We start from the raw sequence: 144,179 nt of genomic DNA, 5'->3' as shown, positions 1-144,179 counted from the left end.
ATGCGGTATCTAACTCTTCCGGTTTTGCTTTTTAATCCTAGCTGAGAGCTTGTGAGTAAGTACTGGACTTTATGTGTGTTGTATTGCCTGATTTTGTAATTCTCCCTAAGGACTTGCACCCTGGCAGACCCGGGGTTAACTGCCTGTGACTCTGTAAATTGTGTGAGTGCAATAGCAACCAAAGCTGGGCCTGTTTATGAGTCATGGGATATGTACCCTGTCCAGTCTGGATGTGCATTCCTTTTGGTACAATATATATATATATATATATATATATATATATACACCCCTCACATTTTTGTAAATATTTTATTATATCTTTTCATGTGACAACACTGAAGAAATGACACTTTGCTACAATGTAAAGTAGCGAGTTTACAGCCTGTATAACAGTGTAAATTTGCTGTCCCCTCAAAATAACCCAACACTCAGCCATTAATGTCAAAACCTTTGGCAACAAAAGTGAGTATACCCCTAAATGGAAATGTCCAAATTGGGCCCAAAATGTCAATATTTTGTGTGGCCACCAATATTTTTCAGCACTGCCTTAACCCTCTTGGGCATGGATTTCACCAGAGCTTCACAGGTTGCCACTGGAGTCCTCTTCCACTCCTCCATGACAAGATCACAGAGCTGGTGGATGTTAGAGACCTTGGGCTCCCCCACCTTTCCATTTGAGGATGCCCCACAGATGCTCAATAGGGTTTAGGTCTGGAGATATGCTTGGTCAGTCTATCACCTTTACCCTCAGTTTCATTAGCAAGGCAGTGGTTGTCTTGGAGGTGTGTTTGGGGTCGTTATCATGTTTGAATACTGCCCTGCAGCCCAGTCTACGAAAATAGGGGTCATGCTCTGCTTCATTATGTCACAGTACATGTTGGCATTCATGGTTCCCTCAGTGAACTGTAGCTCCCCAGTGCTGGCAGCACTCATGCAGGCCCAGAGACCATGACACTCCCACCACCATGCTTGACTGTAGGCAAGACACACTTGTCTTTGTACTCCTCACCTGGTTGCCACCACACATGCTTGAAACCATCTAAACCAAATAAGTTTATCTTGGTCTCATCAGACCACAGGACATGGTTCCAGTAATCCATGTCCTTAGTCTGTTTGTCTTCAGCAGACTGTTTGCAGGCTTTCTTGTTCATCATTTTTAGAAGAGGCTTCCTTCTGGGACGACAGTCATGCAGACCAATTTGATGCAGTGTGCGTTGTATGGTCTGAGCACTGACAGGCTGATCCCCACCCCTTCATACGTCTATTTCCCAAAGACAACCTCTGGATATGACGCTGAGCATGTGCACTCAACTCCTTTGATCGACCTTTGGCGATGCCTGTTCTGAGTGGAACCTGTCCTGTGAAACCGCTGTATGGTCTTGCCCACCTTGCTGCAGCTCAGTTTCAAGGGTATTGGCAATCTTCTTATAGCCTATGCCATCTTTATGTAGAGCAACAATTCTTTTTTTCAGAACCTCAGAGTTCTTTGCCATGAGGTATATATTACACTGAGAGATGTTTGAACTGTTAAAGCTTTAAAACCAGAGCCTCCCTTACTGGTGTAGTCTCTCACAAATAACTATACAAATATGATAGATTGATAGATTGTGAAGGGGGCGCCTACGGCTAACTGGTATATGAAGTTATGTGATTATTAATGCTGTGCTTGTGACACAAAAAAATAAATACAATTAAAATTGTAATGTGTGGCTTAAATTTGGTATTCTATGTATCGTAGTTTCTGTGTAAATTTAGTTTGTGTGAATCTAGGCTGATATTATATTAGTGCTAAAAATTATATTAATGTAAATAATGTAGCAATATAGCTAGTGATATATATGTGCAAACTTAAATTGTGTTGAGTAAGAAACAATAGACAAGTGTGTGCAAATATAGCGGTCCTCTAATAATATACAAGTGTTAAGTTAAAAACACTATAAATTGAAAAAAATCCACCTGTTTTAGGTGTTGTAAAAAAGCTTTGTGATTAGTGTAAAAACGCTGTACCTTCTAAAAAAAACACCTATTGCGCGCACTATCCAAGGTAAACTCACAAGGATTGGTTAGTAAGGTCCATGTGACCCAGCCACAAACAAGAGGTGAAAACACTCGACCCAGACGTCGGAGGAGACACGGCAGTAGAATAAGGTGTGTAAAGACAACAAGGTACTGGGAAATCATACCCCCTACAATTCACCAATATAGACTGAGCTTATATATATAAAAAATTAAAAATATAAAAAAATTAAAAATATCACCCGTACCAAGGATTGGGAATAGTGAATGACTTCATCACCATCTTGAGGAACAACTATTAGACTGTTACATTGTAACTGTTATAACCCGGGAGATCAGCCACACTTATACATGGACACAAAGTTTTAGCCATAAGAGATACTTACGGCTAGATTTGGAGTTTTGTCGGTAACGACCCGAAAAGCTAACGCCGGCTTTTTTCTGGCTGCACCATAAAAATAACTCTGGTATTGAGAGTCCACATAAAGGCTGCGTTAGGCTCCAAAAAAGGAGCGTAGAGCATATTTAACGCAGCTTCAACTCTCGATACCAGAGTTGCTTACGCAAGCGGCCAGCCTCAAAAACGTGCTCGTGCACGATTCCCCCATAGGAAACAATGGGGCTGTTTGAGCTGAAAAAACCCCCAACACCTGCAAAAAAGCCGCGTTCAGCTCCTAACGCAGCCCCATTGTTTGCTATGCGGAAACACTTCCTACGTCTGCACCTAACACTCTAACATGTACCCCGAGTCTAAACACCCCTAACCTTACACTTATTAACCCCAAATCTGCCGCCCCCGCTATCGCTGACCCCGGCATATTATTATTAACCCCTAATCTGCCGCTCCGTAAACCGCCGCTACTTACATTATCCCTATGTACCCCTAATCTGCTGCCCTAACATCGCCGACCCCTATATTATATTTATTAACCCCTAATCTGCCCCCCACAACGTCGCCTCCACCTGCCTACACTTATTAAACCCTAATCTGCCGTGCGGACCTGAGCGCTACTATAATAAAGTTATTAACCCCTAATCCGCCTCACTAACCCTATAATAAATAGTATTAACCCCTAATCTGCCCTCCCTAACATCGCCGACACCTAACTTCAATTATTAACCCCTAATCTGCCGACTGGAGCTCACCGCTATTCTAATAAATGTATTAACCCCTAAAGCTAAGTCTAACCCTAACACTAACACCCCCTAAGTTAAATATAATTTACATCTAACGAAATTAATTATCTCTTATTAAATAAATTATTCCTATTTAAAGCTAAATACTTACCTGTAAAATAAATCCTAATATAGCTACAATATAAATTATAATTACATTGTAGCTATTTTAGGATTAATATTTATTTTACAGGCAACTTTGTAATTATTTTAACCATGTACAATAGCTATTAAATAGTTAAGAACTATTTAATAGTTACCTAGTTAAAATAATTACAAAATTACCTGTAAAATAAATCCTAACCTAAGTTACAATTAAACCTAACACTACACTATCATTAAATTAATTAAATAAAATACCTACAATTACCTACAATTAAACCTAACACTACACTATCAATAAATAAATTAAATACAATTCCTACAAATAACCACAATGAAATAAACTAACTAAAGTACAAAAAATAAAAAAGAACTAAGTTACAAAAAATAAAAAAATATTTACAAACATAAGAAAAATATTACAACAATTTTAAACTAATTACACCTACTCTAAGCCCCCTAATAAAATAACAAAGACCCCCAAAATAAAAAATGCCCTACCCTATTCTAAATTACTAAAGTTCAAAGCTCTTTTACCTTACCAGCCCTGAACAGGGCCCTTTGCGGGGCATGCCCCAAGAAGTTCAGCTCTTTTGCCTGTAAAAAAAAACATACAATACCCCCCCAACATTACAACCCACCACCCACATACCCCTAATCTAACCCAAACCCCCCTTAAATAAACCTAACACTAAGCCCCTGAAGATCATCCTACCTTGTCTTCACCTCACCAGGTATCACCGATCCGTCCTGGCTCCAAAATCTTCATCCAACCCAAGCGGGGGCTGGCGATCCATCATCCGGTGGCTGAAGAGGTCCAGAAGAGGCTCCAAAGTCTTCATCCTATCCGGGAAGAAGAGGCGATCCGGACCGGCAACCATCTTGATCCAAGCGGCATCTTCTATCTTCATCCGATGACGACCGGCTCCATCCTGAAGACCTCCACCGCGGACCCATCTTCTTCCGGCGACGTCCAACTGAAGAATGACGGTTCCTTTAAGGGACGTCATCCAAGATGGTGTCCCTCGAATTCCGATTGGCTGATAGGATTCTATCAGCCAATCGGAATTAAGGTAGGAATATTCTGATTGGCTGATGGAATCAGCCAATCAGAATCAAGTTCAATCCGATTGGCTGATCCAATCAGCCAATCAGATTGAGCTCGCATTCTATTGGCTGTGTTAGTGTTAGGGTTAGACTTAGCTTTAGGGGTTAATATATTTATTAGAATAGCGGTGAGCTCCGGTCAGCAGATTAGGGGTTAATAATTGAAGTTAGTAGTCGGCGATGTTAGGGAGGGCAGATTAGGGGTTAATACTATTTATTATAGGGTTAGTGAGGCGGATTAGGGGTTAATAACTTTATTATAGTAGCGCTCAGGTCCGCTCAGCAGATTAGGGGTTAATAAGTGTAGGCAGGTGGAGGCGACGTTGTGGGGGGCAGATTAGGGGTTAATAAATATAATACAGGGGTCGGCGGTGTTAGGGGCAGCAGATTAGGGGTACATAAGTATAACGTAGGTGGCGGTCGGCAGATTAGGGGTTAAAAAAATTTAATCGAGTGGCGGCGATGTGGGGGGGCCTCGGTTTAGGGGTACATAGGTAGTTTATAGGTGTTAGTGTACTTTAGAGTACAGTAGTTAAGAGCTTTATGAACCGGCGTTAGCCCAAAAAGCTCTTAACTAATGACTTTTTTCTGCGGCTGGAGTTTTGTCTTTAGATTTCTAACACTCACTTCAGACACGACTCTAAATACCGGAGTTAGAAAGATCCCATTGAAAAGATAGGATACGCAATTGACGTAAGGGGATCTGCGGTATGGAAAAGTCGCGGCTGAAAAGTGAGCGTTAGACCCTTTTTTGAGTGACTCCAAATACCGGAGTTAGCCTAAAACCAGCGTTAGGAGCCTCTAACGCTGGTTTTCACGGCTAACGCCAAACTCCAAATCTAGGCCTAAATCTCTAAAATATCCATAGAAGCCTGAATCACAATATCCTATAAGCCGAATATATTGGTTTATATATTTTTATATTTTTATTTTTTAATTTTCAATCTTTTACCATTTTTTAGACACCGGTGTCTTTCTGGGATAATTTCCATTTTTTATAATATTGCATAAATGTTTATTTGTTTTCCATATATGTCTAACAGATTGCTTTTTATATATGTCTACTAGATTGTGATTAAAATTGGAATATCTAATGCAGTCCCATATGGCTAGATTACGAGTTTTTGTCAGAAAAGGCTTGCGGGGCTAACGAGCAGTTTCAGCTCACCGCTCACCTACAAACAACGCTGGTATTACAGGTTTTTTTAAACCTGGCGTTAGCCACAAAAAAAGTGATCGGAGAGCAAAATTTTGCTCCACATCTCACCTCAATACCAGCTCTGCTTACGGTAGCGGTGAGCTGGCTAACCGTGCTCGTGCACGATTTCCCCATAGGAATCAATGGGGCTGATTCGGCTGAAAAAAGTCTAACACCTGCAAAAAAGCAGCGTTCAGCTCCTAACGCAGCCCCATTTATTCCTATGCGGAAATACTTTTATGCCTAAACCTAACACCCTAACATGAACCCCGAGTCCAAACACCCCTAATCTTACACTTATTAACCCCTAATCTGCCGCCCCCGACATCGCCGCAACCTACATTATATTATTAACCCCTAATCTGCCACTCCGGACACCACCGCCACCTATATTACAGTTAATAACCCCTATTCTGCCGCCCCAATGTCGTCACAACCTACCTACAATTATTAACCCCTAATCTGCCGCCCCCAACATTGCCGCCACTATAATTAAGTTATTAACCCCTAAACCTAAGTCTAACCCTAACCCTAACTTAAATATAATTTAAATAAATCTAAATAAAAATACTATTATTAAATAAATTATTCCTATTTAAAACTAAATACTTACCTATAAAATAAATCATAAGATAGCTACAATATAACTAATAATTACATTGTATCTATCTTAGGGTTTATTTTTATTTTACAGGCAACTTTGTATTTATTTTAACTAGGTAGAATAGTTATTAACTATTTAATAACTTCCTAGTTAAAATAAATACAAATATACCTGTAAAATAAATCCTAACCTAAGTTACAATTACACCTAACACTACACTATCATTAAATAAATTACTTAAATTAACTACAATTAATTACAATTAAATTAAATAAACTAAATTACGAAAACAAACAAACACTAAATTACAGAAAAAAATATAATAATTAAAAATTGTTAAAACTAATTATACCTAATCTAATCCCCCTAATAAAATAAAAAAGCCCCCCAAAATAATAAAAATCCCTACCCTATACTAAATTACAAATAGCCCTTAAAAAGGCTTTTTGCGGGGCATTGCCCCAAAGTAATCAGCTCTTTTACCTGTAAAAAAAAAGACAATACCCCCCCAACATTACAACCCACCACCCACACACCCAACCCTACTCTAAAACCCACCCAATCCCCCCTTAATAAAACCTAACGCTACCCCCTTGAAGATCACCCTACCTTGAGAAGTCTTCACCCAACCGGGCAGAAGTGGTCCTCCAGACGGTCCGAAGTCTTCATCCTATCTGGGCAGAAGAGGTCCTCCAGACGACCAGAAGTCTTCATCCAGGCGGCATCTTCTATCTTCATCCATCCGGAGCGGAGCAGGTCCATCTTCAAGACATCCAACGTGGAGCATCCTCTTCTTCCGACGACTAACACTAAATGACGGTACCTTTAAGTGACGTCATCCAAGATGGCGTCCCTTCATTTCCGATTGGCTGATAGAATTCTATCAGCCAATCGGAATAAAGGTAGAAAAAATCCTATTGGCTGATCCAATCAACCAATAGGATTGAACTTCAATCCTATTGGCTGATCCAATCAGCAAATAGGATTGAGCTCGCATTCTATTGACTGATTGGATCAGCCAATAAAATACGAGCTCAATCCTATTGACTGATTGGATCAGCCAATAAAATGCGAGCTCAATCCTATTGGCTGATTGGATCAGCCAATAGGATTTTTTCTACCTTAATTCCGAATGGCTGATAGAATTCTATCAGCCAATCGGAATTGAAGGGACGCCATCTTGGATGATGTCACTTAAAGGTACCGTCATTTAGTGTTAGTCGTCGGAAGAAGAGGATGCTCGGATGTCTTGAAGATGGACTCGCTCCGCTCCGGATGGATGATGATAGAAGATGCCGCCTGGATGAAGACTTCTGGCCGTCTGGAGGACCTCTTCTGCCCGGATAGGATGAAGACTTCGGACCGTCTGGAGGACCACTTCTGCCCGGATGGGTGAAGTCGTCTCAAGGTAGGGTGATCTTCAAGGGGGTAGTGTTAGGTTTTATTAAGGGGGGATTGGGTGGGTTTTAGAGTAGGGTTGGGTGTGTGGGTGGTGGGTTGTAATGTTGGGGTTATTGTCTTTTTTTTTACAGGTAAAAGAGCTGATTACTTTGGGGCAATGCCCCGCAAAAAGTCCTTTTAAGGGCTATTTGTAATTTAGTATAGGGTAGGGATTTGTATTATTTTGGGGGGCTTTTTTATTTTATTAGGGGGATTAGATTAGGTGTAATTAGTTTTAAAAAAATGAAATTATTTTATTTTTTTATGTAATTTAGTGTTTGTTTTTTTCCGTAACTTAGTTTATTTTATTTAATTGTAATTATTTGTAGTTAATTTAGCTAATTTATTTAATGATAGTGTAGTGTTAGGTGTAATTGTAACTTAGGTTAGGATTTATTTTACAGGTATATTTGTATTTATTTTAACTAGGAAGTTATTAAATAGTTAATAACTATTTAATAACTATTCTACCTAGTTAAAATAAATACAAAGTTGCCTGTAAAATAAAAATAAACCCTAAGATAGCTACAATGTAACTATTAGTTATATTGTAGCTAGCTTAGGGTTTATTTTATCGGTAAGTATTTAGTTTTAAATAGGAATAATTTAGTTAATTGTAGCAATTTTATTTAGATTATTTTAAATTATATTTAAGTTAGGGGGTGTTAGGGTTAGGGTTAGACAGGCTTAGGGGGTAATACATTTAATATAGTTGCGGTAACGTTGGGGGCGGCAGATTAGGGGTTAATAAATGTAGGTAGGTGTCGGCGATGTTAGGGACAGCAGATTAGGGGTTAATACAATTTAACTAGTGTTTGTGAGGCGGGAGTGTGGCGGTTTAGGGGTTAATATATTTATTGAAGTGGCGGCGATGTCCGGTTGGCAGGGGTTAAAACATTTATTTAAGTGTTTGCGATGTGGGGGGGGGCCGGTTTAGGGGTTAATAGGTAGCCTACTTTTTATCACTTGATTTATAAGTTTTATGTTACGGCGTTAGCCCATAAAACTCTTAACTACTGACTTTTACAGCGGTAGGAGGCTTGACAGGAGAGGGTCTACCGCTTACTTTTTCCAAGACTCGTAATACCGGCATTAGGAAAATCCCATTAAAAATATAGGATACGCAATTTACGTAAGTGGATTTGCGGTATGCTCGAGTCGCAGAAAAAAAGTGAGCGGTACACCTGTACCTGCCAGACTCGTAATACCAGCGGGCATTAAAGAGCAGCGTTGGGACCTCTCAAAGCTGCTTTTTAAGGCTAACTCAAAACTCGTAATCTAGGTGATAGTATTTCATACAAACTAACAGCATTATTCTTAAACAACAAATTGCAAATATTTAGCAATATTTAGCACTATATGAAATGTATACTGCATATTCCTACATTGGAGCAATATAAAGCTCAGAAAGATTTGTAAATAGAATTTCAATATACAATAAATAAATAATCATTATTTATATCCACTAGAAAGGAAATTATTGTACCATTATATTTCCATTCAAAAAGAAAATACCTATACTGTTAATCCATAAAGACAACAAGCAAGAATATTTACACTTATCACAAAGTTTTTTACAACACCTCAAATAGGTGGATTTTTTAAAAGGTACAGCATTTTACACTTATCACAAAGTTTTTTTTACAACACCTTAAATAGGTGGATTTTTTACAAGGTATAGTGTTTTTAACTTAACACTTGTATATTATCAGAGGACCGCTATATTTGCACACACTTGTCTATTTTTTTCTTACTCAACACAATTTAAGTTTGCACATATATATCAATAGCTATATTGCTACATTATTTACATTAATATAATTTTTAGCGCTTATATAATATCAGCCTAGATTCACACAAACTAAATTTACACAGAAACTACGATACATAGAATACCAAATTTAAGCCACACATTACAATTTTAATTTTATTTATTTTTGTGTGTCACAAGCACAGCATTAATAATCACATTAACTTCTTATACCAGTTAGCCATAGGCGCCCCCTTCACATTTGTTCTATCAATCTTTGCCATGAGGTGCTATGTTGAACTTCCAGTGACCAGTATGAGAGAGTGTGAGAGCGATAACACCAAATTTGAAAACACCTGCTCCCCATTCACACCTGAGACCTTGTAACACTAATGAGTCACATGACACCGGGGAGGGAAAATGGCTAATTGAGCTCAATTTGGACATTTCCACTTAAGGGTGTACTCACTTTGTTGCCAACGGTTTAGACATTAATTGCTGTGTGTTGAGGTATTTTGAGGGGGAAAGCAAATTTACAATGTTATACAGGCTGTACACTCACTACTTTACATTGCAGCAAAGTGTCATTTCTTAAGTGTTGTCACATGAAAAGATATAATAAAATATTTACAAAAATGTGAGGGGTGTACTCACTTTTGTAAGATACATATACATATATATATATATATATATATATATATATATATATATATATATATATATATATATATATATATATATATATATAGTGATGTCGCGAATTGTTCGCCGGCGAATAGTTCCCGGCGAACATAGCATGTTCGCATTCGCCGCGGCGGGCGAACATATGCGATGTTTGATCCGCCCCCTATTCGTCATCATCGAGTAATACTTTGATCCTATACCTCACAGTCAGCAGGCACATTCCAGCCAATCAGCAGCAGACCCTCCCTCCCAGACCCTCCTACCTCCTGGACAGCATCCATTTTAGATTCATTCAGAAGCTGCATTGTTAGTGAGAGGAGGGACAGTGTAGCTGCTGCTGATTTAGTAGGGAAATCTATAGCTAGGCTAGTGTATTCAGTGTCCACTACAGTCCTGAAGGACTCATCTGATCTCTGCTGTAAGGACAGCACCCCAAAAAGCCCTTTTTAGGGCTGCTTTTTTTTTCCCTGTGTAATCTAATTGCAGTTGCCTGCCTGCCAGCGTGTGTGTCAGGCTCACAGCGTATACTGTGCCCACTTGCCCAGTGCCACCACTCATATCTGGTGAAACAGTAGTGTAGATTTAAAAAAAAAAAAACACTTTTTTGACTGTGCTAAATAATAGCAGTCAGTTTCCTTCACACGTGTGCGTTTAAGCACCTGCCTGCCTGCCTGCCAGGGCACAGTGTCACCCCAGTGCAACTCATATCTGGTGTAACAGTAGTGTAGATTTAAAAAAACAACACTTTTTTGACTGTGTTAAATAATAGCAGTCAGTTTCCTTCACACGTGTGCGTTTAAGTGCCTGCCTGCCAGGGCACAGTGTCACCCCAGTGCAACTCATATCTGGTGTAACAGTAGTGTAGATTTAAAAAAACAACACTTTTTTGACTGTGTTAAATAATAGCAGTCAGTTTCCTTCACACGTGTGCGTTTAAGTGCCTGCCTGCCAGGGCACAGTGTCACCCCAGTGCAACTCATATCTGGTGTAACAGTAGTGTAGATTTAAAAAAAACAACACTTTTTTGACTGTGTTAAATAATAGCAGTCAGTTTCCTTCACACGTGTGCGTTTAAGTGCCTGCCTGCCAGGGCACAGTGTCACCCCAGTGCAACTCATATATGGTGTAACAGTAGTGTACATACCTGATGTTTTAAAGCACGTTATTCCAAACAATTTAGGAATGTTAGGTGATTTATTCCCTTTATGGATTAAAACCAGACTCTGCATCAACTATGTAATTTTCCATGGGAGTTTTGCCATGGATCCCCCTCTGGCATGCCACAGTCCAGGTGTTAGTACCCTTGAAACAACTTTTCCATCACTATTGTGGCCAGAAAGAGTCCCTGTGGGTTTTAAACTTCGCCTGCCTATTGAAGTCTATGGCAGTTCGCCCAGTTCGCCCGTTCGCGAACAGTTGCGGAAGTTCGCGTCCGCCGTTCGCGAACGCAAAATTTTAGGTTTGCGACATCACTATATATATATATATATATATATTTATTTATGATTATATAATCGGGAGAAAAAAGGATTATATCAGACACCTTTATTAGAACTTCAAGGTACAATGTCTGAAAATATTATGAAATAACCTGGAACACATTTATTGCTGAAAACAAAATGAACAACCAAACTATAGAGGTAATGCAAATGAATACCACACCTAAATATGCCACTGCAGTGGTAGGCCTATACAAATCTACACCAGTTGTTACACTGATAATTAGACTAAACTCATGTGTACATGGTACAAAAACAATATCAGTTTTAAAAGAACATAGAAGCAACAGAAAAAAACAACACTAATGTGTAATTGAAACTAAAAAGTCCCAAAGCAACAAAGTTCCATTAACGTTATCTTATGTGATGTTTGTATCTTCTTTCATTAAGTTGCAACTATTGAGCTCATTGATATTTCAGTGTGACAAGATCGAGGTAAGAGCATCCTCCAATGTCAGCTAACTTAATGCATGAGTAAATTCTGAAATGACAGGCTTTTATCCAGAGACGGCACTTAAGGTAAAGAGAAACATATACAACCTCATATAGGTAAAGATGGTATCGAGCAGCAAAGTCCGGGTATCTTAGGCACAAACTTGAGGCATGTAGATAAGTCTCACACAGTATTTCTTGTCTGGTTCCTTAACTCCGTGATTTAACAGGTGGAACTTGAAGACTCACTCCAGGGTAGACAAACTTTTCTCGCCTCTGCCAAAATTCCTTCCGGATCTTTCGTGTTATTTTATAACACCATACCAGGTAATTTTCTCAGCTGCTTGATTTCAAATTACTCTGTCGACGCGCGTTTCGCCCCACAATACTTTGAGGTCAGGGCCTCGTCAGGACTGTCAGTCAAAGTGATACATTCTATCTTTAAATTGTTGCCTCTTACCTCGATCTTGTCAGTTGTTTTACAAATTACGGTACTGAAATATCAATGAGCTCAATAGTTGCAACTTAATGAAAGAAGATACAAACATCACATAAGATAACGTTAATGGAACTTTGTTGCTTTGGGACTTGTTAGTTTCAATTGCACATTAGTGTTGTTTTTTTCTGTTGCTTCTATGTTCTATCGAAACTGACATTGTTTTTGTACCATGTACACATGAGTTTAGTCTAATTATCAGTGTAACAACTGGTGTAGATTTGTATAGGCCTACCACTGCAGTGGCATATTTAGGTGTGGTATTCATTTGCATTACCTCTATAGTTTGGTTGTTCATTTTGTTTTCAGCAATAAATGTGTTGTATATCAATTGGGCTTTTTGTGTCTGAGCCTCTTTGTTTGATACGTTTCAGCCTTTTTTCTACGTATCAGATCAAAGTTAAGTATATTCTGAGTGCTGTATTCCCCTACTTTAAACATAGCATCTCGTATAGCTCTGCTATGTGTGTAATATATTTTTCAATATATTTGAATTTATATATATATATATATATATAAAAATATGTATTTATGAATAAATAGAACATATTGTTGTATGCTCAGAACATTAGAATGTGAACTATTTATATTTTGATGTCGAGTTAGCGCACATGAGAATATGCGTTCAGGTTTGCGCACGAGTAGGGTGTAGGGTTTTTTCCACTTTTTTTGCTCCATTGACTTCTATGGGGGAATAGGTTATTGCGAGCGTGATATTTTAAGTTTGGCTTTTTGCGTGCGTCAGGTTAGCGCAAGAGTGATATCTTTTTTCTTTCGACTTGTAATATGAGTGCAAATCCAACGTGCACAAAAATTTTACTTCTGGAGCAATTAGCAATCTAGAGCGAAAGTGCTACATAGCGCTCTACTCATAATTTGGCCCTATGAGTGTAACTGTACTTTAAAAAGTGTTTTTAATGTTTTGGTGCAACTTTTTACTTGAGCGTAACAGTTTACCAGAGCTCTGATGTCGTGTTAACTCAATGGGCATTAAATTCAATAACCTGTTTACTTTCAACTTTTAATATGTGTGCTATTTCGGACCCGTGCAAACAGCTGCGATAAACCCAATGTTGCTCAGACAAAACTGTTAGCGTGCAACTTGTTATCTGGCCCTAAATATTAGTTTGATAATAGTTTTCACCTATCTATGGACCAGATTACGAGTAGAGCGCTATTGTTAGCACGAGCTCAATTGCGAGATTGCAGTGTTTTTTTGCAATTAAATCCATATTACAATGACATGATGTTTAAATTTCTGAAAATTCCTTTGCATGAACTCTCCATAATTTACACTTCTCATATTTTGCATGGGCGGCATCAAGTGGCAATGCGGGCTCGTGATATAAGTTGAAAGTGAATGCAATTACTTGAATGCAATTACATTTTTCACTCAGACTTTTTACAGGACTTGAAAGTTCGCATAGAGTTTGACTGGAGGAAAAAGTTGCACTAAAGTATACTATTAATTCCTAAACTGCCACACCCCCACATCGCAGACTACTCATCTATACTATTAACCCCAAACCGTCACACCTCCACATTGCAAACTACTCCTCTATACTATTAACCCCAAACCATCCCACCCCCACATCTCAAACTACTCCGCTACACTGTTAACCTCTAAAATGCCACAACCCCACAACGCAAATGATACCACTACATTATTAACCCCTAAACCCCCACACCCCCACATTGCAATCTGCTGAGCTACACTATTATTCATAATCTGCCAAATCCCCACATTGCAAATTATTCTGCTACACTATTAACCCCTAAACCTGCTACCCAATTAACCCCTAAACTGCCACACACCCCACCTTGCAAACTACTCTGCTACACTATTAACCCCTAAACCACCACAACCCCCATCTCAAAGTACCCACTAACCTAACAGTTAACCCCCCTTAACACCCCTAACCTAACACCCCGTAAGTTACAAAAATAAAAAACCTAAAAATCCATAAAAAATCCTAACATTACATAAAAATAAAAAACCTACCATTACATAAAAAAGCCTACATAAAAAAACAAACCTACCATTACATAAAAAACTACCATTGCGTAAAAAACCTAACATTACATAAAAGAAAGAAAAAACTAAAAAAACATAGTTATGCCTATTCTAAAACTAAAGACCCCCTTACAAAAAAAAAACACCCTAAAATAAAAAAACAATACTAACACCAATAGTTGTCCTAAAGCGATTAACCTTTTTTTCGCAAAAAAATACAACCCCATTCCGCAATAAAAGTAACCCCCCAAAAAAATTGCCAGATATATATATTTATATATATATATATATATATATATATATATATATATATATATATATATATATAAACCTAATCTAAAAAACCCTATTCTAAAAAAAGATTGCTCTAAAAAGAGCATTTGGTTGGTCACTTCTCTTAGAAGGGCATTTGGTAGGGCAGTGCCCTAAAGTGAACATAGCCCTTTTGCTGCCCAATTAAAAAGAAAATTCTAAAAAAAACCACCTTTCTTAAAAAAAGAATTCCCTGGATAGGGTTTTTGATTGGGTATTTGGTAGGGCAGTGATGTAAAGTGAACATAGCTCTTTTGCTGCCCAATAAAAAAAAAAAAAAAACTATTAAAAAAACCCATCTATAAAACATCTATCCTAAAATAAAGGTGGCCCTGGTGGTAATCCTGGTGGTAGTCCATCTTCCTTCTGATGCATCTATTTATCTTCTTTTCTTCCCTGATATCTTCTTCATGCAGTCACCCGTCAAACACTGAATTTTGAACACAAGGTACCCCCTTATACAGAGGTACCTGAATATTATTATTTTTTTTTTATGTAATGCTAGTTTTTTTTTTAGAACTTAGGGAGTGTTAGCTGTTAGGATATTAGTGGGTACTTTGTGATGGGGTTGTGGCAATTTAGGGGTTTATCGTATAGCAGAGTAGTTTGTGATGGTGTTGTTGTTTTGGGGTTAATACTCTAGTGGAGAAGTTTGCGGTTTTGGGGGTGTGGTGCTTTAGGGGTTATAGCATAGCAGAACAATTTGCTATAGGGTTGGGGCAGTTTAGGGGTTAATAGTGAAGTAGAATAGTTTGCAACGAGGTGTTGTGGCAGTTTAGGGGTTAATAGTGTAGCAGGGCAGTTTGCTATGTGGGGATGTGGCAGTCTAGAGTTAATAGTATATCGGTTGTTTGTGATGTGTGGGTGTGGTGGTTTAGGGGTTAACAGTGTAGTGGGCTACTTTGTGGTGGGCTATGTGGCTGTTTAGGGGTGGCACGTGAGTATAGGTTCTAGTTTTTTTCTGCTTTTTGCCATCTATTTAAGTCTATTGGACTTGCAATCTAGCCCTATATGTGTTATGCTGGTTTAAGGACATGATATATAGGTTTTATAGTTTTTCAGGGTCCAAAAGTGATCCTAGTGAGATACAAATATTAATTATTCATGATGGCCCCTAATTACTAGGGGGAAATATTTCCCTTATTCTAAAAATAAGGTGCTGTATGAGATTGCATTTATATTTTCTTTTTTTGTGCGGACTGATGTCTTCTGAGAAATTCATATTTTTTTATGTGTCATTTGTTGAATAGCAAATATCTAACATTTGTTGAAAATAATAAGCAATGTCTGTTTTTGCAGTGCCTAGTGATGTCTGAATTGGTTTATTTTTATGCAGACAATTTTAGTCAGGAGGGCCAGTTTTGTCTGAATTGGGCTATAAACTATAGCTAGTTCTGAGTGTATGTTTGTCTTTGTACATCTAATAATCTTCTTCTATCCTTGTCCAAATTCTTACATTCCAGCCTGTATCAGTGAACACCTTTGTATCCTGATAAGCCAAATACATCTATCTGTGAGAAAATATGAGTGCATACATTTGAATGTGTGTATACCATCACATAAATTAAGGAAGCTTGCAGAATGATTTACTTAGAATAACACAACACTCTTTTGTAAACACAATGAATGTCTCAGAAAAGCATACATTAGTTAATCTTTTTTTCTCTAGTGCTGACCTTGCCTTTTTGATCTATTATCAGACCTACTGAATAAAATTTTCTGACTTAAACTTTATAAACAAATGTTATTTACTAATATTGTAACTATATTTGAAAAACCCTTGTTTTTGTTAGCCTAGTCAATCATAAAATGTACTAGCCTAGATATGGAGATCAGGAATGCCCTGTCTCCTGTGTATAAATATATGGGTGGGGACTGACCCTCTCAGAGAAAACTTTGTATTGTTTATCTCCATACTGCAGTGTGCCTATCAATAAATAAACCCTCTCGTGGTCTGAAGAGTTATTCAGTGCAGGGTGAATATCACCAACACATGGCGTAGTCGGCAGGATGGCACAATCTTAGACACCAGTCCAAGTGGCAAAAGACTTTATGCTCCAGGAGGCACTCAATTAAGACCAGTCTTCTGAATGATAAGAACATTTTTGCTTTCAGTGTAACATTAATTGAGTATCTCTGGGTAAGTGGTCAGAGTTGTTTTTAGCATTCTGGGTGACGCTATCCTAAGAGGCTTTGTTTATTGATTCATTAATGTTATGTGTTGTACTGTGTAAATTGTTTTTGTAAATGTCAAAACTTGTGAACTAGAAGGGTGTCTATTTATAGGCAAATAGGATTAGGAGACTGGGTTTACAGTTCTAACCGCCCCAACCCGACTGCAAGTCCCATTGGGCATTAATCAGTCAGTGTTTGATGCAAGGGGGACTGTGAAAAACCCATATCCGTAAATGTGACCTGGCAGACACCCTAAGAGGACACATAGTTATCTGTTTATTTGTTTCTGGAAGTATATGGTTTAGGATAACCTCCTGGAAAAGTCCTGGTTATATTTCTTGTAGAAGCACTGATAGAATTTCCAGTGAAGAAAATAATGTTAGTCTTGGTGGGGGCTACTTTGCGTAGATGTATGACTGAAGTGGTCATTTAAGGGCAGACATACAGGGAGTGCATAATTATTAGGCAAGTTGTATTTTTGAGGATTAATTTTATTATTGAACAACAACCATGTTCTCAATGAACCCAAAAAACTCATTAATATCAAAGCTGAATAGTTTTGGAAGTAGTTTTTAGTTTGTTTTTAGTTATAGCTATTTTAGGGGGATATCTGTGTGTGCAGGTGACTATTACTGTGCATAATTATTAGGCAACTTAACAAAAAACAAATATATACCCATTTCAATTATTTATTTTTACCAGTGAAACCAATATAACATCTCAGCATTCACAAATATACATTTCTGACATTCAAAAACAAAACAAAAACAAATCAGTGACCAATATAGCCACCTTTCTTTGCAAGGACACTCAAAAGCCTGCCATCCATGGATTCTGTCAGTGTTTTGATCTGTTCACCATCAACATTGCGTGCAGCAGCATCCACAGCCTCCCAGACACTGTTCAGAGAGGTGTACTGTTTTCCCTCCTTGTAAATCTCACATTTGATGATGGACCACAGGTTCTCAATGGGGTTCAGATCAGGTGAACAAGGAGGCCATGTCATTAGATTTTCTTCTTTTATACCCTTTCTTGCCAGCCACGCTGTGGAGTACTTGGACGCGTGTGATGGAGCATTGTCCTGCATGAAAATCATGTTTTCTCTTGTTAAGTGTGTTCAGTCCACGGGTCATCCATTACTTATGGGATATATTCTCCTTCCCAACAGGAAGTTGCAAGAGGATCACCCAAGCAGAGCTGCTATATAGCTCCTCCCCTCACATGTCATATCCAGTCATTCTCTTGCAACCCTCAACAAAGAAGGAGGTCACGAGAGGAGCTGGAGTTTTTACTTAACTATTCTTCAATCAAAAGTTTGTTATTTTAAATGGCACCGGAGTGTGCTGTTTTTCTATCTCAGGCAGTATTTGGAAGAAGAAACTGCCTGCGTTTTTTTTCTATGATCTTAGCAGGCGTAACTAAGATCCACTGGCTGTTCTCGACATTCTGAGGAGTGGGGTAACCTCAGAAACTGGGAATAGCATGCGGGGTCCTCCGCAAATGAGGTATGTGCAGTACATTATTTTCTGGGAATGGAATTGACTAAGAAAATACTGCTGTTACCGTATGATGTAAGTACAGCCTTAAATGCAGTAGTGGCAACTGGTATCAGGCTGATAAATGTATGCGCAGTCAAGTTATTTTCTAGGGACTAGAATTTGACTGAGAAAATACTGTTAAAACTGAAATAATACTTAAGCCTTATCTGCAGTGGTAGCGACTGGTAGCAGGCTTAGTGATAACTTTGCATGACATTGGAAAATGTTGTTTTTTAATAAAACGTTTACTGGCATGTTATTCGTTTTTGTGAGGTACTTTGGTGATAAATCTCTTTGGGCATGATTTTTTTCCACATGGCTAACATATATTTTCTGCATGGAAACCGTTATATCAGGGCTCCCACTGTTGTGATAGGAGTGGGAGGGACCTTGTTTTAGCGCCTTGTTGCGCAGTTATAATTCTAGCACAGTCTTCCTGCTTCTTCCTCCTTGATCCAAGACGTCTCTAGAGAGCTCAGGGTTCTGCAAAATTCATTTTTGAGGGAGGTAATCAGTCACAGCAGATCTGTGACAGTGTGCTTGACTGTGATTAAAAGCGTTAAATCTTAATTGATATCCGTTTTATCCGTTTTGGGTATTGAGGGGTTAATCATCCTTTTGCTAATGGGTGCAATCCTCTGCTAATATTACACTTCTTGTTAAGAATTGTTTAATTATATCTGTATTTTTGAAGCGCTGCAGCGTTTTTTATATTGCTTGTAAACTTATTGAAAGTGATTTCCAAGCTTGCTAGTTTCATTGCTAAGTCTGTTTAAACATGTCTGATTCAGAGGAAACTGTTTGTTCATCATGTTCAAAAGCCAATGTGGAGCCCAATAGAACGATGTGTACCAATTTTATTGATATTGCTTTGAATAAAAGTCAATCTGTACCGATAGAGAAACTATCACCAGACAACGAGGGGGAAGTTATGCCGCCTAACTCTCCTCACGTGTCAGTACCTGCGTCTCCCGCTCGGGAGATGCGTAGGATTGAGACGCCAAGTACATCTAGGCCCTTATAAATCACTTTACATGATATGGCTAATGTTATGAAAGAAGTATTATATAATATGCCCGAATTAAGGGGCAAGCGCGATAGCTCTGGGTTAAGGACAGAGCGCGCTGATGACATGAGAGCCATGTCTGATACTGCGTCACAATTTGCAGAACATGAGGACGGTGAGCTTCATTCTGTCGGTGACGGTTCTGATCCGGGGAGACCGGATTCAGAAATTTCAAATTTTAAATTTAAGCTTCAGAACCTCCGTGTGTTACTAGGGGAGGTATTAGCAGCTCTGAATGATTGCGACACGGTGGCAATCCCAGAGAAATTGTGTAGGTTGGATAGATACTATGCGGTACCGGTGTGTACTGACGTCTTTCCTATACCAAAAAAACTTACAGAAATTATTAGTAAGGAGTGGGATAGACCCGGTGTGCCTTTTTCCCCTCCCCCGATATTCAGAAAAATGTTTCCTATAGACGCCACCACACGAGACTTATGGCAGACGGTCCCTAAGGTGGAGGGAGCAGTTTCTACTTTAGCCAAGCGTACCACTATCCCGGTGGAGGATAGCTGTGCTTTCTCAGATCCAATTGATAAAAAATTAGAGGGTTATCTTAAGAAAATGTTTGTTCAACAGGGTTTAATATTGCAGCCTCTTGCATGCATTGTGCCTGTCACGGCTGCAGCGGCATTCTGGTTTGAGTCTCTGGAAGAGGCGATTCGCACAGAGCCATTGGATGAGGCTTTGAGCAAAGTTAGAACCCTTAAGCAAGCTAATGCGTTTGTTTCAGATGCCGTAGTACATCTAACCAAACTTACGGCTAAAAATTCCGGATTCGCCATACAGGCGCGCAGAGCGCTCTGGCTTAAATCCTGGTCAGCGGATGTAACTTCCAAGTCTAAGCTACTTAACATTCCTTTCAAAGGGCAGACCTTATTCGGGCCCGGCTTGAAGGAAATTATTGCTGACATTACGGGAGGTAAGGGCCACGCCCTTCCTCAGGACAGGGCCAAACCAAAGGCCAAACAGTCTAATTTTCGTGCCTTTCGTAACTTCAAGGCAGGAGCAGCATCAACTTCCCCCGCTCCAAAACAGGAAGGAACTACTGCTCGTTACAGACAGGGTTGGAAAGGCAACCAGTCATGGAACAAGGGCAAGCAGGCCAGAAAGCCTACTTCCGCCCCTAAGACAGCATGAAGACAGGGCCCCCTATCCGGAGACGGATTTAGTGGGGGGCAGACTTTCTCTCTTCGCCCAGGCTTGGGCAAGAGATGTGCAGGATCCCTGGACGTTGAAGATTATATCTCAGGGATACCTTCTGGATTTCAAAACCTCTCCTCCACAAGGGAGGTTCCATCTTTCGAGGTTATCAACAAACCTAGTAAAGAGAGAGGCATTTCTACAATGTGTACAAAACCTCTTAATCATGGGAGTGATCCACTCAGTTCCGCGATCGGAACAGGGACAAGGATTTTACTCAAATCTATTTGTGGTTCCCAAAAAAGAGGGAACCTTCAGACCAATCTTGGACTTAAAGATCTTAAACAAATTCCTAAGGGTACCATCGTTCAAGATGGAAATCATTCGAACCATCCTACCCATGATCCAAGAGGGTCAATATATGACCACAGTGGACTTAAAGGATGCTTACCTTCACATACCGATTCACAAAGATCATTATCGGTACCTAAGGTTTGCCTTTCTAGACAGGCATTACCAGTTTGTGGCTCTTCCCTTCGGGTTAGCCACGGCCCGAGAATCTTTACGAAGGTTCTGGGCTCACTTCTGGCGGTACTAAGACCACGAGGCATAGCGGTGGCTCCGTACCTAGACGACATTCGGATACAAGCGTCAAGTTTTCAGAATGCAAAGTCTCATACAGAGATAGTTCTTGCATTTCTGAGGTCGCATGGGTGGAAAGTGAACGTGGAAAAGAGTTCTCTGTTACCACTCACAAGGGTTCCTTTTCTAGGGACTCTTATAGATTCTGTAGAGATGAAGATTTACCTGACGGAGTCCAGGTTATCAAAGATTCTCAATGCTTGCCGTGTCCTTCATTCCGTTCCAAGCCCATCAGTAGCTCAGTGCATGGAGGTAATCGGCTTAATGGTCGCGGCAATGGACATAGTGCCATTTGCGCGCCTGCATCTCAGACCGCTGCAACTATGCATGCTCAGTCAATGGAACGGGGATTACTCAGATCTGTCCCCTTTGCTAAATCTGGACCAGGAGACCAGAGATTCTCTTCTCTGGTGGTTGTCACCGGTTCATCTGTCCAAAGGAATGACCTTTCGCAGACCAGATTGGACGATTGTAACAACGGATGCCAGCCTTCTAGGCTGGGGAGCAGTCTGGAATTCCCTGAATGCTCAGGGATCGTGGACTCAGGAGAAGAAACTCCTTCCAATAAACATTCTAGAATTAAGAGCAATATTCAATGCTCTTCTAGCTTGGCCTCAGTTAGCAAGACTGAGGTTCATCAGATTTCAGTCGGACAATATCACGACTGTGGCTTACATCAATCATCAAGGGGGAACCAGGAGTTCCCTAGCGATGTTGGAAGTCTCGAAGATAATTCGCTGGGCAGAGTTTCACTCTTGCCACCTGTCAGCGATTTACATCCCAGGCGTAGAGAACTGGGAGGCGGATTTCCTAAGTCACCAGACTTTTAATCCGGGAGAGTGGGAACTTCACCCGGAGGTATTTGCTCAACTGATTCGTCGTTGGGGCAAACCGGATCTGGATCTCATGGCATCTCGCCAGAACGCGAAGCTTCCTTGTTACGGATCCAGGTCCAGGGACCCGGGAGCAGTGCTGGTAGATGCATTAGCAGCCCCTTGGGTTTTCAACATAGCTTATGTGTTTCCACCATTTCCGTTGCTACCTCGACTGATTGCCAGGATCAAACAGGAGAGGGCATCGGTAATTCTGATAGCGCCTGCGTGGCCACGCAGGACCTGGTATGCAGACCTAGTGGACATGTCGTCCTGTCCACCATGGTCTCTTCCTCTGAGGCAGGACCTTCTAATTCAGGGTCCTTTCAACCATCCAAACCTAATTTCTCTGAGGCTGACTACCTGGAAATTGAACGCTTGATTCTATCTAAGCGTGGGTTTTCGGATTCGGTTATTGATACATTAATACAGGCTCGGAAACCTGTGACCAGAAAAATTTACCATAAGATATGGCGTAAATATTTATATTGGTGCGAATCCAAGAGTTACTCATGGAGTACGGTTAGGATTCCTAGGATATTGGCTTTTCTATAAGAGGGTTTAGAAAAAGGTTTATCCGCTAGTTCGCTAAAGGGACAGATTTCAGCTCTGTCTATTCTTTTACACAAACGTCTGGCAGAGAATCCAGACGTCCAGGCCTTTTGTTAGGCTTTGGCTAGAATTAAGCCTGTGTTTAAAGCTGTTGCTCCTCCGTGGAGCTTAAACTTGGTTCTTAAAGTTCTTCAGGGTATTCCGTTTGAACCCCTTCATTCCATTGATATTAAGCTTTTATCTTGGAAAGTTTTGTTTTTGATGGCTATTTCCTCGGCTCGAAGAGTCTCTGAGTTATCTGCCTTACATTGTGATTCTCCTTATCTGATTTTTCATTCAGACAAGGTAGTACTGCGTACTAAACCTGGGTTTTTACCTAAGGTTGTTTCTAACAGGAATATCAATCAAGAGATTGTTGTTCCATCATTATGTCCTAATCCTGCTTCAAAGAAGGAACGTCTTTTGCATAATCTAGACGTGGTCCGTGCTCTGAAGTTCTACTTACAGGCAACTAAAGATTTTAGACAAACTTCTTCTCTGTTTGTCGTTTACTCTGGACAGAGGAGAGGTGAAAAGGCTTCGGCTACCTCTCTCTCTTTTTGGCTTCGTAGCATAATACGTTTAGCCTATGAGACTGCTGGACAGCAGCCTCCTGAAAGAATGACAGCTCATTCCACTAGAGCTGTGGCTTCCACCTGGGCCTTTAAGAATGAGGCCTCTGTTGAACAGATTTGCAAGGCTGCAACTTGGTCTTCACTTCATACTTTTTCCAAATTTTACAAATTTGACACTTTCGCTTCTTCGGAGGCTGGTTTTGGGAGAAAGGTTCTACAGGCAGTGGTTCCTTCTGTTTAATGTTCCTGCCTTGTCCCTCCCATCATCCGTGTACTTAGCTTTGGTATTGGTATCACATAAGTAATGGATGACCCGTGGACTGAACACACTTAACAAGAGAAAACATAATTTATGCTTACCTGATAAATTTATTTCTCTTGTAGTGTGTTCAGTCCACGGCCCACCCTGTCTTTTTAAGGCAGGTTCTAAATTTTAAAATTATAACTCCAGTCACCACTGCACCTTATAGTTTCTCCTTTCTCGTCTTGTTTCGGTCGAATGACTGGATATGACATGTGAGGGGAGGAGCTATATAGCAGCTCTGCTTGGGTGATCCTCTTGCAACTTCCTGTTGGGAAGGAGAATATATCCCATAAGTAATGGATGACCCGTGGACTGAACACACTACAAGAGAAATAAATTTATCAGGTAAGCATAAATTATGTTTTTCTTGAAGGATGCAGGCTTCTTCCTGTGTCACTGCTTGAAGAAGGTGTCTTCCAGAAACTGGCAGTAGGACTGGGAGTTGAGCTTGACTCCATCCTCAACCCGAAAAGGCCCCACAAGCTCATCTTTGATGATACCAGCCCAAACCAGTACTCCACCTCCACCTTGCTGGCGTCTGAGTCGGACTGGAGCTCTCTGCCCTTTACCAATCCAGCCACGGGCCCATCCATCTGGCCCATCAAGACTCACTCTCATTTCATCAGTCCATAAAACCTTAGAAAAATCAGTCTTGAGATATTTCTTGGCCCAGTCTTGACGTTTCAACTTGTGTGTCTTGTTCAGTGGTGGTCGTCTTTCAGCCTTTCTTACCTTGGCCATGTCTCTGAGTATTGCACACCTTGTGCTTTTGGGCACTCCAGTGATGTTGCAGCTCTGAAATATGGCCAAACTGGTGGCAAGTGGAATGCATTCAATAGGAATGCAAGGGACGCCATCTTGGATGGCGTCCCTTGCATTGAAGATTCAGTGTACGGCGGCGACCGTATGAAGAGGATGCTCTGTGACGGATGTATTCAGGATGGACCTGCTCCGCGCCTCCAGGATCACAATAGAAGATGCTGCCGGGATGAAGACTTATCGCCGCTTGGATCAAGATGTCGCCGCCGGGATGAAGATTGAAGAGGCCATCTGGATGAAGACTTCTTGTTGCCTGGATTAGGACTTCAACTCCTGAAGGAAGATCGTTCAAGCGGGACTTCAAAAACTGTAAGTGGATCATTTGGGGGTTAGTGTTAGACTTTTTTACGGGTTTATTGGGTGGGTTTTATTTTTTAGTTTAGGGTCTGGGCAGTAAAATAGCTTAATTCCCTTTTAAGGGCAATGCCCATACAAATGCCCTTTTCAGGGCAATGGGTATCTTAGGTTTTTTTAGAATTAGGTTTTTATTTTGGCGGGTTGGTTGGGTGGTGGCTTTTACTGTTGGGAGTCTTTGTGTTTTTTTTGCAGGTAAAAGAGCTGATATCTTTGGGGCAATGCCACAAAAGGCCCTTTTAAGGGTCATTGGTAGTTTATTGTAGGCTATGTTTTTTTTGTTTTGGGTGGGCTTTTTTATTTTGATAGGACTGTTAGATTAGGTGTAATTCTTTTTTATTTTGGATGATTTCATTTTTTATTTTGTGCAATGTATATTTTTAGGGGGTATTTTATTTTTTGTAGCAAAAGAGCTGTTTAACTTAGGGCAATGCCCTACAAAAGGCCCTTTTAAGGGTCCCCCAAAAGGCCCTTATAAGGTCCCTTGGTAGTTTGGGGGGCGGGGGTTTGTATAGTGTTAGGGTGTGGTTTTGGAGCAAAACAGCTGTTTATCTCAGGGCAATGCCCTACAAAAGGTTTTAGGTTTTATTTGACAGGTAAGTTTGTATTTATTTTAACTAGGTAGTTAGTAAATAGTTAATAGGGGTTAATAGGTTTATTTAGTGGTAGTGATGTGGGAGGCCAGAGGTTTATGGGTTAATAGCTTTATTTAGATGGCGGCGATATCAAGAGCGGTGGAATAGGGGTTAATAACATTAATATAGTTGCAGTGATTTTGGGGTGCGGCGGAATAGAGATTAATAACTTTAGTATAGTGGCGGCAATATCGGGAGCGGCAGATAAGGGGTTAATACCTTTATTTAGGTGGCGGCGATATTGGGAACCACAGATTAGGGGTTAATAATTGTAGGCAGGCATTGGCAATGTCGGGGCAGCAGATTAGGGATGTTTAGACTCGGGGTTTATGTTAGGGTGTAAGGTTTAAACTGTAGTTTCTTTTTCCCCATAGACATCAATGGGGCTGCGTTATGGAGCTTTTCATTCCGCGATCACAGGTGTTAGACTTTTTTTGATGTCTATGGGGGAAGTGTGCACAAGCACGTCAGAACACTGCTGCTTTTGTGTGCGGTATGGAGCTCAATGCAGCCATATCGCCCGCACAAGCCGTGTTTATTTATACTTGTAATGGCAGAGCTATAGGGGGTTAAATAACGCAACTTTTGTGGTGTTCTTTACTTTCCCTATAGCGCTCAAAACTCGTAATCTAGGTGTTAGATATTAGCAATACTTTTGGTATCATATGTTCATTCTATCACTTTGTAATTATGTTATATGCACCTTACACTCACCAGGTATTCTTTAATATTTGTGGGTATTCTCATTGTTCCCAGTTATGTCTGCCATATTACCCCATTGGAACTCACAGTTGCTGAAGTCCCGCTTGAAGGATCTTCATCCCGGTGGCTCCATCTTCATCCAGGCGGCTCCATCTTCATCCAGCGGGCATCTTCTATCTTCATCCCAGCGGGTCTTCTATCTTCATCCCTGCAGCGCAGAGCAGGTCCATCCTGAAGGCATCCGGCACGGATCATCCTCTTCATACGGTTGCCGCCATATACTGAATCTTCAATACAAGCCTTTTCAAAAAGGTGTCCCTTACATTCCTATTGGCTGATTTGATTTTAGAAACTCAAATCAGCCAATAGGTTGAGAGCTACTGAAATCTTATTGGCTGTTCAAAACAGCCAAAAGGATGAGAGTTTCAGAAATTCTATTGGCTGTTCAAATTAGTTGTAATTTTAATATAAAGTAAGGGGGACGTTAGGTTTAGAGGTTACTAGTTTAAATTAGTTTATTGTGATGTGGGGGGGCTTTCAGTTAAGGGGTTAATAGTTTCATTTAATATATTTTGTTTTGGGGGCTTGCGGTTTAGGGCTTAATAAGTTTATTATAGTGTCGGCGGTGTCTGGGATCAACAGAATAGGGGTTAACTTTAGTATAGTGGGGTCAATGTGGGTGGACGGCAGATTAGGGGTTAATAAAATTTAAAAAGAGTTTGTGAAATGGGAGGGTGGCGGTTTAGGGGTTAATAACTTTATTATAGTGGTGATGATGTCGGGGAGCGGCGGAATAGGGGTTATCCAAGCGGCAAGGTCTTCATCCATCCAAACTGCATCTTCTATTTTCATCCAGGCGGCATCTTCTATCTTCATCCCGGCGGCGCAGAGTGGCTCCATCCTGAAGACATCTGGCATGGAGCATCCTCTTCATACGGTCACTGCCGTATACTGAATCTTCAATGCAAGGGAGCCTTTTCAAAATGGCATCCCTTGCATTCCTATTGGCTGATTTGATTTTGGAAATTAAATCAGCCAATAGGATGAGAGCTGCTGAAATTCTATTGGCTATTCAAACCAGCCAATAGAATTTCAGTAGCTCTCATCCTATTGGCTTATTTGAACAGCCAATAGGATTTCAATAGATCTCATCCTATTAGCTGATTTGAATTTCCAAAATCAAATCAGCCAATAGGAATGCAAGGGACACCATTTTGAAAAGGCTCCCTTGCATTGAAGATTCAGTATACGGCGGCGACCGTATGAAGAGGATGCTCTGCGCCGGATGTCTTCAGGATGGAGCTGCTCCACGCTGCCGGGATGAAGATAGGAGATGCCGCCTGAATGAGGATAGAAGACGCTGCTTGTATGGATGAAGACCTCGCCGCCTGGATGAAGACTTCTTGCCGCCGGGATGTCCGGACTTCAAAAACTATTAGGTTAGGTGGTGAGTTTTACTGTTGGGGGGTCCTTTGTATTTTTTTACAGGGAAAAGAACTAATTTCTTAAGGGCAATGCCCTACAAAAGGCCCTTTTAAGGGCTATTGGTAGTTTATTGTAGGCTAGGTTTTTTATTTTGGGGGGGCTTTTTTTATTTTTAAAGGGCTATTAGATTAATTGTTTTTATTTTGGATAATATCGTTTGCTATTTTTCATAATTTAGTGTTTGTAATTTAGTATTTTTTATTTTTTGTAATTGTAGATTTAATTTTTTTTAGTAGGGTTAGGTTTTTTTAATTTGTACTTGGAAAAAAGGTTAACACAAAACAGTTTAAATAGGGGGGCTATCACTTTAAAATTGTGCAATTCTTCACAAGTAAAGACTCAGATGCTAGGTGTGAATACTCAAAGTGTCTATTAAACACAATGAAGTGTAAAAAGGGGCACTATCACTTTAAGATTAGCCAATCTGCAATGACTGGGGAAACAAATATTTGGTATAAATTGTTACTCAGAATTGCATAAGTGATATGTAGATATGTAATGTGTACATACAAATTACAATAATGCATATATAAAATATAACCTATATAGATATAATTCAAGGTGCAAAAATTAGAAAAAAAAGGATTATATATTTATAAATAAAAGTCCAATTAAAATGTGCGTTTTTTGAAAGTTTAACAGGCTGCTCTCCTCAGGGTAATGGCCATCCACTTCAAAACAGATCTATAGAAAAGGGAGAAGGCGCCAATTTTTTAATTTGTAATTTAATTTATTTAATTGATAGTTATTTTAATTTTAGTATAATAGTAATGTTAGTTTAATATATAGTTTGAACTTTAATTTCACAGGTAAGTTTTTATTTATTTTAAGATAGGGATATTGTAATTTGTATTTAAAGTTAGGGGGTTGTTAGGTTTAGGGGTTAATAGTTTAATTTAGTGTTTTGCGATGTAGGGGGTGGCGGTTTAGGGGTTAATAGGTTTATTTAGTGGCAGTGATGTGGGATGCCAGAGATTTAGGGGTTAATAACTTTATTTAGTGGCGGCGATGTCGGGCAGCAGGGGAATAGGGGTTAATATCTTTATTATAGTGTGGGCGATGTTAGGGTGCGGGGCAATAGGGGTTAATAACTTTATTATAGTGGCGGCAATATCAGGAGTGGCAAATTAGGGGTTAAAAATGTATTTTGTGGCAGCAATGTCGGGAGAGGCAGATTAAGGGTTAATAACTTTATGTAGGTGTTGGCAATGTCGGGGCAGCAGATTAGGGATGTTTAGATGTGGGGTTTATTGTTACGTTGTTAGGTTTAAACTTAACTTTTTTTTCCCCATAGACATCAATGGGGTTGCGTTACGGAGCTTTTCATTCCGCGATCGCAGGTGTTAGGTTTTTTCTAATACTCTCTCCTCATTGATGTCTATGGGGAAAGCATGCAAGAGCATGTCAAAGCAGCGCTTGTATTTTGTGCAGTATGGAGCTTAACGCAACCATATCGTATGCACAAGGTGACTTTTCAAAAACTCGTAATGGCAGCGATATGGAAGGTGAAATAACGCAACTTTTGTTGCGTTCGTTTTGCACCCTTTATTGCGCAAAACTTGAAATCTATGTGATTGTATTTTTAAATATTCATATTTTCTAGTAACGTTGAAGCATAACAATGATTTATCTATATTTCTGTGCAGATCAATGTATCTTGAAATATTTCTGCTCTCTGGTATGACATTGCCTACTTGAAAATATTGTTGTAATGATTGTCTGCACCTGTTTGTTAATCCCTTTAATAAAAAAAGAAACAAACAAACAAACCTAACAGATTAGTGGATTCCAGGAGCCAGGCAATTTCAGTTTTGATAAGGAGTTTTGAACTCTGAGGCCTAGATTTGGAGTTCGGCGGTAAAAGGGCTGTTAACGCTCCGCGGGCTTTTTTCTGGCTGCACCATAAAATTAATTCTGGTATCGAGAGTTCAAACAAATGCTGCGTTAGGCTTCAAAAAAGGAGCGTAGAGCATTTTTACCGCAAATGCAACTCTCGATACCAGAGTTGCTTACGGACGCGGCCGGCCTCAAAAACGTGCTCGTGCACGATTCCCCCATAGGAAACAATGGGGCTGTTTGAGCTGAAAAAAAACCTAACACCTGCAAAAAAGCAGCGTTCAGCTCCTAACGCAGCCCCATTGTTTGCTATGGGGAAACACTTCCTACGTCTGCACCTAACACTCTAACATGTACCCCGAGTCTAAACACCCCTAGCCTTACACTTATTAACCCCTAATCTGCCGCCCCCGCTATCGCTGACCCCTGCATATTTTTTTAAACCCCTAATCTGCCGCTCCGTAAACCGCCGCCACCTACGTTATCCCTATGTACCCCTAATCTGCTGCCCTAACATCGCCGACCCCTATATTATATTTATTAACCCCTAATCTGCCCCCCTCAACGTCGCCGACACCTGCCTACACTTATTAACCCCTAATCTGCCGAGCGGACCTGAGCGCTACTATAATAAATGTATTAACCCCTAATCCACCTCACTAACCCTATCATAAATAGTATTAACCCCTAATCTGCCCTCCCTAACATTGCCGACACCTAACTTCAATTATTAACCCCTAATCTGCCGACCGGAGCTCACCGCTATTCTAATAAATGTATTAACCCCTAAAGCTAAGTCTAACCCTAACACTAACACCCCCCTAAATTAAATATAATTTTTATCTAACGAAATAAATTAACTCTTATTAAATAAATTATTCCTATTTAAAGCTAAATACTTACCTGTAAAATAAATCCTAATATAGCTACAATATAAATTATAATTATATTATAGCTATTTTAGGATTAATATTTATTTTACAGGCAACTTTGTTATTATTTTAACCAGGTAAAATAGCTATTAAATAGTTAAGAACTATTTAATAGTTACCTAGTTAAAATAATAACAAATTTACCTGTAAAATAAATCCTAACCTAAGTTATAATTAAACCTAACACTACCCTATCAATAAAATAATTAAATAAACTACCTACAATTACCTACAATTAACCTAACACTACACTATCAATAAATTAATTAAACACAATTCCTACAAATAAATACAATTAAATAAACTAGCTAAAGTACAAAAAATAAAAAAGAACTAAGTTACAGAAAATAAAAAAATATTTACAAACATAAGAAAAATATTACAACAATTTTAAACTAATTACACCTACTCTAAGCCCCCTAATAAAATAACAAAGCCCCCCAAAATAAAAAATTCTCTACCCTATTCTAAATTAAAAAAGTTACAAGCTCTTTTACCTTACCAGCCCTGAACAGGGCCCTTTGCGGGGCATGCCCCAAGAATTTCAGCTCTTTTGCCTGTAAAAAAAAACATACAATACCCCCCCCCCAACATTACAACCCACCACCCACATACCCCTAATCTAACCCAAACCCCCCTTAAATAAACCTAACACTAAGCCCCTGAAGATCTTCCTACCTTGTCTTCACCATCCAGGTATCACCGATCCGTCCTGGCTCCAAGATCTTCATCCAACCCAAGCGGGGGTTGGCGATCCATAATCCGGTCCAGAAGAGGCTCCAAAGTCTTCCTCCTATCCGGCAAGAAGAGGACATCCGGACCGGCAAACATCTTCTCCAAGCGGCATCTTCGATCTTCTTCCATCCGGAGCGAAGCGGCAGGATCCTGAAGACCTCCAGCGCGGAACATCCATCCGGACCGACGACTGAACGACGAATGACTGTTCCTTTAAGGGACGTCATCCAAGATGGCGTCCCTCGAATTCCGATTGGCTGATAGGATTCTATCAGCCAATCGGAATTAAGGTAGGAATTTTCTGATTGGCTGATGGAATCAGCCAATCAGAATCAAGTTCAATCCGATTGGCTGATCCAATCAGCCAATCAGATTGAGCTCGCATTCTATTGGCTGTTCCGATCAGCCAATAGAATGCGAGCTCAATCTGATTGGCTGATTGGATAGTCCAAGGCAGAATTATTAGGCAAATGAGTATTTTGACCACATCATCCTCTTTATGCATGTTGTCTTACTCCAAGCTGTATAGGCTCGAAAGCCTACTACCAATTAAGCATATTAGGTGATGTGCATCTCTGTAATGAGAAGGGGTGTGGTTTAATGACATCAACACCCTATATCAGGTGTGCATAATTATTAGGCAACTTCCTTTCCTTTGGCAAAATGGGTCAAAAGAAGGACTTGACAGGCTCCGAAAAGTCAAAAATAGTGAGATATCTTGCAGAGGGATGCAGCTCTCTTAAAATTGCAAAGCTCCTGAAGCGTGATCATCGAACAATAAAGCGTTTCATTCAAAATAGTCGACAGGGTCGCAAGAAGTGTGTGGAAAAACCAAGGCGCAAAATAACTGCCCATGAACTGAGAAAAGTCAAGCGTGCAGCTGCCAAGATGCCACTTGCCACCAGTTTGGCCATATTTCAGAGCTGCAACATCACTGGAGTGCCCAAAAGCACAAGGTGTGCAATACTCAGAGACATGGCCAAGGTAAGAAAGGCTGAAAGACGACCACCACTGAACAAGACACACAAGCTGAAACGTCAAGACTGGGCCAAGAAATATCTCAAGACTGATTTTTCTAAGGTTTTATGGACTGATGAAATGAGAGTGAGTCTTGATGGGCCAGATGGATGGGCCCGTGGCTGGATTGGTAAAGGGCAGAGAGCTCCAGTCCGACTCAGACGCCAGCAAGGTGGAGGTGGAGTACTGGTTTGGGCTGGTATCATCAAAGATGAGCTTGAGGAGCCTTTTCGGGTTGAGGATGGAGTCAAGCTCAACTCCCAGTCCTACTGCCAGTTTCTGGAAGACACCTTCTTCAAGCAGTGGTACAGGAAGAAGTCTGCATCCTTCAAGAAAAACATGATTTTCATGCAGGACAATGCTCCATCACACGCGTCCAAGTACTCCACAGCGTGGCTGGCAAGAAAGGGTATAAAAGAAGAAAATCTAATGACATGGCCTCCTTGTTCACCTGATCTGAACCCCATTGAGAACCTGTGGTCCATCATCAAATGTGAGATTTACAAGGAGGGAAAACAGTACACCTCTCTGAACAGTGTCTGGGAGGCTGTGGTTGCTGCTGCACGCAATGTTGATGGTGAACAGATCAAAACACTGACAGAATCCATGGATGGCAGGCTTTTGAGTGTCCTTGCAAAGAAAGGTGGCTATATTGGTCACTGATTTGTTTTTGTTTTGTTTTTGAATGTCAGAAATGTATATTTGTGAATGCTGAGATGTTATATTGGTTTCACTGGTAAAAATAAATAATTGAAATGGGTATATATTTGTTTTTTGTTAGGTTGCCTAATAATTATGCACAGTAATAGTCACCTGCACACACAGATATCCCCCTAAAATAGCTATAACTAAAAACAAACTAAAAACTACTTCCAAAACTATTCAGCTTTGATATTAATGAGTTTTTTGGGTTCATTGAGAACATGGTTGTTGTTCAATAATAAAATTAATCCTCAAAAATACAACTTGCCTAATAATTCTGCACTCCCTGTATATAAAATCAGTAAAGGTGGATGATGGTAAGCAGATGACAGCTAAAACTTTGTGTTTATTCATTACAAAGGTTTAAAAACACAGTGTCCATGGGTCACATATGGCACACACTTGCAACAAACTGCTGACATGTTTCGACCTTTACGTCGTAATCATAGCTGTATGCTAAACACCTGCTTACCTATTTAAGGTAGCAGGAGAAACCTGATTGGATTAAAAATTAGATCTGCAGAATGATGCCATTAGTCAAATATAAAACCTCATTGGTTACATCCTATTGAGCCAAAATATAATAATAGACATAAAAAGACATAAAGCATAAGTGGATATATATACATCTTAATGAGAAATATTACACAGACAAAAATGAAAACGAAAAATAAAAATGAGAGGATGGATTACTACATAGTGTATATATTCAATACATTTAATACACTGTATATATACAATATATATATATATATATATATATATATATATATATATATATCATATGCTAAACACACATACATTACTTATGTAAAGCAACATGATTAAGGATACTTTATGTCTGTTGCAAATATAAAGTGATTGCATTTGCAAACAATATAGTGTGAATATTTGTAGTACTTATTAATATCAATATCAATGTTGACAACATATTCATGTCTGCTAATATAAAAAATATGTCTACAAAATAAACTTATAAATATAAGCAATATCAAATGATCGTAAATCGATAAAAGACATCAAAAAATGATCTATATTAAACACAAACATGCATAACATACGTATATAAATATATATATATATATATATATATATATATATATATATATATATATACGTGTAAGCATATAAAAATCAGTTTGCGGCTACTTACAGAAATTAATAAGATTGTATTCGGAATTCAGACCGGTCGGAACCCTTGTCTGAATCTTACAAATCCAGTACATCTCACTCTTCTGCAGCAACCTCTCACGGTCACCTCCTCTCGGGGGGGGGGGGGGGGCATATTACCCTTTCTATGGCCTGCCATCTTAAGGTGCTAAAAATTTTATTGTGACACCGGGCAAAATGTCTAACCAAGGGAGTGTTTGCTTCACCTGCCTGTATCGTGGATATATGGTTTCTAATGCGAACCTTAATCTCATTTGTAGTGAGGCCTACATATTGAAGATGACAAAATGTACAGGTGACTACATAAATTAAATAGGTCGAAGTGCATTTTAGGCAACTATTAATGGGGAAACAAAAATAGGAACCCCTAGGGGAACCGTGAGCGGGGTGCGCTGACAAAATATATATGTTGATAACAGATAGTAACAGTGATTAATGTCTATGGACAAACCATATTAGTCCATATGAAGAAATGGTGCTGTGTCTTTTGAAACAATAGAAATGTGCTGGCGGCGAGGCTCCTCTGGACTTCGGGTAGAAGGTGTCTGTAAATTAGAAATAACAAAGAGGGCGCCACATAGCGTGATATGGTAGATTCAAAGCCAAAATAGGTGAATAATGTAAAGGCTTACCAGAGGTAATGGCACCGTATGATAACCGGTGCTGACAGGCAGGCTAACACTTTCAGTGGCTAGCACACTGGGTGGTCTCCGGCAAGCTGTTCACAGGTGATGTTCCGCGTTTCTTTGATTGGCATCTGTGCGGCTGAAACCTGAGACGCTGCGGTAGAGCAGATACTTTGATGCCTTATCCAGGAAGGCTCAAAGGGAGAACCAAGGCAAAAAACAAATGGACAACTTCCGTATAATTAAAATCAGTAAATTTTAATCCATAAAAACTGCTACGCGTTTCTAGACCATAAACCGGTCTTTTCTTCAGGCATACAAACAATGGATATCCATTGTTTGTATGCCTGAAGAAAAGACCGGTTTATGGTCTAGAAACGCGTAGCAGTTTTTATGGATTAAAATTTACTGATTTTAATTATACGGAAGTTGTCCATTTGTTTTTTGCCTTGGTTCTCCCTTTGAGCCTTCCTGGATAAGGCATCAAAGTATCTGCTCTACCGCAGCGTCTCAGGTTTCAGCCGCACAGACGCCAATCAAAGAAACGCGGAACATCACCTGTGAACAGCTTGCCGGAGACCACCCAGTGTGCTAGCCACTGAAAGTGTTAGCCTGCCTGTCAGCACCGGTTATCATACGGTGCCATTACCTCTGGTAAGCCTTTACATTATTCACCTATTTTGGCTTTGAATCTACCATATCACGCTATGTGGCGCCCTCTTTGTTATTTCTATTAATGGGGAAAGTCTCCCCAGTAACTCTAGATTTAAACATGTTAGACACTGTAATGTACTCACACACCCGACACTTCTGTCTTCATTTATAAAGGCCTTTTAGTGTAAGCCAGGAGCTGACCGGTTTATTCAGCTCCGGTAGAGAAGATGGTGACAAGGCATTAGTTAATGTATTTGTCCTCCTGTAAGAACAGCGTAGCCCATCATTAACGCATTTCTCAAGTTTGTCATCAGCCGCTAGAAAATTAAAGTGTCTTTTAATAATCCTGCAGATCTCTGTATATTGTGTACTAAATTCTGTAACAAAGGTTACACCTTGAAAACTTGAGTATGAGTTTTGTAGGGCTTTGGAATGATCCTAGATCATCTATATAGCGTCCATAATAATGGACTAGATGTCTGAGGGCATTACCATCTCCATAGATATGGGACAGCTCCCTCCAACCCATAAAAAGGTTGGCATAGGAGGGGGCAAATTTGGCCCCCAAAGCTGTCTCACATCTCTGTAGATAGAACTCCCCCTCTTTATACACAGTGGACCAGTCATCAAATTATAATCACAACAGGTTTCTGATTTAGGGCTAGATTACAAGTGAAGTGCAAAATTGAGCTTGATATTTTTGCTCCACTCAGTAATACCACCGGATGTAACGGGCACGTTAAAATGGCACTCCACTTGTAATCTAGCCATTTGCACTCAACATACAAGGATATATTGAGAAAGATAAGAAGCTATGTAACTAAAAATCCATAAACCCCTGGTAATTACAAAGAACTTTTATTTTGGTTTTGCTATCAATAAGTAGCTACACAAGCTGATGACCAAATAATATGCCGTTCTTCATCTGAGAGCTTATTGACCTTCACTTTTGTGATAAAATGAAGCCAGTCCAGGAAATCAACCTTTATTAGTTCTGCTGTTTAGGAACGTGGTGTATTTAGCTTTTCTGCTTACCTATAATTGGGAAATATGTTGCTGTCTAAATCCCCCATCCCTATTTTATCTTATTTTTATTTTTCCATTAGTAATACAGGAATCATTGATTTGAAACATTTGAAGAGCACTTGAGTGGGAAGGCATTATGGCATAGAACTTCCCATGAACATTTTCTTCCAGTCCTAAATACTTTTGACAAAGGCATATATCTATTGAGCCTAGGGCCAAAATAAACCCATCTCAGTCACAAATGGGCCCATGTATTAAATGCCCTGCGGACAAGCTTCTTAACTGCTTTGCGGTGTACCCTGTGAGAATACTTTTAACAGTGTTATACAACAAAATAATAGTCAATAGACCACCTACAAATGATACAGAAATTAGCACACTTTTCTTGCTGTTATTAGTAATAAAATAAAGTGTGTCATTCATCAATAGTGTGTGTCACATTAAAACTTAAGATTTATTACAATACTAAATAAAAAATAAAAAAAATAAAAAAATAAAAAAACAACAACTCTGTCCAAACAGCTTGGTTTAAACTTATTGGATACATATGGCAAACCACTAGAAGATCAAAGGGATTTTATGAGAAAGGATGCTATAAATCTGTTCAGGTGGTTTAAAACAATGATTAGAGAAGAATACAATAATATAAGTATCAATAGGCTTATAGAAGAATGCTATTGGATAATGTTAGCAAAATAAAAGCTAACTGCCCAAGGAGGTAAAATATATTATAGCTGTTCTAGTAACACATGCACACGTAAAGTAGACTACAAAGTAACCAAAACAACTTGACTCACTCTCCAGAGTTTTGATTAAAGATATATTATGCAGCTGTGTATAGTAGATACATATACTTGTTACACTATAATAAGTCTTCACAAAGCTCAACTGTTACAAAATATCTGTTACATCATAGCTGATAATTGTGCTGTTAATCATGAGCTGAAAGGTTCAAACATGAGATAATATAACGTGAAAACTGCAACTATAACTCTGTTCAACTGTAGTTGAATAGCTACTTATTATCAAGTGCCATGTTCTATATAACTTTTGCTGCGTTCCACTATTCCGGACAGAAGTAGCATAAATTTGATAACAAATAAGAGGTATATATATTACAGATTTTACAGAATGATATTCCCAGGTGACAGAGCAAATATAGTAAGAATAAGGGTATGAAGATAGAAGGCTCTGTGCCTCGGAAGTGGCAGAGACTACCTAACTCTGCCTTTATATGCGGAGGGCTGAGAGAGTCCCCTAACTGCAAATTTGTTCAATGGGGCGGAGCCAGCACTGGACCAACCCCCCCTCGCACCAGAGCAAAAGGAAGCATGGAGAACACAAATATAACAATAACATGAAGTGAGCATTAAAGTAAAAATATCATATGGTGCCCAAAGCTGAAATATATCTATTTGAAATAGGCCCAAGCACTTTCCAACCTCCTTTTTATATTATGGCCTCTCTCAGACCTTAGATATCTGCTTTACAGAATATAGGAGGGTTTTGACAATAATATAGAAATATCAATTTTATTTACATTTTTATTGTTGTATCCTTTTTAAGAACTGTATGTATTTATCATGTATTTATATTGTGCTCAAAATGTATCAGTTGAGTGATTTATCTCTGATCAATTGTGGCATAATACCAAATGGAGACACACCCCACACCACAGTTGGTGTGATTACAGTTACCTTTAAATAGCAAAGGGCACAACTTTTAAATATCCGTTACCATTACCTCTTGAGAAAGCCCGTCCACTGACAGGGGGAAATGCATTGAGGAACTTCACAAGCGGACAGAGTATCCACATAGTTCAGGACTTAGCGCAAACACTCCCAGCAGTTTTGTATAGTACTTGGGTAGCTAAATCTGACACAGGAAGCGCTCTGCTAAAAGCAGTTTGCACAAAAAAACGCATGCGAGGGACAACATATGTCATTAATTATATAAAATATAAACTTTGATGTACAGTTGGGATGTACTATTTATTTGAATAATTATTTACGGCTTTTAGCAGAGCGCTTCTTCTGTCAGACTTAGCTACCCAAGTACTACAGATGTGCTAGTAGGATAATCTGACAGAACAATGGGGGATATATAGGAGCGCCAAAGGCTAAGGTATAATACAGGTGCCAGTACTCTGGAATACCATATGCTTACTTATAGGTACTCTATCAAGAACAGACAGCTTCAAGAACCCTGTCTTGAAAAAGGCCCTTATGTTTGGCCGAAACGCGTAGACTACCTAGAAAGATTTGTGAGGCTTCATATACTACCAGGACTTTTTGGCATTTGGGGTAAGTTGATTTACCGATAAGCTATACTTCATAGGCCCTTATTGTTGAGTATTTCTTCTTTTTTATTTCAGGTCCATGTTTTCAACAGACTAGGATACTGGATCAGGACATACTCCCTAGGATTTTTTTTCACTAATTGACACTCTTTTTATTCATTGACATTTTATTCATTGACATTTTGGATATCCTTATGGATTAATCGGATTGGGATGAACTAATCCGATCAAAGACTGTGATTCTCATTTATTCCATGATTATATGTTGTTTATTTCTTGTGTAAATATTATTATTGTTTGTAATCACATTTAATATTATCGCATATTCACTGGGCAACTCAGGCCCTTCATAATAGGAACATTCTAGGGCAAGTTAGTCCTATATGGTCACTATATTGTTATATCTGTATGTTCACATTCACTCTTTGCTACATTTGTTTTTATATTGATTTTAGGTCTGTTGTTGGAGCAAATTCATCAATAACACTTGTCACACTGCTCTTTTTTTATATATTTTTTACACCCCTTGGACAAACCGGTATTGATTCAGTATTTTTACATTTTTATTTTTCACAGATTGTGTGTTATATACATTTTTACACATTGCATTTTTTCACATTGTGAGTTTTGAATCTGTCACTTTAGAGCTATCCATTATACTCACTAAGTTTTTGTTTCTTGTCTTTTCCAATCTGTTCCGGATAGGATTGAATTTTTAATTTGGTTATATATACATCTTATGGTATTTTTTCCATTGTGGTATCCATCTTTCAAATTGTGGTATTCGTTTTCTGTGGCACATAACCACATTGTTATTTATCTATTAGGACCTTTTCTGTTGTTATAAACCACACCGGATGGTGAAGTCACCTCCCACTTTTTTACATTAGCCATATTAGATGAGATAATCTGTTTGAGCTGTTGTGTGTAACAGGTTTTAATTGACCTAAACCCTTCAGTTTTTAGGTTGGTTTTACTCATTATCCTTATATTATCTTTTATTGTAATTTTTGCTATTTTAGATGTTGTATTTTTAACCTATTTTAACTGTAAGAATTGTAATAAATTGTCTCCACTCTCAAAGACATCATCTGTTCTTGATAGAGTACCTATAAGTAAGCATATGGTATTCCAGAGTACTGGCACCTGTATTATACCTTTAGCCTTTGGCGCTCCTATATATCCACCATTGTATAATCTTACCAGACCTATTAGGGGGTCTTCTTTATAGTGTAGCAGGTATATAGTCCTAGGCGCTAATTGCTTCTTCCTCCTTTTTGTATCTTTAATCTCACAGAACACAAACACTGTCAAATTTTCCTACCTTTTCAGTCTGCATGCGTTAATTATGTCACTCAGTGAAGCAGACATAATTATTATTATCACATTGTCCTACCCTCCTTAGTGCGCATGAAAATATGCACGTCATGGCATTCCACAGATCAGCTGTGGAATGTGATGATGTTATTTGAGCATGTGCTTTAGCCACGGTAGCAAAATTTGATAGGTAGCAAAAATTGATAGAACACTGACAATTATTTTTAGCGGTTCCGGGTTGGTCACACCCCTTGATGACATCACTGACCTATAGAATCCGGTTGCACTCTCAAAGATCCTACATCATCCTTACTTGTGCTTAGCCTGTCAACATCTTTATTATTTATGTAAAAATATATAGAGATAAACAACTGTCATATATAATACTATGGTTGAATAGGAAAATCAATTTGATACATCCTACTTAATTTAACCTAATGAAGACAATAATGAGCTAATTTTGAAAGAATATTATAACGTGTATATATATATATACTGTATATTATCATAAATTCTAACGTAGAAATTAGATTTTCTATTGTGATCAAAATTTTTATGAATACTTGGGATAAAGCTTGATTTATTTTTGATTTTGCCCCTCCAATTATAAAAATTTTGGTTTTCATTTTCACTTAAAAGTTCGGCCATTATTTGTAAAGTTTCCTGTTCTTCGTTAGTCCAATCTTGGACATTAATATCTTTAAATGGCAGAATTTAATTGAAATGCCTTTTAAGTGAGAGTTTCCTCAAGAATAATTGGATATCTTTTATTATGTCAAACTTATCCACATTGAAGGTGGGACAAAAGGACAGTCCTTTAGAGAGTACTTTAAGATGTTCATGGGATAATATTTTTTTGTGATAAATATATCACCCTCATCATTTCATTCTCGTTTCTGAGAATGATTCAATGCACTTTTGTATGGTTTCCACCCTTGCCAATCTCTTGTTTTTGTGTTTGTTTTTATTTGGCATTGTTCTTTTGGGAGCTTCCTTTGCCTCTTCATGTGTGTCTGAGTGTAAATGGGTGCCTCCATTTAAAAAAATCCTAAAATCTTCTTATGGTTGGTATACCAGTTTCCAAGGAACAAGAGGCCAGATCTGGGGTTTAATATTCCTGAGTATTAGATTCATCCCGATCTGTGTCCAACACATCGCTATGTGTTGGACACGCAATGGTCTATTTTTGTTGTTAATGAATCTCTTATTCCATTTGTACACATTTTTATTCTCAAAGTCATGTTTGTCCCTGCTCAGTTTGCCTTGTTTGGTTTGTTTAATCTCGTGTTCATATTTATCTAGTTCTTTTTGAATTTTTTTTGTATAGGTATTCTCAATTTTTTTCAACGATTCAAATTAATTTAGTTTACTATTTTGTTCTTGTATTAGTTCCTCGAGTCTCTCGTATTCAGATTTATCGTGTTTGATAAGGATTTTCATAAGTTTTTCTGAACATTCAGAAAGGGCTTCTTCCCATTTCACACTAAAATTGGGGTCTCTAAATTCAAATGCAGGGAATAGCGGGAGCCTTAATCCCCTAGGTATCAGATGCAATTCTAAATATTTTTCAAAAAATGGCGATTCCACCAATATTTGTCCTGCTTATATATGTTTATGTGGATCATTCTAAGAGCAGATACCATTCTTTCTTAGATATTCTTAATATAGGTGGATGGGTTTTTAAATTCTTCATTGAGGTCTGTTTTTTTCTGTTGTCTGGTATGTCTGTCTAATTCCCAAATAGATGCCATTTTACAAATATTATAATTGTGCTCTATTGGAAAAAAAATCCTGGTATCCAGGAAAATATTAAATATTGATTGGGATACCCAATGGCACTAGATGGTATCAGTGTTTGCTGCCATGCATTGCTCCAGATATGTGCACGCTACATATATAGATATGCTCTTTACCAAAGAATACGAGAGTGAAAAAAATTTGATAAAAAAATATTTAATTTTAAAAAATTATGCTCTGTCTGAATCACAAAAGAAAAATGTTGGGTTTTATGTCCCTTCAATTAAAATTGAATTAATTATCTATAATTATCACCTGCTTGCAGTACAATCTATTTGCATTTTTTTTTTATACATAGACAAATTTACATTTTAAAGTTTGTAACTTATATATATGCATGTCTTGCATTTATAGTTTAATGAATTTGACTAATTGAAATAAATTAAACATCTGCAATGTTTTCTGTGGATATTTAATTAAAAGATAAGAAAAATATCTTGTTGCTTTTATTTTTAATGATTTATTTGGCATGTTTCTTTTTCTTTCTTCTACATGCTGTGTGTGTAATGAGCTTAGTATTACTATTCCAATCCAAACCACCTACTGTGGCAAGGTGATAGCCTTGACAAGAACCAGCTGTAACCAGTAGCTTAACTAAAATGTTATAATCTGGTAGGTTTAATTCACCCCAAGTATCTGTAAGGTTGCCAAATTGTAATACAAAGACACAATGGGAGAATAGTCTTGGTACATTTTGAAAGTTACATTTTCTGCACTGCTATCAAAGAAATTAGAGGTACATTATAACTGATATATTTGCAAACTGTTGTGTGATGTCTAACACTCATTAAGGTAAGGTTGTATAAAACACTCATAGGAGTAGAATCTATTTATATAGCTTGCAGGAGAATGCTCTAGCCAAACTAAATGCTATAAAATACAAGGGAAGTGCATACAATTCAAGTGCAATTTATTACAGACTTAAAAAATTGTGTGTGAAAAATCCAGTTCCTTGCACACAGTGACCAGTCAATAATTGAATTAGGACGCCAGGTACATTGACATAAAAGGCTTTTATTGAATGCTATTATAAGATAAAATCAAGACATGAAAAAAGGTCAAACGCATTTCGTTTGTTCGTACTTTGTCAATGACCCAAAAAAGCATGCACTTATTATGCTCACAGAAAAAAAACCCGAATATGTAGCATCAAATAATCCAATCTCCTTGGCCAGTAGTCCTATCTTATACTTGTGGGGATATTTCAACCTTGTACCTTGCATACGCCTTCCAGCACAGTCTACTAAGGAAGCCTGGAAGGAGAAGGGAAAATCCCAAATGCGTTTCATTTTACTAAGACGGGCAAACTTCATCAGAAGCAGCTGATGCTAGAATGCATCACGGAAAATGAATATGGGAACTAAAGATGGGTGAATGTTTTCCTTTTTTACTTTTGAAAGTTTAAATACTTTTCCCGTTTACATTTTTTCTACTATTTACATGTTTCTTTACAACAGTTGTTAAAGTTCTTCAAATAGTAGAATCTATTAAATTTCTTCATAATTAACTCAGGTAGTTTGGCTTTCCAATCCATTACACAACTGATTGGTTTGAACTAAACAGTTAGAGGCTCTAAATGGATATTTGAAGAACAAGCTTGTTTACTAAATTCAGTTTTGGTAAACACGAAGGGCTAGATTATGAGTGGCGCATTAACTGTTGCGTGCAAGCAAAATGTTTTTTTGTCTCAGAAGTAGTGCACATATAAAAAGTTGAAAGTAGGGGGTGGAGTTAACCACCATATGAAGAGGCTGCGTTAGTTGCAAGCTCCAGAGCCTTAGGGGATTAATAACTCAAATATCAACCACTGAATACTTAAATTCAATAATTAAAAGGTTAATTAAGCCTCACCCAAGATGCCTAGTGGTGGTAGGACTGACCACGAGCCGGACAGCTGCTACGACAAAGCTGTGGAACCTACTACAGGACGTGCAGCAGAGAGGCAAAGGAGACCGGTGGCACATCAGACACACAACTACCTCTATCTCCCCTCCGGAGGGTCGGGGATCTGCTCCGGAGGCAGTCTGACAACTTTACCAGGGGCAGCCCAGCAACCTCTTTTCCTGACCGGAGCTCCACAATACACAGGCGGAGGGCATAAGAGACAGATCAGAGCTGCATAAAAACAGGCAGACGAAACAATGGTGCAGGGTGACCTGCGAGTGGGTCCGTTTGAATCATAACCTCGGTGACAGCCTGGAAGAACCCTCCTGGTGAGGTACAGAGGGGGTGTTTGACGGGGACACATAATTACTTTAAAGAGCACTAACGCACTGGAGAGTAGATTTTGGCGTTAATATTTGCCATTTTGAGAGGTCCCTTTTACTACACAGCAGCGCACTATATCCCACAGCGGGAAACTATAGAGAACCACAGTGGGACACAGACCTCTCTAATAATATAAAGGTTGCTGCCTCTGCCATCCCAAGCTTGTAGTACAAACACTCTTCGCTACTCCCCAGCTCCTACATATCAATCCGTGGACAAACAGGAGAAGGTACAGGCCTTATATGCAGGGCCCTATTCAAGGCTGAAGCAGAATACTAAAACCTCATTAAAAGTACAGCAGTACATTTACTCTTGAGACTTACTGAATTACATTTGATTTATTAATTCATTCACACTGCAAGGAATAGCCTGAATACAGATAGGGATCTGATAAGGAACAACACAGACCTTTAGGCCTTATAAAGCACACTCCCCTCCCCTTTCCTGCTGTGCACTGTTGCAGCAGGTCATACCCCAGTATCCCTCCACGGCTTGGTCCAGTGTGGACAATTTTCCAGGGGGTGTGCCAGTGCCTATTGCTCCCACCTGAAGGCTTTTTAATAACACCTCAGCCCTGCAACAACTAGACAGTTGGTAACTCCCCCATGAGACCTTTATTTGCCCTACACCATACACTAGAGGCCACAAGAGGCCCTGGGGCTTGACTGAGGTTTGCTGGTCTTGATAACTGGACATTATAACAAACAATGGAGTAGACTTTCCTTGGAGGAGAAGCGGCAGACTACCCCATATGATTGTTTAAATAATAAAGTCTCTGTTATTTCCTCTACACCACACAAATCCCGCCTGCCTGGTCTGTCTCTACCACCAAACTTTATAGCTCACAGTGGGCTACCTGACAACTGGACTAAACTGGGTTTACTAATTCCCCCCAGAGCCTACACCTTTGAAACTTTAAACCTTCAAAAAAAAAAAAAAAAAGAGGAAAAAAAGAAAAAGAAAAGAAGGATGGAGAAGGGAAAAAAAAGGGAGAAAAGAACAAAAATTGAATAAACAATCATCTCCTGGCTAAAAGCGCCTGCCCTGCTCTAAGTGTCTTCCCCTAGAACATACTCTTTGTACCCTACATATAGGGACAGGTTTGGAGCAATAGATCTCTAGGGGGTAAAAACATCTGTGCTCCACCGGTAAACCGCAACACAAACAAATATCTTATATCCACTGTACTGACGTTGCAGATAAGAAAGATCACGTTGCACTTTCAGAGACAGAAACAAAAATCCACAACCCCCACCTAAGAAGATGGTTATGGATCATTTTGGACAGCCCACCTCAGAAAGACATGTCATCATTGACCCACCTGATTCCCCAGAATCTGAATTGTTCGACTTTCTGACCTCTGCCCTAAGAGAGATCCAACACAGTACTCACGAGACGGTCATCCCTACATTTATTTTGGACTCTCTCAAGTCTATGCTAATCGATCATCATGCCTCACTCTCTGCTAAACTCTCTGCTTCAACTGCCGAGCTAAAAAGGGAAATCTCTTCTACAAATGAACGTATCGATACGCTCTTAAGAAAGTATGAAGACCTAGCTACAGAGCAAGCCAATGGGCTGACCTTTAATCATCATCTGACAGAATATTTAGATTCTGTCGAAGACAAAATAGCCGATATAGAAGATAGATCTCGGCAGAATAATCTGCGAATAAGAGGGATCCATGAGTCCATTTCCCTTTCAGATCTTCAATCCTACCTTAAAGACATTTTCCACAGCCTGGCTCCAATAACCTCAGAGTCAGAGGATCTACTTGATCGAGCCCACCGCATACTTAGACCTATATGACTCCCTGAGGGGCAACCACGCGACGTCTTGGTACGGCTTCACTACTCTACATACAAGGAAAGGATTCAGAGGACACACTTCCAAAAACCCTTGCTCCCTGAGAAGTTTCAAAACCTAAAGATCTTCCCAGATCTTTCTAGTCGGACGTTACAGCAAAGGAAAACCTTCACATTTGTCACCACTGCCCTGTGGAAGAAGAGTATCAGATACAGATGGGGCTACCCAATTAAACTGCTGATCTTTAAAAACAACCAAACTTTTACAGTTCACAATGCTACTCAAGGGCTCACACTGCTTAAAACCTGAAATATGGACAGTGCTCCAACTAGTGACTCTCTTAGACAGCAACAAGAACCCCGTCAACTTGATGCCATGGCACCTGAGTGGACACAATGAAGTAAAATAAAACGTAGCTTTTATTGAAGCATAAACATTTAAAAGTTCATGGAGGTGCAAAAGATACAAGTGCAAAAATGACAGTATACGCGTTTCGGCGTTGTGCCGTAATCACTACTGCTAAAGAACACTTAGTGTGGTTGATTTAAAAAGGGTGTGTGAACCCCCTATTGGTTAAAACATATTCAAATGAGGATACTCCTTCATGACATCACACAATTGTATCTAATGAGACACTGAGCCTGTCAGAAAATAGTCTGGCACAACAAACAATAATAGATTCGACCCTGGGTCCTAGAGCTCATATATTAAATGTATGTATGCATATATATGTGCGCATTAATCCTTTGGCAATGGTTAACATATGTTTCAAACCTAATGTAAAAAGCAAAATGCGCAAGAAATAATAAAGCGCTCGAGTGGATTAAGTGTATATATAACAGAATGAGCAAAAAAGGGACATAAATCATACATATTCCTCTTTGTTATTAAATGTATATTAAACATTGCTTGTATGTTGTATACACAGTAAATAAGTGTTCTACAATACTTTGAACTTAATATAATAGAATAAAGTAAATACCCTTATATATCAATCAAGGGTGTAAGAAACACCTAAGTGAGTGCATACTAATACCATTAGAGGGACAATACTACGCAAACAGCAGACCTATTATTAAAATGTAAGGTTTTACCTAATGAATGGTTTATTCCCAATAATTAATTAAATCGTACTCTGCATTAAGGCCAAGTGGTAGTTTGGTGGAAAGTTTAAAAATCCAAAGCATCTCACGCTTTTCAAGCAGCTTTTGTCTATCCCCCCCCCTTTTCGGAGTTGGTATATAATCTATTGCTTGCCATTTGAAAGAAGCATCATTTTGATTGTGTTTGATACAGAAATGTTGGACTATAGGTGAGGATGATTTCCCCACTCTAATGGTAGACAAATGTTCCCTGATACGAGACCTTACGTCTCGTGTCGTGAGCCCTACGTACTGAACCTTGCACAAAGTGCAGGTTATGAGATATATTACAAAATGAGATGTACAATTTAAGCAAAAGTGAGTGGACAGCACTACCCCAAAGAAGCTCCAGCTTACCAACTGCGACATCTCCCCAAAGCGGACCCAACTCATCACCTGCAACATTTTCTCAGAGAAGACCCAGCTCACCAATCACCTGAGATACCTGCTTACAGTAACTCTTTTTTATATTTCCCATAGCAGCACATAAAGTATCCATAGACTATGCCTATGTAAAGGGTCCTTACATAAGCAAAAAGCTGGTGCTACTCTAACCTTTCCCAAATCCACTGCGACAAGAGCATGATAAGTATATATTGAACCCTGTGCTGGTACCTGTTGTTGTGTTTGTTATAAATTTATTATTTCTTGTTATGTTTAGATTTTGCTACAAGATCCTGGCAGCTCACTACCTTTGTTATAACGAGTAAGCACATAGTTCTCTACCAACGGTACAGGTTTTACAAGCCCCTTTTGTGGCCATCTTTGTAGCATGGGAAAGATGAATGCCAGTGGACCCTTGAATTGCCATTGCCCCACAGGTTCTACCCATCACTGGGACATATGTTCAATATATACCATTCGCGGACCCACAGGGTTGCATTTCTATATATTGTTGTATGTATTTGACTGTTCATTTTTATATTCACTCCACATTGATATTGTTTGTTACTTAATGATATGAGCACAATGGTTCTCTCTTTGTGTCTGTCCCGCCAGACCGCACAACAAGACCCGGGTGCTCTGCTTTCCCTGTTGCAATAAGTAGACGCATAACTCTCTACAACCAGTACAGGCTCTACAGGCCCATTTTGTGGCCAGCCTTGTAATGGGGGATAGCTGATTACCAGTGGACCTTTAAATTACCACTGTCCCACATGTAGTACTGGGTGGGCAGGGGGGTTCCCCCTTCTAGCCTAGCCCATGCTACCTACGATCACTACTCAATCTCCTTTACATGCAATGAGCATTAACATCATTGGGACACATGTTTAGTATTAATTGCTTGCAGATTTACAAAGTTTAGATTTTTTGCACTGATGTATGTATTTGACTGTCCGTTTTTATGCTTATGTTATTACTGTCTGGTTGTGGTGGTTCGCAACTCCTGTCACAACAGATAAACATGTAGCCTGGATGGGACTTTCCCATTTTCATGTGCTTTGCAGCTTCTCTGGTTGTTGTTTGTGTGACATGAGACTGGCGAATACCAATAGCTCTCTAGACTGTTGATGTCTTATATTTCTCACTGATAGATTATATACCTTCCTTCTGCTCAGCTCAGGATTACCCAGGTACTTAGTCCCTCTTAGCTATCTTCCCTTGCCGCTTTGAACACATTAATCATTCTAGCTATGCCTGCACCCCTACGTCTTCCACTTCAAACAACCTAAGAGATAGCATTACATACCGTTAGTAGGGATTACAACCAAACTCCAAAAACGGGTATATGGGCCACTAGAGGGATCATCCTGACGCTCCTCCTATCACCTGCAATACAAGCTAATAAGGATGGTATAACCCATTCAAGCTCACAATTTGATCCTTACTCATAAGTTCCCGCACCTAGAGTTACACTACTCTTCTCTCCCATCTTTATTTCCCACCCTGGCGACATTAGTCTAAAGCCTTATACCCCTAATATACCCTATCCCTGTTAACACCCAGATTAGAATCTGTTAAATATCCAAACCAAAAGACACTGAACAAATGACCAATTATAGGCCTAGCGTCGTGTCAACATAACATTCGGCCGGCAAATCACTATAGCTGCCCATGTTAAATCTTTTCCTCCTAAATAAAATCCCAAAACCCCCATACTCCAAATATCCTAGGACAATTGGTGTCCTCTCTTGCAATAATACAGCTCCCCCCACCACATAAAGTGCCTCTCTTAGAGGGCGACTACTAAAGCAGTTTGTCTTGTCGATACCGCACCACCCATTACCCTTTTATTTCTATACAACGATACATAATTTTGTGCCGGACACTCACTCCGCCTTAAGTTGCTTCCCTTTCCTCTTTTCTTCCGTTCCCCTCTTCAACCACCCCACCTCCCCCCTTTTTTTTCTTTTTTTTTTCTCTCCCTCCTCCTACCTTGCCTCTTTGTCATCCTTCCCTTGAACTTACTTCATTAAATACACCCTAACTATGGCTGCGTCATTTACCTCTCATAATGTTCAAGGACTTAATACCCCTAATAAATTCAGCAGACTCCTGCGATACCTCAATCAAGTAAAGTCACAAATAATCTTTCTTCAGGAGACCCACTGGGTAGATGGTTCTCCCATCCCTTTTCAATCCAATCGATTCCCAGTTGTTGAGACAGCGTTCTTTATGAGTAAATTAAGAGGTGTAGCTATATTAATCCATAAGAACATTTTGTTTGAAAAGACTAATGAGTACGCAGACACCCAAGGATGTTTTTTAATCTTAAATTGCAAGTTGGAGGGAATCCCCTACCATCCTACTATGGTCCTAATGCTGGCCAAGTGAAACATCTCAGAAAATGTTTGCGTCTCTTGACTACCCATGTACCGGCACTTTCCTTCTTGCAGGGAACTTTAATAAGCTGACTATTGCCCATCTGTGGAAGCAAACTTCACTCCCCACTTGGAGCAATATTTCCAAAACAATGACTTACTTAGAATTGATGGAGAGCCCCATTTTTACTTCCAACAATAAGATACAATTCCACTGCCAAGCATGGGAAGTTTGGGAAACAATTAAATAAACCCCCCAAAATGATGTCTCCTATGCTCTTCTCTTTCTCTCCCCCTTAGCGTCTCCCTAATCTGTGTCTCCCCCCCTTTTTTTTTCTTTTTTTTCCCTCTTTCTCTCCTCCCTTTCCCTCTCGCCTCTTTCCCCCCCCTGCATTTACTAATCTGACACAACTTCCAAATTATTAACCTACAAGTTCCTTAAACCCCCCAATATCCTGTAACAACTTACAGAATTTTTTTGCACTTATACGCCTAGATTACGAGTTTTATCAGTAAAATCTTGCGGAGCTAACGTTCCTTTTTTCCAGCGCTCCCTTAAGCCAACGCTGGTATTACGAGTTTTCTGAATGGCTGCGTTAGCCTCAGAAAAGTGAGCGTTGAGCCAAATTTAGCTCCACTTCTACCCTCAATACTAGCGTTGCTTATGGTAGCGGTAAGATGGAAAAATGTGCTCGTGCACGATTTCCCCATAGGATACAATGGGGCTGAGCTGGCTGAAAAAAAACCTAACACCTGCAAAAAAGCAGCGTTCAGCTCCTAACCTAACGCAGCCCCATTGTTTCCTATGGGGAAACACTTTCTAAGTCTACACCTAACACCCTAACATGAACCCCGAGCCTAAACACCCCTAATCTTACACTTATTAACCCCTAATCTGCTGCCCCCGCTATCGCTGACAACTGCATTATACTATTAACCCCTAATCTGCCGCTCCGGACACCGCCGCTACCTACGTTATCCCTATGAACCCCTAATCTGCTGCTCCCAACATCGCCGACACCTATATTATATTTGTTAACCCCTAATCTTCCGCCCCCAACGTCACCGCCAACTACCTACACTTATTAACCCCTAATCTGCCGACCGGACATCGCCGCCACTATAATAAATGTATTAACCCCTAAACCACTGCAATCCCACATCGCAAACACTATAATAAATTTTATTAACCCCTAATCTGCTCCCCCAACGTCGCCGCAACCTACCTACAATTATTAACCCCTAATCTGCCGACCCCAATGTCGCCGCTATTATAATAAAGTTTAATAAAGTTAAATAATAAATAAATCAAAATAAATTTACTATAATTAAATAAATTATTCCTATTTAAAAATAAATACTTACCTATAAAATAAACCATAATATAGCTACAATATAACTAATAGTTACATTGTAGCTATTTTAGGATTTATATTTATTTTACAGGCAACATTGTATTTATTTTAACTAGGTACAATAGCTATTAAATAGTTAATAGAGCTGATTACTTTGGGGCGATGCCCGCAAAAAGCCCTTTTAAGGGCTGGTAAAACAGCTGATTACTTTTGTAATTTAGTATAGGGTAGGGAATTTTATTATTTTGGGGGGCTTTTTTATTTTATTAGGGGTCTTAGATTAGGTGTAATTAGATTAAAATTCTTGTAATTTTTTTATTTTTTGTAATTTAGTGTGTTTTTTTTGTAATATAGTTTAGTTTATTTAATTGTATTTTAGTGTAGATCATAGTAGGTAATTTATTTAATTAATTTATTGATAGTGTAGTGTTAGGTGTATTTGTAACTTAGGTTAGCATTTATTTTACAGGTAATTTTGTAATTATTTTAACTAGGTAGCTATTAAATAATTAACTATTTAATAGCTATTGTACCTAGTTAAAATAAATACAAAGTTGCCTGTAAAATAAATATAAATCCTAAAATAGCTACAATGTAACTATTAGTTATATTGTAGCTATCTTATAGTTTATTTTATAGGTAAGTATTTATTTTTAAATAGGAATAATTTATTTAATTATAGTAAATTTATTTTAATTTATTTAAATTATATTTAATTTAGGGGGGTGTTAGGGTTAGGGTTAGACTTAGGTTTAGGGGTTAATAACTTTATTATAGTAGTGGCGACGTTGGGGGCGGCAGATTAGGAGTTAATAATTGTAGGTAGGTTGCTGCGACATTGGGGGGGCAGATTAGGGGTTAATAACATTTATTATAGTGTTTGCGAGGCGGGATTGCGGCGGTTTAGGGGTTAATACATTTATTATAGTGGCGGCGATGTCCAGTCGGCAGATTAGGGGTTGATAAGTGTAGGTAGGTGGCGGCGACGTTGGGGGGGGCAGATTAGGGGTTAATAAATATAATATAGGTGTCGGCGATGTTAGGGACAGCAGATTAGGGGTTCATAGCTATAATGTAGGTGGCGGCGGTGTCTGGTCGGCAGATTAGGGGTTAAATAATTTTATTATAGGGTTTGCGATGTGGGGGGCCCTCATTTTAGGGGTTAATAGGTAGTTTATGGGTGTTAGTGTACTTTGTAGCACTGTAGTTAAGAGCTTTATGTTCCGGCGTTAGCCCATAAAACTCTTAACTACTGACTTTTTTATGTGGTAGGAGTCTTGGAGGTAGAGGCTGTACCGCTCACTTCTTCCAAAACGCGTAATACCGGTGTTAGGCAAATCCCATTAAAAAGATAGGATACGCAATTGACGTAAGGGGATTTGCGGTAGCCAAAAGTCGCAGAAGAAAAGTGAGCGGTACACCTGTACCTGCCATACTCCTAATACCAGTTAACGCTGCTTTTTAAGGCTAAGGTTTAACCCATCCCATAAGTCCGCACCTTCTATTTGGTCCTCCTCTTTCCCAGAATGTTCATGTCTGAAATGTTGGATTATAATCCATATATTATGTCTTAAGGTGAATTGACCATTTATCATCAATGTATAGCAACATCAATGTCTTTTCTTGCCTGTATTTGCCTCTAATCCACTAATTGTTGTTGTTTTCATGGACTTTTACTATTGTTTTACCGTTGATCATTTCTAATAAGGATTATTTAGAAAAAAAATCATTAAATTTTTTTTAAAGTTGAACGTAAACACATATGCTTGAGTTCAAATTAATTTAAAGCAAATTGGGATAGCGTGACTTCAGGGCTATGGTTAACTATTACTCTTGACTAAAAGGTTGCACAAAAAAATATACATGTAAAAGTACAGTTACACTCATAACACTGTCTGATAAAAAGTATAAAAAATATTGCATAAAAAAGTTACAAGTGCTCAAAGATATGAAGTCTCAGGGGGCATAAAAAAGGGCTTTAACATAGAGATACATACATACATACACATGTCTAAATATATAAATATAACCCTCACATTTTTGTAAATATTTTATTATATCTTTTCATGTGACAACACTTAAGAAATGACACTTTGGTACAATGTAAAGTAGTGAGTGTACAGCCTGTATAACAGTGTACATTTGCTGTACCCTCAAAATAACTCAACACACAGCCATTAATGTCTAAACCGTTGGCAACAAAAATGAGTACACCCCCTAAGTTGTCGCATGAAAAGATATAATAAAATATTTACAAAAATGTGAGGGGTGTACTCACTTTTTTGAGATACTGAATATATATATATTATATGTACATATACAGTATATAAATAAATATATTTTACCAAAATACCATATACAGTATCTCACAAAAGTAAGTACACCCCTCACATTTTTGCAAATATTTTATTATATCTTTTCATGTGACAACACTGAAGCTATTACACTTTGCTACAATGTAAAGCAGTAAGTGTACAGCCTGTATAACAGTGTAAATTTGCTGTCCCCTCAAAATAACTCAACACACAGCCATTAATGTCTAAACGGTTGGCAACAAAAGTGAGTACACCCCTAAGTGGAAATGTCCAAATTGGACCCAATTAGCCATTTTCTCTCCCCGGTGTCATGTGACTCATTAGTGTTACAAGTCCTCAGGTGTGAATGGGGAGCAGGTGTGTTAAATTTGGTGTTATCGCTCTCACATTCTCTAATACTAGTCACTGGAAGTTCAACATGGCATCTCATGGCAAAGAACTTTCTGAGGATCTGAAAAAAATATTTTTTGCTCTACATAAAGATCTTATTAAAGATTTTATTACAACACTCAGTCTTTTTGGGTATGAGTCAGCATGGCAAGATTTGCCCACTCTTCTTTGCAAAAACACTCCAAACCTTTTAGATTGTGAGGGCATCTCCTGTGCACAGCCCTCTTCAGATCACCTCACAGATTTTCGATCGGATTCAAGTCTGGGCTCTGGCTGGGCCATTCCAAAACTTTAATCTTCTTCTGGTGATGCCATTCCTTTGTTGATTTGGATGTATGCTTTGGGTTGTTGTCATGGTGAAAGATTCCTCTTCATGTTCAACTTTCTAACAGAAGCCTGAAGGTTTTGTGCCAATATTGACTGGTATTTGGAACTGTTCATAATTCCCTCTACCTTGACTAAGGCCCTAGTTCTAGCTGAAGAAAAACACCCCAAAGCATGATGCTGCCACCACCATGCTGCACTGTGTATATGATGTTCTTTTGGTGATGTGCAGTGTTGTTTTTGCGCCAAACATATCTTTTTTAATTATGACCAAAAAGTTCAACCTTGGTTTCATCAGACCATAACACCTTTTCCCACATGCTTTTGGAAGAACTTCAAATGTGTTTTTACAAAATTTTGCCGGGCTTGGATGTTTTTCTTCAGAAGAAAAGGCTTCTGTCTTGCCAATCTACCCCATAGCCCAGACATATGAAGAATATGGGAGATTGTTGTCACATGTATCACACAGCCAGTACTTGACAGATATTCCTGCAGCTCCTTTAATGTTGCTGTAGACATCTTGGCAGCCTCCCAGACCAGTTTTCTTCTCGTCTTTTCATCAATTTTGGAAGGACGCTTGGTAATGTCAGTGTTGCGCCATATTTTTTCCACTTGATGATGACTGTCTTCACTGTGTTCCATGGTAAATCTAATGTTTTGGAAATTCTTTTGTACCCTTTTCCTGACTGATACCTTTTAACAATGAGATCCCTCTGATGCTTTGGAAGCTCTCTGCGGACCTACAAGAACAGCTGAACTTTATTTGGGGTTAATGCAATGCAATTTAAATGATGGCAGGTGTGTACTGACTCCTATTTAACATGATTTTGAATGCGATTGCTTAATTCTGAACACAGCTACATCCCCACTTATAAGAGGGTTTGCACACTTATTGTCAGGGTGCTGGGAATCAGACTGAGATGAGAAGTGCAAAAATAATCACACCTTTATTAATAGCAAAAAATAATAAAAAGTCCACAAGGCAAATAACAAGCCAGGAATCAAAACCAGAGCTGGTAGTCAGACGAGCCGAGTCAGGAGCCAAAGCGAATAGTCAGACGAGCTGAAATCAGGAACAAGGAAAACAGCAGAGTCAGGAACAAGCCAGGGATCAGGAACCAGGAAGGACATCAGTTAGCCAGGTAATACACAGGAACTCTCACAAACAGGTCTAAGACAACGCAAAAGCAAAGCATACTGAACAGAGGCCCTTTAAATACTAAGTGATGACATCACAATTCTGAGACTGCATCATGTCTCACATGGATGATGCACACCAGTCTGGCCATAAAAGGAAGTGCAGGAATTGAGCAGCATCCCCCACAATGCACCATAGTCAGGAAGAGAGGTGAGTAAAATGGCTGCCAGCAGCGCATGGCAAACACAACAGGGAAAAAACCCTGACAGTACCCTCCCCTCAATGACCCCTCCCCCACGGGAGGACCAAAGGCTTATTGGGGAAATGGCATGGAAGGCATGGAGGAGGGCGGGAGCATGAACATCAGAGGAGGGAACCCAAGAATGCTCCTCCGGACCATAGCCTCTCCAGTGAACCAAATACTGTACATGGCCTCTGGACATACAAGAGTCAATAATGCTGATAACCTCATACTCCTCATGGTTGTCAACAAAGATAGGACGGGGACGAGGCAACACAGTGGTAAACCGATTACAAACCAATGGTTTCAAGAGGGAGACATGAAAAACATTGGAGATGCGCATAGCAGGAGGAAGGTCAAGAGCATAGGCCACAGGATTAACCCGTCGGAGTATTCGAAAAGGACCAATATAACGGGGAGCCAATTTATTGGAAGGCACATGAAGGTTCAAGTTGCGGGAAGACAGCCAAACTCTCTCACCAACCTGGTAGGAAGGTGCGGGCAGACGCCTACGATCAGCCTGGAACTTTTGGCGCTGCATAGAACGATGAAGGCAATCCTGAATCTGCACCCACGTGGAACGGAGTTGCCGGAGATGCTCCTTCAAAGCTGGAATACCCTGAGACATAAATGTATCGGGCAACAAGGATGGTTGAAACCCATAATTCGCCATGAACGGGGATATCTTGGAGGAAGCATTAATAGCACTATTATGAGCAAACTCTGCCCAAGGTAACAGTTCAGACAAATTGTAGTGATCTGAGACATATCAATGGAGGAACTGTTCCAGAGCTTGATTAGACCGTTACGCAGCCCCATTGGATTGAGGGTGATATGCCGAGGAGAAGGAAAGCTGGATCCCCATTTGAGCACAAAAGGAACGCCAAAATCTGGAGACAAACTGGCTACCCCGGTCCGACACTATCTCCTTGGGTAACCCATGTAAATGGAAGATTTCCCAGGCAAAAATTGAAGCAAGCTCCTGAGCGGTAGGCAGCTTCATCAAGGGAATGCAATGTGACATTTTAGAAAAAAGGTCAACCACCATAAAGATAACAGTATTGCCATTGGAAACAGGGAGCTCGACAATGAAGTCCATGGAAAGATGTGTCCAAGGACACTCACCATTAGCAATAGGTTGAAGAAGACTTACAGGAAGACGTCAAGGAGTCTTATTCTGTGCACAAACTGAGCAGGAGGCAAAATACGCAGCAACATCAGAATGAAGATCTGGCCACCAGAATTGTCGAGTGACAGACCAAATCATTTGGTTCTTGCCTGGGTGACCTGCGGCTTTAGGATAGTGGTAAGTGTGCAAAAGTTTAGTTCAAAGATTCTCAGGAACAAAACACTTACCGCTAGATTTCTCAGGAGGTGCATTGGTTTGTGCGGCCAGGATCTCCTCCGCCAAGGGAGAAGTCAAATTAGTATGTATGGTAGCCAAAATATGGTCAGGAGTTATAACAGGAGTAGGTACAGACTCCTCCTTGGACAGAGGTGAAAATTGTTGAGAGAGAGCATCAGCCCTAACATTCTTACTACCAGGCAGGTAGGAGATCACATAATTAAACTGAGACAAAAATAGCACCCATCTGGCCTGTCAGCGTGACAAACATTTTGCTTCAGATAGATAAGTTAAATTCTTGTGGTCAGTAAGAATGAGCACTGGCACGCTAGTACCCTTGAGAAGATGCCTCCATTCATTAAGTGCCAAAATTATGGCCAGTAATTACCTGTCACCAATTTCATAATTGCACTTCGCTGGAGACAATTTCTTAGAGAAGAAACCAAATGGATGCAAGGAACCGTCAGGCATAGGACGTTGAGACAAGAGGGTACCTACTCCAGTTTCAGATGCATTGACCTCAAGAACGAAAGGCAGGACAGGGTTAGGATGAGCCAGAACTGGAGTGGCAGCAAAGGCAGTCTTAAGACTATCAAAGGCCTTAATGGCAGTAGGTGACCAATGGAGGGGATCATTCTCTTTACGGGTCATGTCTGTTATAGGTTTGACCAAGGAAGAAATTTTTTTAATAAACTTTTTATAGTAATTGGCGAACCCCAAAAAAATGTTGAATAGACCAAAGACCAACTGGGCAAGGCCACTGCAGAACTGCAGATAACTTGTCAGGATCCATGGAGAACCCTGCAACAGAGATAACATAACCTAGGAAGGTTACTTGAGTCTGATGGGACTCACATTTCTCGAGTTTACAAAACAGGCCATTCTCACGTAGTCTCTGAAGAACCCGTGTAACATCAGAACGATGAGCCTCAAGTGTGGGTGAGTGTATGAGGATGTCGTCTAAGTACACCACAACACACTGTTGCAACATATCTCGTAGGACATCATTAATAAATTCCTGAAAAACAGCAGGAGCATTACATAGGCCAAATGGCATTACAAGATACTCATAATGCCCGCTCCAGTGTTAATTTTGACGGCAAATTTCAATTTAGTCTTAGTTTTAGTCTTTTGACTAAAATGCCATCTTAGTTTTAGTCGTATTTTAGTCATCTGAATTGTTTTAGTTTTAGTCTAGTTTTAGTCGACTGAATCTCCAGTAGATTTTACTTGACTAAATCTCCAATAGATTTAGTCGACTAAAATCTAAGTGGTTTAGTTATGGTGTAATGCATTATTTAGGTATGTCTCTATAATTTGCAAACTGATTATATACTCCAGGAGTAAACATAACACCTGTTATTATTTATGGTATTAAGGTTTAAACATGCAATACAGACACAGATTTAGCCGTTGTGATATATAACATCTTTATTAAACTTAAACTTAAAATTAAATAAAACCAAGTTTCATAAACAAACAGAAGTGCAACTTTAAAATATATACCAAAACTGTAAACTGTATTGCCCAATATAAAAACTTTTAACAGTTCTCTGTTATTAATTAAAACAAGTATCAAGTAACTCAACACAACAAAAAGTTTCTTCAGCTAGCACAGGCACAGCATAACTTAAACCCATACTCATGGGTTATGCTTATTTCTATAGGAAGAATCAATTGATTGTTCACAAATTCTAAACATTTTCGGCAATGATATTAGCACTGCTCTAGAACTTCCAAACTCATTATATACTCCTGGAGTAAAGGTTTATTAACCTGTTTTTATTTATGGTATTAAGGTTTGAACATGCAATAGAGATTTAACTGTTGTGGTATATATTATCTTAAAATGTATTAAAATTAAGTTTCATAAATTTGACAAAAGAACAGTAATTTGATATGGATTGATTACAAAACTTTGCATAAAATGTTTTTGTCAGCAAATTTTGATTTAGTTTTAGTCATAGGGGCCTAGTTATCAAGCCGTCAACCTCAAATACGCTGGAATTCCGCAGCGTATTTGTGGCGAGGCTGATTCGCCTTAGTTATCAAAGGCTCGAGACCGGCAAAAGTAGAATTTTGTGACGTAAACTTCGATCCGCCGGACTCAGTCCGACACAGATCGATTCTTATGTCACTCCAGATGTTCCGCACACAAGTGCGGCACAATCTCACTACTTTTGCTAGTTATCAAAAAACTAGCAGGTACGCTCGGCACTTTTGAAAACCAGCGTACCTGGTTTTCAAAGCGCCAGCCTGGAGGCGGCGGATCCCATAGGAATCAATGGGAGTCTGACCATAGCGAAAGTACAAGTTCGCTGCTGACAGACATCCCATTGATTCCTATGGGAGCTGTCTACACCTAACACCCTAACATGTACCCCGAGTCTAAACACCGCTAATCTGACCCCCCCTACACCGCCGCAACTAAATAAAGTTATTACCTCCTAAACCGCCGCTCCCGGAGCCCACCGCAAGCTACTCTATACATATTAACCCCTAAACCGCCGCTCCCGGAGCAAACCGCAACTATAATAAATGTATTAACCCCTAAACCGCCGCTCCCTGAACCCGCCGCAACCTATATTAAATGTATTAACCCCTATCCTGCCCCCCCTACACCGTCGCCACCTATAATAAATTTATTAACCCCTAATCTGCCCCCCCTACACCGTCGCCACCTATAATAAATTTATTAACCCCTATCCTGCCCCCCCTACACCGTCGCCACCTATAATAAATTTATTAACCCCTAATCTGCCCCCCCTACACCTTCGCCACCTATAATAAATTTATTAACCCCTATCCTGCCCCCCCTACACCGTCGCCACCTATAATAAATTTATTAACCCCTAATCTGCCCCCCCTACACCGTCGCCACCTATAATAAATTTATTAACCCCTATCCTGCCCCCCACTACGCCGCCGCCACTGTAATAAAATTATTAACCCCTAAACCTAAGTCTAACCCTAACCCTAACGCCCCCCTAACTTAAATATTAATTAAATAAATCTAAATAAATTAACTCTTATTAACTAAATGAATCCTATTTAAAACTAAATACTTACCTTTAAAATAAACCCTAATATAGCTACAATATAAATAATAATTATATTCTAGCTATCTTAGGATTTATATTTATTTTACAGGTAACTTTCAATTTATTTTAACCATGTACAATAACTATTAAATAGTTATTAACTATTTAATAGCTTACCTAGCTAAAATAAAGAGAAATGTACCTGTGAAATAAATCCTAACCTAAGTTACAATTACACCTAACACTACACTATACTTTAATAAATTATTCCTATTTAAAAATAAATACTTACCTGTAAAATAAACACTAAGATAGCTACAATATAATTAATAATTATATTATAGCTATCTTAGGATTTATATTTATTTTACAGGTAACTTTGTATTTATTTTAGCTAGTTAGAATAGTTACTAAATAGTTATTAACTATTTAATAACTACCTAGCTAAAAGAAATACAAAATTACCTGTAAAATAAATCCTAACCTAAGTTACAATTAAACCTAATACTACACTATCATTAAATTAACTAAATAAACTACCTACAAATAACTACAATTAAATACAATTACATAAACTAACTAAAGTACAAAAAATAAAAAAAGCTAAGTTACAAAAAATAAAAAATTAAGTTACAAACATGTTAAAAATATTACAACAATTTTAAGCTACTTACACCTAATCTAAGCCCCCTAATAAAATAACAAACCCCCCCAAAATAAAAAAAATCCCTGGCCTATTCTAAATTAAATAAATTTCAAAGCTCTTTTACCTTACCAGCCCTTAAAAGGGCCATTTGTGGGGGCATGCCCCAAAAAGTTCAGCTCTTTTGCCTGTAAAAGAAAAATACAACCCCCCACCCAACATTAAAACCCACCACCCACATACCCCTAATCTAACTCAAACCCCCCTTACAAAAACCTAACACTAATCCCCTGAAGATCATCCTACCTTGAGTCGTCTTCACTCAGCCGAGCCACCGATGGAACTGAAGAGGACATCCGGAGCGGAAGAAGTTAATCCTCCAAGCGGCGCTGAAGAAATCTTCCATCCGATGAAGTCATCATCCAGGCGGCGCTGAAGAAGTCTTCGATCCGGCCGATGTCATCTTCAAAGAGGCGCTGAAGAGGTCTTCTATCCGGGCGAAGTCATCTTCCAAGCCGGGTCTTGAATCTTCCTTCCGCCGACGCGGAACCACCTTCTTCACCGACGGACTACGACGAATGACGGCTCCTTTAAGGGACGTCATCCAAGATGGCGTCCCCTCAATTCCGATTGGCTGATAGGATTCTATCAGCCAATCGGAATTAAGGTAGGAAAAATCTGATTGGCTGATGGAATCAGCCAATCAGATTGAGCTTGCATTCTATTGGCTGTTCCGATCAGCCAATAGAATGCGAGCTCAATCTGATTGGCTGATTGGATCAGCCAATCGGATTGAACTTGAATCTGATTGGCTGATTCCATCAGCCAATCAGATTTTCCTACCTTAATTCCGATTGGCTGATAGAATCCTATCAGCCAATCGGAATTGAGGGGACGCCATCTTGGATGACGTCCCTTAAAGGAGCCGTCATTCGTCGTAGTCCGTCGGTGAAGAAGGTGGTTCCGCGTCGGCGGAAGGAAGATTCAAGACCCGGCTTGGAAGATGACTTCGCCCGGATAGAAGACCTCTTCAGCGCCTCTTTGAAGATGACATCGGCCGGATCGAAGACTTTTCTTCAGCGCCGCCTGGATGATGACTTCATCGGATGGAAGATTTCTTCAGCGCCGCTTGGAGGATTAACTTCTTCCGCTCCGGATGTCCTCTTCAGTTCCATCGGTGGCTCGGCTGAGTGAAGACGACTCAAGGTAGGATGATCTTCAGGGGATTAGTGTTAGGTTTTTGTAAGGGGGGTTTGGGTTAGATTAGGGGTATGTGGGTGGTGGGTTTTAATGTTGGGGGGGGGTTGTATTTTTCTTTTACAGGCAAAAGAGCTGAACTTTTTGGGGCATGCCCCCACAAATGGTTCTTTTAAGGGCTGGTAAGGTAAAAGAGCTTTGAAATTTATTTAATTTAGAATAGGGTAGGGATTTTTTTTATTTTGGGGGGGTTTGTTATTTTATTAGGGGGCTTAGATTAGGTGTAAGTAGCTTAAAATTGTTGTAATATTTTTAACATGTTTGTAACTTAATTTTTTATTTTTTGTAACTTAGCTTTTTTTTTTTTTTGTACTTTAGTTAGTTTATGTAATTGTATTTAATTGTAGTTATTTGTAGGTAGTTTATTTAGTTAATTTAATGATAGTGTAGTATTAGGATTAATTGTAACTTAAGTTAGGATTTATTTTACAGGTAATTTTGTATTTCTTTTAGCTAGGTAGTTATTAAATAGTTAATAACTATTTAATAACTATTCTAACTAGCTAAAATAAATACAAAGTTACCTGTAAAATAATTATAAATCCTAAGATAGCTATAATATAATTATTAATTACATTGTAGCTATCTTAGGGTTTATTTTACAGGTAAGTATTTATTTTTAAATAGGAATAATTTATTAAAGTATAGTGTAGTGTTAGGTGTAATTGTAACTTAGGTTAGGATTTATTTCACAGGTACATTTCTCTTTATTTTAGCTAGGTAAGCTATTAAATAGTTAATAACTATTTAATAGTTATTGTACATGGTTAAAATAAATTGAAAGTTACCTGTAAAATAAATATAAATCCTAAGATAGCTAGAATATAATTATTATTTATATTGTAGCTATATTAGGGTTTATTTTAAAGGTAAGTATTTAGTTTTAAATAGGATTCATTTAGTTAATAAGAGTTAATTTATTTAGATTTATTTAATTAATATTTAAGTTAGGGGGGCGTTAGGGTTAGGGTTAGACTTAGGTTTAGGGGTTAATAATTTTATTACAGTGGCGGCGGCGTAGTGGGGGGCAGGATAGGGGTTAATAAATTTATTATAGGTGGCGACGGTGTAGGAGGGGCAGATTAGGGGTTAATAAATTTATTATAGGTGGCGACGGTGTAGGGGGGGCAGGATAGGGGTTAATAGGTTTAATATAGGTTGCGGCGGGTTCATGGAGCGGCGGTTTAGGGGTTAAACTATTTATTTAGTTGCGGAGAGGTGCGGGATCAGCAGGATAGGGGTTTATAATTTTATAATAGAGGGCGACGGTATAGGGGGGCAGGATAGGGGTTACTAGGTATAATGTAGGTGGCAGCGGTGTCTGGGAGCGGCGTTTAATACATTTATAAGACTTGCGGCAGGGTCTAGGAGCGGCGGTTTAGGGGTTAATACATTTATAAGAGTTGCGGCAGGGTCTAGGAGCAGCGGTTTAGGGGTTAGTAACTTTATTTAGTTGCGGGGGGCTCCGGGGGTGCCGGTATAGGGGGTGCAGTTTAGTGTGAGTGCTTAGTGACAGACTAGCAATAAAGCTGGGAAAAAGCCGAAGGGCAGCGAGATCGGATGAGTGATAACTCTCACAGTCCGCTGCTCATCGCCCCGCGGCTTTTTGACAGCTTTATTTGATAACTTAGGCGTATTTTTTCAGGTCCGCGGCGGCGAAGGTAGGCGAGCTTAGGCGGACGTATTGGGCCGGCGAAGCCAGAAAAGTAGACGGCTTGATAACTACCCCCCATAGTCTTTTGACTAAAATGTCATTTTGATTTAGTTTTAGTCATAGTCTTTTGACTAAAATGCCATTTTAGTTTTAGTCGTATTTTAGTCATCAGAATTTCTTTAGTTTTATACTCATTTTAGTCTAGTTTTAGTCGACAAAATTAACACTGGCCCGCTCCTGGTGTTAAATGCTGTTTTCCATTTGTGGCCCTCCTTAATCCTAACAAGATTGTATGCTCCTCTCAAATCAAGTTTAGTAAAGACCGTAGTCCCCTTGAGGTGGTCAAATAGTTCCGTAATGAGCGGAATAGGGTAAGCATTCTTACTGGTAAGATGATTAAGACCCCTATAATCGATACATGGTCTTAACTCGCCACCCTTTTTCTTCACAAAGAAGAACCCAGCCCCTGCAGGAGAGCAGGATTTGCAGATGATCCCCCACAACAGAGCATCATCAACATTCTCCTCCATTGCACAATTCTCTGCAACAGACAGAGGGTACACCCGGCCCGAGGAGGAATGGCTCAGGGTTGCAGGTCTATGGCACAATCGTAAGACCGGTGAGGAGGCAACGTACCGGCAAACACCTTGTCAAACACATCTAGGAACTCTTGGTACTCCTCTGGCAATTGAGAAACCGAAGAAGTGCACAAGACTTTAACTGGTTTCCAAAGAAATGGAAATACATTGCGGGGACCACAATAAAATTTCGGACCTGTGCCAGTCAAGACTGGGATTGTGCTTTTGGAGCCAGGGATAACCCAGAACAACCAGAAAATGCGGAGAGTTTATCACCTGGAACTGGAGGGTTTCAAAATGGAGAGCCCCAACAGCCATGGACAACGGAGCAGTTTTGTGAGTAACGAGTCAATTAGGATCAAAAAAGACACCAATGCCTCGAGATCCTCTGGTAAATCTCTGGCAGCAACTTCATCTTTAATCGCATCAGAGAGCCCATGAAAGAAGGTGGCAACAAGGGCTTGATTGTTCCAATGTAGAAAAAGAAAAACGGCAGGCACTTCACACATGTATGGTATGCATATAAAAATCGTCCACTTTATTAGTGTTTTACAAGGTAAATACCAATCCAAAAGGTACAAAACAGAGCGGTACAGTTCATCAAAGGAGCATACAGACAGGTGGTGAGGACAGAGGCAAAGATTATTGCCTCTGTCCACACCACCTGTCTGTATACTACTTTGATGAACTGTACCGCTCTGTTTTTTACCTTTTTGGATTGGTATTTACCTTGTACAACACTAATAAAGTGGACAATTTTTATATGCATACCATATATGTGTGAAGTGCTTGCCGTTTTTCTTTTTCTACATTATACTTTGGTAGTTGGGCTGCACTACCTTGGGCTATGGCACTACAGGCTCTGGGTATACACGGCTGAGATTTCACTTCCGTTTTTTCCGGACGGAGGACACTAGTGTGTTGGAGCTGACGGATCTACTTTCTTCAACAAACACTTAATTATTCCAACCTACCTCTGTGGCAAGCATACAGAACTCAATAGCATACTGAGCAACAGATCTTGTACCTTGCTGAATGGACATGAGTCGTTTAGCAGCAGAGGAGGAGCGAGCAGGAACATCAAATACCCTTTGAAAGGATGCCACAAATTCAGGGTAATTTGAAATCACAGGTTTATTAGTCTCCCACAAGGGATTAGCCCAGGCAAGAGCTGTGTCAGAGAGTAACAAGATGAGAAATCCCACCTTAGCTCTGTCAGAGGGAAACGCCTGAGGTAACATCTCAAAGTAAATGCCCACCTGGTTCAAAAACCCTCTGCACTGAATAGGATTGCCTCCATATCACTGAGGTAGAGGTGCAGAACCGGACATGCTCCTGGTAGGCATAGGTGCAGCAGTGGAAACAGGAACAGCCATAAATTGCGGAACACTTTGGTCCAAATGTGCAGTGCGAGTCAGCAGGGTTTGCAGGGCTAGTGCAAATTGATCCAAGCGGTGATCCTGTACATCCATCCTGGAAATGATGGCAGGTAAAGGTTGATTATTAGCACCATCAGGATTCATGGCCTTTGCATAATGTCAGGGTGCCAGGAATCAGACTGAGACGAGAAGTGCAAAAATAATCACACCTTTATTAATAGCAAAAAATAATAAAAAGTCCACAAGTCAAATAACAAGCCAGGAATCAAAACCAGAGCTGGTAGTCAGATGAGCCGATGCAGGAGCCAAAGCGAATAGTCAGATGAGCCGAAATCAGGAACAAGGAAAACAGCAGAGTCAGGAACAAGCCAGGGATCAGGAATCAGGAAGGACGTCAGGTAGCCAGATAATACACAGGAACTCTCACAAACAGGTCTAAGACAACGCAAAGGCAAAGCATACTGAACAGAGGCTCTTTAAATAATAAGTGATGACATCACAATTCTGAGACTGCATCCTGTCTCACATGGATGATGCACACCTGTCTGGCCATAAAAGGAAGTGCAGGAATTGAGCAGCATCCCCCACAATGCACCATAGTCAGGAAGAGAGGTGAGTAAAATGGCTGCCAGCAGCACATGGCAAATACAACAGGGAAAAAACCCTGACACTTATGCAACCACATTATTTTAGTTTTTTTTTGTTTACTTCCCTCCAGTTGAAAGATTTCAGTTTGTTTTTTAATTGAGTTGTACAGTTTAAAGGTCAGATTAAAGGTGGAAAATGTTCTGAAATGATTTATATTTGTCTCATTTTTTTTACATCACAGAAACCTGACATTTTATCAGGGGTGTGTAAACTTTTTATATCCATTGTATATACGTATATATATATATATATATATATATATATATATATATATATATATATATATATATATATATATATACTGTATATATATCTATCTATCTATCTATCTATCTATCTATCTATCTATATATATATATATATATATATATATATACACACACATACATACATATACATACATTTGTGAATAAATAGAACATATTCTTCTATGTGAAGAACATTGGAATGTGAAATATTCATATTTTCATGTCGGGTTAGTGCACTTGAGAAAGTGCGATCAGGTTTGCACGTGAATAAGGTTGTTAGTTTTTTTCTACTTTTCCCACTCCATTGAAGTCTGTAGGAATAAATATATACAGATATATATAGGAATATCTATTTATAAATAGATAAAACATATTTATCTATGTGCAGAACATTGGAATATGACATTTTACAGTAAATACACAGTTTAACATATTTATATACATACAAATTCATATTTAGCAATGTATCTGTTTGTATCTCAATGTTAAAGTCTATTGGCAGTTTTTTTTTTAACACCCGAGATCTCCTATCTTTGAGCCCTTATAACTTTTGTGTGCTATATTTTTTAGTTTTAGACAGTGTTATTATGAATGTAACTGTACTTTGTAACGTATTTTTGATGTGTTTTGTGCAAATTTTTAGTTTGGGAAAACTGTTAACCACAGCTCTGAGATTGCAGTAAGGATTGAAGTGTATACCGCAATTGTGCTAGCGCATTCACGCTCAACTTGTCATATCAGCACAATTAAAAATGCTTGCGGAAGCACAATATTGCTTGAGCAAAAACATTTGCACCTCACTTGTAATCTAGCCCTAAATGTAATATTTAAATATTACATTAGAATAACGATGACCAAAGAACTGACGCTGAAGTCTATGATAATCAATGTTTGAATGTTACTATTTATTGCTACATTCTATATAGTGAAGTTTAATAATGATCTGAAAACAGGGAATGTTGTATCGTTGGAACATTTTTATTAAAATGTGCCCAAACCTTTACCCATCCCTAGCAGTCACCTCTTTTAAAAACACTTGTTCCATAAATGGTATAAATTGTATGCAAATAGAAGTCAAGCAAGATGCAGATATTATATTTGTTCCTTGTGTTACAAAGTGGACATTTTTTTTAACAAAGCAGTCTCTGTAGAGCAATATTTTAATATCAGTTTATAAACTGATCCTTGTATAGGCCTTTTAGTAATCTATAAGCTGATCTTATCTATGTTATCTTATTCCAGTAAGTGAGACTTGCATATTAAAATGCCAGTCATTTTTTACTACATATAAGCAATTAAATACTACATTTCAAAAGATGAACGTTCAAAATAATTATTTGCAAATCTATGGGGGAATATGTTTATTTTATTTCCCTTAATCATAGCAAATTTGGGCTAGCTTCTGATGAGTTTTCCACTGCTCTATACAATCACTGTGTAGTATGTAGCTAATATAGGCAACATGCAAGATTTTTAAGAAAACCTAGATTATGGAATTTGATTTTTTACCTCTCTAGGGTGTGAGATAAGATTTTTTTTTTACATAAAAGCAAGATATGCTTAATTTCCATTTATTTGTTGACTGTGTTGACTGTCATCATTAATAAAACTGAATATTACTGAATAAGCATGCTCCCTATGGGCCAGAATACAAATGGATTATATATAGGTATAGATATATGCAGATATATATAGGAATATCTATTTAGAAATACATCTGCTATGTGCAGAACATTTGAGTATGAAATATTTACAGTAAATGCATAGTTAAAACATTTATTAAATAAATATATTGCATAAATATGCTTTTACATGTTTTAATCTACTTAACTGCAAATATATATATATATATATATATATATATATATATATATATATATATATATATATATATATATATATATGTATTATTTATTTATATGCATAGATATGTCTGTAAATAGATATATACTCATATAAATACATAAGTACATATGTATATGTATGTATCTCAATGTATGAATCAAAGGATTTGAGCAGATACTTAGCAACAATTCACACGTCTTTTTTGCACGACATTGAGATTAGTCAATCACGGTCACGTGATGATGTGACGTATAGGATTAATCTCTAATTTATTAACAGTTTGCACTATCCGTGCAGTCACATAGTAACATTCTTTGAATTATATCGCTTTTGGCCAACCATAGTCACGTTATGTAGTGACATATACAGAATTAGATAAACCTACAAGCATAGGACTCGCCATTGATCACATACATAGATGCATTAGCATAGAAATGTACATCACACACGGAGGGCTAATACTATGTGACCAAATAAACACTAATATCACAAAGGTATATTTAAAATTGACACGCTAGGGCTAGCAAAGTAAGCTATGATACAATATCAAATGCTGATTTGGGGATATCGACACAAGTTATGGAAGTGTATCCCTAATAATTATGTTTGATCCCCTTGGTAATATCTATGTAAGGCATGAAAGCTTATATTTATTTAGTTATGTTGTATATGTTTTTTTACATGCTCATTAAGAGTTCAGATGTGTACAACACGCCCATTTTGGGCATTATGTGACTTGATTGGTGAACATCTCTTTTAAAAGGTTCAGGATTTTGTAAGTTGCTATATGCCTGATGAAACGGCTGTCTAACAAGCTAAGAAACACGTTGGATGTAGGGGGCTAGCTGTGATATTCCTTTCACTCATTGCTTTATGTTTATAAATGAGATTTTAATAAAACATTTTTAACTGAAGCAAAGTGGAAGCAGCTTCTTTCCAGCTGCCTATCGGAACACCATATCTGGGTGAGCTGTGTTTCCTGAATTGGATCTAGTTTTCTTACTTGGAGCCAGGAGAGGGTGAGCTGATACACCATGAGATACCAGCTTCCTACTACTAGCACATAAGGGTGCTATTGTCAAATGTGAGTACCCATTTGGCTATCATTTTGTTTATCAAAACTGGCAAATATTAAACACGAACCTTACGTTAACATTCAAGAATTATGCCCCCCCAAGAGTGGGCTTTAAAAAAACAAGATCTCTACAATACTGTCAGGTCCATACAGACCCCATCCATAGCTACAAACAGATGTCCTGGCTACAGACCACAAAAACTGGCTGCTTCAGATGCTTAGGTTGTACCACCTGCAGTGCACTGATTACAGGTCCTTACTTCTCACATCCATATAAAAAGAAGACATATACCCACAGACATCGGATTACATGCACCACCACATATGTAGTGTATCTGTTACACTGTATTTGTGGATTGTTTTATGTGGGAAAAACCGCAGATGACCTCCGCACAAGGATGGCCATCCACAGATCATCAATTCGAACAGCCCTGGAGAAAGGAACCTCGGAACAGCCAGTTGCCCATCATTCCCTCCAAGCCAGACATACAGTCAAGGACTTAAAATATACCCTGATAGATCATGTCCCACCCACTACCAGAGAGGGTGACAGGGGTAATAATACTCTTACAGTTAGAAGCCAGGTGGACATATGAATTGGGGACACTGGCCCCACAGGGATTAAATACCCATCTTGACTTGCGTTGCTACTTATGAATAATGAGAGCCATATATCCTTCAATCTGCTAGCTTCCATCTAAAATAAAAAATTTCTAAAATCTCTTATCTGTCTATTTATTAATAGTAATCCAGAAAAACCGTGGACAACCCGGTCCATTACGTATAGTAACCCCATTTTTATTACCCTGGGGTATATACAGTTCCCAATAGCCTTGATAATTGTACATAACTCTTGGGCATCAAGTACATAACACATAGCATAGTTTTCTTTCCTTTATATATGTATTTCCATGTTCCAGTGTATACACTATGTAGAAGCCGTTCTCCTAGCATTTTTAACTTTTCAACTTTTTAACTTTTTCACAGCACCAGTATAGTTCTTATAATATGTTAATAGTAATACATTACCCACGTACTATAGCACAAATATCACATATTACTAATATGTAAATATTGCTTGATACATATAGTATCACCTAATGCACTGTTTTATATTATTTGAATTTTTACCAAACAGAGGCTGTACCAGCGCTACCAGTGCTAACGTGATGACGTAGTGACGCCTTGGTGACACTTCTGTGTTTTACCTGGTGCGGCAGCGTGGAGGCCGGTGGCGTTGGGAATGCTTACACGCTTTATATGACACGGTGTGGTAAGTGCAATGTACACTTGTCTTTTTTTACAGGAGTCTGAGGACGGGGGTTGTTCCCCGAAAACGTTAACTCTACCATTAAACATTTTGTTTTTGATGGTGAGTGCTCTCTCTGGACATTCTTTTCTATATAGGTATATATATATATATATATATATATATATATATATCCCAGTATATCCAAACAGCAGGCACTCACTGGACTTTATAATAAAATATAATAATTTTATTTCACAAAGTTAAAACAGACAAACGTTTCGGCACTGCATTGTGCCTTTGTCAATGTCAGTTACAAGAAAAACATACAGACAGAGTGCAGCTCTACACCCCAAAAATCAATGTACACACATTTAAAAACATACCCTTATATGCTATCAGAACTCCCTGTATTTTGCCGCCATACATGCGTAACGCCATTCTGAGGATCCACCACTGACGTCACGCTGACACGCTAGTCATTGCCCGCCCCGCGGATAAGGGTGGGTCTATCGTTGTCCTTGATTATACAGATTACAGACAAGAGGCCCTGCGGCAATTGGCAGATGTGAACACATATGTAAAACTGAGAGGTAATCCAACTCATGTATATAAAGCAGCCATTGACACCTTTTTACAATGTAGCTTGGAAGCAGGATTCATTAATGAGAAGGAACTGAGTTTTCTGATCACTGACCACCCAATAGTCCCTGTACTCTATCTTCTACCAAAGGTTCACAAGACTCTTGTGAACCCCCCGGGCAGACCCATAGTCTCTGCCCGGGGTTCTGTTCTATCTAACCTTGCCATCTATATTGACTCCTTCTTGCAGGCTATTGTCAAAAATACTAGGGCTTAGTTACAAGATTCACCTAGTTTACTCAGGATACTTGCAGGTTTTACTAATTTGGAATGTGATGACATTTTGGTCACCATGGATGTTGACAGCCTCTACACTGTCATCCCCCATGTGGAGGGGGTGGAGGCTGTCGGGTCCATGGTGACTAATAATGAACATTATGATGGTCCACCTATCGAATTCATATGCAAGTTGTTAATGAACTGTTTGGAGAAAAATTACTTCAAGTTTGAGGATTGCTATTACTTACAGGTGGCTGGTACGGCCATGGGGTCGAATGTGGCACCCACTTATGCAAACATCTATATGGCATGGTATGAGCAAGAACTCATGAAGCCGTTTGAACACTCTCAAGTGATCTACTATACCCGCTACATTGATGATGTGTTCCTCATATGGAGAGGTGGGGAGCCATCAATGCGTGAGTGGATGTCACATTTGAACCTCATGGCCAGTCCAATTCGATTTAAATTAGAATTCAGCTCTGATAGTGTGAATTTTTTGGACCTTAATGTTTTTAAGGTGAATGACTCTGGCACTTTGAGGTTTGGTGCCAAGTTGTACACGAAACCTACAGACCGAAATTCATTGTTACATGACAGCAGCTTTCACCCTAAACACCAGAAAAAGGGTTTTCTCACCTCCCAGCTCACCAGGGCGCTGAGAAACAATAGCAAGACACCCTTACAGAAGATTCAAATAAAAGAAATGGGTGAGAAATTGAACAAGAGGGGCTACCCTATGAAATAGATCTGCGATATTCAAGAAAAATTATTGGGGCCAGATACAAAATTGGACACCAAACTCCAAAAGAAGGAGACATCGGAGCAACTTAATCTAATCACCACGCTCACACCTGGTTGTGAACGTATATCGAATGCTGTACGCCGTCACTGGCCTGTGGTTGGTACTGACCCCACTTTACCATTCCAGAATATGGCAGCGCCAAGGTTGGTGTATTGGAGGTCAAGGAATTTGAGGGACATCCTCGTTAAATCTGACCCTGTGGACCATTGCAAAATGGAGACTTGGCTGAAGTCATCAAAAAAGGGGTGCTTCCCCTGTGGGAGCTGCACTACGTGTAACAGCATGTGTAAGAGAGATTCTTTCCAGCACCCCCATAAAAATCAGCGGTACAAAATAAACCATCGCTTGAGTTGCACGAGTACACATGTGGTTTATATGCTCACCTGTCCGTGTGCCCTAGTGTACATTGGAAAGACGATTACTTCCTTCCGAGATCGGATGGCAAACCATCGCTATGCCATCCGAGAGGCATTAAAGAACGGTGAGTCAGACCAACACGTAGCACGTCATTGTGCACAATTGAAACATTCTGTGTCCAGCATTAGATCCATGCTTATAGATCACATCCCCCCTAACCCAAAGGGAGGGGATAGAGGCAAGAAGTTACTCCAACGTGAAAGCAGATGGATTTTTAAACTGGATACTCTGGCCCCGAAGGGACTTAACACCACACTGGATTTCAGCCCTTTCTATTAAAGGAAATCATTAACTTATCGCCCAGAAGACTGGGGGATTTAGGGTGTCCGCTCTCATTACATATATAGATACATCATATATGTATATTTTTTCTACTATACTCCAATTTGCCTGAAGTAATTAGGGGATTTAGAGGTCTTCTTCAACATTGTATTTATTATTTATATGTAGTTCAATATGTCATCAGATCTGATTTGCGGATTTATTATTTAAGCTTTGTGTGGATTTATGGTAAGCAAAATTGTATTGATATTATACAGAATGCATAGCTGCACTTTTTAAATTATTCCGCTCTATTTACATATTGTCATCTACAATTATAATTGTGCCTGACTTTTATGGGCATATGTACAATGTTAGCTATTAGGCTATTTAACAGTTTCGCTTTAGCCTTATGTGGGGAACACCCGGTGAGTTTGCCGTTGTGCAATGTATTTGTTTACTTGTTGCTGTTAGCAACAGTTATGTGAGTGGTTGCGCTTACTGTTTGACATGCGCACAGTAAAACTGGATGCTCCCTATCTTCTTGCTTACACGCCAACTAGACGCCTTTGATGTTGCTATGGCAATGCCGTGCTATGCGTCATCACGCTAGGCACGACTAGCGTGTCAGCATGACGTCAGTGGTGGATCCTCAGAATGGCGTTACGGATGTATGGCGGCAAAATACAGGGAGTTCTGATAGCATATAAGGGTATGTTTTTAAATGTGTGTACATTGATTTTTGGGGTGTAGAGCTGCACTCTGTCTGTATGTTTTTCTTGTAACTGACATTGACAAAGGCACAATGCAGTGCCGAAACGTTTGTCTGTTTTAACTTTGTGAAAAAAATTATTATATTTTATTATAAAGTCCAGTGAGTGCCTGCTGTTTGGATATACTGGGATGGATACTTGCAGTGCACCATGGCAATGGTTAACAGTTTGATTGTGCAATCCTTACATTGACATTATATATATATATATATATATATATATATATTGTACCAAAATACCATCAGATTTACCTAAAAATATGTAATTATTAAAAATAGAACAAATTCTACTATGTGAAGAACATTGGAATGTGAAATATTCATATTTTCATGTTGGGTTATTGCACTTGAGAATATGCAATCACATTTGCACTAGTAGGGTGTTTTTTCCCCCACTTTTCTAGCATCATTGACTTCTATGGGGGAATATGTAAACTCGCGATATTAGTTTTTTTTTTTTTTTGCACGCATCTGGTTAGCACGTAAGTGAAAACTTTTTACTTTCAACCTGTAATAAGAGGACTATCAGACTTGCGCAAAAATTTTTAACTTCTATCTAAGTTCTTCTAGTGTGCGAGCGGGAGTGTTAAATACTGCTCCACTTGTAATCTGGCCCTAAATCTACTGTAGATTTAGTAGACTAAAATCTTATAATATTTAGTTGACTAAAACTAGACTAAAATAAAAAAAACACAAACCCTGCATAAAAAAGACCCTCATAACCACAAGCTACTCAACTTGGTGAATAAAGCTAGGGCCGCACTTAACACCCACCTTCAAATGGAAGCACATAGAAAGGCACTACACATTAAAAAAGTATACTTCCAAGGAGGGAATAGAGCAGGCCCCTTCCTGCAAAAGCCCTCCGCAAACGGTCTACCATAAGCCACATCTTTTCTATGAAAACCAATAAAGGGGACATGGTACACGATAGCACACATATTGCAGAGCTTTTCAGGGACTATTATACTTGTTTATACAATTTACCTAACTCCCAAGGAGAACAAAACATAAGAAAGATTGAAGCATACCTAAACAAGATCGACCTTCCGAGTCTGACTACACAACACAAATCAGTCCTTGAGGAACCTATCTCCTACCAAGAAATACACAAAGTAATAACCAAATTCCAAAATGGCAAATTCCCAGGGTCTGATGGTTTTACAAACAAATATTACAAGATGTTTGAAGATCTCCTAATACCTCATTTACTGACCCTATTTAATTCCTTAGATGAAAATAGCTCATTCCCAATGCAAAACCAAAGAGGCACACATATTTATCATTCCAAAACAAGGCAAACCGCATGACATCCCAGTCAACTTCCGCACAATATCTCTCCTTAACTCAGACCTAAAAATAGATGCAAAAATCCTCGCCACTCAAATTAATAATGTCCTCCCCTCTATCGTTCATATGGACCAAGTGGGGTTTGTCCCTGGATGAGAAGCAAGGGACAGCACAATACGAGCTTTGCAACTTATTAATTATGTCAAGTCACAAAACATACATTCCATTTTATTCTCAACTAATGCTGAAAAGGCATTTGGCCGGTTAGACTTGGATTTCCTTTTCTACTCTCTTAAAAAATTTGTTTTTGGAAAACTCACCATAAAAATAATTCAAAATTTATACAACACCCCTACAGCTAGAGTACGAGTTAATGGTTTGTTATCAAACAACTTTGAAATACACAATGGGACGAGACAGGGATGTCCCCTTTCGCCCCTGCTTTTTGTACTCAGTATGGAAACATTGGCCTAGATTTAGAGTTTGGCGTTAGCCGTGAAAACCAGCGTTAGAGGCTCCTAACGCTGGTTTTAGGCTACCTCCGGTATTTGGAGTCACTCAAAAAAGGGTCTAACTCTCACTTTTCAGCCGCGACTTTTCCATACCGCAGATCCCCTTACATAAATTGCGTATCCTATCTTTTCAATGGGATTTTTCTAACTCCGGTATTTACAGTCGTGTCTGAAGTGAGCGTTAGAAATCTAACGACAAAACTCCAGCCGCAGGAAAAAAGTCAGTAGTTAAGAGCTTTCTGGGCTAACGCCGGTTTATAAAGCTCTTAACTACTGTACTCTAAAGTACACTAACACCCATAAACTACCTATGTACCCCTAAACCGAGGTCCCCCCACATCGCCGCAACTCGATTACATTTTTTTAACCCCTAATCTGCCGACCGCCAACTACGTTATCCTTATGTACCCCTAATCTGCTGCCCCTAACACCGCCGACCCCTATATTATATTTATTAACCCCTAATCTGCCCCCCACAATGTCGCCGCCAGCTACCTACAATAATTAACCCCTAATCTGCCAACCGCAAAGAGCCGCCACCTACATTATAGCTATGTACCCCTAATCTGCTGCCCCTAACACCGCCGACCCCTATATTATATTTATTAACCCCTAATCTGCCCCCTCAACGTCGCCTCCACCTGCCTACACTTATTAACCCCTAATCTGCCGAGCTGACCGCACCACTATTATTATAAAGTTATTAACCCCTAATCCGCCTCACTAACCCTATAATAAATAGTATTAACCGATAATCTGCCCTCCCTAACATCGCCGACACCTAACTTCAAACATTAACCCCTAATCTGCCGACTGGAGCTCACTGCTATTCTAATAAATGTATTAACCCCTAAAGCTAAGTCTAACCCTAACACTAACACCCCCCTAACTTAAATATAATTTTAATCTAACGAAATTAATTAACTCTTATTAAATAAATTATTCCTATTTAAAGCTAAATACTTACCTGTAAAATAAATCCTAATATAGCTACAATATAAATTATAATTACATTGTAGCTATTTTAGGATTAATATTTATTTTACAGGCAACTTTGTAATTATTTTAACCAGGTACAATAGCTATTAAATAGTTAAGAACTATTTAATAGCTACCTAGTTAAAATAATTACAAAATTACCTGTAAAATAAATCCTAACCTAAGTTACAATTAAACCTAACACTATACTATCATTAAATTAATTAAATAAAATACCTATAATTACCTACAATTAAACCTAACACTACACTATCAATACATTAATTAAATACAATATCTACAAATAACTACAATTAACCCCTTAATGACAACTGACGTACCAGGTACGTCATGCATTAACAAGCAGTTAATGACAATGGACGTACCTGGTACGTCAGTTGTCTAACAGAGTGCTGGAAGTGATCACAACCACTTCCAGCAGCTCTGAGGGTATTGCAGTGATGCCTCGATATGGAGGCATCCTGCAATACCCCTTTACAAGCTTCCGATGCAGAGAGAGCCACTCTGTGGCCCTCTCTGCACTGGTAGCGATGGTGCCGATGGTGCCGTTTGACCGGGTGGGAGGAGGGAGCGTGTGCGCGCGTGCACAAGGGCGTGCACGTGGACGCGTGTGCACGTGTACGCGCGTGCACGTGCACGCATTAGCCACACTGACACCAATGAAGTTAGGAAGGGGGAAAAAAAGTAAAAAAAAAATTTTTTCCATATAAAAGGATCTGGGAGGGGGAGGGGGTGGGGGTATTGTGGGGGGGCTGCTACACTACAGAAATAATTAAAAATAAAAATAAAAGTTAAAAATAAAATTAAAATACTTTGGTTTGTGGGGCCAAACTGGGTACTGGCAGACAGCTGCCAGTACCCAAGATGGCGGTAATTAGGTAGGGGAGAGGGTTAGAGAGCTGGAGGGGGGGATCAGGGAGGTTGGTGCTAAGGAAGGGGTTCATCACAACTAAAATATTTTATTATTTTTATTTAAAAAAAAAAAAAACTCTTTTATTTAGTACTGGCAGACTTTCTGCCAGTACTTAAGATGGCGGGAACAATTGTGGGGTGGGGGAGGGAAGAGAGCTGTTTGGGAGGGATAAGGGGGTGGGATGTGTCAGGTGGGAGGCTGATCTCTAAAATTAACCCTGCAAGCTCCTTACAAGCTACCTAATTTAACCCCTTCACTGCTGGGCATAATTCACGTGTGGTGCGCAGCAGCATTTAGCGGCCTTCTAATTACCAAAAAGCAACGCCAAAGCCATATAAGTCTGCTATTTCTGAACAAAGGGGATCCCAGAGAAGCTTTTACAACAATTGCTGCCATAATAACACAAGCTGTTTGTAAATAATTTCAGTGAGAAACCTAAAATTGTGAAAAATGTAAAGTTTTTTTTTTATTTGCTCGCATTTGGCGGTGAAATGGTGGCATGAAATATACCAAAATGGGTCTAGATCAATACTTTGGGATGTCTTCTAAAACAAAATATATACATGTCAAGGGATATTCAGGTATTCCTGACAGATATCAGGGTTCCAAAGTAACTAGCGCTAATTTTGAAAAAAAGTGGTTTGGAAATAGTAAAGTGCTACTTGTATTTATTGCCCCATAAATTGCAAAAAAAGCAAAGAATGTGCAAACATTGGGTATTTCTAAACTCAGGACAAAATTTATAAACTATTTAGCATCAGTGTTTTTTGGTGATTGTAGATGTGTAACAGATTTTGGGGGTCAAAGTTAGAAAAAGTGTGTTTTTTTCCATTTTTTCCTCATATTTTATCATTTTTTTTAGTAAATTATAAGATATGATGAAAATAATGGTATCTTTAGAAAGTCCATTTAATGGCGAGAAAAACGGTATATAATATGTGTGGGTACAGTAAACGAGTAAGAGGAAAATTACAGCTAAACGCAAACACTGCAGAAATGTAAAAATAGCCATTGTCATTAAGGGTAAGAAAATTGAAAAATGGTCCGGTCATTAAGGGGTTAAATAAACTAACTAAAGTACAAAAAATAAAAAAGAACTAAGTTACAAAAATAAAAACATATTTACAAACATAAGAAAAATATTACAACAATTTTAAACTAATTACACCTACTCTAAGCCCCCTAATAAAATAACATAGACCCCCAAAATAAAAAATGCCCTACCCTATTCTAAATTACTAAAGCTCTTTTACCTTACCAGCCCTGAACAGGGCCCTTTGCGTGGCATGCCCCAAGAAGTTCAGCTCTGTTGCCTGTAAAAAAAAACATACAATACCCCCCCAACATTACAACCCACCACCCACATACCCCTAATCTAACCCAAACCCCCCTTAAATAAAGCTAAAACTAAGCCCCTGAAGATCATCCTACCTTGTCTTCACCTCACCAGGTATCACTGATCCGTCCTGGCTCCAAAATCTTCATCCAACCCAAGCGGGGGCTGTCGATCCATCATCCTGTGGCTGAAGAGGTCCAGAAGAGGCTCCAAAGTCTTCATCCTATCCGGGAAGAAGAGGCGATCCGGACTGGCAACCATCTTGATCCAAGTGGCATCTTCTATCTTCATCCGATGACGACTGGCTCCATCCTGAAGACCTCCACCGCGGACCCATCTTCTTCCGGCGACGTCCAACTGAAGAATGACGGTTCCTTTAAGTCATCGAATGAAGATAGAAGATGCCGCTTGGATCAAGATGGTTGCCGGTCCGGATCGCCTCTTCTTCCCGGATAGGATGAAAACTTTGGAGCCTCTTCTGGACCTCTTCAGCCACCGGATGATGGATCGCCAGCCCCCGCTTGGGTTGGATGAAGATTTTGGAGCCAGGACGGATCGGTGATACCTGGTGAGGTGAAGACAAGGTAGCATGATCTTCAGGGGCTTAGTGTTAGGTTTATTTAAGGGGGGTTTGGGTTAGATTAGGGGTATGTGGGTGGTGGGTTGTAATGTTGGGGGGGGGGTATTGTATGTTTTTTTTACAGGCAAAAGAGCTGAACTTCTTGGGGCATGCCCCGCAAAGGGCCCTGTTCAGGGCTGGTAAGGTAAAAGAGCTTTGAAGTTTAGTAATTTAGAATAGGGTAGGGCATTTTTTATTTTGGGGGTCTTTGTTATTTTATTAGGGGGCTTAGAGTAGGTGTAATTAGTTTAAAATTGTTGTAATATTTTTCTTATGTTTGAAAATATTTTTTTATTTTTTGTAACTTAGTTCTTTTTTATTTTTTGTACTTTAGTTAGTTTATTTCATTGTAGTTATTTGTAGGAATTGTATTTAATTTATTTATTGATAGTGTAGTGTTAGGTTTAATTGTAGGTAATTGTAGGTATTTTATTTAATTAATTTAATGATAGTATAGTGTTAGGTTTAATTGTAACTTAGGTTAGGATTTATTTTACAGGTAATTTTGTAATTATTTTAACTAGGTAACTATTAAATAGTTCTTAACTATTTAATAGCTATTGCACCTGGTTAAAATAATTACAAAGTTGCCTGTAAAATAAATATTAATCCTAAAATAGCTATAATATAATTATAATTTATATTGTAGCTATATTAGGATTTATTTTACAGGTAAGTATTTAGCTTTAAATAGGAATAATTTATTTAATAAGAGATAATTAATTTCGTTAGATGTAAATTATATTTAACTTAGGGGGGTGTTAGTGTTAGGGTTAGACAGCTTTAGGGGTTAATACATTTATTAGAATAGCGGTGAGCTCCAGTCGGCAGATTAGGGGTTAATAATTGAAGTTAGGTGTCGGCGATGTTAGGGAGGGCAGATTAGGGGTTAATATTATTTATTATAGGGTTAGTGAGGCGGATTAGGGGTTAATAACTTTATTATAGTAGCGCTCAGGTCCGCTCGGCAGATTAGGGGTTAATAAGTGTAGGCAGGTGGAGGCGACGTTGTGGGGGGCAGATTAGGGGTTGATAAATATAATATAGGGGTCGGCGATGTTAGGGCAGCAGATTAGGGGTACATAGGGATAATGTAAGTAGCGGCGGTTTACGGAGCGGCAGATTAGGGGTTAATAATAATATGCAGGGGTCAGCGATAGCGGGGGCGGCAGATTAGGGGTTAATAAGTGTAAGGTTAGGGGTGTTTAGACTCGGGGTACATGTTAGAGTGTTAGGTGCAGACGTAGGAAGTGTTTCCGCATAGCAAACAATGGGGCTGCGTTAGGAGCTGAACGCGGCTTTTTTGCAGGTGTTAGGTTTTTTTTCAGCTCAAACAGCCCCATTGTTTTCTATGGGGGAATCGTGCACGAGCACGTTTTTGAGGCTGGCCGCTTGCGTAAGCAACTCTGGTATCGAGAGTTGAAGCTGCGTTAAATATGCTCTACGCTCCTTTTTTGGAGCCTAACGCAGCCTTTATGTGGACTCTCAATACCAGAGTTATTTTTATGGTGCGGCCAGAAAAAAGCCGGCGTTAGATTTTCGGGTCGTTACCGACAAAACTCTAAATCTAGCCGATTGGCAGCACGTATTTGCCAAAACACGAAAATAAAGAGCATATCTCTAAATAACAATCAGCTAGATTACGAGTTTTGAGCGATATAGGGAAATTAAATAACGCAACAAAAGTTGCGTTATTTAACCCCCTATAGTGCTGCCACTACAAGTTTTAAAAAACCAGGCTTGTGCGGGCGATATGGCTGTGTTGAGCTCCATACCGCACCAAAAACAAGCACTGTGTTTGATGTGCTCGTTCACGCTTTCCACATAGACATCAATGGGGAGAGCGGAAAAAACACCTGCGATCGCGGAAAGAAAAGCTCCGTAACGCAGCCCCATTGATGTCTGTGGGGAAAAAGAAAATACGGGTTAAACCTAACACCCTAACATAAACCCTACATCTAAACACCCCTAATCTTCTTCCCCAGACATTGTCGAAGTCTGCCTTCAGTTATTAACCCTTAATCTACCGCTCCAGATAGCGCTGCTACATAAATAAAGGTATTAACCCCTAATCTGCCGCTCCTGATATCGCTGCCACTATACTAAAATTATTAACCCCTATTCCTCCTCACTCCAACATTGCCGCCACTATAATAAATCTATTAACCCCTGTTCCACCGCTTCCCAACATCGCCACAACTAAAAAAAAGCTATCAACCCCTAAACCTCTGGCCTCCCACATCACTACCATTAAATAAACCTATTAACCCTTAAACCACCTGCCCCTACATCGCAACAACCTAAATTAAACTATTAATCTCTAACCCTAACGTAACCCTAACCCTAACACCCCCTAACTTTAACATAATTTAAATAGATCTAAATTAAATTTACAATTATTAACTAAATAATACCTTGTTAAAACTAAATACATACTTACCTGTAAAATAAAACCTAAGCTAGCTACAATATAACTAATAGTTATATTGTAGCTAGCTTAGGTTTTATTTTTATTTCACAGGTAAGTTTGTATTTATTTTTACTAGGTAGACTAGTTAGTAAATAGTTATTAACTATTTACTAACTACCTAATTAAAATAAATACAAACTTACCTGTGAAATAAAACCTAAGCTACCTTACACTAAAACCTTCCATTACAAAAAATAAAAAAAACTACCATTACAAAAAATAAAAAAACTACCACTACAAAAAACAAAATTATCCAAAATAATAAAAAATATTCCTCTTCTAATACCCTTTAAAAAAACACCCCACAATAGAAAAGCCTAATCTTAATAAACTACCAAGGGTCCTTAAAAGGGCATTTTGTAGGGCATTGCCCTAAGTTAAACAGCTCTTTTGCTACAAAAAAACAAACACCCCCTAACAGAATACAAACCCCCACCTCCCATACTACCAAGGGCCCTTAAAAGGCCCCCCCAAAAGGCCCTTTTAAGGGCCCTTGGTAGTTTGGGGGGGTGGGGTTTGTATTCTTTTGTAGGGCATTGCCCTAAGTTAAACAGCTCTTTTGCTGCAAAAAAAAACCCTTTTTGAAGTCCCGCTTGAACGATTGTCATCCCGGAGTTGAAGTCTTCATCCAGACGGCCTCTTCAATCTTCATTCCGGCGTGGAATCCTGATCCAAGCAGCGAGAAGTCTTCATCCAGGCAGCCTCTTCAATATTCATCCAGGCGGCATATTCTATCTTGATCCCGGAGGCACGGAATGGATCCATCCTGAAGACATCCAGCATGGAGCAACCTTTTCATATGGTCGCCACCATACACTGAATCTTCAATATAAGGGAAGCGATTCAAGATGGCGTCCCTTGCATTCCTTTTGGCTGAAAACATTTAATCAGCCAATAGGAATTAGGGCTGCTAAAATCCGATTGGCTATTCAAATCAGCCAATAGGATTTAAACAGCTCTCATTCTATTGGCTTATTTGAATTTTAAGGTTTATTTGGGTGGGGTTTTTTTTAGTTTAGGGCTTGGGCAGTAAAAGAGCTAAATGCCCTTTTAAGGGCAATGCCCATACAAATGTCCTTTTCAACGCAATGGGTAGCTTAGGTTTTTATATTTTGGGGGTTTGGTTGGGTGGTGGGTTTTACTGTTCGGGGGGTCTTTGTGTTATTTTTACAGGTAAAAGAGTTGATATCTTTGGGCAATGCCCCACAAAAGGCCATTTTAAGGGCCATTGGTAGTTTATTGTAGGCTAGGGGGTATTTTTATTTTGGGTGGGCTTTTTTATTTTGATAGGGCTATTAGATTAGGTGTAATTCTTTTTTATTTTGGATCATTTCGTTTGTTATTTTCCGTAATTTAGTGTTTGTTATTTTTTGTAACTTAGCATTTTAATTTTTTTTGTAATTTGATACTTTATCATTTTTAGTGTTAGGATTTTTTTAATGTGTAGTTTAGTTTTATTTAATTGGTAGTAAGTTTAATTTTAGTTTAATAATTATATTAGTTTAATTGTTAGTTTAAACTTAGTTTTTTAATTTGACAGGTAAGTTTTAATTTAATTTAAGATAGGGAAATTGTAATTTTAATATAAAGTTAGGGGGCCCTTAGGTTTAGGGCTTACTAGTTTGAATTTGTTTATTGCGAAGTGGGGGGCTTTTGTTTTAGGGGTTAATAGTTTACTTTAGTATATTTCATTGTGGGGGGGCTTGGGGTTTATAGGTTTATTTTAGTGGCGGCTGTGTAGGGCTTAATAACTTTAGCATAGTGGGGGCGATGTAGGTGGTCAGCAGATTAGGGGTTTGTCATGAGATGCAGGAGACAGTATAGAAGGTACAACACTACTTTATTGCCGAGCATGGAAGTATACATCTGGTACAATACATCTCACTTAGTAACTGCAACATAGACAATAATGGACCTAAACCACGCCCCCATCCGGTGACGTCACTTCCTACTCTCATCACATCTTCCCCCTTTTCAAAGGACAAGGCATAAGTTTGTTTTCCATTTGAATACAACAAATAACAAGGTATACAAAAAACATACAACAACAGTTTTGTATAGTATATAACAAATATCAAGTTAAAGAAAATATCTGTATAAACAACAAGAATTACATCCTGACTTGAACATTGGGGTAGACTACGCTAGTCCACAGTGACCATGGGATTATTCTGCCCATACTTCCGGTCACTGCTCTAACTAGTGCTAATCCTGATATCGGGTCGGAAGTTTTACCACTCTTCCACTTGATGTAACTCTACATGAACTGTTCTCTGATACAGAAGAAGGTGATTGAGAGTCTGCTGGAAGCAAATACATATCCCCACTGTGATCTTGCTGAGGGGAAGGCATCCAGAACAGGGGATCGCACCGGCGGCGGTACTGAGGCATACAGTTCCAAACTCTCAGGTACAGGCTGAAGATGTTTGCGATTTCGACGTGTGACTGTCCCTCCATCAGTAAGGACTACATAAGACCTTGGTTCTGGAGAGCGTCCAATTACCGTAGCAGGTGTCTTCCATTTCTTCTCATCATCCAGATTAATTCTGACACTTTGCCCCGCATTCAGCTCCTGCAAGGGCCTCACAGAGTGTCTCCTGTTGTAGAAGAATCGATAGCCCCTTTTTGCCTCTTCATCCCTCCTAAGGACCTCGTCCCGAGGAATAGAGCTAGTTGTCTGGAAGACACCCACAGAGGGTAAGGTGGTGCGAATCTGGCATCCTAGCATCAGCTGTGCCAGGCTAAACCCTGACCGGCTTGAATGGGAGTCACCCTATAGGACAAGAGGGCCAGGTATGGCTCAGATTGCTTCAAAATGAACTTTGTTGTTTGAACTGCCCTTTCAGCCATTCCGTTGGCCTGCGGGTAATGTGGACTCGACGTGAAATGTACAAAATCATATTCTCTGCTGAAAGAACTGAACTCTGTGGAAGCAAACTGCATTCTGTTATCACTCACCAACTCCATTGGTATGCCCCACCGGGCGAACAAGCTCTTGAGACGAGTGATAACGACTTGACTTGTGATTTCATTCAAGGGTGCAATCTCCAAATACCTGGAATAGTAGTCGATCACGACTAGGTACTTTTTCCCATGCAGTTCATACAAGTCAGCAGCTATTTTCTGCCACGGGCATGTAGGCAGTGGAGTAGAAATCAAGGGCTCCCTTCTCTGAGTAGGCCGGCATTCCCGGCAAAAGGCATATTTAGACACATTGCTTGCAATGTTGGAACTGATCCCAGGCCACCATACTGCCGTAGCTGCCCTTTCTCTACACTTTGTAATACCTAAGTGGCCATCATGAATCCTGTTTATTATCTCCTGCCACATGCTAACAGGAATAACAATGCTGTCCTGGAACTGCACCAACCCATCCAGCTCCGTGAGCTGCGACCTTTCTGACTGTTAAGAACTTAAAGGCATCCAGGCTGCCCGACTCTCGGGCCAACCTTCTTTTATGTACTTTATAACTTCTTGAAGGTCTGTATCTAAATATGTATTTTTTCTTATTTGTTCTAGCTTCCCTGAAGAAATGGATTTGGAGGCCAGAACCAAATCTACATACACCTTCACATCTGATTCCATTGAAGATTCTTCAGCTGCAGCCAGCGGGAGCCTGGAAAGTGTACCTGCTACAACCAGTTGTTTCCCCGGCACATGCAATGCCTGAACATTGAACCTGAGCAGCCTCATTAGAAATCTCTGGCATCTTAGAGGTGTTTTGTCAATATCATAGGAGTTGATTAGAGGGACTAGAGGTTTATACAGGGAGTGCAGAATTATTAGGCAAATAGGTATTTTGACCACATCATCCTCTTTATGCATGTTGTCTTACTCCAAGCTGTATAGGCTCGAAAGCCAACTACCAATTAAGCATATTAGGTGATGTGCATCTCTGTAATGAGAAGGGGTGTGGTCTAATGACATCAACACCCTATATCAGATGTGCATAATTATTAGGCAACTTCCTTTCCTTTGGCAAAATGGGTCAAAAGAAGGACTTGACAGGCTCAGAAAAGTCAAAAATAGTGAGAAACCTTGCAGAGGGATGCAGCACTCTTAAAATTGCAAAGCTTCTGAAGCGTGATCATCGAACAATCAAGTGTTTCATTCAAAATAGTCAACAGGGTCGCAAGAAGCGTGTGGAAAAACCAAGGCGCAAAATAACTGCCCATGAACTGAGAAAAGTCAAGCGTGCAGCTGCCAAGATGCCACTTGCCACCAGTTTGGCCTTATTTCAGAGCTGCAACATCACTGGAGTGCCCAAAAGCACAAGGTGTGCAATACTCAGAGACATGGCCAAGGTAAGAAACTCCCAGTCCTACTGCCAGTTTCTGGAAGACACCTTCTTCAAGCAGTGGTACAGGAAGAAGTCTGCATCCTTCAAGAAAAACATGATTTTCATGCAGGACAATGCTCCATCACATGCGTCCAAGTACTCCACAGCAAGGCTGGCAAGAAAGGGTATAAAAGAAGAAAATCTAATGACATGGCCTCCTTGTTCACCTGATCTGAACCCCATTGAGAACCTGTGGTCCATCATCAAATGTGAGATTTACAAGGAGGGAAAACAGTACACCTCTCTGAACAGTGTCTGGGAGGCTGTGGTTGCTGCTGCACGCAATGTTGATGGTGAACAGATCAAAACACTGACAGAATCCATGGATGGCAGGCTTTTGAGTGTCCTTGCAAAGAAAGGTGGTTATATTGGTCACTGATTTGTTTTTGTTTTGTTTTTGAATGTCAGAAATGTATATTTGTGAATCTTGAGATGTTATATTGGTTTCACTGGTAAAAATAAATAATTGAAATGGGTATATATTTGTTTTTTGTTAAGTTGCCTAATAATTATGCACAGTAATAGTCACCTGCACACACAGATATCCCCCTAAAATAGCTATAACTAAAAACAAACTAAAAACTACTTCCAAAACTATTCAGCTTTGATATTAATGAGTTTTTTGGGTTCATTGAGAACATGGTTGTTGTTCAATAATAAAATTAATCCTCAAAAATACAACTTGCCTAATAATTCTGCACTCCCTGTAGTCAGTCTCCAGACTAAATTTCTCTAAACCCACTAGGTAACACTGAAAGCGCTCACAGGCCAAACTGCAGCCAGACACTCTTTCTCAATTTGGGCGTATTTCGAATCAGCAGCAGTATACGGGAACAGTAGGCGATGGGCTGGAGTTTGTTCTCATTCAACTGCAGGAGGACAGCCCCTAACCCATAGCTGCTTTCATCAGCAATAACCACAGTCTTTTTGGAAGGGTCGTAAAACCCCAACACTGGGGCAGACCCCAGCAGGGACTTGACCTGCATAAAAGATTCTTCCTGTGAAGGTCCCCAGACCCAGGCAACATCTTTCTTTAGCAACTCTGTGATAGGGTGTAGTATTGTGGATAAATCTGGAAGGAACCTGCCCACATAATTTACAAGGCCCAATATTTGTCTCAGCACATGTACATCAGAAGGACTTTTCATCTGTTCAATAGCACAAATTTTCTCGGGGTCTGGCTTGATGTCATCCCCATTGATGATATGCCCAAAGTAACATAACTCAGTTTTCCTAAAATGGCATTTCTCTTTATTTAACTTCAGCATGGACTCTCTAATAGTCTGCAGCACACAGCTCAATCGCTGATCATGTTCCTCCAATGTAGACCCATACACTAAGATGTCGTCCATGATGACTGCCATGCCCACGTGGTCTCTTAGCAGAGAACTCATTTCTCTTTAAACGATTTCAGGAGCAGAGGATATCCTGAAGGGGAGTCTGCAGAAGCAAAACCGACCTACCGGTGTAATGCAGGTAGTAAGTTTGTGTCACTTTGGATCTAGAGGTATCTGCCAGAAGCCGCTAGAAGCATCCAATGTAGAGAAGAACTTCACCCCAGCCAATTTTGGAGCTATGTCTTCAAGTGTCGGCAGCACATATATCTCTCTCTTCACTGCCTCATTCAGCCTTTTCAAGTCTACGCAGATGCGTACCTTCCCGTTTTTCTTTGCAACAGGCACACTGGGGGCACACCAGTCAGTTGCTTCAACAACCTCTTCAATAACCCCCATATTCTTCATACACAGAAGCTCCTTCTCCACTTGAGGCATTATCAGGAATGGAATTCTACAGGGAGTGGTAATGCTGTATGGGACTGGGTCACCTTTAAATGATATACAGACTGGGTTGCAATTCAGTAGGCCCAATTCACTAAACATATCTTCTGAGATCTCATTCACTCTGGCTACTAGGCCCAAACCACGGGCTGCTTTTCTGCTCAATAAGTTGTTAATACACTGACCTCTAATCACATGCACCCACATGGTGAATTTCCTTTGCTTGTACTGGCAAGAAATTTCCACGCAAAATCAATGCGGCCACCAGGACTATGGACTTTTGTTGTAACCTTTGCCAGCTAAGGCTGTCGAGGCAGTTTTATGAATGCTGAAAGGGACATTACAGTGATGTCTGCTCCTGTGTCAATCTTAAAGGCAACTTTGGCTCTTATCACGGTAAGAGTAACCCCCCAATCTTCTTCTGAACCCGGCCGTTCAACAACAGACCCTACAAAGGACACTTCTTGACCCTCCTGGTCGCTATCCACCTGCATCTCCTTAATATATTCAGTTTTACACACTACTTCAAAATGGCCCATTCTGTTACATTTTCTACATCTTTTGTCTTTAGCAGGGCATATGACACTCTGATCATGGGCACGGTTGCACCGTGTGCAACGGGCATGCTGCGCCCATCTGCTTCTGAGCCTATCTGTTGCCCTTGGTCTACCGCTCACACTGTGCCTTTCACTAGCAGCTCTCCTGAACTGCTGCACTTCATCCACAATACTCTCAGACCTCAGATCAGCACTTTTCTTTTTCACCAGTTCACTCTGGCGGGCCATCCTAATAGCCCCATCCGATGTTAAATCAGCCTCTAACTATAGCTTCAGTGAGACTTCAGCATCTGCAATTCCTATGACTATTCTGTCTCTGATTTGCTCCTCTTTAGCAACACCAAACTCACAGAATTCATCTAGTTTATACAGGCTGCGCACAAATAACTCCACAGATTCTCCCACATGCTGGGCACATTTGTGAAAACAAGCCCTCTCATGAATCACATTTCTATTGGGCACAAAGTGGGCACTGAGTTTGTTCATAACTATATTTAGATAAAGCTTTTCAGCACTTACAGGCTTATGTTGATGCCTAGGTCCTAAATTCATAAATCAAAAGAAGAGCAGGCAGGTGACAGCAAATATTGTTACTATTTATTGTGGAGGTAAAAGGAAGGCCTTTTACCTCCACAATAAATAGTAACAATATTTGCTGTCACCTGCCTGCTCTTCTTTTGTTCATAACTATGTCAAAGTCAAATTCTTCCCCTTCTTTTAAAGCAAAGGCATTGAACACTGGCTCCACATCTTTCCCAATGGAGTATAAAAGAGAATTAACTTGTACGTCACCACTCTCCTTGTCCAGCTTGGAAGCAATCCTGAAGCATTGAAACTGCTGACGCCATGTGGACCAAGCTGCAGGCTGAGAGAAATCAAAAGGCTCAGGTGGGGTAAACTCGACATCGTCATCGATCAGGAAACAGAAGCGCAGGCAAGAACTTCTGACACCATGTCATAAGGGATAAACCTCCTATTACGTCTTTCCTGTACCCCACATGACTTAAATGAAATATTATACTTAACAATAAATTACATGAAATAAAACACTCGACAACAGGTTAAATGGGCAAAAGACCGGTCACGGTCACATTTATTATCACATAAGCCTTTAAAACTAGGCCTATGTAAATATGCCAACTAGGCAACCAAAATACTTCAATAGGAGAACTGTAACAGTTCTTCGCTGGTGGCGGCAATGAACTAGCTAAAATTAACCCCTACTAACAGACGGCCAGGGCCCTACACGGTGTGTGCAGCGTGGCACGATTGCCACACCCAATTGGCAGAGAGAGAGAGCTGTAAGCTGAAAGAGGTATTTGCCTAAGATTCATAGGGGGGAGTAACCCCTAGGTCGGCACCTAGTGAGTGTCACCTCCCCCATCCCATGACATCACTCATCTCTTTCCCTGCCCGCTCTCTGGGCCCTGACCGACCGCCAGCTAGGGCACATACGACCAGCCCAGTAAGGCGACCCCCCCCGGGACGAGTTGTAAAAACACGCTGCAAGAGGGTGGAAGACTAAATTACCCCCTGGTCTTAATGAGCTAGTTCAATTAAACCTACCCAAGCCAGGGTGAGCCCTAGACATTACCCTAAGCCGCCACATCTTCATCCAGGGTCGGGTGGGTGGGAAAAATTCTTCCTTGAAGTCTGGAACCAGGAACAAAAGAGGGCTGGATTCACTGCAGTCAGGACCTATAAAGGTAAGCAGAAACACCCGCCCCCCCACTTGCAACAATGTAACATCTAGTACCTTCCAGACTTCAACTCAGTTATCCCTTAATTTTGTTACATGCCCAGTAGAGGGCCCTCCACTTCCATAAGGGATAAATCTCCTATTACGTCTTTCCTGTACCCCACATGCAGAGGCGTAACTAGAAACCACAGGGCCCAGGAGCAAGAATCTAAGAAGGCCCCCCCCCCCCCTAAAAAAAAGTGACTTTGATACATCTTTTTTTTTTTTTTTTTTTTACATTTAACACAGAAAAAAAAATGTGAATCAGATTACATGTCTGCAAAAGGAGGTACCCTGTGATAACAGTCTGTGAGATGGTCTGACCCCCTATTACTGAATATAGTGACACTGTTTAACCCACCAGCACTGTATATAGTGATCAGTGACACAGTCTGTAACACTGGAACCAATTAGCTCAGACAATAAGCAAAGTGATATTACTGTAACACTGGCACCAATTATCTCAGACAGACAATAAGCACTGTGATATTACTGTGACACTGGCACCAATTATCTCAGACAGACAATAAGCACTGTGATATTACTGTGAGACTGGCACCAGTTATCTCAGACAGACAATAAGCACTGTGATATTACTGTGACACTGGCACCAATTATCTCAGACAATAAGCACTGTGATATTACTGTGACACTGGCACCAATTATCTCAGACAATAAGCACTGTGATATTACTGTGACACTGGCACCAATTATCTGAGACAATAAGCACTGTGATATTACTGTGACACTGGCACCAATTATCTGAGACAGACAATAAGCACTGTGATATTACTGTGACACTGGCACCAATTATCTCAGACAATAAGCACTGTGATATTACTGTGACACTGGCACCAATTATCTCAGACAATAAGCACTGTGATATTACTGTGACACTGGCACCAATTATCTCAGACAATAAGCACTGTGATATTACTGTGACACTGGCACCAATTATCTGAGACAGACAATAAGCACTGTGATATTACTGTGACACTGGCACCAATTATCTCAGACAATAAGCACTGTGATATTACTGTGGCACTGGCACCAATTATCTCAGACAATAAGCACTGTGATATTACTGTGACACTGGCACCAATTATCTCAGACAATAAGCACTGTGATATTACTTTGACACTGGCGCCAATTATCTGAGACAGACAATAAGCACTGTGATATTACTGTGACACTGACACCAATTATCTCAGACAATAAGCACTGTGATATTACTGTGACACTGGCACCAATTAGCTCAGACAATAAGCACTGTGACTGATATTACTGTGACACTGGCACAAATTATCTGAGACAGACAATAAGCACTGTGATATTACTGTGACACTGGCACCAATTAGCTCAGATAATAAGCACTGTGATATTACTGTGACACTGGCACAAATTATCTGAGACAGACAATAAGCACTGTGATATTACTGTGACACTGGCACCAATTATCTGAGACAGACAATAAGCACTGTGATATTACTGTGACACTGGCACCAATTAGCTCAGACAATAAGCACTTTGATACTACTGTGACACTGGCACCAATTATCTCAGACAATAAGCACTGGGATATTACTGTGACACTGGCACCAATTTACTCAGACAATAAGCACTGTGATATTACTGTGACACTGGCACCAATTTACTCAGACAATAAGCACTGTGATATTACTGTGACACGGGCACCAATTTACTCAGACAATAAGCACTGTGATATTACTGTGACTCACAGTAATATCACAGTGCTTATTGTCTGAGATAATTGGTGCCAGTGTCACAGTAATATCCCAGTGCTTATTGTCTGAGATAATTAGTGCCAGCCCAGTGTCACAGGATATATTGTTTTAAATCACAGAAATGACTCATTCACCTTCCTTAGACCTACAGGCTCAGGTAAGAAAGATATAGGCCCCTCTCACAACTTCAAGCCTAACAGCCTTAATATATACACAAAGGTCAATACTCAGGCACTGCAATATTCATTACGGGGGCAATTTAAATGAGCAAAACCATATATTGCAATAAAAAAAATGAGAAATGTTTTATATATTTCACTATAATTAACTGGTATAACAAATCATTGGGAACACAGAAAAGGCAGTATTAGCAATACTGTATATATGACTTTAGCTTCATATAACAGAAAATTTAGTAAAACCCACAAAAAAAGCAAACAAAAGACTATAGGAATGTATGTAAAGTTTTTCAAAGGACGTTTAAGAATTGATTTTCACAGACCTTCATGAAAGCGAACGATCTGTAGCCAAAGCAAAAAATAAAACATAACGACTAATTAATTCTATATTGATGATGAGTGTCTGCAAAATTTATTTGAAAGTAACGTTTTTTTTCTTTATCATATCAATTCATGTCTTGTGCAATTAAACAATATCACATTAGTCTGAGTAATTCTATAATTAAGATGTTTAAATTTTCATACACTGCATTCATAAGTGAACATTCTGATGATCATTTTTAGTTTGACTATAAGTTTCTTAATTTAAAAAGTATAACTTAAGCTACATATTTGTTACGTTTACAAAAAAAAATGATTGTGAATATTAACCCACTGCAGTAAATGTATGTAATATTTTTCTACAGAAATTCACCAATATCTATGCGGAATTTTTGTAGAAGAAAAATCATTTGATATTTTTTTTTCTAAAGTATAATAATCAACCCTACAATGGGTTGATGCTACTAAATTTAAAAAAGTGCAAAAATCTTGTGCTGTCCAATGATTGTTTGGAATACCTCTCTTGAAATGTCCCTGTGAAAATTATAGAACCATTATCCTACAACAAACATGAGGTTGATCGCAATTTTTTATAAAAATGCAGTCTGAGCCTGGACTGAGGCGCTCACTGCTCATCATCAAAATGTCACCGTCCGTGCCCCCGTGCCGCGGCATCCCTCCCTCAGACTGAGCAGTAGAGCAGGTGGCCAGGTGCACTCAGGCAGCTGAGGCAGCTAAGCATACGGACCGGACCCCGGACCCAGTGTGCTTACCTGAGAGGAGTTGGATTTCCAGGACCACCACAGACAGAGGTAGGTAGTACTTGTCCAGACCAGTGCCCAAGGAGGAGGGACTCCCACTACTGGACCCACCAGGACAGTCACTCACAGGAGCAGGTCCCCAGATGTTTCCAGTCCCCACCGTCGACAGTCTCTCCTGCTACTGACTGCTGCCTGCACCGCACGTGCAGTCACGAGACTGCGGTGCCAATGTTGTTGAGATACACGTGACGTGGTGCAGTGCAGCTAGTCAGTCAGGACTCAGGAGCGAGGAGGAGCCTGTAGGGAGAACTAGTCATTCAGATTCAGTGCGCAGTCGCACCCGGCCCACCGCGCAGCAACACAACATGTCATGCCTGGTGATGGTGACAACAAACTGTCTGACAAACTAGAATTGTCTCACTCGCATCACTGGCATGTGCTGCTGTGCCTGGCCGCCCTAGTTTGGCAGTGTGCCCCCTATATAAAAAAAAAATATTAATAAAAAAAACAAAAAAACACCTGCTTTGTTGCCCCCCCCCCCCCCTGTTTGGGAGACCTGCTGGGCCCGGTCGCAATGGCGACCTTTACATCAACGTTAGTTACGAAGTAAATGTATGTAATATTTTTCTACAGAAATTCACCAATATCTATGCGGAATTTTTGTAGAAGAAAAATCATTTGATATTTTTTTTTCTAAAGTATAATAATCAACCCTACAATGGGTTGATGCTACTAAATTTAAAAAAGTGCAAAAATCTTGTGCTGTCCAATGATTGTTTGGAATACCTCTCTTGAAATGTCCCTGTGAAAATTATAGAACCATTATCCTACAACAAACATGAGGTTAATCGCAATCTTTTATAAAAACGCAGTCTGAGCCTGGACTGAGGCGCTCACTGCTCATCATCACAATGTCACCGTCCGTGCCCCCGTGCCGCGGCATCCCTCCCTCAGACTGAGCAGTAGAGCAGGTGGCCAGGTGCACTCAGGCAGCTGAGGCAGCTAAGCATACGGACCGGACCCCGGACCCGGTGTGCTTACCTGAGAGGAGTCGGATTTCCAGGACCACCACAGACAGAGGTAGGTAGTACTTGTCCAGACCAGTGCCCAAGGAGGAGGGACTCCCACTACTGGACCCGCCAGGACAGTCACTCACAGGAGCAGGTCCCCAGATGTTTCCAGTCCCCACCGTCGACAGTCTCTCCTGCTACTGACTGCTGCCTGCACCGCACGTGCAGTCACGAGACTGCAGTGCCAATGTTGTTGAGATACACGTGACGTGGTGCAGTGCAGCTAGTCAGTCAGGACTCAGGAGCGAGGAGGAGCCTGTAGGGAGAACTAGTCAGTCAGATTCAGTGCGCAGTCGCACCTGGCCCACCGCGCAGCAACACAACATGCCATGCCTGGTGATGGTGACAACAAACTGTCTGACAAACTAGAATTGTCTCACTCGCATCACTGGCATGTGCTGCTGTGCCTGGCTGCCCTAGTGCGGCAGTGTGCCCCCTATATAAAAAAAAAAATATTAATAAAAAAAAAAAAAAAACCACCTGCTTTGTTGGCCCCCCCCCCCCCCTGTTTGGGAGACCTGCTGGGCCCGGTCGCAATGGCGACCTTTACATCAACGTTAGTTACGCCCCTGCCCACATGACTTAAATGAAATATTATACTTAACGATAAATTACATGAAATAAAACACTCAACAACAGGTTAAATGGGCAAAAGACCGGTCACGGTCACATTTATTATCACATAAGCCTTTAAAACTAGGCCTATGTAAATATGCCAACTAGACAACCAAAATACTTCAATAGGAGAACTGTAACAGTTCTTCGCTGGTGGCGGCAATGAACTAGCTAAAATTAACCCCTACTAACAGACGGCCAGGGCCCTACACGGTGTGTGCAGCGTGGCATGATTGCCACACCAAATTGGCAGAGAGAGAGAGCTGTAAGCTGAAAGAGGTATTTGCCTAAGATTCATAGGGGGGAGTAATCCCTAGGTCGGCACCTAGTGAGTGTCACCTCCTCATCCCATGACATCACTCATCTCTCTCCCTGCCCGCTCTCTGGGCCCTGACTGACCGCCACAAGAGTCAACAGCCTCTTGCCTATAACAATACAACCTTAAATTTTAAAACATATACATTCAAACTACCAATAACAATGCTTTTCTAATATCCCCTAGAAAAATGTCCAAACCCACCTCTGTAAGGTGAATGCCATCAGGGCGATAGAGAGCTTTGTTGTCAGCCGTCAACTCGTCATGCCTAATGGCAAAACCACCTAACGCTGTGACCGTCCGCCCCATCTCCCTATTCAGCTTCTTCCTCACGTTATACGCTGCCCTCTGATTCACAATATACCTCCAACGCAGTCATGCAACTACATTGGACAAACCAATCTGTACATCATTAAGCCAAGCACATATCCAGCATATGTCAGAAGCCATCCTCCGAATCAAGTCCAAAACAGGAACGGACCCCATGTCATTCCCCCCCAAATGCAGCACAATAATGTGAGGCTTTCCCCACCGCCTGTGTGCATCCTGTAGCAAGGTGGGTAACTCTTCCCATGTTAACCCCCTGCACCCTAGCCACCGCACATTAGCTCTGGATGCTGCAAATCCCAATTGCTGCCTGTCCAGCCTCTGTGACGCCCTGATGGATGCCCAGTGCATGAAGGAATGCCCCACTATCCACACCCGTTTCGTGGGGGCATTCTTGCCTGAAAACATATGATACAAAACTGAGCCAACCATGACCTACAGTTGCTTTACCCCAACACCACAACTACCCTCAAATTCTGGCCCCTTTTTTCAAAAACGTGCGGGACCCGGCATAAAGGTATTCGCCCCCCAAAGGGCGTATATATGATTTAAAACGACCTGACTTCCAACGCCCTAATTTCTTGATACCTGATTCCGAAACACCACTGGTCGCCGTGCTATTGGCCGCCCCGATCCTAAAGGAATGGGACGCAATTCTCAAAGGATCCAGCCCAGCAGCAGCCGCCGCCTTGGCCAGGACCCTTTTGAATTGAAACAGCAATAACGCAGACCCATCTTCATGAATTAATAACTCACGAAAACCCCGTGGTCTAATCTGGCAATATTCATTGAAACTCCTAACCGGGCAACACTCAGGGAATTCGTGTTTACCCAGCAAGAGCCAAGCTCCCTTGCCTTCCGGGTCCGTCTTGGACCTAGGCACTAGAAGCAGCAGCCCATCGTCCGATGGCAGAACATGCTCCCATTGTTTCCCACCATCCTTATCCCTTTTTGATGCAGCCACAATTTCGCCGACCCTCAATGCCCCAGCCAGGGCAAATGAGAAGGCCGCCCTAAATAGTGATGCCTCGAACAGTGACGAGCACACTGACTGCAGTGTACCCACCAGTTCACACAATCTTAGAGGTGTAATGGGTTCTCTACAGTCTTTTCCACGCGGGAACATCCGCCCCCAACCCTTCATTACTTGCTTCACTAGAAATGACCGTGAAAAATCCGCAATGCCGAACGTCTTATTGAAGAACGCGATGGCCGTTAGCCTGCTCTGAGCCGCCAGCCTGGATACGGCCTGACTATGTAACCCCGCAAGCCAATCAAGTACCTGTACCTGTGTAGCTGATTGTACGGTAAACCCCTGTTGGCCGGCGAAGCAGACCCATGATCTCCAGTGTTTCTCATATGCACACCAAGTCTTGGGAGCCAAGGACGCCCTTACTAGGGGGAGGACACTTTCCCAACCCCCGCCATCTGCCAAAGAAAAGGAGGGCAATTTAGACCGGTTCTCGTGCCCCCTTGCGCCACCCTCCTAAACTGATCCCATTGAAATCTGGACAGAGCATCTGCTACGACGTTCTTAACCCCCGGCATGTGCCGCGCTGTGAAACGCATGTTCAACTGCAAACAACGCAACACCAGGTGTCGTAAGTATGTAACCACCCTGGGAGATGACGCAGATAGCCAGTTTATGGCAAAGACAACGCTCATGTTGTCGGACCAAAAAACCACCGCTCGATCGGCCAGCCTCTGGCCCCAGAGATCGACTGCCACAATGATAGGGAAAATCTCCAAAAACGTTAGGTTTCTGGTTAAACCAGCCGAAAACCCAATCCCCCGGCCACGGAGCCGCGCTCCATTCACCATTGAAGTAAGCCCCGTACCCGAAACCGCCCGCTGCATCTGTAAATAGATGAAGCGATTGATTGGACATAGGGCCCTCCTGCCAAATGCAGACGCCGTTGAATTTCTTTTGAAATTCCTCCCATACCCAGAGATCCTCTCTCATCTCCGCAGACACCTTAACCCTGGAACCCCTCCCCTTTGGGCCTTGCAGTTGACTCTCCAGCCTCCTGTTGAATACCTTTCCCATAGGTATAGCCCTGCCAGCGAAATTCAGGAGACCCAACAAGGACTGAAGTTCCTTAAGGGAAATCGACTCTGCACGGACAAAACCACCTGCAACAGGTGGTCGACTTTGTCCCGTGGCAACCTACAAACCGCAGCCTCGGTATCTATTTTCGATACCAAGGAAAGTAAGGCAAGGACAAGGACCTTGTGTCTTATCCTCTGCCAGAGGCACCCAGAATCTGCCCATCATGTCTTGCATGATAACAATCATGCGTGAACATTCGTCTGAATCTGCCCTACCTACCAACAGGAAGTCATCCAGGTAGTGGGCCACGGCCCCACCCCCAGATGCCCTCTGCACCACCCAGTGTAGAAAGGAACTAAAACATTCGAACAAGGCACAGGATAGCGAGCATCCCATGGGAAGACATTTGTCCACATAGAAAGCCCCATCCGCCTTCATGCCCATCAGCCTGAATGCCGACGGGTGCAGGGGCAGCAAACGAAAAGCTGACTCTATGTCCAGTTTCGCCATTAGAGCCCCCGCTCCCTTACCCCTGACGATCCTAAGAGCATCATCAAAGGACTGGTAGTGGACCGAGCTCATGTCTGGGTCGATGGCATCGTTCACCGACCCACCTTTCGGAAACGACAAGTGATGTATAAGCCGAAACTTGCCTGTGTCATTTTTGGGGACTACCCCCAAAGGGGATACCACTAAATCAGGCAGCGGCCTAGCCCCAAAGGGGCCAGCCACCCTGCCCAACGCCAGCTCCTTATTCAGTTTTTCCCGTACCACCTCCGGGAATTCATATGCCGACTTAAGGTTCCTGTGAACCACGGAACCCACAACATCTCCCCCCACCGGGATCCTAAACCCCTCCCTTAACCCAGACCTGAGCAGCTGAGCTGCTTCTTGGTCAGGGTAATGAGCTAGCCAAGGCTCCATGTCTGGCAATCTAAGTGGGGTTGGGGCCCTTGTACCCAGGACCCCCTCTGGATGCCGGGTTGTCAACGCCGGCATCTTTCCGCTTGATGCAATCTGCCCCTGAATGTGGTCCGCTACAGAATTTGCAGATGTGACGAAAGGAACAACTAGCCCCTCTGTCACATTGCTTATCCTGGAATTTCCAGCATTCTCTGCCGCGCCGCTTCTGCCTCTGGGCCACTCTGCTGGCCCCTTGCCGAGGCCCAGGAGTGCTACCCGCACCCCCTTCCAACCCCAATTTGGACCACAGGTCAATATCCTTAGTTCCAAAGTGCAGGAGGGGGTTACCCACCATTTTCCTGCGGAAGGCCATGTCGTACTCCCGCCACGCACCTTCCTTAAACCTAGAATGGATATCGTCAATGGTATCCTAGTATTTAAATAGATTATGACCCTGGGAGGGCCACTTATCTACCAATCTGGCCAATACCCTAAAGCAACAATGCCACTCCTCGAATGTCTCTGGCCGCTGGACCTTCTTTGGTCCGGTGCCATCCGCCGCACGCTCTCTAGCCCTACACGACTCGGGGGATAGTTAAAAAATGTTGACATAACGTCCATCTTGAATCTTTTTGACCACCTTAGATTTTAGGTGTCCATATAAGGAGTGCACCAAACACGGGTATGTGTCCCCGTGAGACGCCACTTTCCTTGACACAGGGGCTGCTCCCATGGCCGGAAACCCCATGGGAGACTCCTGCGCTAATGGAACTACGTGACTACTCTCTGCTCTAGGAACCTTCCCTTTCACCTGCGCAGCAACCAGCTTTTTTATCATTTTAAACATTTCCTTCTGTCCCTTTCCCACTAGGCCTAAATCACCCTCACTCTCAGATCCAGACCCACTAGAGGATGAACCCAGCTCTACATGTGCAGATGTGTGTATGAGAAACTCACCACTGGGGGCCAGTGGTGGCGCAGCTCCTGCTGATGTCTGTCCTCTGTGGTAGCCGGCGATGAAGCAGCAATCGGCATCGTCCCTTGCCATGACGTAGACGCCCTAGCTGGCACAGCCTGATCCATCTGGAAACCCTGTGAAAATAAGACATTTTGGGGAGTACTCCGCGTGGATGACTGAACCCCTGGGGGGTTCCCCACCTGATCCCCAGACAAACATACACCAAGCGCTGTTGCAACTGGCCTCCTTATAATCTCCTCAGTCCCACTGGCAATCTGGCCCTGGGGCCCACTCACACTTTCACTGGCGGCCGCCCGCCTCAGGCCTGGTGTTACCTGCCTATTACTATCCCTTGAAATGTTTCCCCCTGAGGTCGTACCTGCCACATCCAGATACTCAGTATCCCCATTTATATCCCCCTGTCTAGCCACAGTTATCCCCCTGTGGACCCCGGTAAGCAATCTGGCCTGAGTAGCACGACCGGAATTAACACCTCTCCCCCTTTGCCGCAACAAATTAGCTCTCCTGTCTCCAGGCATTTTACCCAGTGCCTTACCAGACATACCACCAATGTTCCCTCTAGCATGCGCCCCAACCGCCCCAGGTGCCCCCCCATCCGCACGGTGCCTCCCCAACTCACTAGCGTGTGCTCCGTGCAGTGACCTGCTCCTGTCCGCTCCGCTGCGTACTCTGCAGTGCCTGCGCTCCTCCCTGTCTGAGACGTCACTCAGGGAGGAAGCACGCGACACAACGCCGGAAGGGGCCGGGCTATGGCCTGACGCACGCCCCGGCACATGCAGAGCCCAGACCACGTGGGCGCCCTGCCCTCCGGCCTGCGCCACAGAACCTCCGCCCAGACCTCCCGGGGACAAGTTTCCCACAAGAGCATGGGCCAGCGTAAGGACCGAGGCCAAGGCCTCTGGCGGAAGGGCCTGAAGCTGCTGCCATGAGCCAGCCCGGCAGCAGCTTGGTCCTTTAGCTCCCTATCCCCCAGAGGGGGACCGATAGGGGTATCAGCACAATCAAGGTGTGGGTAAAGGGATGGGGAGCAAGGCGACTGCACTGAGGGACCCCTGGGTGGGGTATTTAAGACAGACCCCATAACCCCCCGACTTGAGGAAGGCCCAGGCCCACTAACCAACTCCGGGACCGGAACCCCAGTAATACCAAGGGAGTTAATCTGTATGGAATGAGAGCCCAAGGGGGGGGGCCTGGGATCCAGAGCCCACAGCAGTGGCCCTGGCTCCCAGCCCTCCCCTCATGGTAGGCCTTCTCTGGACCCTGGGGGCTAACTTGGTTATTTCAACTGGGGAAGGGGGTACCACATCCTCAGAGGCTGATCCACTCTCTCTTGCAGCTCCCCTCATGCCTGGAACCTCCTTCACAACTTCTCTGTAGCGCTTTGGCGGCACAGACTTTCTCTTGGCACGCTTCATCTCCACAGAAAAATTCTTCCTTGAAGTCTGGAACCAGGAACAAAAGAGGGCTGGATTCACTCCAGTCAGGACCTATAAAGGTAAGCAGAAACACCTGCCCCCCCACTTGCAACAATGTAACATCTAGTACCTTCCAGACTTCAAGTCAGTTATCTCTTAATTTTGTTACAGGCCCAGTAGAGGGCCCTCCACTTCCATGAGATACAAGACACAGTATAGAAGGTACAACGCTATTTTATTGCAGAGCATGGAAGTATACATCTGGTACAATACATCTCACTTAGTAACTGCAACATAGACAATAACGGACCTAAACCACGCCCCAATCTGGTAACGTCACTTCCCACTCTCATCACAGGGTTTATTATATTTGATTAGTGTTTGCGATGCGGGAGAGTGGCGGTTTAGGGGTTAATAAGTATATTATAGTGGCGACGATGTCAGGGAGCGGCGGAATAGGGGTTAATATTTTTTAAAGTGGCGGCAATATCAGGAGCGGCAGATTCGGGGTTAATACATTTATTATAGTGTTTGCGATGCAGGAGGGCCTTGGTTTAGGGGTTAATAGCTAGTTTATGGGTGTTAGTGTACTTTTTAACACTTTAGTTATGAGTTTTATGTTACAGATTTGTAGCGTAAAACTCATAACTACTGACTTTAGATGGCATTACAGATCTTGTCGTTTTAGGCTGTAACACCGTTTTTTTAGCCAGAATGCAAAACTTGTAATACCAGTGATATCAGAATCCCATTGAAAACCTTCATTTTTATGAGTGCGGTACTGATGTTGCGTTACAGGCTAAAAGGCTTGCGATACAGCTATACTGAGAAGACTTGTAATGGCTGCGTTAGGGAAAAGGATGAGTTATGGGCCACAACGCTGCTATTTGACTCATAACGCTCAACTTGTAATCTAGCTGAATGACTTTAAAATATATCTATATGCTGACGATATTTTAATATCTATGTCATCACCAAACACATCCCTCCCTGAATTAATAAAAGAATTTGATACATTCAGTAAACTCTCCTACTTCTCCATCAATAACTCAAAATTTGAACTCCTCAATATCAGTCTGCCCAAGCAGGAAATAACTCAATTAATAAACAAATGCCCTTATAAAATACAAACTAATGCTCTCAAATACTTAGGTATTTACCTTACCCCAAATTCCCCAAAATTATACAAACTGAATTACACTAAAACCATAAACAAAATCCAGCAGGACCTATCCTGATGGTCAAACCGTCCTTTCTCCTGGTAGGGCAGAATGCAAATACTGAAAATGACTACCCTACCATAATTGCTGTACATAATGCAAGCAGTACTGATAGTAATTCCCCCTACATCATTCAATAACATCCAAAAATCCTTTAATTCTTTTATATGGGGCAGCATCAAACCATGTATCAACAAAAACACTATGGGACTGATTTATCAAGCTCCCCCTGTTTCCGCGCGCACCTTCAGACTCGCCGGAAACAGCAGTTATGAAGCAGCGGTCGAAAGACCGTTGCTCCATAACTTGTCCGTCTGCTCTAAGGCCGCGGACAGAAATCAACCTGATCGAAAACGATTGGGTTGATTGACACCCCCTGCTAGCGGCCGTATGCTATTGGAATTTATCAATGTGCAGCGGACATGACAAGGACAATACTAGACTCACACATACTCAAAACCCCAAGCGTAGGGAGTTTGTGCTGGATACCAAAAACCTCCAGACTAGATGCTACTACTAAATATCCCCTATATTCAAATGTTTTTGTCGTTTGAGACAAACTCATATGGAATAACTCACATATTTCATCACCAAAATCCTCCATATGTCCTATCTCTCCCAATTCCAAACTTTTAGGTGGAATAGAGTATAAAAACATAAATCGACTGTCTGATAGAGAACTAGGCACCACCATCCCAAAATATAAATTATTAAATGGCACACGACTGAAACGAATTGCAGAAATGAAACATCTACTAAATGGTGCCTTCACAAATGAGGTAAAATACAGACAACTACAACACCTCCTACAAACCTCACAATACAGACAAGATATGACCAGATCTATAACACCCTTTGAAGCTGTTTGTCTTCAAGACTCCTCTTTGAGACACTCTCTGACCTTAGCAAAAACTATTCCCACAAAAGCACACTCAAACACAGTTCCAACTTACACTAATAAATGGCATCTAGATCTTAACACAAATATAGACCACCAAACATGGAAACGAATATTCAACAATACCAAAAAATCTTCGACCTCCATCAAATTAATAGAGCAACATTTTAAAATACTCACAAGATGGTACTTAACACCAGCTTGCATCAAAAGCATATACCCTAACTCTTTAGACAGATGCTGGAGGGCATGTGGTGCCAAAGTCACAATGCTACACATCTGGTGGAGCTGCCCCAACATCCTACCCTTCTGGAGGCTATTGGAAACATTATTTCCGATCTTCCTAGGTTCCCCCATTACCCTAACACCACAAATAACACTCATAAACCTCCCATGCCAACTACGCCTAAAGCTCCTACAGTTCTCCCTCAATGCAGCAAAAAACACTAATAGCTCGCAATTGTAAAAAAAAAACCTCCATACCCATAATACAGGAATGGAAATCCCACATGACTGATATGTTAGGCATGGAGGAATATGGGTTTTACAAACTGCAAAAACTAGATATGTTTCACGATCTTAAATTTATATGGGATTCTGCATTACAAACACATAACAATATTTAGTAAACATGGGAAATCCATTACTCATTGTGAAAATTCAGAACAGCGTACTATCATTGCCTAAAAGAAGATACCAAATGTTTTACCAGTTAATTTGTTTATTTGTTATTTTTTCCGTTAAATGTTTTATCATAATGTACAATGCTGTATCATAAAATCTCAATACAAAATATGAAACTGTAAAAAAACAAATGAGATAATTTAATTATGACTAAAACTAAATGGCATTTTAGTAAAAGGATTATAACTGAAACTAAATCAAAATTTGCTGTCAAACTTAGCACTGGTCTCTAGCCATCTGGCAGCATTGTTTGTTTCATTGTTTCTAGGAATGTTATACATAGAAAGCAAAGGACACATGCACACTCCTGAGCTACGTGTGTGATACTCAAATTGATTTTATTACAAGACCAGAGACTCCTATTTTTGCATTCTCTTTCTTTACTACTCAATGCAGCTTTTAAAAGTAACAGAATGACATAAACAAACATATTAAAACAGCATAGAAAACAGATAACCACAATAAGTAGCTAGAGATAGAGCTAACTTATAACTCCAAGAAAAAAGTGACCAATCAGAGAAGGAATAGTGACCATAAACTGTCCAATAAGCAGCCAGACTTCCTCTTTCTTTTTGCTGCTCAGTCAAGATAAGTATTATAAATTTTATCTCTAATAAAGTTTAAAGTTTTATTCAGTTTCTTATTTCTTTTCAATATATTTTATATTTTTTCGTTTATTTATTTAATCCTAACACTCATAGTTTGTATAAGTTTGCCCCAATTCACTGTTTGGTTTATGCTTTATTTAAGAAATGTTTTAAATGTTTTAAAATTGCCTCCGTTTTTCGGCTTTTGCTATTTTTATCTGTTTGACTTCGTCCCACATCCCCTCCGGTTTCGTCTTTTCGCTAATATAACTCCCCATTACCTCCGTTTTTTTCCGTTTTCTGGCTGAAGTGTTTTTCAGTCAGTCACTCTCCTCCATCTTCCCACTGTCACTAAATGTTCCGGTCGCCATTTTGTGGGCCGGACTTCCCTTCCCGCCCCCTCAGTCTGACGTGTTTTGCCTTCCCAGTCAGTCTGAGTTAGTCTCACCTCACGACCAGCAACATTTGTTGCCATTTTCCCTCACAGACTAAAGCAAATTATTTTGCAAACCATTTCTTTGCTTACATTGCCATATTTAATTGTTAAGCGGTTTTAATATATGTTAAAACACTCTAAGTATTATTAACATATAAATTAATGGTATTTTCATATATTGTTCAAAGTATTACCTAATATATTTAAATTTTGTGTTTTTTAATTTATTAAGGAACTTTATAAAAGTTTTATTTAAATTATAAATAAAAAATTTTTAGTTTATAAAAATGTCTGAAAACCCAGAAAGTTCTCCTCCTTTAACAGCACAGACTGTTCAAATTATGATTGATTCTTCAATGAACAATCTTTTCAATAAAATGTCTTCATTAATGGGCATTAAAGAAACTAAAAAATCTTTAAAGAGAAAAAATCCCTCAATTTCTGTAATTGCCAGCAAAAAGCTTATAACAAAATCTCGTCAGCTTTTGTCTGACACCGCAATTCCTCGCAGCACGGGAACAAAAACTGCTGCTAAAAGAACCCTGAATCCCAAGGGTGTCCAAATGGGAGATACTAACACAAGTACAATATTTAAAGAAAATGTAAATAATGTTGAAAAATCATCCTCTGATGATAACAACTCTGAGGATGGTAGTTATACAGATTTAAACTCAGATTCTATAGATAAAGGCATAAGAAAATGCATAAAAAATTAAAAGAATATATTGAGGAGGAGACAGAATTCACTGATTGTCTGGGTATACCAAGATTTAATCCTGATGAACTTCACCATCCCCGCTCTGCGGAATGGTGCCCCAATATAGAGGTGGCAAAATTTATCGATTTCCAGCTCAGGAAACCTTTAAAGAAGCAGACTCGCAATAAGATGAGGGCGGAATGCCCTCGCCCCTTACTCCCTAAAAATGCATCAATTACCCCTGAGGTTGACCCTAAAATCCTTAAGTTCATTGGTGCCCCAGGTTACAAGGTTAAAAAAGGAATTGATAGATCCTGGAGGATTTGTCAGGACAAATTGTTAGACTCCATAGGTCCCCTGACCAAGTTATTCGAATTATCAGAACAGGGTGTTGCAGAGGATGCCCCACTGGACCCATATGTTGTCAGAGAATGGGTCCAACGGCTCCTATGTTTTATAGGTAATACAAATGCTGCCATGACCCTAGAGAGACGACGAAATATATTGCGAAAAATCGATCTAAAAATATCGGATTACGCTTCCAATGAAATAGCCCCGGACGACAATGGGTTGTTATTTGGTGACTCTTATTTGAAAGAGCTCAATCAATATGTGAACACCTTTTCAAATCTCAATAAGGTTAAAACTTCTGTTAAAAAGATTTTTTACCCTAATCAGAGTTTCTCTGATAGGGCCGGGAGAGGCAGAGGCCGCTTTCCCGGCCATCAACCATTCCTATCCAGGTCTCATTATAACCAGTCCCATCAACCCTATTATTCTACCCAACATCAGTATCAATTCAACAGAAGTTTCCAAGAGCCTTCAACCTCAACAACTTTCTTCCCAGCAAGGAGCCGCCCTTGGAACCAAAGAGGCTTCAGGGGTAGATCAAGATCAAGACAAGCTCCAGGTAAGATTATTGGTTCCCTCTCAGATTCCTTCTTCCCGAAACAGAATTGGTGGCAGAATTGCTTTGTTTGCCCAAAACTGGGCTTCAATCACTTCCGACCCTTGGGTTCTTCAAGCGGTGTTAGGAATTTTCATAGAATTTATTTCCCTTCCCATTCAAATAAAATTTCCACAACCAATTCATTTTTCCCAAAAAGACAAAATTCTGGTTCAAAAAGAATTTTTTTCCCTTTTTTCCAAAAAAGCTATTCTTCCGGTCCATCATCCTCAAAATTGTTATTTAAGCAATCTTTTTCTTGTCAAAAAGAAAAACAACCAATTCAGACCTGTTATAAATCTAAAATCTTTAAATGCTTACGTTGTTTACCATCATTTCAAGATGGAAGGCATTCATTTATTAAGAGAATGTCTAAGGGAAAACGATTGGCTAGTTCGTTTAGATCTCACAGACGCCTATTTAACTGTACCAATCGCTCAAGAGCACTGGAAATTTTTAACCTTCCGTTGGGAAGATCAGTTTTGGAATTTCACCTGTCTTCCTTTCGGCCTATCCTCTGCTCCTTGGATTTTCACAAAATTACTCAAACCTGTAATAGCTTGGTTGAGACTTCGAGGTGTCCGTCTAATTATTTATTTGGACGACATTCTTATTATGGACCAGAATTTTCTCTCACTCCAAAATCATCTGCTTTCAACAATCTCCCTTTTGGAATCTCTAGGTTTCATAGTAAACAAACAAAAATCAGTTCTGGTTCCTACCAAATCTTTAATCTTTTTAGGTTTCAAGATAGATACAATCCTTTCCACTTTGAGTCTCCCATTAGACAAAGTGAAGAATATAAAGAAAGAGATTTCCAAAACTTTATCCAAAGACTCAGTCCCCATCAGAACTATAGCCAGGATAGTAGGGTTACTTTCATCCTCTATTCAGGCTATTTTTCCTGCCCCTCTTCATTATCGCGAACTTCAAAGATTGAAAATCCTTCATTTGAGAAAAGGTTTTTCCTACTCTCATTTGATTCCCATATCTCCAGAAGCGAAAGAAGAACTTTCTTGGTGGCTTTCGCATTTAGAGGCCTGGAACGGAAGAGCCATTTTTGGCAAAACTCCGGATTTCATCATCGAATCCGATGCCAGCCTTTCAGGCTGGGGAGCTCGTTGCGGTCCTTCCATCACAGGTGGCAAATGGACTCTGGAAGAAAAACGCTTTCACATAAATTGTTTAGAATTATTGGCTGGCTCGTTTGCAGTCAAGAGTTTTGCAAAGTTTTCTTCTCCAGTTTCTATTTTACTGCGCATGGACAATATATCTGCGGTGCAGTATCTCAATCGTTTGGGAGGCACCAAGTCCAGGGACCTGTCCAATATCACCAAAGATTTTATTCATCTTTGTTTGGAAAGGAACATTTCAGTCAGAGCAGAATATATTCCAGGACAAGCGAATTCAATGGCGGACTGGGGATCTCGTCATTTGACGGATTTCAGCGATTGGAAATTGGACAGGAGTCTTTTTCTCTCTCTCCAATCTCTCAGGGGTCCCTTTTGTTTGGATCTTTTTGCATCCAGGACCAATTTTCAGATTCTTCCTTATTTCAGCTGGCGCCCAGACCCGGAAGCAGCTGCCATAGATGCTTTTCTCCATCCATGGCCGCGTCTAGGGGTCTACGCGTTTCCTCCATTCTCGATGATCCCGAGGACAATTTCAATTGTCCGCAGGGATCTCTTTCGTCTAATGATTGTGACCCCCCTTTGGCCGACACAGTCATGGTATCCATCCCTTCTGGAAATGTCCATCGATCTCCCGATTCTTCTTCCTTGTCTTCCCCATCTTCTTACGGATCCAGAGGGCAATTATCACGATCTAGTCCTTCAAGGTTCTCTTCTCCTGGTAGCATGGACGATCTCAGGGGACCCTGGGCTCTCCGAGGCCTTTCGGCTGGAGCAAGATCCCTCTTTCAGGAATCTTGGGCCCCGGGCACTCGTAGATGCTACTTTGCCGCTTGGTCTAAATGGTCTAGCTGGTGCTTGCAAAGGAATCTGGATCCCATTTCTTCAGATTTAACTGACATTATTAATTATTTATCACACCTTTTTGATTTAGGTTTAGCATATAGAACTATCAATGTCCATCGCTCAGCTATTTCTGCTAGACATAATTTGATTAATAATGTTTCTGTAGGTAAACATCCTTTAGTTTGTAGGATCCTCAAAGCCATGAGACTAAAACGACCTCCAGTTCCTAAACATGAATTTTTCTGGGATGTGGATTTAATTTTTTCCCTTTTTAAGTCTTGGCCACATAATGCCTCATTATCTTTTAAACAACTCACAGCTAAACTCGCCACTCTTCTTTGCCTAATTTCTTTCAGAAGAGTTTCTGACGTTAAAGCCCTAGATTGGAATTCTAAACGCTTCTCTCCAGAGGGTGTTACCTTTTTCATTTCACGAAGAACTAAAACCCTTTCCACATCTATCTTTTACCCTTACCTTCCTTCTGAACCTTCCCTTTGTGTGGTTGAATGTTTGAAATCTTATGAATCCAGAACTTTACCTTTTAGAAAACCTTCTAATAACCAACTTTTAATTTCCTTTATTCCCCCTCATGCTGCCGTATCCTCTACTTCCATAGCGAGATGGGTTAAATGGGTCATGAAAGAAGCTGGGATCGATATTTCTTTCTCAGCCCATTCAGTTAGAGGTTCTGCTGCTTCTAAAGCCTTTTTGAAGTCTGCTCCGCTTCAGCGGATTTTGGATGCGGCAGATTGGTCTTCAGACTCTACTTTTAAACAATTTTATTTCAGACCCATTCAACATGCCTCACTTAACTTATTTTCTTAAATGGTTTATGCTATGATTAATGTGCTTTAAACTTGCAAAAATAGGAGTCTCTGGTCTTGTAATAAAATTCCGATTATCCTAATATTTTGAAGGTATAATCTAGATTTTATTAAAGACACAGAGATGAGTATTTTCCCACCTCAATTATGTTTGATACCCTCCCTTTAAGAATTTTTATATTGTTATTATTACTTATTTTTTCTTATTTCGACAGTTTCCATCTGAAGGAAATCCTTTCCTTAAATCGGGATTTGTACCTTCTGTTCAAGAGGATTTTCACCTTGCAAGTACCCTTAGATCCAAGTCATCTTCTGCAATCAAGTTCTTATCTCACAAGTTTCTCTTCAATCAAACTTTCAACTGTTATGCATATGTTTTGTTCTGTTTGGGACTTTTTGGACTGTTGCTAGTTCTAAAAAAATTTCCATTGGTGAGCATCAGTCAAGAAAGAGGAAGTCTGGCTGCTTATTGGACAGTTTATGGTCACTATTCCTTCTCTGATTGGTCACTTTTTTCTTGGAGTTATAAGTTAGCTCTATCTCTAGCTACTTATTGTGGTTATCTGTTTTCTATGCTGTTTTAATATGTTTGTTTATGTCATTCTGTTACTTTTAAAAGCTGCATTGAGTAGTAAAGAAAGAGAATGCAAAAATACTCGTCTCTGTGTCTTTAATAAAATCTAGATTATACCTTCAAAATATTAGGATAATCGGAATTTTTGAGGAGTGACAAAACTCTTGTGGTCTTGTTTGTCACATTTCTGCCTTGATATAAATAATGTGACAGCTAGGCCCACCCCTATCTTCCTCTTCCCTCTCCCTGTACATGCATCAGTTATGTGCATGACAGACCGTTACCACATGCAGGGGAACTAAACAAGCAGTTTAGCAGCTCAGAGGATATTAAGGTAAGGTTTTGACAAAGGCTCCTCTAGGGCAGAGTTGTAAATCAGATTTCTGATGTGTATATGGGGCTGACAGAAGAGCTTAAGGGTCAGGGATCTTTTCTGAGCTTTGATGTGACTATGGGGTTGAGAAAGAAGTTTCAGGGCCAGGGTCTGATCTGATTTCTGTTGTTGGTATTGGGCTTGCCAAAGATCTGCAGGGCCAGGGGTCTGATCTGAGGAGCTGCAGTGTTTGTGTGGGGCTGACAGAGGAGCTGCAGGGCCAGACATCTGTTCTGAGGGATGCTGTATATATCGAACTTACAGAGAAGCTCTAGGGCATGAGGTTTGATCTGAGGTCTTATGTGTGTATTGGTCTTCAGGGCCAGGGGTTTCATCTGATGTGTTTATGTGCCTAGATGAGATGAAACTGGGCCAGGAGCCTGATCTGATATGGTTAAAGGCTGATAGAGGAGCTGCGGAATCAAGGGTCTGATCTGATGTGGGTATGCAGCTGACAGAGAAGCTGGTCTTAGTGCATCAGTTATTATTTTATTAATAAATTATAATCATTATAATAATAATCATCATCATCACCATAATAATAATAATAGTAACAATAATACAAACATATACATGTTTATTCATTTACAAACCTCATATAAAAATAAGGCTAGTATGCCAGATTACTTCTTAGAATTACATTTCCTATGTGCTCAGAAAAGGTTACAAATCCCTGTACTAAACTAATGAGAGAGATTTATTCAGTTTATACGTTTCAACTTGCAGGTGAATTCAGGAGAGACAGAGGCCACTTCACAGTAACAACCCTATTATTCAAATTGTTTAGGAGACAGTAGCAGAAAGAGGTAACCATTTACATTATTTGCATCAGTGCTTTGATAACAGGGTTATGAAAGATGTTCTGATCTGATTGCTTCATAATTTTAATTGTATTATACATAGTCCACTACATTCTAGGATTTCACAGAATTAGCCACTCACACACCCAGAAATGTTATTAGAATCAATCACTTACTGTAGCAATGAAGTCTTTTAGCACAACCTTAGGCTATGAACATTCTGTAATTTTCTTTAAAGAAACTTGTTTAAATAAACAACAAATAAATATTGTACTTTGATGTTGCAAAGAAGTACTTCATATTAATTGGCACTAAGATTTTGAATATATCAAATGCAAATTAAAGCTGTGAACACATAAACCTTCGAATTACATTAATTTACTGTGATATGGAAGGTGCAATACTTTACCTTTCCATGCTGATCAAGAAAGGTAAAATCATCCAGATGCTTATCAATGGGAAGATAAATATTTAATTCAACCCTTTGTCAGGTTTGATTGAATACCTAATGCACAAGGGAGACAGCATTCATTACTTCAGTTGATTATAAAACTTGAAATAAAGTCAATTTTATTTCCCACAGATGCAAAGCAATAAGAATCTTGCAGAACAGTGTATTTATATACAGATGTTCTGGAAAAAGGCACACAGTCATCCTCATAAACTACTGTCTATTAAAAGATTTTGTGTGTATAATTTAGTGGCATGACAGTGACAATTTTACTTAAGTCTTCAAATTCATCTATCACTGTATCTCTGAAGGCTGTTGTGCAGTTATAGTTAAAAACTAGAAACTAACTAATAAAATATATACAATAAACCGGTTATAAGATATATATATATAAAAAAAAGGTTTATGCCATAATTTTTTGTTACTCATTTACCTAGCTGGTTGGGCTTTTTACTTTCTTTTTGATTTGGGGAAAGATATAGTGACGTCATAAATGTAAACTATAACTTTGGATTAGATATGATATAAATATTGATCTATGTCAGATCTAAAGTCATGGATAAGAATTGATGTCAGTTGTGTATCCAAGGCCAGGCAAGTGCAGGATGTGTGTACACATATATAAGTTTAGATGCAAAATGATGCTGTCGCTTTTTTCTATACGAGATAGAGGTGCTTCAAAATTTGCCCAAATCGTGACACTTTTGAACTGCTGGCTGAAAGGATACACTTGTTTTCTTTGTTACATGGTATTATACTATATAATTTGATGCTCCTATTGTGTGTAATAATATTTAGAGTATGTAAGCGATATAGTTAAGTACGTCCTATTATCGATTTATATAATTTACTATAGCGTGTAGTGAAAGAGGTCCAAAAATTGCCTTCTGCGCTGTACTCTTCATGTTTTGAGTGCGGTCCAAGAGTGGTTCCTTGATGTTCATGGATGGTTATTACATTTTGAGATATTAGTTATATTATTTTATTCACAGTTTACTTTGGTGTTGAGGTTGTTTATTTTGGGTTAAATGCAGTTGAGATCATTCCTGCTAATTTTGATCCCTAATGTATGAGTCAATTCTTGCTCATATTTTAATATTTAATATTTAGTTCAATATCTCATATTTGCTACTACAATAACAAGTAATCACAACTTCTATTATACAGTCTTTGCAGAGGTTATCTAGGGTGCATAAGTGTCCCTCTGTGTTATTTCCCCATTATTATTCCCCTTTTATTTCCTACATATATATTTGGAGGTTCATGAGTGGCCATTTTTTTATTGCGTGAGGAATTAATACTACTGCAAATAATACAATATCACAAGAGGGTAAAAATATCCTGTTTATGCAGAAAATCTGAGGTTTGCCTCTACATGGGCCAGTATATGCTGTATGGTCTATTTCATAGTTAGTGTTGTCACGTAATTAAAATGACTGCTCTTTATTGCTAACAGCCCTTGCATATAAAGTTACATTTAGGTTACTTACTGGTTCAATTTCTTCCACATTTTGGGCTCGATTATGAGTGGAGCAGTAGTTTGCTCTCGCATTCAAGCATTAAAACCTGTTTTTGCTCAACATGTGCCATTTACAGAGAAGAACTTTTCTGTAGCATATCAGTCTGTGTAATAAGCTTGTGGAAAGTTTGACTATATCTGTTGAGAAGATAATTTGTATGAATCACAACTGCGGATTTGCCAGATAGAGGATTATCATTAATTAATACTGTCTCTTTAAGTACTGAGTACTGTCTCTTTAAGAAATATACAAGTTACGTTTCTGATTAGTATTTAGTTAGTACAATCTTGAAGATATTGTGTAGCTCTTAGTATAATGTAAGAATTGGCTTTCAATTTGCTGAGTAGAAATACAGAGATTGATGCTATGGCCCCTATTTAAGAAAGTCTGGCGGACCTGATCCGACAGTGCGGATCAGGTCCGCCAGACCTCGCTGAATACGGCATATTCAGCATTGCACCAGCAGCTCACAAGAGCTGTTGGTGCAACACCGCCCCCTGCAGACTCGCGGCCAATGGGCCGCCAGCAGGGGGGTGTCAATCAACCCGATCGTACTTGATCGGGTTGATTTCCGGCGATGTCTCTCCACCTGCTCAGAGCAGGCGGACAGGTTATGGAGCAGTGGTCTTTGTGACCGCTGCTTCATAACTGCTGTTTCTGGCGAGCCTGCAGGCTTGCCAGAAACACGGGGCATCAAGCTCTATTCAGAGCTTGATAGATAGGCCCCTATATGTTAAAAACTACTAACATATGTATTAATTTAGGAGCGTTTAATCTCCCTAGTAATTTCTGAATACACACACCTAAGCTGGCAGCCATAAAGTGCGATGACAGAAAATATAGGTGGCACTGACATCAGGCTAGCGTAGGTTTAATACATGCATGTAAATAATAATAAGTAGCTACAGTAAATGAGAAAGGCGTTAGCCTTACCGGAGGTAAACAGATAGCGTGAAGAGACAGGAGGATCTGTGATGATAGCGGCCGTGACGTCACTGGCCGTGGACAAACAATAAACTGGCTCCAAGTATCCGCTGCTAAAGGAGAAAGTCCTCTGGTCTGTAGAGATGACAATAATCCGTATAAGATGATCTACAGAAGGTAGTTTCCCAGGAGGATCCTGGAGACTAGAAGGGGCACAAAGTACTAAATTCTGAGACACACTGAAACACTGCAAGCTTGATAGTAGGAGAAAAATTAACAAGCAATATGCATAAGAAGGAACAGCCAATTATAGCAGGTAAAAGGGGCGCAAGTATACTGCTTAAAGGCATATGCAAAATACAATGAACATGATATAGATAGAACAGTGTATAGTGTTATAGTCTGGTCCTGACAGGGTTTTGACCAGATTTACAGTTCTGATGAGGTTTGCCATGTCTCTTGTTCAGAGAGAGATTGCCTGGTATTTCGGGCTGGACTGTACTGTCAGGATCAGACAGATATACTGCAGGAAAGTTATGTGTGAAAGGCACATACTGAAATCCTATTGGCAGTTCAAATCAGCCAATAGGATGAGATCTACTGAAATTCTATTGGCTATTCGAATCAGCCAATAGAATTTCAGTAGCTCTCATCCTATTGGCTGATTTGAACAGCCAATAGGATTTCAGTAATTCTCATCCTATTGGCTAATTTGAATTTAAATAATCAAATCAGCCAATAGGAATGCAAGGGACGCCATTTTGAAAAGGCTCCCTTGCATTGTAGATTCAGTGTACGGCGGCGACCGTATGAAGAGGACGCTCTGCGCATGATGTCTTGAAGAATGGACCCGCTCTGTGCTGTCGGGATGAAGATAGAAGATGCCGCCTGGATGGATGAAGACCTCGCCGCCTGGATGAAGACTTCTCGCTGCCTGGATGTCCGGACTTCAGAAACTGTAAGTGGATCATCGGGGCTTAGTGTTAGGTTTTTTTCAACTTTTTTTGGGTGGGGTTTTTTTTTAGATTAGGGTTTGGGCTTTTTTAAAAGAGCTAAATGCCCTTTTAAGGGAAATGCCTATACAAATGCCCTTTTCAGGGCAATGGTTAGCTTTAGTTTTTGTTAGAGTTAGGTTTTTTATTTTGTGGGGTTGGTTGGGTGGTGGGTTTTACTGTTGGGGGGGTCTTATGTATTTTTTTTTCAGGTAAAAGAGCGGATTTTTTTAGGGCAATGCCCTACAAAAGGCTCTTTTAAGTGCTATTGGTAGTTTATTGTAGGTTAGGGTTTTTTTTCTATTTTGGGGGGGGCTTTTTTATTTTTATAGGGCTATTAGATTAGATGTAATTGTTTTTATTTCAAATAATTTAGTTTGTTATTTTTTGTAATTTAGTGTTTGTTATTTTTTGTAATTTAGTGTTTGTTATTTTTTTGTAATTTAGTATTTTTTGTCATTTTAGATTTACATTTTTTTAGTAGTGTTAGATTTTTTTTAATGTGTAATTTAGTTTATTTAATTGATAGTTTTTTAAATTTTAGTATACCAGTTGTTAGGTTGATTGTTAGTTATTAACCCCTAATCCGCCGCTCCCCAACATCACCATCACTATAATAAAGCTATTAATCCCTAAACCTCTGGTCTACCACATCACTGCTACTAAATAAACCTATTAACCTCTAAACCGCCAGCCCCCCACATCGCAAAACACTAAATTAAACTATTAACCCCTAAACCTAACACCCCCCTAACTTAAAATTAAAATTACAATGTAACTATCTTAAAATAAATAAAAAAACTTACCTGTGAAATAAAAATAAACCTAACATTAAACTATAAATTAACCTTACCTAACTATTCTAATAAAATAAAAAAGCTACCAATTAAAAAATCTAAATTACAAATTTATAAAAACCTAACACTACAAAAAAAATTAAAAAATCTAAAATTACACAAAATAATAAACTCTATATTATGAAAAATAAAAAACACTAAGCTTATAAAAAATAATAAACAAAATTATCAAAAATAAAAACAATTACACCTAATCTAATAGCACTATAAAAATAAAAAAGCCCCCCCAAAATAAAAACACCCCCTAGCCTACAATAAACTACCAAAAGCCCTTAAAAGGGTCTTTTGTAGGGCATTGCCCTACAAAAATACAATGTCCCCCCAACAGTAAAACCCACCACCCAATTAACCCCCCAAAATAAAAAACCTAACTCTAAAAAAACCTAAGCTACCCATTGCCCCTAAAGGGGCAATTGTATGGGCATTGCCCTTAAAAGGGCATTCAGCTATTTTTCACTGCCCTTAAAAGGGCATTCAGCTCTTTTACAAAATCTTTTACAGTCAATAGGATTTCAGAAGCTCTCATCCTATTGGCTGATTTGAATTTGAAGAATAAAATCAGCCAGTAGGAATGCAAGGTACGCCATTTTAAATTGGCTACCTTGCATTCAACTTCAGAGTATGGCGGTGACCGTATGAAGAGGACGCTCCGCTCAGATTTTTTAAATTTTTTTGTAGTGTTAGGTTTTTTTAAATTTGAAATTTAGATTTTTTAATTGGTAGTATTTTTTTATTTTATTAGAAAAGTAATGGGTTAATTTATAGTTTAATGTTAGGTTTATTTTAATTTCACAGGTAAGTTTTTATTTATTTAAATATACTTATAATGTAATTTTAATTTAAAGTTAGGGGGGTGTTAGGTTTAGGGGTTAATAGTTTAATTTAGTTTTTTGCAATGTGGGGGGGCGGCAGTTTAGGGGTTAATAGGTTTATTTAGTGGTGGCAATGTGGGAGGCCTGAGGTTTAGGGGTTAATAGGTTTATTTAGTGGCGGCGATATGGGAGGCCGGAGATTTAGGGGTTAATAACTTTATTATAGTGGCAGCGATGTCGTGGAGCTGTGGATTAAGGGTTAATATATTTAAATAGTGTTGGCGATGTGGGTGGGCAGCAGATTAGGGATTAATACGTTTAATATAGTGTTTGCAATGCGAGAGGGCGGCGGTTTAGGGGTTAATAGGTAGTTTATGGGTGTTAGTGTACTTTGTAAAACTTTAGTTATGAGTTTTTTTAAACATTTTTGTTTTGCAATATCCATAACTACTGCTCTCAGATGGCGGTATGGATCATGTAGGTATAGGCTGTAACACAAGCATTTTAGCCTAAACGCGCAACCTGTAATACCGGAGCTATGGAAATCCCACACAAAAACATCATTTTTTTGAGTGCGGAATAGATGTTGCGTTACAGGCTAAAATGCTTGCGGTATAGCTATGCCAACATGACTCGTAATATGCGTTCCTGGTTAATACTCTGAAATGGAACATTTCAGTTTTAAAAGCTGTACCGCAACACTTGTAATCTAGCCGAATGTTATTTGCTCTATTACTAAGCAATCTGGACTCTTGCTAAACTTAAAAGCAGTTTTCCATTGCAAAATGACAGCTGGTCCATCGTAGACATAAGTAAAATGTGTTTATTAATGATCTATTTATGCAAATGATCTAGCCTAGGGATTTGTTTGTACTTAAACAATGCAGATAAGTACATTTTTACATACCTTGAAGATATTCTAAAACCTTTATTTTCGGTTTTAAAGAGTTATGTATTATCATGAGCCCAATACCTCAGGCATTCACCACAGTCAATAAAATATTTATATAAGAAGATTTGACTAAATTAATCCTGAATGTCTCCCTTATTAGTTGACAAAATCAATTTAGCAATTTAAGATGGCTATATATGTCAAAATAGTTTTAAATGTAAAATTACATTTGTTTTTTTTTGGTCTTATACTTTCCTAACAGATAATTACATTTGGGCAATGAGGATGAAATTAGAATGATCTACAATTGAAAATTCTTCTGCATTTTTAATGAAAAAATATCTTTTTTTGGTAGTGTTTCTTCTACTAATCATAAATAATCAACATAATTATAAGGAAAACTCTACTATATTGTTTAAACATCTCCATTATTTGAATGTAGATATATACAGGGGTATTTATCGTCAATCAAAAAAAATCATAGGACACCCTGTTGTCAGAAAAACAGTAAATTAACATAAAGGAAAGGGAATCACTTCCTATTGGGTTTGCAATTTTTTGTGTAATGCTGGTTTACATTTATATAAGTGGTCTGAAGAAGGGGTACAACCCCAAAATGTCACCAATAAATATTTGATGATTTCAAATGCCGGAGAGTGCCATATTGAATCAAGGATTGTATACTACTGTTTAAGTGCACTCTGGAAGCTGCGTTACTGATTGTGAGTGCAGGTCTGTATTTTCTTGATTTTATATATATATATATATATATATATATATATATATATATATATATATATATATATATATATATATATATATAGTGCTATTTCGTGAAAAAGAAAGGTACTCATTTATTATTCATTGAAATATTCTGCTCAGTGACTGAGAAAAGCAAAGGAACAGTGTTATTAACAATACTTGATGTAGTTCGCAGTTCCCTTTTGTGAAAACTAGAGTATGTACATGATGATTACAAATATTAAGGGCCAGATTACAAGTGAAATGCTAATTTATTTATTTCCCTGTTTGCAGGCAGCATATAAATACTTTACAAAGGAAAACTGAACGTAGCAGTTTTTGGGGGCTAACATTAGTGATGTCGCGAACAGTTCACCGGAGAACAGTTCCCGGCGAACATAGCTTGTTCGCGTTCGCCACGGCGGGCGAACATATGCAATGTTCGATTCGCCCCCTATTCGTCATCATTGAGTAAACTTTGACCCTGTATCTCACAGTCTGCAGACACATTTCAGCCAATCAGCAGCAGACACTCCCTCCCAGACCCTCCCTGCTCCTGGGCAGCAGCCATTTTAGATTCATTCTGATCCTGCATTCTTAGTGAGAGGAGGGATAGTGCTGCTGCTGCTGATTTTATAGGGAAATTGATAGCTAGGCTAGTGTATTCAATGTCCACTACAGTCCTGAAGGACTCATCTGATCTCTGCCCTTTTTTAGGGCTAGAACATCAGTCATTTTTTTTTTCTTTGTAATCTAATTGCATTTGCCTGCCTGTCAGCGTGTGTCAGGCTCACAGCATATACTGTGCCTAATTGCTCAGTGCCACCACTCATATCTGGTGTAACATTAGTGTAAATTTTAAAAAAAAACTTTTACATCAGTCTGCTAGTGTAATCTAATTTTAGTTGCCAGCAGGCCAGCCTGCCACTGCCAGCCTGTGTGTCAGGCTCACAGCATATTCTGTGCCTAATTGCTCAGTGCCACCACTCATATCTGGTGTAACATTAGTGTAAATTTAAAAAAAAACTTTTACATCAGTCTGCTAGTGTAATCTAATTTCAGTTGCCAGGCCAGCCTGCCACTGCCAGCCTGTGTATCAGGCTCACAGCATATACTGTGCCTACTTGCTCAGTGCCACCACTCATATCTGGTGTAACATTAGTGTAAATTTAAAAAAAAAACTTTCACATCAGTCTGCTAGTGTAATCTAATTTCAGTTGCCAGGCCAGCCTGCCACTGCCAGCCTGTGTGTCAGGCTCACAGCATATACTGTGCCTACTTGCTCAGTGCCACCACTCATATCTTGTCTAACATTAGTGTAAATTTAAAAAAAAAAAAACTTTTACATCAGTCTGCTAGTGTAATCTAATTTCAGTTGCCAGGCCAGCCTGCCACTGCCAGCCTGTGTGTCAGGCTCACATCATATACTGTGCCTACTTGCTCAATGCCACCACCAGTCATATCTGTTGTAACAGTAGTGTATATTTTTTTTTTAAAAAAACTTTTACATCAGTCTGCTAGTGTAATCTAATAGCAGTTGCCTGCCTGCCACTGCCAGCCTGTGTGTCTGGCTCACAGCACATACTGTGCCTACTTGCTCAGTGCCACCACCAGTCATATCTGGTGTAACAGTAGTGTACATTTTTTTAAAAAAGAATTTACATCAGTCTGCTAGTGTAATCTAATAGCAGTTGCCAGGCCAGCCTGCCACTGCCAGCCTGTGTGTCAGGCTCACAGCATATACTGTGCCTACTTGCTCAGTGCCACCACCAGTCATATCTGGTGTAACAGTAGTGTACATTTTTTTAAAAAAGAATTTACATCAGTCTGCTAGTGTAATCTAATAGCAGTTGCCTGCCTGCCACTGCCAGCCTGTGTGTCAGGCTCACAGCATATACTGTGCCTACTTGCTCAGTGCCACCACTCATATCTTGTCTAACATTAGTATAAATTTAAAAAAAACAAAAACTTTTACATCAGTCTGCTAGTGTAATCTAATTTCAGTTGCCTGCCTGCCAGCTGAGTTTGGTCTGTCACTGTGAAGCAGGCGTAACCCTTAAACTACCTGATTGATACAACATCATACCTGATGTCTTAAAGCATGTTATTCCAAACAATTTAGGAATATTAGGTGATTTATGCCCTTTATGGCTTAAAACCAGACTCTGCATCAACTATGTAATTTTCCGTGGAAGTTTTGCCATGGATCCCCCTCCGGCATGCCACAGTCCAGGTGTTAGTCCCCTTGAAACAACTTTTCCATCACTATTGTGGCCAGAAAGAGTCCCTGTTGGTTTTAAAGTTCGCCTGCCTATTGAAGTCAATGGCGGTTTGCCCGGTTCGCCGGTTCACGAACAGTTGCGGAAGTTCGAGTCCGCCGTTCGCGAACCAAAATTTTTAGGTTCGCGACATCACTAGCTAACATTGGAGGCTGTGGGGTGCGAAAATAAACGACACTGAAAAGTGTCTTTACATTGCGGTCTATGGGAACAATGTGTTCCCTGTAAATATATATGTATATACATATATATTTATCTGTTAATATGTGTATCACCTTCACTGCACTTGGGTTCTGTGCCGTGTATGACGACATCAGATCGAGGCTCCCATTCGAACCTATGGAACCACGCTCTTGTGAGAGCAATGATTCCCAGCAATGCAAACTCAAGCTCACGTTCCCATTGCTGTCAACTTGTAATACCAGCAAACACAAAAACCTGCGCTAGTATTATTCATTGGAGTGCTAATATAGTTTTAGCGAAAGCGATATAGCGCTCTACTTGCAATTTGACCCTAACTGTTTATATGGGAAAACACTTTGTACTTAATAAAACAATACAATAATTGCACACTCTCTAGACAAAAGCTACACTCCACAAATACCACACAAAACTACCCACATACAAACAACAAACTAAACAGGTGTAATACTCACCACAGAGTATTATACACACAAAACACAGATGCTGCACTAACACTATACCAACAGTAAACATTCACACACACATATACATTTTTACAATACAAATTCCTAGGAATATAAATGGCAGAAAATAAAATGTTACTGTATCAGTTTAAAGTCCCAGTCAAACTTAAAACTTTGGCATGCATGGTGCGTTTTTTTGTTGTGGTTTTTGCCATTGAATAGACATTTTCATAGATAAAAAACAGTTTTAGATGACTCCATTAGGAAAAATATCTTGCTTGTGTAATCAGAATGAAATAGGAATTGTCATTGATAATACCTGATTTGAAAAGTGAAACTTTATTTGTACATTATAAAACATTATTAAACTGAGATTACAAAATATAAAAGGCAATGGACTAGATTACAAGTGGGTGATAACATTAGTACGCAATATCAATTTATCGTGCCCATGCTAACTTGAGCTCATATTTCAAATTGAACGTAAACATGACCGCACAAGTGCAAACTAAATTTGAGCTCGTCTGGTTAGCATGAATGAAGACCTTGCGTAAAGAGCTAGAGTAAAAAAAGTTGCACTTAACACAACATAGATACATTTAAAAATACATGTACACTCATAGATAGATAGAAGATGCATGATTAAGGGATATTAATCCCGAAACGTTGCTGTTTTTTAAATAAAGATTTTGAAATTTGGAGTGACGTGGACATTACCTTCTTTGATACACTCATAGATACAGTAACCCCTTAACGACCGACGACGTGCAAGGTACGTCCTCCAGAAAAATACCCTTAACGACCAAGGACGTACCCTGTACGTCGTCAGTCTTGGAAAGCGGTGGAAGCGATCATGATCGCTTCCAGCCACTTTCCGGTTATTGCAGTGATGCCTCGATATGCCTCGATATCGAGGCATCCTGCAATAAACCTCCTTGGCCATCCGATGCAGACAGAGCCACTCTGTGGCCCTCTCTGCACCGGACATCGATGGCTGGTATCGTTGGTGGGTGGGAGCCGATGTGGGAGGCGAGTGGGCGGCCATCAATGGTTTGTGTTACGCAGAGGGGGGCGGGATCGTGGGCGGGTTAGCAGGAGGCATGCACAGACGCACGCGCATGCATGGGGAGCGGGCGCGTGCATGGGGCGGGAGTGGGTGGGAACCGCTACACTACAGAAAATGTTTCTCAGAAAAGTGGGAAAGAGGGGGGAGGGAAAAAAAATAAAAGTAATCTAAGGGATCTGGAAGGGGGTCTTTGGGGGGGAAGCTACACTACAGAATTTTTTTTATTTTTTTTTTTAAATCATCTTTTTTTGTAAACTGGGTACTAGCAGACATCTGCCAGTACCCAAGATGGCTCCTAATAAAAATAAATACAAAAATTAACAGATAACGTTTATTTTAGTACTGGCAGACTTTCTGCCAGTACTTAAGATGGCGGGGAAAATTGTGCGGTGGGGGAGGGAAGAGAGCTGTTTTTGAGGGATCAGGGGGGTGTGATGTGTCTGGTGGGAGGCTGATCTCTACACTAAAGCTAAAATTTACCCTGCAAGCTCCCTACAAACTACCCTTCACTGCTAGCCATAATAGACACGTGATGCGCAGCAGCATTTAGCGGCCTTCTAATTACCAAAAAGCAATGCCAAAGCCATATATGTCTTCTATTTCTGAACAAAGGGGATCCCAGAGAAGCATTTACAACCATTTATGCCATAATTGCACAAGATGTTTGTAAATAATTTCAATGAGAATAAACCTAAAGTTTGTGAAAAGTTTGTGAAAAAGTGAATTTTTATTTTTTTATTTTATCGCATTTGGCAGTGAAATGGTGGCATGAAATATACCAAAATGGGCCTGGATCAATACTTTGGGTTGTCTACTACACTAAACTAAAGCTTAAATGAACCCTACAAGCTCCCTAAAATCTCCCTAATTAACCCCTTCACTGCTTGGCATAATACGCATGTGGTGTGCAGCGGCATTTAGTGGCCTTCTAATTACCAAAAAGCAACACCAAAGCCATATATGACTGCTATTTCTAAACAAAGGGGATCGAAGAGAAGCATTTACAACCATTTGTGCCATAATTGCCTAAACCTAAAATTGTGAAAAATCTTATGTTTTTTTAATTTGATCACATTTGGCGGTGAAATGGGGGCATGAAATATACCAAAATGGGCCTAGATCAATACTTGGGGTTGTCTACTGCACTATACTAAAGCTTAAATTAACCATACAAGCTCCCTACATGCTCCCTAATTAACCCCTTCACTGCTGGGCATAATACACGTGTGGTGCGCAGTGGCATTTAGCGGCCTTCTAATTACCAAAAATCAACGCCAAAGCCATATATGTCTGCTATTTCTGAACAAAGGCTATCCCAGAGAAGCATTTACAACCATTTGTGCCATAATTGCACAAGTTGTTTGTAAATAATTTCAGTGAGAAACTTAAAGTTTGTGAAAAGTTAGTGAAAAAGTGAACCATTTTTTTTATTTTATCGCATTTGGCGGTAAAATGTTGGCATAAAATATACCAAAATGGTCCTAGATCAATACTTTGGGGTGTCTTCTAAAAAAAAATATATACATGTCAAGTGATATTCAGGGATTCCTGAAAGATATCAGCGTCCCAATGTAACTAGCGCTAATTTTGAAAAAAAGTGGTTTGGAAATAGTAAAGTGCTACTTGTATTTATTGCCCTATAACTTGCAAAAAAAAAGCAAAGAACATGTAAACATTGGGTATTTCTAAACTCAGGACAAAATTTAGAAACTATTAAGCATGGTTGTTTTTTGGTGTTTGTAGATGTGTAACAGATTTTGGGGGTCAAAGTTAGAAAAAGTGTGTTTTTTTCCATTTTTTCCTCATATTTTATAAAACAAAATTATAGTAAATTATAAGATATGATGAAAATAATGGCATCTTTAATGGCGAGAAAAACTGTATATAATATGTGTGGGTACAGTAAATAAGTAAAAGAAAAATTACAGCTAAACACAAACACTGCAAAAATGTAAAAATAGCCTTGGTCCCAAACGTACAGAAAATGGAAAAGAGCTGTGGTCATTATAGGGGTTAAAGGGACACTGAACCCACATTTTTTCTTTCATTCAGATAGAGCATGCAATTTTAAGCAACTTTCTATTTTACTCCTATTATCAATCTTTCTTCGTTCTCTTGCTATCTTTATTTGAAAAAGAAGGCATCTAAGTATTTTTTTGGTTCAGTACTCTGGACAGCACTGGTTTATTGGTTGTTGAATTTATTCACCAATTAGCAAGAAAAAACCAGGTTGTTCTCCAAAAATGGGCCGGCATCTAAACTTACATTCTTGCTTTTCAAATAAAGATACCAAGAGAATGAAGAAAATTTGATAATAGGAGTAAATTGGAAAGTTGCTTAAAATTGCATGCTCTATCTGAATCACGAAAGAAAAAAAAAATTGGGCTCAGTGTCCCTTTAACTAATAAAGATTATACTTATAAATATTATTCAAAAAAGTGATAATGGTTCAAAGGTATATGGTAAGGTGTTTGACTGCAAAGGGATATAATATATATATATATATATATATATATATATATATATATACACACATATACATGTGTATGTATGTATATATAAATATGCATATATGTGTATACATGTGTATTTATGCATTTATATGTGTAAATATGTATATACATACATGTGTATATATGTATATAAACACATGTGTACATATATATATATATATATATATATATATATATTTATTTATTTACATATATATTTATTTATATACAAAAGTGGAAATAATGTCACTTAGGCTACAATCACAGAGGGACAAAAATACTAATTCGCTCAATGTTAAAGATAGGAAAAAGTCAAATTTCTCATCCGGGACTAGTGGACCACTGAAAATGTTAAGACCTATATATATATATATATATATATATATATATATATATATATATATATATATATATATATATATATATATAGTATTAGTAGAGATGGAGGGCACTCACAGGACTTCATACATAAGATAGCTTTTATTGTAGTAGTAACATAGATACAGTGTCGACGTTTCGGCCCTTTCTTAGGCCTTCTTCAAGACAAATTTCATAGTCTAAAAACATAAACAAACAATATGATAAAAAACATTACCAAAATGCAATGTCCAAGTATACACCAAAGTGTGACCCTCCACCAGAGGAAACCATCATAGCCCAAGTGAGACTTAAAAAAGCTTCAAGTGAAGTAAAGAAGCCATAACATCCAGCTGCCATGGGAGAAGTAAGAAAAGGCAAGAGAGCCAACAGAAAAAAGAAGGAAGAGAGGGTGAGTATGGATGAAAACGTGACAAAATGAACCACTGCTGGAACTATCATAGTCCACCTGGTACAAAAGTCTCCCTTATCAGTTGTATTCTGTAAAGCACCTAGTGGCGGGCTCATATCATTATACCCTTGCCTAAAAGGTAAAACCATAGTAATAATTCAATCAATAGACTCAATAGCATCAGGGCAAAAAGAAAAAAACGCCAAGACCCCAGTTTATACGATCAGACCCACATTCCAGCGACTATACACCTACCACAGAGCAAACAATAAAGTAATAACATCCATACTGCTCATGGAATCAATTTATGTTGAGAGATATACGTTGTACAACATCTATGCGAGAGCAAATTCAACTATAAACATGCCAACAAGACAGAGCAGGAATTTGTCTATGTCCACAGTGTAAGTGTAGTCTTAAGCTCATACCCATATGGAGAATAAGGTGAGGACAACCAATAGGTCACACAGTGGGCGCCATCCAGGGGCCACCCAAATAACTATCACGCGTCCCTTAGGGAAAATAACTGCAGCGGTGCTTCAGAGGCCGACTATGATCCGTTACATAGTGACAACAGTAAACCATAATAAAAAACATAACAAGCCTCACAAAAAACATTATAGTTATCAGTGCAACACCCCCGGTTAATGTACATCCTAGCACTAACATAAACAACAGTGTGTCAGAAAAACACTTAGCCACAACCGTAAGCACACACAATAACAGCTACAGTCAGCGTGTGGGGTTAAAGAGCCACAACATGAGCCATAGCCCTTCTTACCTTAACTCATGCGGAACACAACGTCCGCGTAGTACTCCCAGATTGAAAAAACATAAACGAAAAATAGCCGCGAAGTCAGCCTTTAAAAAGGACAAGCCAGCCCCCAGCAGAAGCCAATCAGATCACACGCCGCTGACACACCTCAGCTAGTCGCGTATCAGTTACAAGTTTATAGCAGTACTCCATACGTTTAGAATGCGTGTGTAGCCCTGCTCAAATCACTGCCCATGGTAGCGGTCCCACAAGCGCACTGTTAAAGGGAAACTAAGTCAGTACAGGCAAATATCTCAAATCAGAACATTGTTCATAAAAAGCAGTCATCCCCTGACTGTGCTAATTAGAGGGGCCAGGTATCATACACACCACGGGTGTCCACCTACAAAAACAAGAAAGAAGCCCAAAACCAAACTAAAACGTAATTAAAATAACCAAAGTAACTGTATTAGCAGGATAGTAAACATACCCTGGCCATATGTTAGACATCCCATGTCAGACTCATAATACTAGTATACAACGACACAATGTGGGTGCCTGCAACAACGGAACCCGTTTCAAACAGCAAGGCCATCTAATCGTATAGTCACAAGTATTAAGTGGTAGTGAAAGGCACCTGCTAGTGGCACCCACCCATACCCGGTGGTGGAGCTGACTCCCCTAACTTAGAACCAGAGGAATCCAGGAGGCCGACCAAATATGAAATCAAATATGTGGGCAGCGTTGTGCCATGAAGCGCCTATGACATAGATATATGTCTGTAAAACAGTCACTAATCAGATCAACAGGCCCGTCAGTCATAAAAGTGTAGATCATACACCTACACCCAGAGCAAAGACATTAGAGTAGAGAAAAAAACCCATTGAGGCCCACCACCCATGTTGTGTGTGTCCAACAAGAGAAGTGATTTCCGACAAGGAGGCAAGCAGTAAGTGAACAGGTGCCAATACAGAGCTAGAAATGTTTAAGACAACCAGGCAAGGCAGAAGGACAATAAATAGATAACAATTACAATTAGATCATCAGAAAAATAGAGCATAGTCAATGCTAGCATTTAAGCCATTTGGAGCAAGTGTGTTCAGTCTGTGGATCCATCTGGCTTCGTTCCTGAGGAGTTCTGAATTCCTATCGCCCCCCCCCCCCCCCCCGTTTCAGGGGGGCCACCCTATCAATAAGTATAGCCCTAAGGGTAGATATTGCATGTCGTTGCTCCAGGAAATGTCTTGCCACAGGCTGGTCCGAGTGGCCATCTTTCAAGGCTGCTCTAATGGCGCTCTTATGATTGGCTAGTCTCTCCCGGAATGGGGTGATGGTTTTGCCCACATAGAACAGTCCACATGGGCAAGACAATAGATAAACCACGAAATCAGATGTACAGGTCAGTCTGTGCCTTATCACAAAGCTCTTATTTTTGGTAGGATGGTGGAACCTTTCACCAGTAATGAGAGAGCTGCAGGTCACACAGCTCCCACACTTGTAACATCCATTCTTAAGGGGTTTTAGCCAAGATTTTTCTTTCTTCCAGCGGTCAGTTTTCATCAGGTATTGTTAAGTCCCAACTGATGCATGTCATGCGTAACAATTCTGACCAAGAGATGATGCTGCTCCAACTTGAGGAAATGAAAACAAAATTCCTCAACAGAGGCTATAATCCAATGATGGTGCAAAAAACACTAGAAGAGGTGAAGCAACAAGAGCGAAGCTGTCTAGTGGCTAGAGGATTGGGTAGAGACCCCACCACCAGTGAACCGACTTTGAACTTGGTTACTAGGTTCACCCCAGCTACAGGTGCATTACGAAAAGTAATCCACGGGAATTGGCCTCTTATAAGTGGAGACAAATCACTACCATTTAAAGAAAACCCCCCTCCTAGGGTGGTGCATAAAAGTGGACGAAGCCTCAAGTCATACCTGATGAAAACTGACCGGAGTCCGCTCCACCACCGGGTATGGGTGGGTGCCACTAGCAGGTGCCTTTCACTACCACTTAATACTTGTGACTATACGATTAGATGGCCTTGCTGTTTGAAACGGGTTCCGTTGTTGCAGGCACCCACATTGTGTCGTTGTATACTAGTATTATGAGTCTGACATGGGATGTCTAACATATGGCCAGGGTATGTTTACTATCCTGCTAATACAGTTACTTTGGTTATTTTAATTACGTTTTAGTTTAGTTTTGGGCTTCTTTCTTGTTTTTGTAGGTGGACACCCGTGGTGTGTATGATACCTGGCCCCTCTAATTAGCACAGTCAGGGGATGACTGCTTTTTATGAACAATGTTCTGATTTGAGATATTTGCCTGTACTGACTTAGCTTCCCTTTTACAGTGCGCTTGTGGGACCGCTACCATGGGCAGTGATTTGAGCAGGGCTACACACTCGTTCTAAACGTATGGAGTACTGCTATAAACTTGTAACTGATACGCGACTAGCTGAGGTGTGTCAGTGGCGTGTGATCTGATTGGCTTCTGCTGGGGGCGGGCTTGTCCTTTTTAAAGGCTGACTTCGTGGCTATTTTTCGTTTATGCTTTTTCAATCTGGGAGTACTACGCGGACGTTGTGTTCCGCATGAGTTAAGGTAAGAAGGGCTATGGCTCATGTTGTGGCTCTTTAACCCCACACGCTGACTGTAGCTGTTATCGTGTGAGCTTACGGTTGTGGCCAAGTGTTTTTCTGACACGCTGTTGTTTATGTTAGTGCTAGGATGTACATTAACCGGGGGTGTTGCACTGATAACTATAATGTTTTTTGTGAGGCTTGTTATGTTTTTATTATGGTTTATTGTTGTCACTATGTAACGGATCATAGTCGGCCTCTGAAGCACCGCTGCAGTTATTTTCCCTAAGGGACGCGTGATAGTTATTTGGGTGGCCCCTGGATGGCGCCCACTGTGTGACCTATTGGTTGTCCTCACCTTATTCTCCATATGGGTATGAGCTTAAGACTACACTTACACTGTGGACATAGACAAATTCCTGCTCTGTCTTGTTGGCATGTTTATAGTTGAATTTGCTCTCGCATAGATGTTGTACAACGTATATCTCTCAACATAAATTGATTCCATGAGCAGTATGGATGTTATTACTTTATTGTTTGCTCTGTGGTAGGTGTATAGTCGCTGGAATGTGGGTCTGATCGTATAAACTGGGGTCTTGGCGTTTTTTCTTTTTGCCCTGATGCTATTGAGTCTATTGATTGAATTATTACTATGGTTTTACCTTTTAGGCAAGGGTATAATGATATGAGCCCGCCACTAGGTGCTTTACAGAATACAACTGATAAGGGAGACTTTTGTACCAGGTGGACTGTGATAGTTCCAGCAGTGGTTCATTTTGTCACATTTTCATCCATACTCACCCTCTCTTCCTTCTTTTTTCTGTTGGCTCTCTTGCCTTTTCTTACTTCTCCCATGGCAGCTGGATGTTATGGCTTCTTTACTTCACTTGAAGCTTTTTTAAGTCTCAATTGGGCTATGATGGTTTCCTCTGGTGGAGGGTCACACTTTGGTGTATACTTGGACATTGCATTTTGGTAATGTTTTTTATCATATTGTTTATGTTTTTAGACTATGAAATTTGTCTTGAAGAAGGCCTAAGAAAGGGCCGAAACGTCGACACTGTATCTATGGTACTACTACAATAAAAGCTATCTTATGTATGAAGTCCTGTGAGTGCCCTCCATCTCTACTAATACTCTATGCATATTGTTTGAGGATTGCACCCAGGCACTGGAAACATTGATGTGGAAGGAGTGCTGGGCCACCGGCTACCACGTATATATATATATATATATTATATATATATATATATATATATATATATATATATATATATATATATATATATATATATATATATATATATATATTGCAAATAAACTGCACTCACTGGATTCGTGATAAGTAATACAATTTATTTGATTAAATCATAGTGACGTTTCAGGGTCCGCAAACCCCTTCCTCAGACCAAACATCAACGTTTTCACATTGATGTCTGGTCTGAGGAAGGGGTTTGTGGACCCTGAAACGTCACTATGATTTAATCAAATACATTGTATTATTTATCACAAATCCAGTGAGTGCAGTCTATTTGCATACTATTGAAATTTAACTTTGACTAAGCACCCTGGATGTTGTCTTCACAGTAGTTAGAGTGCAGATACAATAATGTGTTTTACTGTGTATTTACAGAAAATATTTAGCATTCCAATTTTCTTCACATAGGGGAAAATGTTCTATGCATTTTTAGATAGATATTGCTTTATATATCTGTATAAACCTATGCCTACATATATTCATATATACTGTATATATTGGGATAGATATATATTTTACAAAATATTAATCAGATATACAGTGTATAGAAATATATATTTAAAAATAAATAGAACATTTTCTTCTATGTGAAGCACATTGAAGTGTAAAATATTCATAATTCATGTTGGATATAACATACTTGGTTAAACTCAGTTGGTTTAGTGCATGAGCATTTGCATACTCTATTGAAGTTTAAAGGGAGAAGAAGATAGCGAGGTTGTGATATCCAAAGTCCAACATTTAGCAGGTGCTGGCTTTTGCTCGAACAAATATTTTACTTTCAACTTGTAATACTCCTGCTAACCCACCTGCATTAAAAATTTACTTCTGGCTGTGTTTTCACGCTGGGGAATAGCATGCCACTTGTTATCTGTCGCTATATCAATTACAGGTAGTCACTGTTTGTGAGGAGGTCAGGGTTCGTGGAACTCAGAATGCAGGAATAGAAACACTAAACAACAGAAGTCTTTTGAGAAGCATTACTGAATGATAAGCAAGAAAGACACATTTTAATTAATGCTAAAGAACACAGAAACCACAAGTATAAACAAAGGCCCAAGGTTGAACACTAGAGTCATGTTCAATTTCAGTAAGCCCTATAAAGTTACAATCACAAAGTTCAGTAGATACCCAGTGGGTACAGAAACTAAGACTGTCACATGATACCAGGTAGGTACAGAAGGCACAGCTGGTTTGAAGACAGCTGCCACTGGTATAACAGACACAGGACGCTCAGCAGGTACAACAGGCACAGCTGGTTTGTGGAATGCTGTCACTGGTATAACAGACATAGGATACTCAGCAGACAGAGGATACTCAGCAGGTACTGTTGGTAAGACTGACATGGAGTACCAGGTAGGTACAGCAGGCACAGATGGTTGTTAGAGTTAAGTTCTTTTTACGTTTTTATACATATTTTAATTAAAATATTTTTTCTGTTTTAAACAATTGTGATGATTTGAGTATTTCTGAGAAAGAAGGATATCAATTGGTCAGTTTGCAGTGTCTTTTTTTGATACACCATTCCTTTTCAGATACTTGTAGATGTGAAAACTCCCCATAGAAGGAATCTTTCCTCACACCATTGAAGTTTAATTCAGCTGGTTGGCTTCCAACAGTCCAACCTGTGTGAATAGCACTGTTTGGGTGCTTCTAAATCTGTGAGTATGTTTTTAGATGATTACGTCTCTTGGAGTCTGAAGAATTCACACTTTTGGGAAGCCCTCTTCTTGTTTGTGTTTCATAGAACATATAGTTTGAGGAAAGCTGTCCCTGCTATAGCAGACACAGGATAATCAGCAGGCACAAGATGACCAGTGGGTACTGTTGGTGAGACTGTCACGGGATACTAGATAGCTACAGCAGGCACACTGTTTTTTAGGAAAGCTGTCATTGGTATAGCAGACACAGGATACTCAGCAGGTACAGGATACCCAGCGGGTACTGTTGGTGAGACTGTCACAAGATACCAGATAGGTACAGCAGGCACTAGGAATGTATGCTTGATGTACAGGAACCAGATGAGCATATGCAGTTAGAAGGTAAGTATGCTTGGTGTACAGGAACCAGATGAGCATATGCAGTTACAAAGTAAGTATGCTTGGTCTCTTGAACAAGGTAGGCATACACAGGTATCAGGGAAGTATGCTTGGCGTACAGGAAACAGGTTAGTATACACAGGTAGAAGGTAAGTATGATAAGCTTCAGGAACAAGGTAGGCTTCACAATAACTCAGCCCAGAGTAATGGGATGAGTAATCTGTTATAGGAACTCCCACTCCTATTGCCTCCAGGTGGGAGTTCTGGTAGTTAGGACACGGCCCCTTTAAATCTAGACAGGGTGCCGCCATGCGCAACAGAGTTGGGTCTCAGCATCTCTATCCTTGGGACTGAGGAAATCATTCTCAGCCTTCACCGAGACTGGCAAAAAGTAAGCCCCTAACACTATTGCTTTTTATTTTCTATAATGTATTAATACAGGTTTACTTTTTTTTTTTTTTTGGTTTTAAATATCTTTTATTGAGAGACCAGCATTAATACAAGAAAGTAAAGTAACTCTGTCTAGCAATACAGCGGAATGTGTACATGTCATTTAAACATACAATACAAAGATTTAACTGAACTTCCGCTCCCATCAGCAATAATAAAAGAGACTGTCTACACAACAAAAGAGTGAGCGCTAATAAGTAGCTAGTAATAATCTCAATGATATATGAGCATATAAATACAATTAGAATTGCCAGCAATTTGGCATATTAAAGGAAAGTTTAATTTCAGATTAAGAAGTATATCTTTCTTCCCAACGATGGCAGCCTCCTCCTCACCAACAATGGTCCAGAGATACTATATAAAAGACAAAACAAAGGGGCGCCTCATGTGTAGTATCATCAAATAAGCACAAAGCAACAGAAAAAAAGCCAAATGGGTACTCACAAGGCTCTGGAGCACACCTATGTGCTTGTAGGGACAGGCTGAAGATTTTGTCAGGTGTGACAGCTCACCCACAGAGGATATCAGTCATTAACTGTAGTAGATAGATAAAACACAGGAAAAGCACCAAATTGTGCAGATCACAAAGGATATGGTGTTTGACTTAGCACATTGGGTACTCACATGTTAGATGAGCACACTTATGTGCTAGTAGGAGCAAGCTGGCATATTATGGCAAGGTGTGTCAGCTCACCACCAAAGGACTTTTCCTTAGGATGCAATATCCAAAAAGTGGAAGACTTCTGTGTGTTAGGTTCTCTCCAAGCAGGGGCAGGCAGGTAAAATCCCTCACAAGAGTATTTTTACAAATAAAAAAATACTATTTATTAAAAACAAATTAAAATACATATACAAAGGAGTGAAATAGGGGCATACAGTCAAGCCCCCTGTAAATACAACGCGTTTCTCGACTCATACGCCGTTTCCTCAGGCATATTTTTTACCCTGCTACTGTCCTGCTTTATAGACCTACTATCTAGTGCTAACATTTTTCCTCTCTATCCTAAGGGCGTGTACCCTTAATTGGTAACCTTCAACACCTGACTGTTTCAGTGTTTAGTTGCAAAGGTGTCAGTCTTGTGTGTTAAAATAAAACAAAGGCATAAAGTGAAAATCTATACAGCAATTCATATACAGCAATTCATATACAGCAATTCATATACACGTAATAATTATAAACAATAATCTCTAGACATATGGAAACAATGTAATCATGAATATAACATTCTTTCACATTCATATTATACAATGTATGATATATTCACAGCATTTTTCCTACCATATACAGTTCATCATCAACAACATATTCCAAATTATTTTATATTTAAAAATTTGTAATTCATAATGTATATCCCCAAAATTTTATAGGATGTTAGTTTATTTGCTTGTATGTTAGTTTATTTCAACTGTCATTTTTGTTTGCACATTATGCATTGTTTAACAGACCTGGGACACACCCCTTGAAAAGTCTGTTGAATGTTGTTTGTCTCAAGGGTAGAAGTATAAAAGAAGCATTTTATAGTGTTATATTTTGTTTTCCTTTAAAGGGTCACAATAGTGCACAAGGAGAATGCTCTAAAGTGTTAGTGCGCTGTTGCTTATATATATATATATCTATATGTGTAACCTCTGCAGAGGAGTTCAACAAATAGTTATCACCAGAGCAGTAATTAGGGTTGCCACCTCGGCCATGTTTTCCTGGACACTTTCTTCGAATCTGCCCATAAATAAGTTGGCGAAGCTGGGGGCAAATCTGGTACCCATGGCCGTTCCTTTGATCTGTAAGTAATAGTCATCTAAAAACTGGAAAAAGTTATGTGATAGTATATATTCTTTACACATTAGAATAAACTCTTGTTGCCTCAATGGTAAGTATATATTGTCTTCAAGATAACTTCCCACAGCGTCTAGACCCAACTGATGTTTTATATTAGAATACAAAGATCCAACATTGCATGTTATCCATAGACAATGTTCAGCTTTTCTCTTTATCATTGCTAATTTATTCAACAGGTCAGTGGTGTCTCTAATGTATGAAGGTAGTTTGATAACATACTTTTGTAACTGGAGATCGATATATTCCGATAGTCTATCCATTAGGCTATTTATCCCTGCAATGATAGGTCTTCCAGGTGGTCTGGTGCGATTTTTGTGTATCTTAAGGAGATGATAATAGAAGGGGATATGAATTGCTGTATAGATTTTCAGTTATGCCTTTGTTTTATTTTTATGATAAAGTATTCTTTATTAATTTTTTGTAGTGAAAGGTATAATAACAGGAAAAAAGAAATATATATGAAAAAAACAGATCAAGAAAGCAAAAATTTTGGTTTTCTTAAGTTACATAGTAATTGAAATAATGCAATATACATAACAATGAATCATTCGATTACTACATCTAAACTAGTAGGGCCGCTCTAACATGAGATATTTAAGTGGTAGCATACATTGTGGACCAATAGTCCTATGACGAGAAATCTCTTATTTGATCAAGATGGAGAATTATATTGTGTTCTTTTGGACACTAAAGGCCCCTTTCTATTACCTGTTACCAGGTTAAAGGACACTGGAGAGGTGGTAATAATGAGAAAACACTTTTAATACAAGAGGCTGAATTGATTTACAAATATAACACTCTGTTCCCAAATGGACTCAATTCAGAATTGGACCTCTCTCCATTTCTATTTGAATAGATTAATCCAGTAGCACCTTATTTTTATTCTTATAGGCACATTATGTATTCTCTATTGAGATTCGTTTCACTATTTGTGTAACTATTTTTTAGCCTATTATTTTGAAAATACCACTATTACTGATTCACTCACTTATTTTCCTAATATTATGCACCAATGCAGTTCTATAAAGTTTTACCAACTCGCTGTACAAACTCTTTTTACACATGTGTTCACTCTAGGTCGACATTTATATATTTCCTTGGTTTAGAATTATACCTACAAGTGATTAATTCAGCAAATTCATTATGTCCTTACGGTCATGATGTCACTGACAGTGATAATATATTATATTTTTATGAAAATGTTTTTTATATGAGACAAGCACAAGAATCTATAAAGAATGAATGAAGCACATACCACCTTAATTACAGGGAGGGTGTTACCTTAAACAACTAAAGAATAACATTCTCCAAAGTGTAAGCAAAAAAGATACCACCTTAATTACCTGGAGGGTGTTACCTTTACAACTGAATCCACTAACCAATCAAAATTGAATGGATCATTTAAAAGACTCTCAGTTACCTGTCACATGCATCTTGATAAAGCCCAAGGGAGGGCGAAACGCATCGCTTGCATTTGTGACACTGTGACACTGTTACTTTGAATCAATAAGGGATATTTCAGTACAGTCTGTACTGCAACTCTAAACCCGGGTTTTCCAGCTTCTTTGAATATCCCATAGTGAGGGATAACTTGTGCCCCACTATCGTATTGGATCAAGAAATATATCTAGGGGGGCGGAGCCGACTGCCGAGCTAACAAGACGTGCTACTACAGAGCTCCTGAAGGCAGATTACTAAAATAATTATTTATGGTGACCTAAGTGCCTAAATAGTTTGTATTTAGCTCTTGGCATAATATTAGGACATGGACTTTGTTTCTGGGCCTAAGATAAAACTGCCGACTCAGCAACATACCAACCAGCTGAAACCGTGGCAGGGAGTTTGGTACTAGGATCGACAGGCACCCGTTTGACGAACTAGCCTACTCCCCGGCCCCACACCTAGCTGAATATTCCCCTGTTTTATTCTCAAAATGGAGGAGTCATCAACATCCCTTATCTCCCTACTTGAGGAACTCAGCAGCAAAGCCGATAGACACTTTCACGGCTTACAGACTACCCTCATCGAACTGCGCACCAAAGATGGCGTCTCTCCCCTGAACTCCTATGACACCTCTGTGAAGAACCTAACAGAAGGCCCCTCTCCGGCTCGACACCCGCATCGACACACACAGGAGAGACAACTCGACCGAGTCACAGCCAGCATCATACAAAAGTCGGCAAATAGCGACTTAGTGCAGCCACACTCTGAGGCCTCGTCCTACTTCGCAGCGGCAGTGTCGGATTCCCAGAGATACACCCTGACCATTACCGGGCATCACCTCCGGATCTTCTGCTACGGACAGGCGGTGGCGATTGTCCGCATCATGGTCAAGGTATCTTCAGCATGGGGGAGAAATGTCCGATCTGCAGATCTGTTGTGTCCTCACGAAGGCGTAGCTCTCCATCACTCCCTTTCGCAGATGTTATATTTCACCATTTTACAGGTGAGCCGGCTCTGCCAGGTTTGGGGACTAACCCGGTGTGACCTTACTACTTTCCTCATAAGCCGTTTCATTAGGGCAGGTGTGGGATGAACTTAGAAGCTGCGCAGCTGGGCCACCCGCTCCAATTTTAGGCTTCTATGCGGTGGTGATTACTTGAGGTTCACATGAGCCCAATATTGGAACCATTAACCCAGCTTTCACTGTCCTATGATAGACTAACTTTCTGAAACTCTCCCGATTCTCCCCCATTGGAGTAAACTCTGGACTGCCTAGACGCCTGGTCCCATATATAAATCACTCGGGACATTTGGTTAATATGTGTATGAAACACTTAACTGGTTGGGAGAATCCTGATGCACGCAATAGTTATTAATGAGTCTTGTTTAAGTAAGCTTTGTATGGCTTAATTTCACATGCTGTATTTTGTACTACTTGTCATTTATGCTGGCATGGTGGGGGTTTATGTAATGTATACAGTCAGTTTATCTGCTAAAGTTAGGTATATTATAGGATTTATTGTTTTACACGTTGATAGCGACAAGCTTTAAATGTTTGGTATGCTGCTTGATATGCAGTTATGTTTCTCTGCTTACTCTAGGGGTAAAAGGTATCAGGTCAATTTCTTTATAAGTGTACCGCAGAGTCTCCCCTATTTGTGACGACTGTACTGTCTGATTCCTAACGACATCTCTGCTAAAGATCTCCATATGCATAGAATGGTCAGACCCTACTATATATTATTATTCAACAAAACTTCTATTCTCACAGGGTTCTATATATATCTTGCAGGGAACTATATATATGGGATGTATGTTGACTACCTCACAAGGCCAGTGACTATAGTTTACTGTTTCCCCCTCAGGCCTGCCACCTTCAGGAGTCAGATAAAGATACACATTCTATACATGTTAATATAAAAACTAGTTATTGCTTATGTACTACTTTAATAGTATATCTTGTTAGATGTTCCTGAGGTATTAACTAATTTTTTCCTGATAGGCTAAAATTATAATTATGATAATTTGAATCACCTACTACTGGCCTTGAATAAGGCTGTTACTAAAGTCAACTCATTTCAGACAATATACTCTATTTCACTGTTGGTAACTGCCTCACACATTTACCCTTTTAAAGGACACAAAGAGGAGGAAGCTTGGTCAATACCTACTACTATTTACTCTAACTGTGTTTATGTCTGTATCTCTATATATTGTTGCGGTCTTGTCATTATTCATGTGTTCATAGTCTGATACCGCATGGCTCACTGGTTATATTGTTTACCCCATACCATTTACCAGATGGCATTTGCTGACTTACTCACTTCAAATAATTCTGCCACACTTCTCATGTTGATTTTATACCACTGTTTTCTCTGCTAGCTCCTAGCTCATACGAGATAACGATGTTCTAGATATTTAAAGAGGTTTTGTTGAACCCCTTTTACGCTAATTTACATTATACTTAGTTACAGTATATACATCACATATGAGAATGTTGAATCTTTTTCCACTCTCCTCAGTCAATCCAGCTTTCCCCCTCATCTCAATATGTGCTCCCCTACGCTTAGCCTCCATTGCTAATGGCTATAACTATTTTGAATAGCGTTTTAAGTCAAGATAATAATAAAGGCCTTGTGATATTATTAAATATAGCAGTTACTTGACCTGGTTAGGCCTATCTGACCCTTAGATACTATGTGCCTATAAATATGTATTTAGGTGTTCCTTAGCATCTTGGTCCATATTCAACCTAGTACTATGCATTGCTGGATCACTTCTTATTCTAATATTAACTCCTATCAGGAATGGTATATGTTATATTTACACGTAGTATAGGTCCACAGCTCCTTACTATTTTAGAGGTAACTTTCTTTTGTCTAAGCATGCTCTATTCTTTGTATGGTGTTATATAGACTCAATTCTATTATTAGACCTACAGGTATCTGTTTTTGTTGGCTAATTGATATACAATTTTTATGCTATATGACGTCTGTTTTGTCATAGTTTCCTCATGTTTTCTATGTCTTAGATATGCTTAAAATATTTCTCAAATGTACTAAGATAGATGGAGTGTCTGCTACACGACACCACATAAGACTTGACATATGCCAATAACTGGATATTTATTCCTAAGACAATAGCTACTAGCCCAGACAAGAAAACATCTGCTCTATCTTATACAGACACATAAATTTTGCAACCTAAAACAACCCTTCTGCAACCCATCTATTCCTTAGCCTATATGTAACTACAGAAGACCTTAGCAACTTCCCCACTTAGTTTCATATTTAGTGTAAAGTACGTTGACAATACTTAAACTCCAATAACATAAGTTTTCTACGATCGGACACCTCTATGCCCACTCCAGGCACCATCTGTTACTTACATTTAAACATGGCTCCGTCCCCCCACCTCCTTTCCCTATGCGCATAGCGGTGCTTACCCGCTGAATATCCCCCTCCCCCCTATATAGCTCGGCCCAAGAGTGGCTGACACTCATGTTAAATCTCCACAGACTACTATCTTGATCTTAGGTAAAATACTAGTGGAATGTGGAGCTCATACGCTGATAAAATAAAATGAAGTTCTATTTCATCTCGCCTAAGATACTGTCTATCTTCATCTCCAGATTTGAAATGTATATGCATATTGCTTACTTAAAAATACCTCTGTATAGACAATGTACTATTTTCTTTGTTGTAACTTTGGCCTCAGGGTGAGTCCTTGTTGTGATGATATATGCTTTAACTTCAATAAAAAAATTATTTAAAAAAAAAAAGAAATATATCTACAGCAGCTAAGTCTGCCTACACAGAAAGTCCCCACCAGGACACAGCAATCAGCTGCTTTTCCTTTACGCTGCTGGTGCAGCGAGAAACACCCTGAGAGTAGCCGACAAGAAGCCGGTGACGTCAGACGCCGACTCACATATGCAGAGGCTTTGCACACTTCTGTCTCCAGGAACGGCAGTCACTGTAGCCGCGGTCCAAGCCTTGACCGAAGGACTGTTTTTTCCTCTGTAACACGCTCCGAACATTCTTTGGACTCACGGTACAGTAAACTGTATCTATTTGTGGTATAAGTCGTTACTTGTTTTCCACTGTTCTAATATCGATACTTAATTGCATACGGCCACTTGCACTGTGTTGATGCATAAGAACTTGGTGCTTGTCTCTTTTGCTTTATTTTAATATATCACTGTTATATTATTTTTCTGTTATAATCTTTTTTATATTTCCAGTTATAATTGGTACCTGCAATATCCGCCTCATGTATAGGTTTTAACTTGCTTCTTTATTAGGATTTTTTGCCCATCAATATCACCTTACAGGGAGACGTCTTTTTAGTCTTTTTATATATTAGTGCATTATGTTTTATATGTTCATTAAATTTTGACTTTAATCTGTATATGGTGTGTATACTTTAAGCTTACTAGCACACTTTCTCTATCCTGAAGCTTAGGCTTCGCTCTTTTAGTATTTTACAACTCTTATCTTTGCCATCTCCCATAATCAAGGGGTGTGTGGTATTTTATTTGCTAACTATCAAGTTCAGCCCGAAATGTCTTGTCATATAAGAAGTGTAACAATGATTATGGTGGTATTAAATGTGGGTGCATCATCAACTATTAAGGGTCACACTCAAAATAGAGTAAAACATTAACACAATATATAATACACATAACAGAATGAACAATTTAAACCATTAGTATACAATCTACTCATCTGTCTGTTGCCAGTTCTTGTCCGGCCATTGGGTCGGCAAAAAGTTCCTTCAAGGCCATGTCACACAGGCTTCTCAAGATCCAACAGAGACAAGCCCATTGAGAACCTAGGTGTAAAGGGTATAACGGCAACTGTTAAATGATCTATGACCTCTCCTGTACTTATGAATTCAAGGATCCCAGCTATGTCAACCATATAGGTCCCGGAGAGTCATTTCACCTTCCCAAATCCTGCTGCATCATCTTTCATCCATCGGATCCTGCCCTATAAGGGCTGTTGGCTGCAAGCTGGGATTGGGTAGTGTGTCAGAGGTTTCTTCAGTCCTCTGGTTGGATAAGTTGTTTAGGTATGTGCCATTGTTTAAGGGTGCTCTAGCCTGAGACACCGGCCCCAAAGTCAAGTGCATTTCCTGATCAATACCCAGTTTTTTATAAAAGTTTGGGAGGTCTTGTTCTGTTCTGAAAACTGCCGTCTGCCTGTTGTTGTTGGCAATAATAGTGAGGGGGAATCCCCAGTGATAGGGGATTTTGTGATGTCTGAGTGTCTCTTTTATGTATTTGAGCTCTTTACGCTTCTGCAGTGTAGCAGATGAGAGGTCTGAGAAGACCTGCAGTGCAATACATGCATGTGTTACTGGTGCACTGGTTCTTGCTCCTTTAGCAATGTCTTCTTTGTCCACAAATCTCAAAAAGCATATTATCAGTCACATCCCTAAGGGGGGCTTTAGCGGGTGGCATGGGGCGCAGGGACCTGTGAGCTCTCTTGAGTTGGATTTCTGGAGAGGATGGGGTATTCTTAATTACCCTAAACAGGTCTTGTAAGTAGCCATTTAATGCTGATGGGGATACTGAATCTGGAATGCCTCTGATGTGGAGGTTGTACCTCCTATTTCTGTTATCAAAGTCTTTGATTTTGTCTAGGAGGAAAGTAATAGCTTCACTTTGTTGTGATATGGTCTGGGAGTTACCCTTCACCTCAGCTTGGACTGCTATTTGTGCGTGCTCTAGGGTATCTACTCTGGTAGTGAGCTGTGACAAATCCTTTTTGAGTACCCCAAAAAGACCCCTAACTTCAGACAAGACTTCCCTAATATCTTCTTTGAAGGAGAGCAATTTAAAGTCTTCCCTGATGATAATGGAGGTATCCACTTGTTCCATCTCCTGACCAGTGCTCTTATTTTGTGGTTCTAAAGTCTGTGGCCCATGATCAGAGGGCTGATCCAAAGGGGGCGGATTGGGGCTTCATATAGTGTCTCGAAAGTGAATATTGAGCCTGCTTATCCATTTTTTGGGTGCATTTACAGGGCATTCCAGAGGGCAGCGCACACTGTATGTGTGGCATGTGGGTTGTGCAACGAGGATCAGGATGTATATGTGTACTACTGGGGCTTAACATGTAGTCAATATTTGCTATTAGCCTGGTTTACAGGTTTGCCCATCCAATGTAGATAACAAGAGAATTTTTAGGCTCCATAAACTTGAAACTATTGGGCTCAACTGTATAGGTGCCGCTTCGGCGCTATGGTTTACCCACAGCTTATCCCCTTATGCAACTACATGGCTAATGTGATGAGGCCTAAGGCGTCAGCGTGGTGTGGTACTTACAGCTTTTCCTGCTGGAGTGAACTGGGCCTTTTCTGCTGTGTCGTCGGCACCTCTCAGGCGACTCGCTAGGGACAAGTGCAAGTGTCCAGTGTCCCCTTACTTGATGGCCTGCTCCTTTTGTGTTGGACTGTGCTCACTTGTGTGACTGGTGCACTGTGTGTCTCGGGCCCTACCGAAAATGGAGAACGTCCGGAGTGCCCCCGCCTCTGCCTATGCGCACTTTCGGCTCTGATGTTTGCTTTAAGGTGAACCTGCGCCACCCCGGGAGATGCCCCTGTTTTGCCTGGTGGAAGAGATGCTTGAGTCGGCCTTTTGTGTTACACAGTTATTTTGGCGCTGCTCCGTCGTCGCTTTTGGTCCACCCGTTGTCAACTGAGATAAACAGATTTGTGACGTCCAGCTGCCACCAGTCTATGTAGCTTAGATTCCCGCTCTACTTTAATGTGAATAAAAGTTGTAATGACTGCATATTTTGTCACGGCAACATTTAGGTCTGCAGAGCCGTCTTAATGTGTGGCCATTAACCTGGGTTGCTATGCTTCGACCCCTTACTTTTTTTTTTTTTAACAACATGAAGACCTTGAATCTTGATCTCAGATCCACTGACAGTTAGCTTTCATCTCTGCTAAATGGGTTGATTCAGCCTGGGATGCTTGGCAGCTCTTAAAAGGGCTTAACTTGCTGTTAAAGGAATAGTTTACTTGAACATTTTTATTGTTTAAAAAGATAGATAATCCCTTTATTACACATTCTTTTGCATAACCAACACTGTTATATTAATATACTTTTTACCTCTATGATTACCTATATCTAAGCCACTGCAGACTGCCCCTTACCTCAGTACTTTTTACAATCTTGCATTTTAGCCAATCAGTGCTGTTTTTTGCATAACAATTATCATTCTCCATAGGAGTGAGCACAATGTTATATATACGGCACACATGAACTAGCACTGTCTAGCTGCTGTGCAAGATTTAAAAAGCACCGATTTAAGGGACAGTCTGATGTGGCATAGAAAAAGGCAAACTTAGAAGTTTTAAAATATATTAATATAACAATGTTGGTTATGCAAAGCTGGAGAATGAGTAGTAAAGTTGTTATCTATCATTTTAAACAATAAAAGAAAATCAAGTAAACCGACCCTTTAATAATTTATAATAATCCGCAGCCATAAGAAACCTGGAATACTCATTTTATATAAGTCATGGAGAACAGTGCAGATGGTCATTGTTAGGTGTCATGCAAAGAGAGATGTAATGTTACAAAACATTTTAAAGTGATTAACTATGGCAACATTTTAACGATTATGCCCCAGATTACAAGTAGAGCATAAAAATATTAGCGCTCTTAGGTGCTAACATTGCTCAAGTTAAATAGTGCTTTTATTTTTGTGCTCATATTACAAGTTGAAAGTAACATATTAGGTCTCAAATGAAAGTCTTGGAAATGCTAACATCTACATGATGGACAGCGCGCGTATGCTAAATATATCACTGAAAAACTCATGTTGACTATCGCTCGAGTGCTAAGCCAAAGGTGCACTAAGACGAAGACCGAATATTTGAGATCTTCACTTACTTATAAACACTGAACACATACATAAATATATATACAAACATAAATATACAGGGCTAGATTGCAAGTGGCACACTAATGTTAGCGCTTGCAGCCTTGCACAATATTGAAATATCGCGCATGTGCTAACTTGCACTCATATTACAAGTTGAAAGTAAACCTGGCTGTACAAGCACAAAATAAATTTGCACTCGTTGAGTTAGTGTGACTGAACCTGCTTACAAAAAGGAAAATGAGAAAGCGCTGAAAATAGAGGGGAGGGGGCTACACCACAAAAAGAAAACAGGATGATTAATACAATCCCAAAGGAAATATTAACAAGCTATTAGATAGATAGATCTTCCTGCGCCAAAGGCCAAAAAACTGACGCTAAAGCTAAATCAATAGGGCGATTCTATTTAATGAGACTAAATTTAATTATACAGAATTATATTAAAAGATAGATAGAGTCAATATAGTAACATATGACAACCGGTTAAAAAGGCTCTTAAAAATTACAATATATTCAAATTAAAATTGGTTAGTATACACACGCCTAGATTTAGAGTTCTGCGGCCAAAGGGG

This window comes from Bombina bombina, chromosome 6 (genome assembly GCF_027579735.1).
Source record: "Bombina bombina isolate aBomBom1 chromosome 6, aBomBom1.pri, whole genome shotgun sequence".
In the NCBI taxonomy this organism is placed as follows: Eukaryota; Metazoa; Chordata; class Amphibia; order Anura; family Bombinatoridae; genus Bombina; species Bombina bombina.
The sequence above is the reverse complement of the archived record's forward strand: the minus strand, read 5'-3'. Positions refer to the sequence as shown.